The sequence below is a fragment of the Hirsutella rhossiliensis genome (assembly GCF_020360975.1).
Source record: "Hirsutella rhossiliensis strain HR02 chromosome Unknown scaffold00003, whole genome shotgun sequence".
Classification (NCBI taxonomy): Eukaryota; Fungi; Ascomycota; class Sordariomycetes; order Hypocreales; family Ophiocordycipitaceae; genus Hirsutella; species Hirsutella rhossiliensis.
The window spans coordinates 2,992,067-3,109,416 of record NW_025408669.1 but is presented as its reverse complement, the minus strand read 5'-3'; the positions used below and the strand labels follow the sequence as shown (position 1 = coordinate 3,109,416).

General features: G+C 57.7%; 31 protein-coding genes across 31 annotated transcripts in view; 17 read left to right on the top strand and 14 right to left on the bottom strand.

Moving 5' to 3' along the window:
• Window positions 1–2,387: 2,387 nt before the first annotated feature.
• On the bottom strand, window positions 2,388–3,990 carry HRG_03376 (HEAT repeats domain-containing protein; the record flags this gene model as incomplete). The annotated part of the gene is made up of 4 exons (XM_044861847.1): window positions 2,388–2,405; window positions 2,470–2,669; window positions 2,769–2,889; window positions 2,944–3,990. 4 exons carry the CDS (start codon window positions 3,988–3,990, stop codon window positions 2,388–2,390), a joined length of 1,386 nt encoding a protein of 461 aa, XP_044722873.1.
• Window positions 3,991–9,419: 5,429 nt separating this feature from the next.
• HRG_03375 (endonuclease-reverse transcriptase domain-containing protein) lies at window positions 9,420–11,604 on the top strand (the record flags this gene model as incomplete). Its single annotated transcript, XM_044861846.1, has 3 exons — window positions 9,420–10,477; window positions 10,931–11,153; window positions 11,305–11,604. The coding sequence occupies 3 exons, from the start codon at window positions 9,420–9,422 to the stop codon at window positions 11,602–11,604; spliced, it is 1,581 nt and encodes a 526-aa protein (XP_044722872.1).
• A 1,007-nt stretch (window positions 11,605–12,611) lies between these two features.
• Window positions 12,612–14,266, top strand: HRG_03374 (RNase H domain-containing protein; the record flags this gene model as incomplete). The annotated part of the gene is made up of 5 exons (XM_044861845.1): window positions 12,612–12,695; window positions 12,791–13,106; window positions 13,323–13,489; window positions 13,604–13,808; window positions 13,866–14,266. The coding sequence occupies 5 exons, from the start codon at window positions 12,612–12,614 to the stop codon at window positions 14,264–14,266; spliced, it is 1,173 nt and encodes a 390-aa protein (XP_044722871.1).
• A 1,184-nt stretch (window positions 14,267–15,450) lies between these two features.
• HRG_03373 (reverse transcriptase) lies at window positions 15,451–16,831 on the bottom strand (the record flags this gene model as incomplete). Its single annotated transcript, XM_044861844.1, has 6 exons — window positions 15,451–15,574; window positions 15,622–15,760; window positions 15,861–15,876; window positions 15,951–16,326; window positions 16,383–16,652; window positions 16,743–16,831. 6 exons carry the CDS (start codon window positions 16,829–16,831, stop codon window positions 15,451–15,453), a joined length of 1,014 nt encoding a protein of 337 aa, XP_044722870.1.
• A 1,700-nt stretch (window positions 16,832–18,531) lies between these two features.
• Window positions 18,532–20,240, bottom strand: HRG_03372 (Ribonuclease H-like protein; the record flags this gene model as incomplete). The annotated part of the gene is made up of 4 exons (XM_044861843.1): window positions 18,532–18,967; window positions 19,071–19,393; window positions 19,459–19,946; window positions 20,144–20,240. 4 exons carry the CDS (start codon window positions 20,238–20,240, stop codon window positions 18,532–18,534), a joined length of 1,344 nt encoding a protein of 447 aa, XP_044722869.1.
• A 2,321-nt stretch (window positions 20,241–22,561) lies between these two features.
• HRG_03371 (uncharacterized protein) lies at window positions 22,562–23,419 on the bottom strand (the record flags this gene model as incomplete). The annotated part of the gene is made up of 1 exon (XM_044861842.1): window positions 22,562–23,419. One exon carries the CDS (start codon window positions 23,417–23,419, stop codon window positions 22,562–22,564), a length of 858 nt encoding a protein of 285 aa, XP_044722868.1.
• A 216-nt stretch (window positions 23,420–23,635) lies between these two features.
• Window positions 23,636–24,861, top strand: HRG_03370 (PIF1 protein; the record flags this gene model as incomplete). The annotated part of the gene is made up of 2 exons (XM_044861841.1): window positions 23,636–24,379; window positions 24,430–24,861. 2 exons carry the CDS (start codon window positions 23,636–23,638, stop codon window positions 24,859–24,861), a joined length of 1,176 nt encoding a protein of 391 aa, XP_044722867.1.
• A 1,189-nt stretch (window positions 24,862–26,050) lies between these two features.
• HRG_03369 (uncharacterized protein) lies at window positions 26,051–27,114 on the bottom strand (the record flags this gene model as incomplete). Its single annotated transcript, XM_044861840.1, has 4 exons — window positions 26,051–26,136; window positions 26,187–26,243; window positions 26,308–26,579; window positions 26,645–27,114. 4 exons carry the CDS (start codon window positions 27,112–27,114, stop codon window positions 26,051–26,053), a joined length of 885 nt encoding a protein of 294 aa, XP_044722866.1.
• A 2,964-nt stretch (window positions 27,115–30,078) lies between these two features.
• HRG_03368 (ATP-dependent DNA helicase PIF1) lies at window positions 30,079–33,656 on the top strand (the record flags this gene model as incomplete). The annotated part of the gene is made up of 7 exons (XM_044861839.1): window positions 30,079–31,393; window positions 31,536–31,698; window positions 31,755–31,890; window positions 31,952–31,967; window positions 32,027–32,839; window positions 32,897–32,989; window positions 33,061–33,656. 7 exons carry the CDS (start codon window positions 30,079–30,081, stop codon window positions 33,654–33,656), a joined length of 3,132 nt encoding a protein of 1,043 aa, XP_044722865.1.
• Window positions 33,657–39,229: 5,573 nt separating this feature from the next.
• HRG_03367 (PIF1-like helicase domain-containing protein) lies at window positions 39,230–41,233 on the top strand (the record flags this gene model as incomplete). The annotated part of the gene is made up of 5 exons (XM_044861838.1): window positions 39,230–39,436; window positions 39,538–39,691; window positions 39,793–39,827; window positions 39,870–40,243; window positions 40,300–41,233. The coding sequence occupies 5 exons, from the start codon at window positions 39,230–39,232 to the stop codon at window positions 41,231–41,233; spliced, it is 1,704 nt and encodes a 567-aa protein (XP_044722864.1).
• A 1,280-nt stretch (window positions 41,234–42,513) lies between these two features.
• Window positions 42,514–42,939, top strand: HRG_03366 (uncharacterized protein; the record flags this gene model as incomplete). Its single annotated transcript, XM_044861837.1, has 1 exon — window positions 42,514–42,939. The coding sequence occupies one exon, from the start codon at window positions 42,514–42,516 to the stop codon at window positions 42,937–42,939; it is 426 nt and encodes a 141-aa protein (XP_044722863.1).
• A 985-nt stretch (window positions 42,940–43,924) lies between these two features.
• Window positions 43,925–44,680, bottom strand: HRG_03365 (reverse transcriptase; the record flags this gene model as incomplete). Its single annotated transcript, XM_044861836.1, has 3 exons — window positions 43,925–44,335; window positions 44,381–44,566; window positions 44,636–44,680. 3 exons carry the CDS (start codon window positions 44,678–44,680, stop codon window positions 43,925–43,927), a joined length of 642 nt encoding a protein of 213 aa, XP_044722862.1.
• A 115-nt stretch (window positions 44,681–44,795) lies between these two features.
• Window positions 44,796–45,203, bottom strand: HRG_03364 (uncharacterized protein; the record flags this gene model as incomplete). Its single annotated transcript, XM_044861835.1, has 1 exon — window positions 44,796–45,203. The coding sequence occupies one exon, from the start codon at window positions 45,201–45,203 to the stop codon at window positions 44,796–44,798; it is 408 nt and encodes a 135-aa protein (XP_044722861.1).
• A 7,083-nt stretch (window positions 45,204–52,286) lies between these two features.
• HRG_03363 (uncharacterized protein) lies at window positions 52,287–52,764 on the top strand (the record flags this gene model as incomplete). The annotated part of the gene is made up of 2 exons (XM_044861834.1): window positions 52,287–52,452; window positions 52,523–52,764. 2 exons carry the CDS (start codon window positions 52,287–52,289, stop codon window positions 52,762–52,764), a joined length of 408 nt encoding a protein of 135 aa, XP_044722860.1.
• Window positions 52,765–56,385: 3,621 nt separating this feature from the next.
• On the top strand, window positions 56,386–58,333 carry HRG_03362 (sugar transporter domain-containing protein; the record flags this gene model as incomplete). The annotated part of the gene is made up of 10 exons (XM_044861833.1): window positions 56,386–56,401; window positions 56,469–56,854; window positions 56,912–56,947; window positions 57,004–57,388; window positions 57,447–57,719; window positions 57,770–57,853; window positions 57,914–58,018; window positions 58,083–58,089; window positions 58,140–58,184; window positions 58,249–58,333. 10 exons carry the CDS (start codon window positions 56,386–56,388, stop codon window positions 58,331–58,333), a joined length of 1,422 nt encoding a protein of 473 aa, XP_044722859.1.
• A 5,289-nt stretch (window positions 58,334–63,622) lies between these two features.
• HRG_03361 (uncharacterized protein) lies at window positions 63,623–64,568 on the bottom strand (the record flags this gene model as incomplete). The annotated part of the gene is made up of 2 exons (XM_044861832.1): window positions 63,623–64,263; window positions 64,328–64,568. The coding sequence occupies 2 exons, from the start codon at window positions 64,566–64,568 to the stop codon at window positions 63,623–63,625; spliced, it is 882 nt and encodes a 293-aa protein (XP_044722858.1).
• A 1,517-nt stretch (window positions 64,569–66,085) lies between these two features.
• Window positions 66,086–67,039, top strand: HRG_03360 (plasmid pRiA4b ORF-3-like protein; the record flags this gene model as incomplete). The annotated part of the gene is made up of 3 exons (XM_044861831.1): window positions 66,086–66,407; window positions 66,462–66,797; window positions 66,963–67,039. 3 exons carry the CDS (start codon window positions 66,086–66,088, stop codon window positions 67,037–67,039), a joined length of 735 nt encoding a protein of 244 aa, XP_044722857.1.
• A 303-nt stretch (window positions 67,040–67,342) lies between these two features.
• HRG_03359 (RNase H domain-containing protein) lies at window positions 67,343–68,201 on the bottom strand (the record flags this gene model as incomplete). The annotated part of the gene is made up of 2 exons (XM_044861830.1): window positions 67,343–67,897; window positions 68,052–68,201. 2 exons carry the CDS (start codon window positions 68,199–68,201, stop codon window positions 67,343–67,345), a joined length of 705 nt encoding a protein of 234 aa, XP_044722856.1.
• Window positions 68,202–69,256: 1,055 nt separating this feature from the next.
• Window positions 69,257–75,161, bottom strand: HRG_03358 (PIF1-like helicase domain-containing protein; the record flags this gene model as incomplete). Its single annotated transcript, XM_044861829.1, has 8 exons — window positions 69,257–70,900; window positions 70,956–71,102; window positions 71,161–71,683; window positions 71,756–72,366; window positions 72,438–72,848; window positions 72,935–73,037; window positions 73,127–73,774; window positions 73,825–75,161. 8 exons carry the CDS (start codon window positions 75,159–75,161, stop codon window positions 69,257–69,259), a joined length of 5,424 nt encoding a protein of 1,807 aa, XP_044722855.1.
• A 287-nt stretch (window positions 75,162–75,448) lies between these two features.
• Window positions 75,449–75,853, bottom strand: HRG_03357 (uncharacterized protein; the record flags this gene model as incomplete). The annotated part of the gene is made up of 1 exon (XM_044861828.1): window positions 75,449–75,853. One exon carries the CDS (start codon window positions 75,851–75,853, stop codon window positions 75,449–75,451), a length of 405 nt encoding a protein of 134 aa, XP_044722854.1.
• A 1,066-nt stretch (window positions 75,854–76,919) lies between these two features.
• On the top strand, window positions 76,920–78,347 carry HRG_03356 (uncharacterized protein; the record flags this gene model as incomplete). The annotated part of the gene is made up of 4 exons (XM_044861827.1): window positions 76,920–77,136; window positions 77,229–77,382; window positions 77,452–77,605; window positions 77,742–78,347. 4 exons carry the CDS (start codon window positions 76,920–76,922, stop codon window positions 78,345–78,347), a joined length of 1,131 nt encoding a protein of 376 aa, XP_044722853.1.
• Window positions 78,348–80,651: 2,304 nt separating this feature from the next.
• Window positions 80,652–86,182, bottom strand: HRG_03355 (PIF1-like helicase domain-containing protein; the record flags this gene model as incomplete). Its single annotated transcript, XM_044861826.1, has 10 exons — window positions 80,652–81,155; window positions 81,235–82,560; window positions 82,692–82,698; window positions 82,769–82,863; window positions 83,066–83,644; window positions 83,698–83,859; window positions 83,953–84,625; window positions 84,684–85,165; window positions 85,236–85,336; window positions 85,480–86,182. The coding sequence occupies 10 exons, from the start codon at window positions 86,180–86,182 to the stop codon at window positions 80,652–80,654; spliced, it is 4,632 nt and encodes a 1,543-aa protein (XP_044722852.1).
• A 1,669-nt stretch (window positions 86,183–87,851) lies between these two features.
• Window positions 87,852–89,230, top strand: HRG_03354 (uncharacterized protein; the record flags this gene model as incomplete). Its single annotated transcript, XM_044861825.1, has 3 exons — window positions 87,852–87,972; window positions 88,020–88,317; window positions 88,387–89,230. The coding sequence occupies 3 exons, from the start codon at window positions 87,852–87,854 to the stop codon at window positions 89,228–89,230; spliced, it is 1,263 nt and encodes a 420-aa protein (XP_044722851.1).
• A 734-nt stretch (window positions 89,231–89,964) lies between these two features.
• Window positions 89,965–90,531, bottom strand: HRG_03353 (MYND finger domain-containing protein; the record flags this gene model as incomplete). Its single annotated transcript, XM_044861824.1, has 1 exon — window positions 89,965–90,531. One exon carries the CDS (start codon window positions 90,529–90,531, stop codon window positions 89,965–89,967), a length of 567 nt encoding a protein of 188 aa, XP_044722850.1.
• Window positions 90,532–91,329: 798 nt separating this feature from the next.
• On the top strand, window positions 91,330–94,561 carry HRG_03352 (major facilitator superfamily transporter; the record flags this gene model as incomplete). The annotated part of the gene is made up of 5 exons (XM_044861823.1): window positions 91,330–91,332; window positions 91,480–91,501; window positions 91,590–93,056; window positions 93,745–93,973; window positions 94,315–94,561. 5 exons carry the CDS (start codon window positions 91,330–91,332, stop codon window positions 94,559–94,561), a joined length of 1,968 nt encoding a protein of 655 aa, XP_044722849.1.
• Window positions 94,562–95,504: 943 nt separating this feature from the next.
• Window positions 95,505–95,966, bottom strand: HRG_03351 (uncharacterized protein; the record flags this gene model as incomplete). Its single annotated transcript, XM_044861822.1, has 1 exon — window positions 95,505–95,966. The coding sequence occupies one exon, from the start codon at window positions 95,964–95,966 to the stop codon at window positions 95,505–95,507; it is 462 nt and encodes a 153-aa protein (XP_044722848.1).
• A 3,917-nt stretch (window positions 95,967–99,883) lies between these two features.
• HRG_03350 (uncharacterized protein) lies at window positions 99,884–100,812 on the top strand (the record flags this gene model as incomplete). Its single annotated transcript, XM_044861821.1, has 2 exons — window positions 99,884–100,317; window positions 100,401–100,812. 2 exons carry the CDS (start codon window positions 99,884–99,886, stop codon window positions 100,810–100,812), a joined length of 846 nt encoding a protein of 281 aa, XP_044722847.1.
• Window positions 100,813–103,399: 2,587 nt separating this feature from the next.
• Window positions 103,400–104,432, top strand: HRG_03349 (uncharacterized protein; the record flags this gene model as incomplete). The annotated part of the gene is made up of 4 exons (XM_044861820.1): window positions 103,400–103,506; window positions 103,560–103,675; window positions 103,848–103,881; window positions 103,946–104,432. 4 exons carry the CDS (start codon window positions 103,400–103,402, stop codon window positions 104,430–104,432), a joined length of 744 nt encoding a protein of 247 aa, XP_044722846.1.
• Window positions 104,433–106,846: 2,414 nt separating this feature from the next.
• On the top strand, window positions 106,847–107,704 carry HRG_03348 (uncharacterized protein; the record flags this gene model as incomplete). Its single annotated transcript, XM_044861819.1, has 1 exon — window positions 106,847–107,704. The coding sequence occupies one exon, from the start codon at window positions 106,847–106,849 to the stop codon at window positions 107,702–107,704; it is 858 nt and encodes a 285-aa protein (XP_044722845.1).
• A 1,534-nt stretch (window positions 107,705–109,238) lies between these two features.
• On the top strand, window positions 109,239–110,356 carry HRG_03347 (transposase-like protein; the record flags this gene model as incomplete). The annotated part of the gene is made up of 3 exons (XM_044861818.1): window positions 109,239–109,493; window positions 109,665–110,047; window positions 110,125–110,356. 3 exons carry the CDS (start codon window positions 109,239–109,241, stop codon window positions 110,354–110,356), a joined length of 870 nt encoding a protein of 289 aa, XP_044722844.1.
• A 5,739-nt stretch (window positions 110,357–116,095) lies between these two features.
• The window catches only part of HRG_03346 (retrovirus polyprotein), a gene marked incomplete at both ends in the record, with an annotated part of 3,793 nt that continues 2,538 nt past the window's right edge, over window positions 116,096–117,350 (top strand). Inside the window, 3 exons of the mRNA XM_044861817.1 lie at window positions 116,096–116,204; window positions 116,262–116,586; window positions 116,805–116,863. Coding sequence (XP_044722843.1) covers window positions 116,096–116,204; window positions 116,262–116,586; window positions 116,805–116,863 — 493 coding nt within the window. The remainder of the gene's footprint in view (window positions 116,205–116,261; window positions 116,587–116,804; window positions 116,864–117,350) is intronic.

Below are 117,350 nucleotides of genomic sequence, written 5' to 3'. Positions count from 1 at the left end.
TATGGCCCTCTTCCTTTTCTTCCCAGCAGCCGGGCCAAGGGCGTTGGAAGGTTGGTGCCAAAGCCACCGAACAAAATAGCCTGCTTGGGCCACAACCCATACTTTGAAGCCCGTGGGCGTAGGCTTGTTCTTGACAGTGACTGTCTGCTTCGACCTACCTGTATAGCCGACGATACACTCATCCACAGCCAAACAAGTGCCTAGTTAACAGAGGGCAAGAGACGCCTGTTGTATGTGTTCGGCCCACTCATTGACCTGTGCGAAGGGCGCAGGAAGCCCACACGAGATGCTACTCGAGTCGCTAATCCGTATATGCCGTTGGAGAAGAAAGAAGCGGTCAAATGACATATACTGAAGGATTGGGTGTATAGGGACTATTGAGGCTGCTGTAGAAGTCTTCCAATAGTCTCGGACTCTTGTTTCCTTATGTAGGCCCATATAAATTAGAGTAGCGACCCAGGGAAAGACCTCTCCAAGAGACGTCTCTGACCAGCTATTCTCTCGCGAATGCTGCTGCTTTGGACCCTCTGGGCCCGGCCTTGGACCGTCATTTGTGTACCCGACCCAGCCCTCGACTAGGGATTCGGGTAGGAATTGCTGGAAAAGTAACAACGGCGTTGGTGGCAGCTGTCGGGGCTGCGGCTCGCGCTCGGGAAAGTAAAAAGGGGTAAATTCGGGGCCCCGTTCGGGCTCGGGATCGAATATAGGGCGGATTGTGCTGTCGATAGGCTGCTCGCGCTGACAGTGGTCTAGCCGCACATAGAGGGTATGTTCGAAGCTATTCACAGCTGGAATAGCTGTCTGCAAAGCTTGTGGATCTTGTTGCGAAGCCATAGAGCTTAATTTGAATGCATTGCTAGGACAATTGACTGTTAAAGGTTTTGCTGATGCTGCTAGCCCCTGAATGTGTATCTGACATGTAGCTACGTATTGTGGGGCTCGTGACCCCTGACCGGCCTTCGCGCACTCAAAGGGATAGTCAGCTACGCATTTCTCGGAGCAATTGATGCAAGCCAAGAGGTATGCAGCGTGTATGGCTATGCTTCTATGTGCGCTAGGCCTCGCAGCATGGCCAAGCCCGCGCGGCAGGCAGTCTGTCTGCCTTTCATACCGTCGATCCTTGGCCAGCTTCCACCCATTTGGTGTTCCGTCGTTGTCTATCAAGCCGCAATTCGGGCCCCAAAAGCAGTAGATACAAGCCGCATGGCTAACTACCTACCTAGCAACAATTGTTGTTTTTGAGGGTTGCCTTCCCTTTTGTCAGCTGCACTGGGGGATCTCTTCCTCCTAGTTAGCTCATCAATGATTTTCTCCAGCCTCTCCAGCGTCTCTTCAATAATTACCAGCGCAAAGGAAGTACTGACAACGGGTTCCAACCGACGCTACCCTGAACCAGCGCCATGCTGGACTGTTTTCGACTGTCAGCGTTGAAGCCGGTGCCTAGGACCAGCAGATGCTCACGCCCCCCTCGTGCGCGAGGAAGTGAAGCTGTCTCTGCTAGGTCGACCCCTCCGTAAACGTGGAAACAAGGACTCACTCAATTCCGATCGCATCGTTGACGTTGACCTTCGGAACCGGGAACGGTGCCTCAGAAGTCATGTTGCCGGAGAACTCTGTGGCAACATTAAATCACAGTTGCAGAAATCCTACGATCGACCATTGGCTAACCTTGTAAAAGCTTTGACAAAACTCCAAGCGTCCTGGTGGCAAATCAGAGGCATATAGAACAGTCGCTCTCCCTAGATCCCTTTCTTTGTCAAAGATATTAAAACTCTAAGAAAACCCCTTCCCTCCGAGACCCCTCGTCTCGCACTCTAACCTACCGGGCGTCGTTGGCGTACCTGGTGGCCGTGCTCTCATGGTTAAATCCATAAACTCTTCCATATTGTCAATATTGGCATTTCTGACCCCGTCTGGCATGTTAATATAGGACATCCTATTCTCGATATACCAGCTAAATTGTTCCTCAAAGGCTCGGTGGAATAAAATCTTAAATAGTGACCCCGCGGGTGGGCCGCTGAGAAGGGTAGAATAGAAATTCTCATGTTTTCTTAGTACGGCCTCTGCCAAATGGCCTGCACTCTTAGACTCTAGTAGTCCTACCACGGCCGCTAGGATCCTGTTAGACAAGCTCGACTGCTTCTGCAGGACCTCCAGGGCGGCCCGTTGCACTTCCGTGTTTTCGTCACCTAGCTGTTGGACCACGGTCGTAAGGATCTCGTTAGGCAAGCTCGACTGCCTCTGTAGGACCTCCAGGGCGGCCCATCGTATATTTGCATCTTTGTTGCCCAGTCGTTGGGCGGCGGCCGCGAGGATCCTTTCAGACAAGCTTAACTGCCCCTGTAGGGCCCCTAGGACGGCCCGTCGTACGCCTGCGTCTGTGTCATCTAGCCGTTGGACCACGGCTACGAGGATCTCGTCAGGCAAGCTTGACTGTCTCTGTAGGGCCCCTAGGACGGCCCATCGTACGCCTGCGTCTATGTTGTCTAGCCGTTCGACCGCGGCTGCGAGGATTTCGTCAGGCAAGCTCAACTGTCCCCGTAGGACCTCCTGGGCAGCCAATCGTACGCCCGCGTCTTTGTCGCCTAGCCGTTGGACCACGGCTGCGAGGATCTCGTTAGACAATATTGACTGCTTCTGTAGGGCCCCCAGGGCGGCCCGTCGTGCGCCTGCGTCTGTGTAGACTAGCCGTTGGACCGTGGCCGCGAGGATCTTGTCAGATAAGCTCGACTGTCCTTGTAGGACCTCCTGGGAAGCCAATCGTATACCTGCGTCTTTGTCGCCTAGCCGTTGGACCGCGGCCGCGAGGATCTCGTCAGGCAAGCTTGACTGCTTCTGCAGGACCTCCTGGGCAGCCAATCGCACGCCCGCGTCTTTATCGCCTAGCCGCTGGGCCGCGGCAGCGAGGATCTCGTCAGACAAGCTTGACTGCTTCTGTAGGACCTTTAGGGCGACCCGTCGTACGCCCGCGTCTTTGTCGCCTAGCTGTTGGACCGCGGCCGCGAGGATCTCGTCAGACAAGCTTGACTGCTTCTGTAGGACCCCTAGCGCGGCCCGTCGTACGCCCGCGTCTTTATCGCCTAGCCGTTGGACCGCGGCTGCGAGGATCTCGTCAGACAAGCTTAACTGCCCCTGTAGGGTCCCTAGCGCGGCCCGTCGTACGCCTGCGTCCTTATCGCCTAGCCCTTGGACCGCGGCTACGAGGATCTCGTCAGACAAACTCGACTGCTTCTGTAGGACCCCTAGTGCAGCCCGTCGTACGCCCGCGTCTTTGTCGCCTAGCCATTGGACCGTGGCCGTGAGGATCTCGTAAGACAAGCTTGACTGCTTCTGTAGGACCCCTATCGCGGCCCATTGCACGCCTGCGTCTTTGTCGCCTAGCCGTTGGACCGCGGCTGCGAGGATCTCGTCCGACAAGATTGACTGTTTCTGTAGGACCCCTAGCGCGGCCCGTCGTACGCCCGCGTCTTCATCGCCTAGCCGTTGGACCGCGGCCGCGAGGATCTCGTTAGATAAGCTCGACTGTCCCTGTAGGACCCCTAGGGCGGCCCATCGCACGCCTGCGTCGTTGTCGTCTAGCCATTGGACCGTGGCCGTGAGGATCTCGTTAGACAAACTTGACAGCCCCTGTAGGACCTCCTGGGCAGCCCATCGCACGCCCGTGTCTTTGTCGCCTAGCCGTTGGACCGCGGCCGCGAGGATCTCGCTAGACAAGCTCAACTGCTGTAAAGCCTCCCGGGCGGCCCTTCGTACGCCCGCGTCTTTGTCGCCTAGCAGTTGGGCCGCGGCCGCGAGGGTCTCATCAGATAAGCTCGAGTGTTTCTGTAGGACCTCCTGGGCAGCCCATCGCACGCCCGTGTCTTTGTCGCCTAGCCGTTGGACCGCGGCCGCGAGGATCTCGTCAGATAAGCTCGACTGCTTCTGCAGGACCTGCTGGGCGGCCCGTCGCACGGTTCCGTCTTTGTTATCTAGCTGTTGGACTACGGCCATGAGGACATTGTTTGTTAAGTCCGTGCGAGAAGCCCGTAGTACCACAAGGACCTCGGCACTCAATAGCGGGGAGTTGCCACCTATCAACCAACAAGCCACCTGTTCAATGACGCTTGGCGGGATTGCCGGTCGTCTTTTCAATGACCTGAGAATTTTGATCTTGACGCGATCAAGCCCTTCTCGTAAGGCATCGCGCAAGACCTGCTCTGGAAATTCCATTTCGCTTGTTAAGTGTACCTCCCGTCGATAAGTGCATTCGAAGAGTAGCCACTGCCTCAGTTTCTCTTCCAAGCACTGTCTGAGCGGCATCTTGGTCGATACTTCGCTCAAGCAATGCATGACCAGCCGTTGATGCGTAGGGCCCAAGAGGTCCAGCGGCTCCTCCTCGATCGCGTGGAAGAAGCCAAGCGCCCCTCCCTCATCCCTGGGGTCTCCCTCATACTGAACAGCTATTAAGCCGGCAACAAAGCGCCAAAATACGTCGTAGCGTGCCGAGTATTTTTGCTTCTGAAGAAACTCGACAGGAGAGACCTGCTTGGTTCCTTTGCCACTGAGATCCAGACACTTGAGCGGTTGCGCGGAACTCCAATGGCGCATGAAATATCGCGCCGCAAAGTACTCTTGAAAGGTTAGGTGTAAAAAGCGACAGTTTCGGTTGGAGTCTTTTGAGAAGTGGTCTGATGTCCGCAGAAAAGAAAGGCGTAGCAGTATTTTGTCGAGTAAGAGGGATTGGTGCTTGAACTGCTTCGATATCGCTGCCTGATGCTGTGGCGTGAAGTCTATTACGTCGTTGTACAGTCCCGTGAAAGCAAGACCTTCAAGAAAACATGCCTCATGCTCGATAAGGTCCTCGACATCTGAGACCCCGATCTGAGAATGCGTCACCAGTTCCCCGTTGTGTCTTTTACCCAATCGCACGGCATCCTTTCTCCACAGCCTTTTCTCGATGGCTCTGTATATGCCCGTCATTGTGTTCGGCACTATCCCAGTACCGAAGTCATCCCAAGTGTAACAAAGCGCGTCCAGCTGAATCGGGATTCGCATAAGCCCCTCGATGAGCCAATGTTCTTGAAGGAAGGACCGGACTTCGGCGGCCCGGTGTTTTATTTTCGGATCGACGTTGAGGTAGGCCTCCACTTGACCGGGGTAGAATCCAATTGTTTCCAATTCGAGATCAATATCTCGGAGAGACGGAAGGTTGGCATTTGGCCGCGATGTGATGACAACGTTGGGCTGATATAAAAGTTGCGCGAGAAAACGGGACATGTCGTTATCACCGCCTACATCCTGGGATACTTCATCCAATCCATCGAGGATGAACAAAGTCCTACCGCTATCGTCGTCCTTCAATATTCGCCACAGTTCTCTGGCGAGACGGCGGCCATCGTCGTACCCCTCTCCAGAGAAGTATTCATGGTAGAACAAATCCTCATAATTGTATCCCGCGGCTAACCGCCCTTTCAGATTTCGCAAAGATACCCAAAGCAAGCGGTCGAACAACTTCGCCCATAAGCAATGTAACTGTGTCTGATGGGTAAAATCGTAAACCATCTTTTTGCACAGGGTAGTCTTCCCAACTCCTGCGCGTCCTCGAATCAAGATTCGTCTTGGCTGTATCATGTGATTATCGTGCCCCTTCCGTTGGTTGAAGATTGTCGCCAAGTCAACCTGGATCGTCTCGTCTGGTGTCTCAACCTTCTGTCGAGCGAGGAGTGAAAACGGGGAGGACTGAGATGTATCCGCGCGGTCCACCTTATGTCCCAGCTGCTCCACAATGGCAAGATTGATATAACACTGATCAATTGGCAATAAGTCGCCCGAGAGGCGTTCAATCGTGAGCCTCTCGGGGGTACAATGCTTGTCTCGTATCCAGTCATCCGCTTCCTTCATGCGAATATTCCGCAGAAATTCTTCAACTTTTCCAGCAACACGTTCGTAATCGTGATCTTGAAAGTCGCCGCGGTCGCCGCAAAACTTATTCATCATTCGGTGGCCTCGATCGAGTGGCAGAGGGTGTGGAACCATTTGCAGTGTCGCTGAGGACTTATCAACAAGCTGATGACTATTAGCATTGTTCTATTACTGCGAACATGATATTATGGTCCGAGAAGGACGATGTGTTTTATGGTTCTTACTGGCTTGGCTCCAATAGGCAAGCAAGGGAAGACTTTGTGGTAAAGGTTCGTCTTGCCTAGTTCGTAGAAGGTCATTACTTGGGGGCAATTCGGGTCTCGGCACAACTGATCTCGATACAACTGAGTGAAGCTTCTGACAAGTTCGTCAATATCGACAGATTTTTTGACGCTATCGAGCAGTCTGGACACCTCCCGGCCTCCTAACGAAGCCCAGGCCCTGAGACCTGGCTCTGCCCATTTGGCCACGTCTTGAAACGAGGTGCCTCCGAAGGGAGTGGCAAGGAAGACGATACCACGCGTGGCTGTCCTGACGCAACGGTACTCGTTATCGGCCATGACAAGAGCCTTCATCAAGATGACGCCCCCGAGACACGACGCGATGAAGAGGATCGGCCGGTCTTGGCGCGTATGGTCTTTCATTGGTGTAGGCCGTCTCTTAATGCCATCGAGCAACTGCCGAGCAAACTCGTCATTCGTTTTTGGGGTCAAGTCCGACGGTTCGAACATGTCGGCCGGCCAGTCGCACGTGAGTATTCGAGCCCGTCCGACTTTGCTCGGGAGCATATGCGAGTCAGAGAGCCAGTTAATATCAGGCGTTTTGCGCTCTTTGTCCATCCATATCCAAGTGTCCGGTGACTTCGTGTCCAGGCCATGTATGGCAATGATGTCGACATCTGATTCGGTCTCATCCTCATTTGGAGCGGGAACCGGGCGTAGACGGACACCTCGCTTTTGCCCAGAGGGCGGTGTTGGTTCTTCTCGAAGGGGGATTGCGTTTGAGAGCCGCTGCTCCCCGCGCAGCCGAGATGCCCACTGCGGACGCGCCAGCCTGCGGCGGAGCCAAAGATAAAAGCCAACCGTTCCTGCAGTCAGGAAAATTACCTGGCTAATATTGACTGGGCTCATTATCTCGACTATCAGCACTGCCAAACGTTGGGGGTTGAACGTATGGCGGCTAGACCCGTCCGTACACGCGTTCGCCGCCATTCAAGCAGGGCGAGGGATCGAGCTGTCGATGGCGTGGCTCCCGGGTCGAACGGCACAACTGTGAAACGCACGAAGGAAAATGATGACTGCTCAAGTGCAGAAGCGTTTGCCCAAGACCGAACAGAGGAGTGTTTGCCCCTCACGCGGTCTAGGAGGTAATATTACTTGTTTTGGCCCCCAGCGCGGGGCCAACCCGCGCAACTAGTCGTCTGAGTTGCTCCTCGAAATCCAATAGAAAGGCGTTGGGTAGCGCTCGGCCCTTCGAGCACGGTATGTTGAGGTGAACGAGCTGAAAATTGCTTGCATGGTTGGATCAACGCCGCTGTGACTCGCCGCCGCATAATGTGCCTTCACGATCGCCACGGCGCTTAGGCGAGACACATGGCGAACCAAACCTAGGCGCAATTCTGGGTCAGGCGACAAATAATTCCCATTATGTCGATTGTGAAGGTGGGCGAAACACCGGCACGTTGCACTTCTTTTTCAGCATCTGTCAAGCTGGTAAAATACCGCTACACCAGGCAAAATAGGGGCACCTCCATTGGAGATGTTGTTTTGACAGCAATGTTGCGGATGATGGCGAGGGGCAATGATTGCGGGCGTAACGGGTCGTGTGAGGGACGATACCTAGGGACGATAGCGAGGTGATCAGCCGCACTAAAATACTGCGTCACACCTTGCACTTCAGGGATGTGGTGCAAGGCGTACTCGTGCCACGCCCCACTTTTCTGGATTCCGGTTCACCTTCACCAGCCAAGCTGGTCACAGACATCACTATTGCGACGTCCAGCTCGCAAAGGAAAGGCAAGGTCGGGTTGGGAGGCGTCGTTCGGGATGCTTCCCGCGACAGCGTAGACGAAGTGCTGGCCAGCTACTCCGTCACTCGGCTCCAGTGATGAGCAGAATGCCTACACAGCAGGACTCGAGGCAATCGCCACGGCTCTGAGGTGTGTACCTCTCGGTCTTCATGACCGAGATCTCACGGTTGTGACGAGCAACCGCTCTGTCCTGCAAGTCATCGGGCGGCCACGGCAACAGTCTGGTCAGTGCACGATACGGGCGATATACGGATCTGTTGAGTATCTGGCGAAAAGAGGCTGCAGAGTCAGACTTCGTTGGGTGCCTGCAAAGAATGAGGAGTTCACCCTTGGGCCACCGGCCAAAATGCAAGCGAAAAGAGCGACGCGAGACGAGTGCATCGCCGAACCAGCAACGTTTCAAGCAAGATCAACGACGTTACGACTGCTGCTCAACGAAAACGCTCGCGTTCGTCAGATCCCGGAAGGGGTTGGAAAGCACTCAAAGCGCATCGATAAGGCATTGCCGGGCAAGCACACCCGCAAGTTGTACGACGAGCTAACAAGAAAGGAATCCGAAGTGTTGATACAACTTCGAACTGGCAAATCGCGGCTGAATAGCTACCTCTGCAAAATCGGGGCGGTGGAATCGGATGAGTGCACTTGTGGGCAGTCTGCAGAAACAGTGGAGCATTTCCTCTTTCGATGCAGAAGATGGACGGTACAACGAGAGACCATGCTGCGATATGCGCGCGGAAAGGTGGGAGACTTGTCTTTCTTCCTAGGAGGCAAGGCAGAGTCAGACGACGACAAGTGGCAACCTGATATTGGGGCTGTGCGTGCGACGATACAGTTCGCATTGGCGACAAAACGCTTCAGTATGGACCGTTAACGGGCCATGTACTGATCAAGAACAACCATACTAACACAACAGCCTTCAACTTGGCAGACCGCGCTTCAGTCGCTGAAGGTAGGACGCTGAACACTTGGAGAAACTGACCTTCAAGCAGGCCTGTCATGTCACAGCGAACGAGGCTGGAAACAGATGGAAAGAAGCGTTGGGCTTTAGGTGAGGAGAAACCATGTATAGTAGGTACGTAGCTTAGCGTAGTGGCTCTATGGGGGAACCCTCCGGGCGTAATACAACCAAAAAAAAAAAAAAAAGCTGGTCACACTCCCTTGTATTCTTACTTTCTTGGCACCATCTGTTAAGGACTTCGCTGTACACAACACACATCCGCTAACAAGGGCGTTTAACACCACGCTCAGCGCAAGCTGAGGGCGGCGATGGCACCCAACCCCGCGGACCAGGCGCGACTGCCGCCCCAGGAACAAGAGCCGATGACTCCACGAACGCCCCAGGAGCTAGAGAAGCGCTCCTCCGGCAGGCCCACGCGCGGGTCTTGCCGAATTACTGTTGCCACGACGCGCACAGCAACCCGACGACTCTCCATTCGGCTCCACGAACAGCGACAATGCCCACACCGACACCGACCAGCTAGATGCTGTAATGGGAGACGCAGCAGACGAAACCGAGACCGACGAGCCGGACGACCTGCCCGAGGCTCAAGGCCCAGCAGTAACGGTTGCCCACGCGGCAGAGAGACTTATCGCCAACCAGATGGAAGCACAACAGGCAAAGCTGGCCGTCTTCCGCGCATTCTGCACCGCCTTCGACAAGACGGCTGCCCAGTTCAACTCGGGCCACGCGCTCAGCTTCGCGAAGGAATTCTCGCGCGGCTTCATTAGCTACTGGGACGACGCGCTCAACGGCGCGCCCACACGCGCCGGTCAGAATGTCAACAGCCGCCACGGCAGAGACGGGACCGCACCGACCTACGCCGCTATGGCCCAGAAGGGGATGGCACAGACAAGGGCCCCCCTGCCGGCACGCCTCGGCCCGAAGCCCTGGAAGGCGCCTCCGGTCCAGCCGCCTAAAGATGACCTGCGTGTCTTCGTGCGGCTCGACGACAAGTCCCCAGCATGGGGCTATCAGGGGCATGCCATCAGAGCTCACGTAGCTAAGACTCTCAACCTAGGGACAGAACGCATGCCACAGATCGCCCGGGTTAAGACTGGATGGGCTATACGGGCCTCAGACCGGGAGGCGAGGGACCTGCTTGTGGAACGGCAGGACGACTGGGCGGCCCGCCTCGGGGCCGTGGCGGTTGAAGGCTTCCAGAAGTGGCACACGTACGCTGTGGCGGACTGCCCCAGGCAGCTCACGGATATCTGGGGGGCCGCCGTGGACTATGACCAAGCTATCAAAGAAGAGATCAAGCTCCAGACAGGTGCCGAACCAATTGATGTGCACATTGCTAAGAGATACTCCGAAAGCTCCGACCAGCCCACTGTGACAATGATTGTGTCCTTTCAGGCGGCGATACAGAGGAGATGGCGGCTCTTCGGCACCAGCCGACTAGCCCGACTGATCGCCAAGACCGCCCGGCCCGCGCAGTGCGACACCTGTTGGGATTATCACTCCCGCTACGCCTGCGACCGAAAACAAGCCTGCCGACGATGCGGCGGGAAAGACCATCGCGATAACGACTGCAAGCAGCCGGAGAGGTGCGCGAACTGTTCCGGACCCTTCCCGGCGGACCATAAGGAGTGCCCTGCCAGACCCAGGCGCTCACGGCCAACTCGTGCGGCTCTCCAAGATCGAGAAGTACGCCGTAAGGAAGATCGGCTCTCAGCTATACCGGCAAGCCAATATGGAGCTCGAACGGGCCACGGCGACCGCCTCCCCCCAACCCTCCCAAGGACCGACCCCGTCGCCCTGCATGAGAGCTGCCGAGGCCCGCCTAGGCAAGCAACAGGACCAGCAGCAGCAACAGCAGCAGCAACAGCAGCAGCAATGTCGACCCCAGCGGCTGCCCCCCACCAGCGCGCAGGCGCCAGACTCCACAACGCTCCTCCACCACAGGAAGACAGATCCGAGTCTCCTATGAAGAGGCGCCGACGAAACGTATCCCTGGACCCCTATGAACAATAGGCCCTAACACTAACAACTCGCGACAGGAGGACGATCCGAGTTCTCCAGGCCAACGTGGCCAAAATAGGGGCCTATCATAGCATAGCCCTACGACTAGCGGAAGCAGAAGACTACGACGTCGTGCTCATCCAGGAACCGAACGTTTGGATAGAAAAGAAGGCGGAGCCTGCAGGACCCAGACGCACCGCTCCTTCCACGCATTCGCCCCAGAACGCGCCTGGGAACCGGATCAGGCCCGAGAGTGATCTCGTATGTCCGGAACCACCCAGATATACGGGCAGAGCAACTCTGCCCCGCCCCTACGCGTGATATCCTGTGGCTCCGGGTAAACAGCACCCTTATTATCAACTTCTATCGACACGCGAAGACACCCGAGCCACTCGACTACCTCCTCCACCAGCAGGACGTCCCCGAGAGATGCCTCATCGCGGGCGACTTCAACGCCTGTCATTTCTCCTGGCAGCCTGGAGCCCGGAGTGCGAGGAACGGAAAGGACATCGCCCAGTGGGCGGCCGACAAGGGGCTCGGACTGCTCACCACGCCAGGCGAGGCCACACACGCCCGCGGAAATACCATTGATCTAGCCTTTGCCAATATCCCTCTGCTGACGCGCTTATCGAAGAGCACCTTCATACCGGCTCGGACCATTACACGATCAGCATTACGCTCCCCGGCGGATTCCCCCAAGGACGATAGCTAGACCAAGGGTAAGCTCCGAGGAAGAAATGAAGCGATTCGAGGAACTTGTGCGGGCTGGGGCCACAGCACTACCCCGGCTGGCCGTTGAGCCCAGAGGCCTGGAGAGGCTGGCCGAGGCGCTGTCTCGCCTACTCCAAGAGGCGGCCGACGCAGCGGGCCGACGGCCCAGGAAGAACGCGAGAGGCACCCCATGGTGGAACGATCAGTGCGCCGGTGCAGCGGCCGAACTAAGAGCTATGCGGCGGATCTACCCCACAGGGCACGGCAGAGAGGTCCAGACTGCCCGGCGGGAGCTGCGCCGGGCGGTACGGCGGGCTAAGAGACATTTCTGGCAGACTGTTCTAGAAGGCGCCGAGAGCTACCAGGATATCTATAAGATCATGCGGTGGTCGAGGAAACCGAGCCCGTTCCGGGCCCCGCCTATACAGGTAGGCGACCAGGTCTTCGAGACCCAGACGGAAAAGGCAAACGCGCTCCGAGTCGAGATCCTAGAAAGGCGCGGGGCCGCGGACGACATCCCGGACCCCTGGGCCCCAGAGGTGCTGGCCCCAGGAGGACTCTCGACTGCAGCGTCACGCTCGCGGATGCGGCATGCGCCTGCACCTCTACGGGCAACACCTCCCGGGGATCGACGGCATCACGGTCCGAATGCTGCGTCGCGTCTGGAACCACATCGGCGAGGCGGTGAGGGGACTATATGAAGGCTGCCTACACCTGGGCTACCACCCCGCCTGTTTCCGCGCAGCAGAGGTCGTAATGATCCCTAAGCCTGGCAAGAGGGACCTGTCTATTCCGAGAGGCTGGAGGCCGATTTCTCCTAGCTTGCCTCGGCAAGGGACTCGAACGCCTAATGGCCCGGCGCCTAGCCTGGGCTGCGATCACACAACGAGTCATCCACAGCCAGCATGCGGGTGCCCTGCCCAAACGTTCAGCGCTCGACCTAGCGCTAGCATTGCTCCACGACGCGGAGACGGCCCTCACCGAGGGAAAGTCGCCACGCTAATCACGATGGATATACAGGGCGCCTTTGACACGGTTCTGCGGAACCGGCTCCTCCTACGCCTACGGGAACAGGGCTGGCCAACAAACCTGGTCCGGTGGGCAGGTTGCTATGGAGCAGAGATCGGCCAGAATACGGCTCGAGGATATAACGACGCCGACAACCCCTGACGTGCGGGCTGCCACAGGGCTCCCGGCCTCCCGATTCTCTTCCTCCTCTATACAGTGCCCATCTACTCGATAGGGAACCGAACTCGCGCTTCGGCTACGCAGATGACGTGGCCACCCTGATCCGGGGCCGGTCCCTACAGGAGACGGCCGCCCGGGCCACGCGCGCCGCGGGTGAGCTCATCCAGTGGGGAGCCGATAATGGCGTAGTGTTCGACCCGGGCAAGACAGAAGTCATCCACTTCACGAGACCGAGATACAAAGGGGACCTGCCGTCGGTCTGGCACGGGTCCGTAGAAAGGAGCCACAGCAGGACCTGCGCTGGCTCGGCGTCTGGTACGACAGAAAGCTCTCATTCCGCACGCATGTGGAGAAGTGGGCCGCGAAGGCGATGACGGCCGCAGGGTTCCTCCAGAACCTCTCAAACACCCGGCGCGGAATCCTCCCGGTCGACACGGCATGCGGTCACGGCCTGCGTCCTCCCGATCCTTTATACGGCGCCCATGTATGGTACCCGGGGCGCTTCGGCCTGTGTGGGGACTGCCCGCTTAGTTCCGTCGCGGATCACCTACCTGAAGAATAGGATCCAGCTGACCTTAAACGTCGCGATGCGCGCCATCGCGCCCGTCTGGTGTACCATGCCCATTGTGGCCCTCCACCGAGAGACCGGGATCCCCCCTGCCACGCTGCTCCTCGCAGACGCTCAGAGACGCGCCGCGGTCCGTCTACGCTCCCTAGATGAGCGGCACCCTTGACACCCGTATGAGCATCCTCCCAACGCCTGGCCGGGAGCTAATGAAGAGGCACGGTATGCGGCCCCTCGCGCGGCCCAGAAGCAGCACGCCTCGAGACTCCTGCGTCTTCACCAAATGACGGCCCATGCTCCGAGGCCCCGACTTCTCCCCCCAGCACCCCCTCAGCCCGACCCGACAGGGGGCGTAGACAAAACGCAGGCGGCGAGAGACTTCAACTCGTGGCTCCGGGTATGCCCTGAAGATACCCTCATCGTCTACACTGACGGCTCGCAGAGCGAAGACGGCGCCTGCGGGTATGGGTACTCAGTGTGGCTAGGCCCAGCGAAGTGACCTACGGCAGCGGTCGGGTCCTACTCGCTGAGGTCTACGACGCAGAGGTGGAAGGCGCCCTCGAGGGCTTCGAGCGGCACTCACGTGGTCCCCAGGACCCCGGACCAGCAGTGCCGGATAGTCGTCTGCCTTGATAACTCTGCGGCTATAAGAGCCATACGAGGCAGCCCATCGATCTCGTCGCAAGCGGCGGCGGAGAAGTTCGCTGAGGCCGCGGCTCGGCACGGAGACGTCAGGACGCGCTGGTGCCCCGGCCATACGGGGATCGCCGGCAACGAGCGGGCCGACCAGCTAGCAAGGAGGGCTGCCGGGCCTCGGCCCGACAGGCCGCCGACGTACGCGAACATCAAGAGACAGGCCAAGGCTGCGGCCAGGCGCGACTTCCAGGACTGGTGGGCCGCGGGGCCCTGAGCAGCTACAAGAGCCTAGGGCTCAAGGCCTCGCTCGGGTGCCCCCCGGAGCTGCACACCAAACGACAGCACCTCCATCACCTGCTCGCTGCGAGGAGCGGGCACGGGGACTTCGCCGACTACCACGAGAGGTTTAACCACGAAGAGGCCCGGATCGAATGCTCCTGCGGAAGAGAAAATCACCGACACACCTTCTACTGCCGGAAGGTAGGTACTCGACACCGCCTAAGGCTAGCCCCCACGGCGGGCAAGGCTATCAACCAGGCACTAGGAAGGGGATTTGACCGGTTCCTCGGGCTAGTAACGGAGGCAGGATTCTTTGATCGGATTTGCCACCGCCACTAGCTCGAGGCAACCCCCCAACCTAATATGTACAATTCTCTCTTTTCTATGTTTTCTACCCGTAGGCTCCCCGTGGGCCTACGGCCCAGCTGACTGCGTGGGCTTTCTCAGTCACCCGGCTCTGACCGAAGACTGACTAATATTACGGCTTTACCGCCGTGCCCGGAACCCGCTGACGGGGGAAGGGACCTGAGAATCCGAGCGGCCACAGAGTCCAAGAATTGCTAGATAGGGGAGTAGAAGTAAGGAAGGCGCGACGGGTTTCCGGCGAGCACCCTCATCTTGTACTATACCTAGCCTAGCACGTCTTTTGCCCTTATAGGGATGTCCCAGACGGTAATCAATACTACTACTACTACTACTACCAGCCAAGCTGGTGTCGGTGATTTTCTCCTCCCGCAGGAGCATTCGATCCGGGCCTCTTCGTGGTTAAACCTCTCGTGGTAGTCGGCGAAGTCCCCGTGCCCGCTCCTCGCAGCGAGCAGGTGATGGAGGTGCTGTCGTTTGGTGTGCAGCTCCGGGGGCACCCGAGCGAGGCCTTGAGCCCTAGGCTCTTGTAGCTGCTCGGGGCCCCCGCGGCCCACCAGTCCTGGAAGTCGCGCCTGGCCGCAGCCTTGGCCTGTCTCTTGATGTTCGCGTACGTCGGCGGCCTGTCGGGCCGAGGCCCGGCAGCCCTCCTTTGCTAGCTGGTCGGCCCGCTCGTTGCCGGCGATCCCCGTATGGCCGGGGCACCAGCGCGTCCTGACGTCTCCGTGCCGAGCCGCGGCCTCAGCGAACTTCTCCGCCGCCGCTTGCGACGAGATCGATGGGCTGCCTCGTATGGCTCTTATAGCCGCAGAGTTATCAAGGCAGACGACTATCCGGCACTGCTGGTCCGGGGTCCTGGGGACCACGTGAGTGCCGCTCGAAGCCCTCGAGGGCGCCTTCCACCTCTGCGTCGTAGACCTCAGCGAGTAGGACCCGACCGCTGCCGTAGGTCACTTCGCTGGGCCTAGCCACACTGAGTACCCATACCCGCAGGCGCCGTCTTCGCTCTGCGAGCCGTCAGTGTAGACGATGAGGGTATCTTCAGGGCATACCCGGAGCCACGAGTTGAAGTCTCTCGCCGCCTGCGTTTTGTCTACGCCCCCTGTCGGGTCGGGCTGAGGGGGTGCTGGGGGGAGAAGTCGGGGCCTCGGAGCATGGGCCGTCATTTGGTGAAGACGCAGGAGTCTCGAGGCGTGCTGCTTCTGGCCGCGCGAGGGCCCGCATACCGTGCCTCTTCATTAGCTCCCGGCCAGGCGTTGGGAGGATGCTCATACGGGGTGTCAAGGGTGCCGCTCATCTAGGGAGCGTAGACGGACCGCGGCGCGTCTCTGAGCGTCTGCGAGGAGCAGCGTGGCAGGGGGGATCCCGGTCTCTCGGTGGAGGGCCACAATGGGCATGGTACACCAGACGGGCGCGATGGCGCGCATCGCGACGTTTAAGGTCAGCTGGATCCTATTCTTCAGGTAGGTGATCCGCGACGGAACTAAGCGGGCAGTCCCCCACACAGGCCGAAGCGCCCCCGGGTACCATACATGGGCGCCGTATAAAGGATCGGGAGGACGCAGGCCGTGACCGCATGCCGTGTCGACGGGGAGGATTCCGCGCCGGGTGTTTGAGAGGTTCTGGAGGAACCCTGCGGCCGTCATCGCCTTCGCGGCCCACTTCTCCACATGCGTGCGGAATGAGAGCTTTCTGTCGTACCAGACGCCGAGCCAGCGCAGGTCCTGCTGTGGCTCCTTTCTACGGACCCGTGCCAGACCGACGGCAGGTCCCCTTTGTATCTCGGTCTCGTGAAGTGGATGACTTCTGTCTTGCCCGGGTCGAACACTACGCCATTATCGGCTCCCCACTGGATGAGCTCACCCGCGGCGCGCGTGGCCCGGGCGGCCGTCTCCTGTAGGGACCGGCCCCGGATCAGGGTGGCCACGTCATCTGCGTAGCCGAAGCGCGAGTTCGGTTCCCTATCGAGTAGATGGGCACTGTATAGAGGAGGAAGAGAATCGGGAGGCCGGGGAGCCCTGTGGCAGCCCGCACGTCAGGGGTTGTCGGCGTCGTTATATCCTCGAGCCGTATTCTGGCCGATCTCTGCTCCATAGCAACCTGCCCACCGGACCAGGTTTGTTGGCCAGCCCTGTTCCCGTAGGCGTAGGAGGAGCCGGTTCCGCAGAACCGTGTCAAAGGCGCCCTGTATATCCATCGTGATTAGCGTGGCGACTTTCCCTCGGTGAGGGCCGTCTCCGCGTCGTGGAGCAATGCTAGCGCTAGGTCGAGCGCTGAACGTTTGGGCAGGGCACCCGCATGCTGGCTGTGGATGACTCGTTGTGTGATCGCAGCCCAGGCTAGGCGCCGGGCTATTAGGCGTTCGAGTCCCTTGCCGAGGCAAGCTAGAGAGAAATGGGCCTCAAGCCTCTCGGAATAGACAGGTCCTTCTTGCCAGGTTTGGGATCATTACGACCTCTGCTGCGCGGAAACAGGCGGGGTGGTAGCCCAGGTGTAGGCAGCCTTCATATAGTCCCCTCACCGCCTCGCCGATGTGGTTCCAGACGCGACGCAGCATTCGGACCGTGATGCCGTCGATCCCCGGGAGGTGTTGCCCGTAGAGGTGCAGGCGCATGCCGCATCCGCGAGCGTGACGCTGCAGTCGAGAGTCCTCCTGGGGCCAGCACCTCTGGGGCCCAGGGGTCCGGGATGTCGTCCGCGGCCCCGCGCCTTCTAGGATCTCGACTCGAGCGCGTTTGCCTTTTCCGTCTGGGTCTCGAAGACCTGGTCGCCTACCTGTATAGGCGGGGGCCCGAACGGGCTCGGTTTCCTCGACCACCGCATGATCTTATAGATATCCTGGTAGCTCTCCGCGCCTTCTAGAACAGGCTGCCAGAAATGTCTCTTAGCCCGCCGTACCGCCCGGCGCAGCTCCCGCCGGGCTGTCTGGACCTCTGCCGTGCCCTGTGGGGTAGATCCGCCGCATAGCTCTTAGTTCGGCCGCTGCACCGGCGCACTGATCGTTCCACCATGGGGTGCCTCGCGTTCTTCCTGGGCCGTCGGCCCGCTGCGTCGGCCGCCTCTTGGAGTAGGCGAGACAGCGCCTCGGCCAGCCTCTCCAGGCCTCTGGGCTCAACGGCCAGCCGGGGTAGTGCTGTGGCCCCAGCCCGCACAAGTTCCTCGAATCGCTTCATTTCTTCCTCGGAGCTTACCCTTGGTCTAGCTATCGTCCTTGGGGAATCCGCCGGGAGCGTAATGCTGATCGTGTAATGGTCCGAGCCGGTATGAAGGTGCTCTTCGATAAGCGCGTCAGCAGAGGGATATTGGCAAAGGCTAGATCAATGGTATTTCCGCGGGCGTGTGTGGCCTCGCCTGGCGTGGTGAGCAGTCCGAGCCCCTTGTCGGCCGCCCACTGGGCGATGTCCTTTCCGTTCCTCGCACTCCGGGCTCCAGGCTGCCAGGAGAAATGACAGGCGTTGAAGTCGCCCGCGATGAGGCATCTCTCGGGGACGTCCTGCTGGTGGAGGAGGTAGTCGAGTGGCTCGGGTGTCTTCGCGTGTCGATAGAAGTTGATAATAAGGGTGCTGTTTACCCGGAGCCACAGGATATCACGCGTAGGGGCGGGGCAGAGTTGCTCTGCCCGTATATCTGGGTGGTTCCGGACATACGAGATCACTCTCGGGCCTGATCCGGTTCCCAGGCGCGTTCTGGGGCGAATGCGTGGAAGGAGCGGTGCGTCTGGGTCCTGCAGGCTCCGCCTTCTTTTCTATCCAAACGTTCGGTTCCTGGATGAGCACGACGTCGTAGTCTTCTGCTTCCGCTAGTCGTAGGGCTATGCTATGATAGGCCCCTATTTTGGCCACGTTGGCCTGGAGAACTCGGATCGTCCTCCTGTCGCGAGTTGTTAGTGTTAGGGGCCTATTGTTCATAGGGGTCCAGGGATACGTTTCGTCGGCGCCTCTTCATAGGAGACTCGGATCTGTCTTCCTGTGGTGGAGGGAGCGTTGTGGAGTCTGGCGCCTGCGCGCTGGTGGGGGGCAGCCGCTGGGGTCGACATTGCTGCTGCTGTTGCTGCTGCTGTTGCTGCTGCTGGTCCTGTTGCTTGCCTAGGCGGGCCTCGGCAGCTCTCATGCAGGGCGACGGGGTCGGTCCTTGGGAGGGTTGGGGGGAGGCGGTCGCCGTGGCCCGTTCGAGCTCCATATTGGCTTGCCGGTATAGCTGAGAGCCGATCTTCCTTACGGCGTACTTCTCGATCTTGGAGAGCCGCACGAGTTGGCCGTGAGCGCCTGGGTCTGGCAGGGCACTCCTTATGGTCCGCCGGGAAGGGTCCGGAACAGTTCGCGCACCTCTCCGGCTGCTTGCAGTCGTTATCGCGATGGTCTTTCCCGCCGCATCGTCGGCAGGCTTGTTTTCGGTCGCAGGCGTAGCGGGAGTGATAATCCCAACAGGTGTCGCACTGCGCGGGCCGGGCGGTCTTGGCGATCAGTCGGGCTAGTCGGCTGGTGCCGAAGAGCCGCCATCTCCTCTGTATCGCCGCCTGAAAGGACACAATCATTGTCACAGTGGGCTGGTCGGAGCTTTCGGAGTATCTCTTAGCAATGTGCACATCAATTGGTTCGGCACCTGTCTGGAGCTTGATCTCTTCTTTGATAGCTTGGTCATAGTCCACGGCGGCCCCCCAGATATCCGTGAGCTGCCTGGGGCAGTCCGCCACAGCGTACGTGTGCCACTTCTGGAAGCCTTCAACCGCCACGGCCCCGAGGCGGGCCGCCCAGTCGTCCTGCCGTTCCACAAGCAGGTCCTCGCCTCCCGGTCTGAGGCCCGTATAGCCCATCCAGTCTTAACCCGGGCGATCTGTGGCATGCGTTCTGTCCCTAGGTTGAGAGTCTTAGCTACGTGAGCTCTGATGGCATGCCCCTGATAGCCCCATGCTGGGGACTTGTCGTCGAGCCGCACGAAGACACGCAGGTCATCTTTAGGCGGCTGGACCGGAGGCGCCTTCCAGGGCTTCGGGCCGAGGCGTGCCGGCAGGGGGGCCCTTGTCTGTGCCATCCCCTTCTGGGCCATAGCGGCGTAGGTCGGTGCGGTCCCGTCTCTGCCGTGGCGGCTGTTGACATTCTGACCGGCGCGTGTGGGCGCGCCGTTGAGCGCGTCGTCCCAGTAGCTAATGAAGCCGCGCGAGAATTCCTTCGCGAAGCTGAGCGCGTGGCCCGAGTTGAACTGGGCAGCCGTCTTGTCGAAGGCGGTGCAGAATGCGCGGAAGACGGCCAGCTTTGCCTGTTGTGCTTCCATCTGGTTGGCGATAAGTCTCTCTGCCGCGTGGGCAACCGTTACTGCTGGGCCTTGAGCCTCGGGCAGGTCGTCCGGCTCGTCGGTCTCGGTTTCGTCTGCTGCGTCTCCCATTACAGCATCTAGCTGGTCGGTGTCGGTGTGGGCATTGTCGCTGTTCGTGGAGCCGAATGGAGAGTCGTCGGGTTGCTGTGCGCGTCGTGGCAACAGTAATTCGGCAAGACCCGCGCGTGGGGCCTGCCGGAGGAGCGCTTCTCTAGCTCCTGGGGCGTTCGTGGAGTCATCGGCTCTTGTTCCTGGGGCGGCAGTCGCGCCTGGTCCGCGGGGTTGGGTGCCATCGCCGCCCTCAGCTTGCGCTGAGCGTGGTGTTAAACGCCCTTGTTAGCGGATGTGTGTTGTGTACAGCGAAGTCCTTAACAGATGGTGCCAAGAAAGTAAGAATACAAGGGAGTGTACCAGCTTGGCTGGTGAAGGTGAACCGGAATCCAGAAAAGTGGGGCGTGGCACGAGTACAATCAGCCGAAGGCTGCGAGTCCGGCCAACAGTCAACCAGTCACCGAACAATCAGTACAGTATCTACAATCATACACTTCATTTGTGCCTTGGAAAGCGTCGTTCTTGTTGCGGGTAGCATCAAGTAGAGTTACGTAGACCCGTGGCCTATCTTGTATGGATTCTGGGTGAGAACCTGTCGTTTGCGAAGTTGCTGATCCCTCATTTTCATCTTAATTCCTTCTTCCAGCGGCGACGCATAAGTCAGGTGATTGCGGTCAAACGGGGCATCCAGCATCAGACCCTGCAGCGTTTTCACACGCGAGATGGCGACGTAGCTCAAACCGGTCTAAAAGTCACGGCAGGACAGATCCGTCACGATCATGTCTTCGGTGATGCTCTGCGACTTGTGAACTGTAATGGCGTAGCATAAATGGCGTAGCATACGATCAGGGCAAACTGCGTACGAGTGCAGAGTGTTGGCCCAAGAGGAAGTCCCTCTCCACTAGTAGAATCGGCACAACCTTCCTGCCATCGGCGGTGGTCGGGAATACCGGCCCCATGTACTTATCAAACTCCATCATGATCACGCAGGAAGGGTCTTGCATGGGGTCAGCTCCAGGCGCCCAGGCGATATCGTACACTGTACCACGTGCGCCGTTGCAGAGGCCAACTGGCTGCCAAAGGTTGGACGTCAGCATCAGACGGGCGCCAACGCATACGGGACTCTGCTTCGCAAGGTTGCCTGCCTTGTCGTCAGGAGCAGCAGCAGCACCGGCACCAACGCTCATAGCCATGACCTGGATGACAGGCCGGCCTAGGCGGTCGAGGTGGTAGTTCTTATACTCGTTAACCCTGTCTTCGTGGCGTATACTCGTAGGGGATTGACGAACATGGCCACCTCCTGATTGTCCAGCTTCGTCTGCACGCGGCTGGAGAGGAGCTTCCAGGACTCCTGGAATAGACGGTGCAGTCGCAATTGATCGAGGGCCGTGCGAAATGTGCCCCTTCTGTTCTTTGCCGCGCTGGGCAACCGTCAAGAAAACCGTCTTGTCGAAGCGTCGATGTGCATTCCTGCCCTTGATCTCTACTCCTTGCACCTCCTTGTCGTAATAAAGACGCTTCTGCAGCACAGGGGAACTGAAAGAAGTCGCCAAGCAGGAGGATATTTAGACCACTAATGAACTCTCGTGATCCATGCCTGTGCAAAGAGAGCGTGGGCTTGGTTGTGAGAAACTTATTCTGATTAACGGGTAAGGCAACCCCGCACGGGTTGCGCAATAGGCCTTTCGGAACGAAGACGGAAGACTGGGTTAGAAGTGAGAGAGTGAAAAACCCAGAGGATGAGAAGGAAAGAAGGCAGGCGGTAGCGTCAGGGACTAAAGCATGCAGGAAGTCATGTCCACGCAGTAGCAAGCGGCGATTTAAGGTTATGCCTAGCCTGGGGCGTCGTGCCTGCAGCGGGAATGGGCAGAAAAAGCAACAAGGCAAGCAAAGCAGCGATGACATGTGCGGGGTAAATGAGGGAAAAGACCACAAGAGAAGCATAAAGGAAGGAATGGGGGAGAGGAGCAGAGGCGTTTATCTTTGCCGCTAATCTACCAGGCAAGAAAACAACGACACTATGGCTACCCGGACCATATCCGTCAAGTTATGGTGCGACTTTGGGGCCACAGAGCTTGAATACAGGCATAGCATCCCGGAGACACTCGTCACGCAAGCAGGGCGAGCTCAGCCGAGTAGCGAAGACGGTAGACGATTTTTACAATGGATAGGGCCGATTCTAAGGGAGCACGAGGCAGCATGTCGGAAGGCCGCAGAGGCATACTGCGAGAGCTGCAGCAAGCTGGCCAAAGATATCCTGCAGAGCCCAATGTCGTTCCTCCACGCAGAGACCCCCTTTGTCCTCGTGGTCGTGTCGTGGTCTTGTGGCCAAGAAGAGTGCGAAATAACAATGAGGCAGGAAATGCAAGACACGGTGGCGGAAATGGGGAAGGCAGACAGAAGTACAGGGCCAAAGGAAGGGCGGATAATCTCTTATATAAAGTAAGATAGTATAAATGAGTTTATAGTGATAGATGATAGCAAAAAGGACCATAGTAGATTATATAGGTTATGCCTAGTAAGAGCGATGGGAGTAGATGGCAACGATATTCAGGTATAAGGCTTATTTTTGCATGCGATGGCGCAGAGGGCGGGTAGGTGGGTCAGAGGTGCTCGCGACAATAGAGTCGAGGGGAGAGCCCGGTCCGGAGGCCGGGGCAGGGGCAGGAGGGTCGCCGGCCAGTCTAGACGACAAAGCCGACAGCAAGGGCGAGGAGGAGGGGGCGGCGGAGCCAGCAGTGCTGGACGAGGAAGAAGAAAGGGACTGCTGCTGCTGCAAGAGGCGGGCCTTCTTGGCCAGGGTATCGGGCGCGCCCGGGCAGGCGCGCTTGGGCGGCGGCGTCACAGGGTCGGCGGCAGCCGGTGCTGGGGCCTTGGAAGGCGTGGGCGGTGCGGTCGACGGGGGCGTGGCAAGCGAGTAGGAGGCGGCGCGGACGAGGTCGAATGCAGACGAGGCAGAAGAAGGTTGACGCCCGTGGGGCGCGGCCAGGGGGGATGCGGAGGCAGCAGCCGCCGCAGAGGGCCTATCAAGAAATGTCCAGCTATCCGGGACGACGACGAAGACGTAATCGCAGTCCGAGCCGGGCGGTCCACACATAACGGCGTGATCGAGAAGGCCGGCGACCTTGCCGGAACAGGTAAACGGGGTGCCAGGCAGAAAGGGAGAGGTGGGCCTCTCGGCCAGCTTCTTGCACAGGACAAGCCAGGGGTTAGCATAGATGGGAAAGATGACAAAGACCTGAAAGGGATGGTAGCCCTTGAAGGGAACCTTTTCCGGGACGCCGGGGGCGATATAGGTCGTCAGCCGGACAAGACCACAGCAGCGGAGCTGGTCGGGCCCGAGGCCGGGTAGGAGATCGGCTTGGAGGAGGTCGAGGCCAGAGCCGGCAATGACGCCGCGAAAGGAGACAACGGGAGACATGGACGGGAAGTCGGCGTCAGACGTCAAGGGGCGCGGGAGGACACCCGGGGAAGAAATCAGCCGGGACTAGAGAGGGGAGGGGACAGGCAAGGCGAACGGCTGGTAGCCCTGGTCGCGGATGACGAGAGCGGGCATAGTATAGAGGAGAGTTTGCCCGGCATCAGCCTCAAGACCGTCACGGCGCTTGACCTCCTAGGTGAGGGCAAAGGGATGAACATGGCCAGACATAAAGAACCACTGGTCGGACTAGTTGGAGTTGACGACAGGCTGGCCGTAGATGGAAAGGTTGAGGCTGAAGAAGAGGGGGGTTGGGTTGGCGTCGCTGTGCCCTGCCCTCAAGGGAGCATACTCGTCCGCCAGCAGCCACGAGGGGACAGGCAGAAGGACACAGGCAATAGCCTCGGCGTTAAGGCCCCTCACACAGTGCTCATCCTAGTGTGCGAACCTCGCGGGGCAGTCGGGCTGGGCAAAGAACATCATGGTCATGTCGCCGCCGGCGACCCCGAGCTGCGGCGGCTGCTCGGGCGGATCCGGCGCGGCGAGCAGGACCGGTCGGACCTCGAGCTGCTCAACTCGAGGTGCTACCAGCCCGGCAGGCAGATCCCGTGGGAGACGGGGGTCACGGTGGTGACGCCGCTGAACCGGAACCGCTGGAACCTCAACCTCGAGGCGGCGCTCGCGTTCCAGGTACTGCAGCAGACGGCGGCGCGCGTCTTCCTATCCGAGCATAAGTGGAAGGGGGGCGAGCCGACGGAGGAGGAGGCGGTGCTGATGCTCGGCCAGGGCGACGACAGCGCGACGCCGGTGCCGGCCGTCTTCGTCTTCGTGCCCGGGATGCCGGTCGTCGTAAACCAGAACACGCACCAGGGGCTGAAGGTGGTGAACGGGGCCGGGTACACGGCGGTGGCGGTGATCCCAGACCGCGCCTTTCCCGGCCACCGGGTCTCGGCGGAGCTGACGGTGCACTTCGGCCGCCGGCGGGCCTCGTGCTGGCGTCGGAGACGACCAAGGACTTCCACTTCGTCGGGATGCCGGCGGGGACGATCCTGCTGAAGCCCATCAGCGTGAAGATCACGGCGCAGCGGAAGCGGCCGTGGCAGCGCAACGACGTCAGCCGGCGGGGCCTGCCGTGCGCCGCGGCCTTCGCCTGCACCGACTACAAGGTGCAGGGCGGGACGATAGAGCGCGTCGCGCTCGAGCTGCGGGGGGCGAGGACGGCGACGGTCGAGGGCAGGGCGGTGGCGTCGCCGTGCGACCCCTACAGCCTCTACGTACAGCTCTCGCGGTGCCCGACGCTCGACGGCATCACGCTAGTGTCGGAGGTGCGGGAGCGGGACTTCATAGGGAACCGGGTGCCAGAGGAGATGACGGCGGCGCAGGCACGGCTAGAGGAGCTAAGCAGGCAGACGACACGGGAGGCAGGCAGCCTGCTCCGTGGCTAAAGGTGGGCGGCACTGGGGTCATAATATATTTAAGGCGAGGGAAGGCATGTCCTAGAGGATTGCGATAGCACAAAGGAAGGATAAGGAGAACGACAAGGCCAGCAGCCAAACCATACACTAGATGGACCAATTAGAAGGAAGCCCCCAAAGAGGTCGAAAAGGGAGCAAAGACCAATGAGGAAGACGCCTCAAAGCGCCTTAAAGGGGAGGAAAAACATATCCAACCAAGGGCAAGAACGAAGGCGAATCAGAGGGCCACGTAGACGGCAGCGAATCAGGGGACCACGCAGACACAGCGAATCAGAGGGCTGGAAAGAGGGCTGGAAATTTTTGCCCATACCTTCGCAGGGCAAGAACCTTTCGTCACAGGAGAAGGCAACCCAGCAGGGTTGCGCAAAGAGCCTTGAGGAACGAAAGACTTGCGGTTGGAAAGACTTGCGGTTGGAAGGGGAGGTTTGGAAAGACTCAAGCTAAAAGATCCAAGCTCAGAAAGGGAAGCTAGGAAGATTTAAGATTAGTTAAGAGGGGGAAGTTAGAAAGAAAGAAAAAGACTTTAAGCTAAGGTTGGAAAGTTAGGAAGACTCAAGGTAGGAAAGGGGGAGGCAGGAAAGACTCAAAGTTGGGAGGGGTGATAGGAAGTTAGGACGATATACGAAGGGACGAGGTTTAGTTTGGTAGGTGTAAGTGACGATTCACGACATAATGTGCCAGGTCAAGGCCTCTATCAAGTAATATAAGAGTAGATAAAATAAAGGTCAACTAACATGAGCTGTTCAAGCAATCCCAGCCGACAGTAAACTTGCCTTATTATTCTATATCTATCGTTCTCTTAGCTGGGTGACGGTTTCGAGGCGGGCGGGCCGGTGAGGCTACGGGGTGGGCGACAATCGAATCAAGGGGCGGGTTTCCCGAGGCGGGACCCTGTTTAGATGATACATCCGGGTCGGGAATGGATGAGACAGCCGAGACCGAGAAGGATTGAGTAGCCAAGGGGCCAGGGATAGGGGAAGAAGAAGGCACAGAGGCCTGTTGCGTCAGGCACGGTCGCTTCGTCGGCGTATCGGCAGGTTCAGGATAATGGCGCTTTGGGGCGGCGTGGGGAGCAAGTCGAAGCGCAGCCGCGGCTAAGGACGGAGGACTAATTGGGAGAGTGCTAGGGATAACCACGGACATAGAGGCAGCGCGCATATTATGAAAAGCGGCAGAAGCGGAGGACTGTTGTCGTTTTGGTGGCGTAGAGGGTAGCGGTGTCATCGCAGCCATAGAGGTGGACGACTTGTCGAGAAAAGTCCAGGAATCCGGGACGACTATAAAAACAAAGTCACGGTCAGAGCCCGGCGGGTGAACCATGACGCCGTGGTCCAGCAGGCCAGCGACCTTGCCTGTGCAGGTAAAGGGGGACATTAGGCTGAAAGGAAGAGTTTCGCCTCTCGGCCATCTTCTTACATAGGACGGCCCAGGGGTTGGCGTGAATAGGGAAGATGACGAAGGCCTGGAAGGGGTGGAAGCCCTTAAAGGGGATCTTATCCGGGTTCCCCGGGGCGACGTAGGTAGATAGGAGGACGAAGCCGCAACATCTAAGTTGGGCGGTGTCTAGGCCTGGCAGCAGGTCCCTCCGCAGCAGGGAGTGGCCGGTGCCGACGACGAGGCCGGTGAAGGAAACAACAGGCGGGACGTGGGGGAAGTCGTCCATAGAGGCAAAGAGCCTAGGAAGAACGCTTTAGGACAGATTTAGCTACCCATTTCCTCGCTGCCACGCGCGGGGGAATGGGACCCGGCCTACGGCTGGTAGCCCTGGTCGCGGACGACGAGGGCGGGCATGGTATAGAGAACGGTGCCGCCCGTGTCAGACTCCAGGCCGTCGCGCTGTTCGACCTCCCACGCAAGGGCGTAGGGGTGGACGCGGCCGTTCATAAAGAACCACTGCTCGGTCCAGTCGGTGTCAAGAATGGACTGGCCGTAAATCGAGAGGTTAAGGCTAAAGAAGACGGAGGTTGGGGAATTGTCGGCACCCGACCGCAGGGGCGCATATTCCGCTGTGAGCAGCCACGCGGGCGGAGGCAGCAAGACGCGGGCCATGGCTTCGGCGTTAAGTCCCTTGATGCGGTGTTCGTCCAGGTGGGCAAACCTGGCGGGGCAGTCGGTTTGGACGAAAAGCATCACGGACATATCACCGCCAGCGCCGGTTTGGCTATCGAGCGGCTTTCGGAGGTGCGGTGCGGGCAGGTCGGTAGGATGTAGAGAGGAAGACATCGTGCACCTGGGCAGGTCGATAGACTCGTCGCGCCCCGTAGAACGACCGCTGCCTAGCGTTAAGAGCGGAGTAAGGAGGAGATCGAGCGTAAACGTGCGTAGAATGAACCAAGGGTGATATAGATTGGCCGGGAAATGTGAGGAGTTTTGCCACGGCAAGTGTTTGCCTAGATGTCGAAGGGATACGCAGTGGTGTCGCGAAGCTGGGCTCCAGTCAGGCACCAGGTGACGCGGACTCAAGAGTCCGGCAGGGCTGTCGGCAGACTCGTCTGCCGATAGGTCTAGAGGAAGCCCGGAAAGTCCGGGAGAATAGAGGCCCAATGCATAAAGGGGGACATTATTGCGGAAGGACATGCACAAGGGGCGTGTTGGAAGGCCGAAAGATAGGGGGATAAAGCAAGCCAGGTCGACACACGGAACCGAGTCCCGGCCTTCCTCGCCTTGCCGTATGATGACTAGCATGCCGTCCTCAGTAGGGGTAGAAGAAGTCGACCGAACATCATATAATATAAACAAGCGCACGGAGAGCGGCTATAAGGAAGGTCGCGGATAGGGTTGACAGGGAAGGTCGGGCAAGACGGACCTAAAAACCACCGTGCTAGGCGAGCGGAGCCGGATGGCAGGGCGATTCCTGGTTTCGGCGCGGCGGGGATGGTAAGAGATACCAAGGAAGGAGAATGTCTTAGTATAATGCCCGATTGGACGCCCTTTGGCAACGGTCAAATAGGGAGCTGCCAAGGAGAGTCGACCAGGAGAAGGCCGCGCTAGATAGAGCTGCAGCATCAGTGCCTGGGCTAGGGCTGGTCAAGGCCGTCCGTAGGGATAGACACATGGCGGTAAGGTAGGGAAGGAGGGGGAGAAGGGGAAAGATGGGAGGGGCCTCTCCCGGACCAGGTACTGCCGTGTTGCCTGCATGGTATCGAGACCATAAGGTTGCCATCGCTTGCAAGCGGGGTGGCCTTGGATCACACCTCGGGCGAAGGCTTCGTAATTCCTCGCTTGTTCGCAGACCCTTACCGTAAGGGAAATATAAGTTTGGGGGAGAATCCTAGGGGCGACGTTAGGTCGGTGGTAGGAGAGGGTGAACCGGAGACAGTGGAGCTGCCGCTGCTGCAACGAGGATCATTGCGGAGGCGAGGATGATCGCAACGGACACAGGGCCGAATCGGGGGTCGGGCGACGAAAGTCAAGCGGGCGCGGCACCTAGGTTGCGGCCTATCGAGGCGAAGAAGGCGCCGGCGTCCGAGGGAACTCACGAGGGGAAGCAGCAGAAGCACTCAAAAGATTGTTGCCTCAGCGAAGTCGGCGAGGCGGTCAGCTGGGAAAAAGGCTGCCGCACGTCGATGGTGCCACTTCAGAGGGAGGGCAAGCATCACGTTTAATAAGATTTCGGCTGAAGGGCGTAAGCAGGCACTCGCCCCAACCCATCCGGCCCAAAGGGATCGGGGACGCGGCCGGACACATAGCTCCACCGGACGAGGGCGGGTCTAACGTCGGGCCAGCGGCAGTCGCTATAACGAGGAGCATTGCGGAGGCGAGACCGAGCGCAACGAAGGAAGGGCCGAGGCGGGCGTTAGGCCATGAGAGTCAAGCTGGCGGGGCACTTGGGCTGCGGCCAATCGAGGCGAAGCCGGTGCCGGCGTCCGAGGAAGGCTCGCGAAGGGAACAAGCGGAAGGAGTGAAAAGAGCGATGCCTAAGGGAAGTCGGAGAGGCGGTTGGCCGCGAAAGAAGACGACGCGCGTCGATGGTGCCACTTTGGAGGGAGGCCAAGCGCCACGTTCAGCATCGATAAACGTGCGGGACAGGCCGGAGGCCTTTGTCAGGGGAAACGAAGGGTCAGGCATCGGTGAATCGTCCGTTGCGGTTGGGGGTGGCTTCGAGACGGTCAGGCCCAGGTCACCGAGCGATGGCGCACAGATAACCCTGAGAGGTCTTGTCGAGCGGGCAGCGGGCGTGGCGGGGGAGCATAGGAGGGGAAGACCGACTGTCAGGCTAAGATTTCGGCCGGAAGACGCATGCCAGCACTCACCCCAACCCAAACAGCCTAAAGAGATCGGGGACGCGGCCGGAAATATGCCACCCCCTGACGGACACTCAACTGGCCCAGGAGGACAGGATCGGCTGGCGGGTGCTGCTGGGGGTTCGCCTAGAGTCGTCAGGGAGCCCTTCATCCAGCCAAGTCAAGCCAAAGTGACGAAAGATGGAGTAGGGGACGCGGAGTCATCCGGATGGTCATCACCACGTCCGTCACGCCAGGCAGGGCAGGATTGGCCGGCAATGACGGTCGGGATTTCATCCACGGCCGCCAAGGAGCCCTTCGTTCAGCCAATCCAACCCAAAGAGACGGAAGATGAAGCAGGAGATGGACAGTCATCCGGACGCTTGGCATCACGGCCACCACGCCAGGCAGCGGCGGGAGAAGAGGATCGGCCGAGGCGAGTCGAGCCGGCGGCGACGTCTTCGCCGCCCGTGGAACAGAGGAAGCGGATCCGCCAGCCCGACCGAGACCAGCTCCCGCCGAAACGTAGCCGAGTCGGTCATCGGAGGCAGAGGAGGAGTGAGCTGCAGGCGGAAGATTTGGCCAGCGTCTTACGTTACCTTGAAGAGGAATTCGCCGTCAAGAGAGGCTATCCAACGAGCAAACCTGGTGCATACCAGTATCGGACGAGAGGAGGGTATCAACGGTGCGAGGCTTCTATCGGGCATTCCATGACGTAGACACGCTGCCGATACGGACGTGCATGCTATGCTACCGGAAGCGCGCAAGAGAAGAGCTGAGGGAGATATCATGGGACCGGTGGCGGTCAAGTCCCATCTGCAAGGGCGGGAGCTCGCCGTTTGCGTGCCGCGGCTGCTTTCGCGAGGGTGAATCTGTCCCGGTCTGCGCGGAGTGTTTTCGACAATTGGCGCGCGGCGGGCTGTCGCCGGCGGCGCGTCTTCATAGCTGCCTCGGTTGCGAGCACATGTTCCCGGATGAGCTCAAGGGCCTGACGCCGGTGGAGGAGAAGCTGATCGCGCTGAACTCGTGCTATGGGTTCGTCACAAGGTACAACGTCTCAGGCGGCCCGAAGCAGACGTTGAGATATCCCAAGCACGTCAAGGGCCACATCACGGTGTTCCCGAACAACGTGCAGGAATTGCTGACGAAGGTGCTGCCGCACCCACTCTTCCGGGTAATGGACGAGATCCACGTCTCGTGGCAGGGTGCGGTAAGGCCGACACCGAGTGACTTGTCGGGTCTGCTGTCGGTGAGGCGGCGTGTCGTCGAGAGGGCCCTCATCTGGTTGAAGAGGAACAACCCACACTACGCCGAGATCGAGATCGACGTGGCGGAGATGGAGAGTTGGGGAGACCCGGCCCACGGGGTGCCGCCGTTGGTGTACGGGCGCCTGGAGCGGAACGAGCCGTCGGCGTGGGAGAAGACGAGGACGGCGCACGTCGTGCCGCCCACGGAGCGGGCCATGGACGACGAGGGGGCGGTAGAGATCGAAGAAGTCCTCGCTCTGCTGAACCAAGGGGAAAGCAGGACGAGTCGCGAGGCCGGCGAGCCAGGGTCAAACGAGGCGCACGAGGCGCACGGCCAGAGCGACGGCGAGACCGGTGATGATGCGAAGACGATCAACGAGGTGACCTCGTCGGGAATGTTTGCGCTGGACGGACCGCCCGACGTAGCCGACGTCGACAAATTGCGCTTCGCATGCGATGCCGTCCGCGACGGCGCAGCCGACGGCGGCACGGACCCGAGAACGGGGTCGAATCCTCGGCAAGGGCAGCCGGGGCATGCCGATGGTTCTGAACCGTACATTCATATTCGCCGTGGGGATGAATTCGCCGACTCGTTCGAGGCCTGCTTCTTTGCAAAGACCTTCCCCACGCTGTTACCATTTGGCGTCGGAGGGCCGCGATCGGTCGATGAAGCGACCCTACATCTGGGCAGAGGCGGCGCCAACACGCGCGAGCCGGAGGTGGGGACGCAGGACCTCGTGTCGTCCCGGAACATGAGCCTTCGGACGTGGGCCGACACGGTGCTGCGACGCCACGGCGGCCGGTTCGCGACGCACCACATCTTCGCGTTCCTCGCCTTCAACATGGGCGTGCGGTCGAGAAACCGTCGAGTCAGCATGCTGAGCGTGACGAGGAAGAACTTCGGCAACGTGGAGCGCATCGTACGGTCGCTGACCGCAGACGGATTAGCGGCAGCCAGGGCCGAGCTGGAGAGCACAGGCAAGACGACCGACGACGCCGTGAAGGAGCTCCTCAGGAGCCTTTCGCTGTATGGTTATCGCCAGCCCATGTCCCGAGCTCCGTCTCAGCATGCGGCACAAGATCCTGGCGCTCATCGTCCGCTACGGCGTGCCCGCGATCTGGTTCACGATCAACCCAAATGACATTACGAACCCAGTGAAGCTCCGGCTGGCAGCGTACCGCACGCGCGACCCCGAGGCGGCCGAGGCGTTCCTGCGAAGCCTCGATATGTCGTTCAAACGGGTCCGGCTATCCGTCTCCGACCCGATGAGCTCGGCCATGTTCTTCCATCGCGAGATGGCGCTGTTCTTCGAGCATTACGTAAATGCAGGGGGGGAGTCGGTGTTCGGGCGCATCAGCCAGTATTACGGTGCCGTGGAGACCAACGAACGAGGCTCCTTCACGTCCACGGGCTGCTCTGGCTACACGGGAACGCGCACCTGGGCTCGATGCTCGCCGACGCCCACGGCGAGGAACAGGCGGCGTACCGCGAGCGGATCGTCCGCTATGTCGATAGCGTCTTCTGCGAGGTAAGGGGCGGGGCGTCGCGGTCATGGGCCAAGAGGATGCAGGCTGACACACGGAAAGCAGGACCTGGACCAGGAGGGTTTTGCGCCGTCCACGCGGGCGTTCGGTGACGTCCGATGTCTCGTCCCTGCTGGACAGTGCCGAGCGGTTCTCGGCCGCATTCGAAGGAAGCCAACTTCTGCGCCGGCGCGACGCAGATCCACACCCATAGTCCGACATGCGTCAAGTACTCCCTGGGCGACAAGGGACGAAAGGGCGACCTCTGTCGCTTCAAGGCGCCATGGAAGCTGGTGGAGAAGACGGCCTTCTCGCCGGACGGCGTGCTGCGGATCCGTAGGACGCATCCCATGGTGAATCGATGGAATAAGGCCATCGCCGTGGGGCTCCGCCACAACCACGACATCTCCTTCATAGCGACGCAGCGGAAGACCACGGCGCTCGTCTACTACGTCACGAACTACGCGACCAAGGTAGAGGACCCGACGTGGAAGCGCGTCGCCGCCGCCGCGGATCTACTGCCCGTCGTCTCGGCCGGGGAGGACGCCGGAAGTGGCGTCGTGGGCGGTGATGATGGAACCAAGAACAAGACACGGCAGTTTCTGATGAGAGTGGCGAACCGTGTCTTCACGGAGCGGGCTCTGTCCCAAGTCGAGGTCGTCGCCCATCTGCTAGGGTACCCAAGCGAGTTCACGAGCAGCAGCGCCTGGGCGTACCTAAACGTGTCGGTGCTCTACTGGCACGTCTCGAGACGGTGGCGACACCTTCGACAGGAGAGCGGCACCGCGGTCGCTGACGTGTCCGTAGATGAGTCGGTCGTCGTGGAAGAAGCGGGCGAACGGATCAGCTTCGCCGAGGCGTACCATCATCGCGGAAACGTCCTACGAGGCTTATGCCTATACGACTACGTTTCGCTCGTCAGGCTCCAACGCGTCGGCAAGGACGGGTGTTCCGGTGCCTGGGGAGAGGTGGCGTTCGAGCGGCTGGGTGGCGGGTAAAGACTGGGTGCAGGTATTGAGGCGGCCGGGAAGCATGCCGTCGTCTGCCTTGACGGGTACCTAAGCAAGGATTTTGAAGAGGACGACGAGGATCATGCCATCGCAGGTAAGCACGGTAAACGGGCGGTTGAAAGGGGATCGCAACGCGTCGCAGCTAAACCGTTCTGTTCGTTATAGGGCAGCCGTGCAGCATCTTGCACTGTTCACCCCGTGGGAGGCCTTTCTTAGCGAGGAGCGAGGCGACATCAACGACATATGGAGGCGCGCGCGGGCAGCTTCCGCCGAGAACCTCGTGCCTCGTCGACAACGTTCAATTGCTCAGGCGTTCCGCCGAGGACGCCAAGCGAGACGCCAAGCAATGGGCAGCCTCGTCCGGCGACGGGGGAGGAGGGCAGGGCCAGGGCCAAGCGGATCACGAGGCGGCATCGGCGTACCAGTCGGACGACGTCGGAATGGCGACGCGACTGATTGACGTCGTGCGAAGCGCGGCCGGGGCGAACCAGATCACGGCGGGATCGCAGGAGCTTTCGGGAATGATGCAGCAGCTCTGCCGCTTCCAACAATCCGCACTAGCCTCGACGGCCGAGCTCCAGGCCACCATGGTGACCGAACGGGGTGGGAGGTACATCAACATGCCCGGCCAGGTGTTCTCCGGGGCCGCCGTGCCGCCGCAGGATCAGGTCAGGGCCATCAAGTCGCAGCTCTCACGAAGAAAGTCAGCAGAAAGGTCATATTGTATTCCGTGTCTCTGTCCTCCTCCATTTCTGCCCTAAACCCAAGCCCCTATTTATATCCCTCTTTCGTAGTAAAGGTAATGTGTTCAGGGAGGCTGGGGACCTGGGGGTTCCCAGCCTCTCGACTGGAGATGTTCCAGTCTTTTAAGAGGAGCTTTCCAGCCTCCTCGTTCAGACCTGGTTATCAGCTCCCTTGCTGCCCTAGCTACCCATGGGTGACCTGGTTGACTCGACCATGGGCCGTTCTTCGCGACACACCCCCTTAGCTGTAGCCTACCCCATAGGGAACAGCTAGATCAGCCTTATAGGGCCTCCTAGACGGAGGGACATCATTTCGGAATTAAGAAGGGAGAACCGTAGGACTCCTTCGCGAAAAGCTGGGCCATGTATACGCGGCAGGAAGTGACCTCCCAAATATTACTGAGCTAAGCCAGAGGAAATCCCTCCTTTATTGCAAAGCTAGTTGGGGGTTTTGCTTTCCTGCTGGCTCTGATCTTGTCAGCTAGGAGTTCCAATCGGGCTTCTCGCTGTAATCGGCTCCGTAAGTCAGCTACCCTATCATTCGGAGGAAATTTTGTAGCTTTTGGAAAGGGAGGGCCTTCGTAAGGCCGTCCGCTCGCATTCGGGCCGTTGGAACCCATTGGATTTTGATCCTTCCTTGTTGAGTCTCTTGACGAAGCCAATGCTGATGGATATCAACGTGTCGAAGTCTCGTAGAGAGCTTTGCACTAGCTTCTTCAAGCAGTCTGATGGTTTGTGTGTTATCAGACTCAAGCAACAACGGCTCTGGGATTTGAACTTGCAGAGATCGCAGCAACCGACTAATAAATATAGCTTCTTTTGCAGCTTCTGATATAGCTAGCAATTCGGCTTCTGTGCTTGACGTAGTGACTGTGGCCTGCTTCGAAGCTCTCTAAGCAATTGGTCCGCCAAATAGTGTCATGACGTAACCTTGGGAACTTTTCCTATCGATTGAGTTGTCCGCAAAGCTTGCATCGCTCGAACAGAGGAAGATCTCAGCAGCAGCCTTTCGACCCATGTTACCCCCTAGCCTAATACCATATGATCGTGTGGCGTAGAGGTAAAGGATCACTCTGTCGGCTGCCTGCTGGTGTATTTCGCCGGGGTTCTGGTTGTGCCTTGCTAGTCGAGAGACCGCAAAAGCAACATCCGGCCTCGTTGAGATAGCCACAAATAGTATAGATCCAACCTTTTGCAGAAATCTGTGTAAATAACCCTTCTCTGCTTGGCTCGTTGAGGAAGCAGTTCCTCAGATGCCATTGGAGTATCAGGGGATTTGAGACGAGCCTGCTTGGGTCTAGGAGCTTATGGGCGATCTTCTCGATATAGGCGTCTTGCGTCAGCCAAATCGTTCGTTGAGATCTATCCCTAAGGATGTGTATCCCGAGGAACCACCTAGGCTCTCCAAGAAGCGTCATTTGATATCGAGCTTGAAGCCCTCTTATCGCTTCCTTTGCAACCTCCTGGTCTCCTTTCTTATAGGCCCAGATGATATCGTCCACGTAAAAGAAGACAAGAATTGCTCCTTTCTCATAACACAGGGTTCTTGTGGGACTGTCTGAAAGCCTAGGGATTTAAGGGACCCGGTAAGGTGTTGTTGCCAAAGGAGTGGCGATCGTCGTAGGCCATAGAGGGCCTTCCTAAGTAGCAGAACTCTGCCTGGCTTAACGAATCCGGGAGGCATCCTCATATAGACTACCTCGTCCTCGAGTGGGCAGTTGACGAAGGCGTTGACTGCATCCATTTGATCAAGCTCGAGGTCGAATTCTGCCGAAATCGCCATTAGGGCCCTGAACGACATCCCGGCTAAGGTCGTAGCCCGGGTAGGAAGGTCCCCCTTTTCCTGCTGGTTGCCGCAGACCACGAGACGAGCTTTGCACTTTTGAAGGATCCCGTGCTTGTCTGTCTTGTAAATAAAGACCCACTTGCAGCCTAGAATTTGCTTGCCGGCAGCCCTCTTCAAGGAACCTCGAGAAAGGACCCCATCTCCTCGTGTGAGGCAAGGTGGTCTTTCTGAGCTTTGATGAATTCCTCTTTATAAGGGTGCCTTTCGAGCTGCTTCTGTGTCTCTGGCGGTTCGGGTAGGTTCTTCTTATGCGGCCCTTGTGTCTTTGGCTTGAAGATTCGTCCAGCATTGAAGGTTCCATGGAGCATATTCCTGATCTTCTGGGGATAGAAGTCCGAAATCGGTCTTGAAATTGATCTTCCTGGCGTATCCCTGTATGATCAAGTGGCTCCTGCGTTAAGTGCTCCAAGAAGGTAACTCTTTTCTTCTTAGGAGTCGAAACCGAAGGATTTATTAACGCAGATTTCCTCCCCACCCCCTCAGGGGTAGCGACAGGAAGAAATACTGATAGAACGGCTTGAAATTCATCTTCAGATGGCGGCGGCGTTAGCAAGAGTTCCTCGTTGGCTTTTTCTTGGTCTTGTGCCTCCTCCTCGTCAGATTCTTCTTCAAAGAGGTCTTCTTCCTCAGACTCGGATTCTTCATCAAGGATTTCCTGATTTACTTGCTGATCCTCTGGAATAGAGACTTTTCGACTAGCTCGTCGATATTTGCAAGCAGCGGTGGTTGCTCGAGCTTGCCGTCGAAGAAGGTTCTTTCGTCGAATGTAACGTCCGGGTTGAAATAACCTTCGAAGCAAGGAACCCATATCCTAAAGATATTCGTAGAACTATAACCAACCAGGTAGCCGATGTGAGTTCTTGGATCGAGCTTTGTAGCCTTCTCCTCTTCAACTGTGCGTTGGCAGTCATTGCGTAGGCCCTACAGCCGTACGCCTGAAGAGTTGCATGCTGGTTGTGGTCGGGTTCCTTCTTTTTTGTAAATAGCTCCAAAGGGGTCATCCACAGCTGTCGATGCAGATTCTCCTGATCAGAAGGTCTTGATAAGTCCGGTCTGGCTTTTGGATTCCGTGGGGTCCTGTTTTTCAAATAACAGGCCGCTTCCACGGTCTCTTTCCAAAGATCGTGAGGAAGCTTTGCAGCTATCCTCATCTTGCGGGCCCTCTCCATTAGGGCACCTCCTGATCTCTCGGCACCTCCATTCTGGGATTGGGTGTTTGGGGACGAGGGTTCTGCTGAGATACCCTTCTTTCGAAGCCACTTCTTAGTTGCCTTAGTAAAGAGTTCTCCGTCTGAACGAATGGTCTTTACACTATAGTCAAATCGAAGCTTCATCCAGCTAACGAAGTCCCTAAGTGCCCCCCAGTTGTGTTTGTTTTGATAGGTCCGGAGAAAGTAGGGAAAATCATGCCTGAATAGGCGTCTGTTATGAACATCACTCGAACGAATCCCTTATAATCAGGGGATAGGTCGGTCCAGTCGATCCAGATTTCTTCGCAAGGATGACTTCGATCCTTATTCGGGGTTCGCCTTGAGACCTGTCTATAGGCCCTTCCTTGGGCGCATGGTTCGCACTCAACGGTCCTTGGGCCCTTAATGCGAATACCCTTTCGTTGGCCAAGCATTTCGAGTGCTTGAGGGCCAGGGTGACCGAGGCGAGCGTGCCAAAGGTCCGAATCAGCTGTTGCGACAGGCCTAGGGTCTCGAGAGGTCCTTCTTCGTGCCTTTGTAGCTTTAAAAGCTGCCTCATCGAGGTCGTCTTGCATTGCAGGTTGGAAATCTAGCACAAACTGACGGTGCTTTCGGAATAAGACGCAAATTGGTTTCCTCCCTTCCTTATAGGCCAGCTGGGTTGGATTTGTAAAGGTATCCCAGTAGATCCCTTCTTCCTGAAGAGACTGAAAAGAAACAAGGTTGGCTGAGAATCTCGGGCAATAGGCAACCCGTTTTAACCGTAGCTGCCGGAGGGTTCCGTCTGGAGCTGTAACCGTAACATTGACTCTTCCGTAACCCTCTATCCGGACTTCTGTGTCTCCTGTGACTAGATATTCGTTCCTGGCCTTTCTAAAGGAGCGGAAGCGGGAAAGGTTATTGCAGACGTGTAAGGAGGCCGCCGAGTCTAGGAGGGTCGAGTGACGGAGTGGGTAGTCTATAGAGGTCGGTTTCTGATCGGCTGAATAGACGAAGGCGGGATTTGCTGTGCCAACAATCTTTCCAACTGGCTTTAGTTGCTAAGCCAAACCTTTGTTGATCTCATTGACTCTCCTCTGCAGCTCGGGGTCACTTTTAGAGCCTTTTCTGCTTTCTCTCGTAGCTTGCTGTTTTCCTGTAGTAGGAAGGTCTGTTTTTCTCGAACAGCTGCCAGCACTCTGAAAGCTCGTGCCTATTTTCGCAAGCAGGGCAGCGTTTTCGAGACGAAGATGAAGGATTTGTATCCTCCTTTCGCTTTCTCTTCTTTTTCGGCTGTGCTTCTGGCTCCGAATCGTCTATTGGGTCATCTGTAAGAAAAGCCCCGCCTCGCTTGATTCCTCTTTGCGGTTGTTGTTCCGCAATTTCCCTGATTTTTCTTGCAACAATTTGGAACGTCCAACGGGAAGGTGAGGCTGCGGGTGCTGGTGCCGCTACTCCTGGTGCGGGGGCCGCTGCTGCTTCCACGGGTGCTGCTGCCACATATGCAGGTCGATCAAATGCTTGTTGCATCTTTCTAGCCGCATCCTCGTCAAGGCGCCTGCTCTCTTCAAGGAAGATTGTTGCATAGCCATCACTAAGGGGCTTAATGATTGTTGCAATATCTCGCAGCCACTGGCCAGTAAGCACTTCCATTAGGAAGTACTGTATAGCTTCCTGTATGATCTCTTCCCATTTGACAAGCCACTCAGGGATGTTGTTGCTCTTTGAGTAGCTTCGAAGATGACTCGAGTAAAGCTTCCTGATTCGCTCAGTCATAAATCCTTTGGTAGGGGCGGTTGAAGATTCCAGTGTTGTCATCCATTGACGAAGTGTATCTTCCTCACGCAACGAAATCATCTTTGCTGTGCCGATTGACTCCGTAATTGCCGTTCTAGCTTCCTTAATTAGCTTCTTCTCATATAGGTATTCCTTACGCATATTTTCATAATGTGAAGTGGCTGCCGAGAAAGCTTTCTGCTGAGCCGAAGTGAGGCCTGCATAGGTTATAACACCGGCAGCAAACTCGGAAAACGTAGGCCGAACGGGGGATTGTAACGGGACTGTTCCTTCCTCAAATACTAGTCCATGGATGGTCTCGTCAACCCTCGCACGAAGCTCCTTATTCCACTTATCCCAGTCCTGAGGTTCTGAGAGAATCGTGCGGCGGGTGGAATTGGTGTTCTTCGACATTGCGATTTGAAGGGTAAAGGGATAAAGGTATGAGTGATCAGATGGATTTGATCTTCGATAAATGGGAGTGCCTGCTGGCACTGTTGAAGGCGCAATATTGTGCACACGGAAGTTCCAGAAACTCTGTTTCTCCCGGCTCATAACTCTCACGAAGAAAGTCAGCAGAAAGGTCATATTGTATTCCGTGTCTCTGTCCTCCTCCATTTCTGCCCTAAACCCAAGCCCTATTTATATCCCTCTTTCGTAGTAAAGGTAATGTGTTCAGGGAGGCTGGGGACCTGGGGGTTCCCAGCCTCTCGACTGGAGATGTTCCAGTCTTTTAAGAGGAGCTTTCCAGCCTCCTCGTTCAGACCTGGTTATCAGCTCCCTTGCTGCCCTAGCTACCCATGGGTGACCTGGTTGACTCGACCATGGGCCGTTCTTCGCGACAGCAGCAGACTTGCGCCTCCAGGGAGAGGGTGAAGATGATCCAGGGCATACAAAGCATGGCCCCGGCCCACGGCACCGATCGCGGCGCAGCGGCGCGGAGCGTGCTGACCGGCTTCGGGGAGGAAGACGTGCAGATGACGGAGCGGCAGCCGAGGAGACGGCAGGTAACGCGCAGGCCGGCATGGAAATCCGCCTCGGCCCGTCGACCTCCTTCGTCGAGGCTGGGAAAGGCTTAAGAACACGGTTGACGCTGAACAAGAAACAGGCGATCGCCTTCTCGATAATATGCCGCCACCTGGACTCGATGCGGGAAAGAGACGGAGGCGACGTCAGCCAGCTCTGCCAGTTCGTCGGCGGCGAGGGCGGCACCGGCAAGTCGCGCGTCATCGAAGCACTCGTGGGCCTCTTCGCCGCCAAGGGTATCTCGAGTCGCCTGCTGGTCACGGCGACGTCGGGGACCGCCGCCGCGCGGTCAACGGCATCACCATCCACTCCGCCTGCGGCTTCACCAAGGACCAAGGGCCGGGCGAGAACACGGCGAGGAACGTCGACGGCGTGCGGCTGCCGAAGCAGGCGGAGCGGTTCGTCAACGGCCAGTCCCGGATGGACTGGCGGGACAAAGACGTGCTCGTCATCGACGAGGTGAGCATGCTCGGCGCGCGGACGCTGCACGCCGTCAACGAGCGGCTCTGCCAGCTCCGGGGATCGCGGCGGGACTTCGGCGGCATCCCCATCGTCCTCTTCTGCGGGGACTTCCACCAGTTCCGCCCGGTCCAGGAGCGGTCGATCCTGCTGCCGAGCGCCGCCGTCTCGTGGGACGAGGACAGCTCGTTCAGGGCCGAGCAGCGCCACCAGCACGACAGGGCGCACGCGCTGTGGAGGCGGTTCACGACCGTCGTCATGCTGGACGAGCAGATGCGCGCCGCCGGCGACCCGGAGCTGCAGGGGCTCCTGCGGCGGATCCGACGGGCGTGCAGGACCACGCGGACCTGGATCTCCTCAACTCGAGGTGCCACCGGGAAGGCAGGCGGATCCCGTGGGAAACGGGCATCACGGTGGTGACGCCGCTCAACAGGAACCGGTGGAACCTCAACATGGAGGCGAGCCTGGCGTTCCAGATCCAGCAGCGGTCGACGGTGCGCATCTTCCTCTCCGAACACAAGTGGAAGGACGGCCTGCCGACCGAGGAAGAGGCCATCACGATGCTGAACCAGGGCGACGACAGCGCGATCCCGGTGCCGGCCGTCTTCATGTTCGTGCCGGGGATGCCGGTCGTCGTGAACCACAACACTCACCAGGGGCTGAAGCTGGTGAACGGCGCCGGCTACACGGCGGCGGAGGTCATCATCGACAAGGCGTACCCGGGGCATCGGATCTCGGCCGACATGACGATCCACTTCGGGCCGCCGGCGGCGATCATACTGGGGTCGGAGACGACCAAGGACTTCCACTTCGTCGGGATGCCGGCCGGCACCATCCTGCTGACGCCCATGAGCGTCAGGGTCCAGCGTCAGCGGAAGCGACCGTGGCAGCAGAACGACGTCAGCCGCAAGGGCCTGCCGTGCGCCGCCGCCTTCGCGTGCACCGATTACAAAGTGCAGGGGGGGACGCTGGAGCGCGTGGCGCTCGAGCTGCGGGGGACGAGGACGACCAACGTCGGCGGACGCGCCGTCCCGTCGCAGTGCGACCCGTACAGCCTGTACGTGCAGCTATCGCGGTGCCCGACGCTGGACGGCATCATGCTCGTGTCGAAGGTGCGAGAGAGGGACCTGGTGGGAAACCGGGTCCCCGGGGAGATGACCGCCGCACAGGCGAGACTGGAGGAACTAAGCGACAGAAGCGTTCGGGAGGCGCTGTGCTGGCTCGGCGACGACTTGGACGCCGCGAGGCAAGAGAGGGAAGGCTTGGTAGGCACGACGTCGTCGGACGCCGCGGGAACGGCTGACCGCGGGAACGGCTGACGTGAGCAAGGAGGCCAAAACGAAAGAGGCTATTTTCAGCCCAATCGGGTTGAGAACGAGGCGGCTAAGTCAAAAGAGGCAGATTTTACGGAACGCCGGCGGGCGAGAGCCAACGAAAAGCTGACCAATCAGGCACGCGGATTTTGGGGGGAAGGTCCGCGGGTGGGGCATAAGTCCTTTCGTTCCTCAAGGCACGGAACGCCGGCGGGCGAGAGCCAACGAAAAGCTGACCAATCAGGCACGCGGATTTTGGGGGGAAGGTCCGCGGGTGGGGCATAAGTCCTTTCGTTCCTCAAGGCAAAGTCCTTTCGTTCCTCAAGGCATAAGTCCTTTCGTTCCTCAAGGCAAAGAGGCAGATTTTACGGAACGCCGGCGGGCGAGAGCCAACGAAAAGCTGACCAATCAGGCACGCGGATTTTGGGGGGAAGGTCCGCGGGTGGGGCATAAGTCCTTTCGTTCCTCAAGGCATAAGTCCTTTCGTTCCTCAAGGCACCTTTTCGTCACTAACGTTCCTCAAGGCACTAACGTTCCTCAAGGCACTAACGTTCCTCAAGGCACCTCACTTCGTTCCTCAAGGCACTTCGTTCCTCAAGGCAAAAGTCCTTTCGTTCCTCAAGGCAATTTCGTTCCTCAAGGCAAAGTCCTTTCGTTCCTCAAGGCAAAATCCTTTCGTCACTCGTTCCTCGTTCCTCAAGGCAAAAGGGGGTTGTGGCTCGCAGGGCAAGAAAATCCTTTCGTCACTCGTTCCTCGTTCCTCAAGGCATACATTCCTTTTCAGCTCATATTACATTCCTTTTCCTTTTCAGCTAATACTGCATCCCCTGCTACGTATTACTTTGAATTGGGCTCCGCCTTTGCCCTGTTAGATAGCCCGCTAATCAAGATTCCTACTTCTATGACCTCGCAGCCTCCTCGCCTCGGCATTCCAGACGATGCTAATCTTCTCTTTATTCGCTAAACAGCGTCTTCGATACAGATAGACTATTCTTAATACCCTCTAGCCCCCATCACTAGCCTTTCTTCTGAGTATTCTCCCTGTTACTAACGCTATTGCGAAAACTGTCGGAGCTGGACGTCCGTTAATAGAGCGCATAGTCTTCTCTGGGTATAAATAATGAGCATCAGCCGCTTCGGAAAAAAAAATTATGTCACCACCTATCTCAACCAAGACAGCTTAAGCATTGGATTTGGACTTTAATAACCGCTTGCTCTCAACTTTCTTGCAAACATAGGACTCTGAGCTCCTTACGTTTTACCATCACCTGATCAAACCCGGCACGATGAAGTACGCCACCGGAGCTTTGGTCGCCATATGCCTCGCCACTAGTATCTTTGCCGCTCCCACTCAGGAAACTAGCCTGGGGGAGTACGAAGGCGGCTACCGCCGCTCCGTGGAAGCGGCCGACCATGGCTGTAAGAACAAGCAGTCCCATGGCAAGAAGAAGCACCATGGGAACGACGACGCCCCTGCTGGCGGCTACCGCCGCTCCGTGGAAGCGGCCGACCATGGCTGTAAGAACAAGCAGTCCCATGGCAAGAAGAAGCACCATGGGAACGACGACGCCCCTGCTGGCGGCTACCGCCGCTCCATGGAAGCGGCCGACCATGGCTGTAAGAAAAAGCAGTCCCATGGCAAGAAGAAGCACCATGGGAACGACGACGCTCCTGCTGGCGGCTACCGCCGCTCCGTGGAAGCTGCCAATTAATACCGATAAGGTATTTAGAGAGTTCGTGAAGAGTCTTAGGCGATATAATTTGTCGTGACTACTCGCGTTGGCTGGCTTAGAAGACCTTGTAATTAGGCGAGGTTCTAAGTGACTTATCGCACGGAGGATGAGCAAGTGGGCATAAAGATCAGGGACTGGAAGACTCTTGATTCTGCTATCTAAGGTGGGAAAGAGGCGAGATCTTTATAGACTGCCTGAATATGAGAATGGAAGGGAATGGTAGTGAATGGAAGCATCTGATCAGATCATCTGGGCGGTGGCGAGGAGTGCTTCGGCGTATGTTGCCAAGTCGAAGACTCGCTCATCCTCAGTACGAGGGCTAGCTTCATCCGCCATCTGTGAAATTCGGTGCAGAAGACGGCTAATATGTCGTAGTCCGGATACTCAAGCTCGGTGGAGGGCTTGCCGTGGGTGCCATGGAAATACGCTGCCAGGGCCGAGGAAAGTTTTGGACTTTATAGTGCTCGACCTTGCACCACAAGGCTGAAGCCCGAGGCGACTAGAGTATTATCAGTATACCAGAGCCAAAACGCACCTTGAGGAGGAATCAGGCCGAGATGGGTATGCCAAATCATGTTTGATGGAAACAGGCAGGAATACCATGCAGGGTGGCAAACCACTCAATCCCAGCAACGGTTGCTCAATATAGTTGAGCAACCGTCAACTCAATCAACTCAATCGAGTGTCTGCTGAATAAGCTTGTCAATTCAATTCATGCTCCCGTTGATTGATGGATTGATGAGATTGCCGTTGACGGTCAGGGGTCCTGTATGTATGTATGTGTATTTCACCCGGAGGATTTCTCCTATAGGGCCTAGACGTAAAACCTACTGACATTTCAATACATTAATGCGTAACACCTTAAGCCCCACGGGTCAGCATACGCTACACCAACCTCGCCGCTACTCGCTCCGTGACAGGCCTGCTTGAAGGCCAATTTCTCCAAGTGTTCAGCGTCCTACCTTCAGCAGCTGAAGCGCGGTCTGTCGAAATCCGAAGTCGAATACTTTGGCACTGTCTCCTTGCATTCTCTGTGGTGATGTTCTGCTTTCGCGCATCTGCCACATCTTTGCGGCTTCTTGCATGAAAACGCCTTGTGTCCCATCTCTTGACAGTTGAAGCACTGAATCGGTCCTACGCGGCGTTCAAAAACATTGGTGCAGGCGGACTCTCCCGCAACATCGAACCACACGCCGTCCAGAAGTCTTTGCGCGTCACTCTCTTTGGTGACATAGATCACCATTGACCCGTACGCTTTGGCTTTCTCTCTGTTGCTAAGCCAGGTGATCTTGGCAATCGTGACGTAATTCTCGGCTCCGAGCGCCTCAGCTGCGCCCGGCAGAACGTTGCCTTCGGCGTCCAGCACTGCGGTACGCTTGGTGTTGTCGACTTTGACAGGGTAAAGCTGATCTCTCAGTACCCTGGCTCCCGAAGTTACCGTCTTCTGCGCTGCTTCCTTGACCTGCTTCAACTCGGTTTGGTCTCTGCATAAAATTTTGATCCGGTCGGGGTTTCGAGCGTCTGTCACGACCGCTGCGCATTTCCAAGTCTCCTGCCTCTGACTCTTTCTCATGTCGCTCTCTATGGCCTTTCGGATGTTGCCGATCTGCGTCTGGCACCTGTTCGCTTCTTCGACTCGTGATGTGTCCACCGTACAGTAGAGACTATCGCTGACGGCTGTTCGTGCCGATTTAGCTGCTGGTACGGTGCCCCGGTTCATTGTCTGGATCGTCGGCGATGACCCTGCAGCGCTCGCATACGACATCTGCGGACTGCTCTGCAGAGAAGATGCGGGCGTAGCCAGGGTCTCTAACTGCGCTCGGATGTGACGAAGCTCATCTCATCTCTTTCCCTTGTTGATCCATTTCCTGGATCATCTGCTGTTGCTTGGATATGATCTCGTTTTGCGCATCTATCGCTCGGCTGAGCTTTTGCGTTTCTTGACGTGACTCGCTCAAGAGTTCGAGAACTTTCTGGAGCATGGCTCGGCCTTCGTTCGCGCCACTGCTGCTGCTGGCAACTTTGCGCCGCTCAGTCGCGTCACTGATGGCGACATCGTCCGAGGCAATGCGCGTTGCAAGCCTAGTTGCGCGTGTTGTCTTCTCAGCCAGATCGTCGGGCTGTCGCGCGGCTTCTCGAATTTTGGTGCTTGGCCTCACGACGCGTGTCGATCTTTTCGCGGGTGTCGACGCAGGCGACGCGCTTCGCCCCACTATGATCACGGCCTCAGCCGGCGTCTCCATGATGAGGCCCCTCAATGCCTAGCTGGCGTTCGCTTCAGGCTTCTTGTCGAGTTCGTCCGACCTGATCCTATCGCAGTATCGAAAAGCCTATAGTCGCAGACGGGGACGTTCCATGCAGTTATTCTAGCTAGTCTAGCTCAGCACATCCTGTGCCCCACCGGGACTCCAGAAGCGCCAATGCAAATCCAGTTCCAATATCGCCTAGTAAGCGGTATTTAAGGCGATGTTATTGGTCATTGGTTGGCGCCTATCCACCACGTACAATGCCGCCATGTGAGTTTCAACAACCATCAGTAGATGATCCTTTTTCGGATTGCGACAACAAGTGATGGAATCAAGACCAAGGAGACTATTTTCAGACTCAGAACGTGTCACACACAGGATATCAGCCTCCAACAGGCTAACCCCTACCATCTACACTATGCCGAACAGCCACACCAACCATCAACATTATGCACACGTTATAGGCACCTACACTATATGATCAGATGCTTCTAGCATCTCCCAGCCACTCCTTTATGTCATCTATAAAGATGTTGCTCCTTTTCCCCTCTAGATAGCTAAATCAAGAGTTCTTCCACTTCCTGATCTTCATGCTTGCTGCTGCTCTACACCCCGTGCGATAGAACGCTTCGAGAAAGGGTGAGCACGATATAAAATATGCTGACACCCTCACCGGAGGTGGGGAGGGTGTAATACAGTCCGAAGGATGTATCTCTATGTCCACGTGTTATGGATGACTTTGTCTTCGAAATGAATTGATCTGCCGGCTTCTCCTGCTTGCACTCCCTGCAAACATTCGTTAAAGGGATAGAATCAGCCATGAGTAGTTACGTTGGATTAGAGGGATTGTTTGATGAGGAAGGATGAGGATTACGCGTTGGTGGCATGGGTCGTTGGCAGGCCAACACCAAAGACCGCCCCTGGCTTCAAGGCTTACACCAGGCAGGGATGCCGTCCAATCCACGTCGAGTGGAGACTCCGGTGGCCAATAGGAGCGGAGCTTCGAGTTTCAAGTTATCGTCGTAATAGAAGTCCTTCGGACTGAATAATCATTCCTACTGCGTTCTTGGGCACATATTCTGTTGACCATGTAACTACCCGTTAACATGGACATACACATTTTGACAAGTAATTGGTTCTGAGCGACCTGAATGTCGCTGGACGAAAAATACAAACACACACACACACACGTGTCATTGACGTCACATCGGGGAGGATTAAGAGAAACGTAACACTAAGAGGTCAATTAATAGACGAGAATTGTACCGGGGAACAAAAGAAAAGGAACGAATGCACACCAAGTTATACCTAGTGCAGTGTTTTTATGCTTTTACATGCCGTGCATGGACCCCAGCGATTCTTATGATAGTAGCAGTACGAAGTAGTACCTAGAACCCGTGCCACGCCGCACTTTAAAGGTGTATGTATGTATGTATGTGTATTTCACCCGGAGGATTTCTCCTATAGGGCCTAGACGTAAAAGCTACTGACATTTCAATACATTAATGCGTAACACCTTAAGCCCCACGGTGGTGGTGCGAGCTTGCGAGTTCCTGTAAAGTGGGGCGTGGCACGGGTAGCGGCTTTCCAAGCCAGGCTATTCTCGCCATGCATCTTTGAGCCTGAGACTTCCGATAAATCCAAGGTTGATAAAGTTCGAAACATCTTATACTTGTTGAGGCTTGTTATACTACTATAGTATTGACCGGCAATTCGTGAGAAGATCGGTAAAGGTAAATACATGTCGTACCAAATCACCAAAAGTGGAAGCCACCTCCGCTAGAGGCGACTGGTACCATAGTATATGTAGACTCCGACAACAATACATGTTCTTTCCAGGTAGGGCTGATATTTGAAGATTTTGAAGTCGAATCGGCCTCGGGACCCTTGAATTGAATGAAGCCGAATCGGGTAAGGTCTTCAAATTCGACGAATCAAAAATCAGGAGTCTTCATTCAATTCATTCATAAAAATTGTGAATGAATGGCGATATGGTCGAAACGTAAGGCGAAAAAAAATTATCACCCCGCTTCGCGGCCAAGGGACATACAGGGAGGAAAGGGTCAATACCCGAAGCCACCCACCAAGGGCCTCTTCCCTGTTCTTCCTCGGCAGGCTCACATACACATCAATAAACAAGCTGCTTTGACCCCATCATTAAGGGGTTTGCCCCGCGCGGACACGGTAACTTCGAGTTCGGCCGCGCTTGTGATGACGCTCTGCGTATTTAAAAGTCTGTTGTGCGTGTTTCAGTTGGATTCCACCGTCCACACTCCACTGGCAAAATCCTAGTCCCGCGCCGCCCGCGTCTGGCGGGGCGTCGCTGGGAAATCGAGGCGAAGGACGGCAGTTAGGGCGTCCATATATTGTGGTATAACGACCTAACAGTGCCTGATACGCCACCGTTTCAGCAATCTTGCCACCCTATACGGAGTATTAAAAAACACCATGAAGCTCATGAACAGTGCCATTTTATAATGCACATGATTTAAATGTAGTGCCGCTCGAATGTTCTGGATTTTCTCGTTCGGATGATATAACCCTCGATAGTTACATGTCGTTAACATTTGCTCAAGAAATGCCACATCATCTTGAAGGCAATCAATGGATAGCCCATTTTTTGGTTGGAATACTACATTTCAAGCACATATTAAGCTCGGCAACCCATATTCTGGATATATAATATAATAATTATACCGCTGTACAGCCCCCAGCAAGCTGATTCGAAAAACGCGTTCAGATCCTCAACATCTCAATACTGCGCGAACAATTGGAAGTGACACGAATCGAGTCAGCTCGCGATTTGGAGGCTGTTAGGGACTTATCTACTCCTCGAGCCCAATATGACTGCTACTTGTTTGTCCATACAAATTAGCCGATCAGGAAGTACCCGAAAAATCTGCATGATAAGGATATATTGTGCCAACTAGCCGCGTTCAGACGCGTTATTTCCGCTCAGTTGACCACCTGTTAATTCTACTGCTGTCGGAAAGACAGGGTCGTCAGCCCATCCACCTTTTGCCTGCGTGGCGCAACGGTCTTCGCGACAACTGCCACGACATTATTTTACCACGACCTCGCCTAATTCCTGCTTCGATATTCCGACAGCGGCTTCGGATCAGCCCCCGAATCAACGCCCTGACCGACGACCTATCCTACCCGTTCAACCCCGACTCCTTGACACTTTATTGTGGTTTATTTGGTGTCGTTCCGACTACCTGTGTCGCGTCCATTCTCGAGCCTTTCAGCCAAGATCAGGTAAAACTTCATTACTCTCCAATCTACCCTCCTTATTTAATTACCTTACGAGTGGATAGCTAATTATAACATGATACGTAGTATGGCCCCTGCTGAAACAAAAACATCTGCCGCAGCGAATTTCTTTGCTCCAAGGACCCGGCGTAAATTGCCAACGCAGAATTATGCCCGCATCGAACGTCCTCAATTCAACCTCGGAATCCCGCGCGCGCGCTGATTCTAGCGCAACTCCGGCTCCTTCCTCTCCTCTTCCAACTGGCGAAGATACAATTGTCTGCGCGCCCCCGGGTCATCCTGACTGTGAGTCAGATGATGACATGCCCGACGCGGATACACCAGAGCCGCCATTGAACAGTAGTCATATGACGCTCGCAGAAAGCCGGACTTATCAAGAAGTGGGCCGACAACAAACAAAAGCATGTTCGCAAGAAGAGAGACAAGAACAGCCACGTCTATTGGTATATGCAGAGGAAGCTATAGACAGAAGCTTTTACTCAGAGGATAAGGATGGGCCGAAGATCTTCCAAGAGTTCCGGTGGACTTGTATAGAGTGCCTTCAAAATCCCAATACTCTTCGGAAGAGATTCCAGGTCCTCGAATCGAACCGCCGAGGGTTACCTCTGGCATGGGAGACCATTTAAAAATCCACGGTATTACGAAGGAATCTCACCACGCTCGAATTAATGGATACGGCCGCGCCATTGGTGGAGGAGATTATACAGAGGCAGACGCATGGAGCGGTCGACCTAGGCAGAGAGCAAGACTCACGGCAAAGGAGTCTATCCGCCGGTGGTTTGTAAAACACCGACAACCCTTCTCTGTTGTCGAGACTCCTGCTTTTCAAGAGATGTTCTTGGCTCACAACACAACATGTGTGTACAGGAGTCGTATAACGTTACGCAATCATATATATACAGACTTTGTCGAACGCAGGAGACTGAGAGAGAGGAAGTTATTGAGTTTATTGAGCTCAAAAGATCTCACACTGGCAAACAATTAGCTGAGATAGTTGAGAGGACGCTTGAGGAGCTCAGGCTCAAGCCTAAGCTTCTCGCCATTACGGGAGACAACGCCGGCAATAACGGCACGCTCTGTCAGTCTTTGTACGATTCTCTCAAGACCAAATTCGACGACAAGGTGAGCCCAATAGGGAGGCCCGCATGCGCTTTCACGGCAGGAAGAGTTGGATCCGCTGTCTAGCTCATATTACCTCGCTCATTTGTGAGGGCGTCTTGCAAGATCTCAAAGCAGGCACAGCGAAGGAAGCCAAGAAGATGCTTGACAAGTGGGACGAAGAGAATAAAAGCAACAACTACACCATTCCGGGAGACTCTAGTCGAAGTGGGATTGCCAAAATCCGCCTCCTCAATCTCTGGATGTTGAGATCCGGGTCTGGGAGCAAGACTTCAAAAGCATGCCGCGCACGCACTACCGGAAGCCAACCTACGATGTCGACACTCGCTGGAATTCGGCCTACGACATGATTGACCAATTCCTCGAGCTTGAGGCAGAGTATACTGAGTTCGTTGATACTCACCCGCAAGTCAAGTGCCTCCTGCCCTTATCAGAAGAGATTGTCGCTCTCTATCAACTGCGGAAGGTTCTGAAGCCGTTTAAAGACCACACTCTGAAAGTCTCCGAAGTTATGCCGCCGATCTCACAAAGTCTCGATATCTATTGGGATTTGGAAGCTCTCCTTGATGATGTAGTCGAAGGAGTTGGCGACTTTACAGACCTTGATATGTCCATTCGAGACGCCTTCTCGAAGGGCAAAGCAAAACACGTTACTTATATGAAGAAGCTTGACGATCAAATGATGCTATTCGCAGCTCACATCCTGGATCCGCGTTATAAAACTCACCAATTGGAAATGATGATACCGGATCAATACTCTGAGATTATGGCTAAAGTCAAGAAGTATTTCAAAACGGAGTGGCCGGAGCTAGCAGCATTGAATGCCACAAACTCAACTATGAGCCAATCCAGACCAGCTGAGCGTCCTCAAGGAGTCTCCATTGCGCAATGGAGAGCCATCCAAATGAAGAAGGCGAGGGAGGCGGAGACGGGCGCGGCGATCCCTATTTCGGAGCTTGAACGGTGGCTTGCAGCTCCTCGAATAGAGTTCGACGAGTCTATTGCAAAGTCTCCAGACTTCCTACTGAAGTGGTGGAAAGAACACAAGGTCAGTGGCCACTTTTGGCTGCGGCGGCGCGTGATCTTCTCTCTGTCTCTGGCTCTGAAGTTGACGTGGAACGCCTCTTCAGCGGTTGTAGAGACGAATTCGGTATCCGCCGTCACGCCTTGAAGGCAGATACGGTGCGAGTACTAACACTTTTACGGAGTGCTTATACTCAGGAAGATAAGATCGATCAGGCGTTGATCAAGGCGGCCATGGAGTATGACATCCTGCCCTTTGCCAATAGTATTATTTGGAGACCAGACCACATTCCGGGCAAGCTGGAAGATGGTATGTATGGATATACCCTCATTATATATGTAGGTATATGCTAATCTGTGTTCAGGCGAGAATCCTCCTCAACCTCTTCCTCCCACCGAGGCTCCCACCGAACCCCTACCCCAAACCTCCTGCATCCCAAGCCGATAAGTCTGCGATATCAACCCCCTGTCTAGATACAATGGAGGCTTCGGAGGATTGGGGCTCTAAGAGTGTAGCCGTGTACAGTGGCGGATTCGAACGCGTTGTACCGACGTATTTTGAGGATTCGGCAGAGCTTTGAAAGTGCTTATTTTCAGTCGATTTGCCTAGGACAGGCGGATCAGTATTTATGTAAGTTAATTTTTGTAGTATTCGGGATTATCGACTTCTTAGAAGGCTATAACTTAAAACTATATACTACTTATTGGCGTTTTGAGGCATCTTTGCAATCGCTCAGGTACACACCAAATTCACTTCGTTTAGGGGATCCCTTCAAACCATTCATGAATGGCCTGAATTGGCCCAAACCCAACTTGAATCGCGAAAATTGGAGCTTGAAGATTTTGAATCAAGATCCAAAAAATTCAATTCATTTGATTCATCCTTCATTCAAAATCTTCAAAATCTTCACCTTCGTCTATCACCCCTATTTCCAGGAGGTTCCCGGTTGTAGAAGCTTCTGCCTGGTCACTTCATAGCAGACACATTTCAGCAAATCCAACGCCGGAGTCGCCGACGACTGATTAGGGTGATTGCAGTTCAGTTTTGTCGGATGGTAGTGCCGCTGTACCCGCTGTACCGTGTCGTTGACGTTGACATGGTCACTCATGCTATGGGTGCTCGGGAGCAGCTACCTAATAAAAATCGCGCGATTAGGCCCGGGCGCGCAGCTTTATTTGGGCTCCTCTCATGCAGCCAAGAAAGGCTCTAGACCCAGCTGAATATCGCTTTCCCGCCATCTCGACAAGTCAAACTCGCCAATAGCCCAGGGCCTTTCGCCGGCGGCGTCTCGACTTGTCGGTCCGTCAGCCGCAAGTCTTTGATCTAGAGTCTCCTTTACAAGCCCACGCAGGGCCTGGGCCGCAAACTTGGCGTTGGAACGAGCCATGCGGGTGCTGGGATTACACACCAAGTCAGTGGATGGAGACCCCAGCAGGCCTCGAGGCTGAATACTTGTCGCCCAGTTTCCGATCTCGCATTCTGAGCTGTCCGCGGCCTTGTGGCCTTCGACTTAGCCCCGAGCGGCCTGGACTTTATATATAACCCAGCTCATGGCCCTACGAAAATATCTTGAATCCAGGCATCAGCATCGGTCAGCACACTCTTCTGTCAACTATCCAGAGAGACCCATTTGCTTCACTTCAAGTAACACTCGCCCCGCCATCATGATTCTCAACCATTTCCTCCTCGCCGCCCTCTTCACTCTGGGCTCAGTCGTCGCCAATCCGGTGCCCAGCCTCGAGAATGTCGAGCTCGAGGCCAGAGACCTCGACATGAGCCACGGGGCAGAGCTCTTTACCCGCGACGAGCCCGAAGGAGCCCTCTTTGCCCGTGACGAGCCCGAAGAAGCCCTCTTTGCCCGTGACGACGCCGAAGCAGACCTCGTTGCCCGTGATGGAAGAGGTCGCCACCGCCACCACCGCCACCACGGACACCACGGACACCACGGACATCACGGACATCACGGACATCACGGACACCATCACGGACACCACCATCACCACCATGGACACCACGGTCACCATCATGGACACCACGGACACCATCACGGACATCGTCACGGGCACCATGGACACGGCCACCGCCACCACTAAAGCAATGCCGCCCAGGGCCAGAAGTGCAGCCGCATCTTCTAGGTACTAGAGATATATTACGAAGGCTAGCTTTGTGCGTGGCCTGAGTTTGCCATGGCAACGTCTCGATGCTTATGCTTGGGGTCAAATCCGGGGGCTTTCATGTTATGATTTTTGTCGGCTTTCAAGCCTATCCTTTTACTGCTTCGTGCAGCTACAGATACGAACAAGTCACTCCTTTACAGCCGGTCCAGGACACCTCTGCCGCTACTACGTCAGTATTACTGTAGCCTGTTGATGCCTACACACATGGACAAGTCTCTTGCTGAGTGTGGGAATAAAATACTTCGAACACCCGTTAAGTTGCCAATGCATGGGCCTTAACAGCTGAATATCCAGCCCGAAGGGTGAACATCGTATACCGGTAGCTGAATGCGCTCGTCTGTGATCATCTTCTTTGTCTGGCTAAACACTCTCTCACATTCAGCACTCATGCCAGGAATTGAGAACAGATCTAGCGCCATTCGATACAAGACTGGGTATTCCAGTTGATGCCGGCTCCACCATTCAAGAGGGTTTGCAACGTCAAGATCTTGGGCGTAAATTGGCCTGGTCTGGAATAAGTCAAGCTGACTCACTGCCTTGACCTTCTTCCGCTGTGTGTTTAACGAGCTAATCTATCTCTTTCCAAACGAGCTGTAGTCATTGTCAGCGTCGACTTCCTCGGATTCGTCTTCCAAAAACCCAGCTTGAGCCTGAGTTTCAACTTCAGTCTGCCTCCGGTATTCATCGAATAGGCTACCAACAGCCGACTGCATGTCGCTATACCATTGCGGCTTGTTCATCGCCTTCTTCCAGTGTCGTTCGAAGTAGTCGTACCCATACGACGGGTGCAGTGCTAGAGCTGCCCGATAAACAGGTGTCCTATCGGTTTTGACGTAATAGTCTTCAAGCTTCGCCCATCCACAGTCAATTCCCGACTTAAAATGGGAGGCCTCCTGGAACTGAGTATCCTCCGCGGCCTGCTTGAATTTCATGAACAGGTAGTCCATGGTTTTAAGTGTCTCCACACAGCTCCATGGCCGCCCTCCGCCCCCGGCTTACTGGCGTTGCCCTCTATAGTCTTCGTCAGGATATAAAACGGCTTCAGGAACTCGTAGAAACGCTCTAATTCAACCCAGTCCCCAGCATTGAGGAAGTCGTTAGTTAGGTCACGGTGATCAGGGTCATTCTTAGGCTTTTGCCAGCGAGATTGATAGAGCTCGATGGCGCAGCGCAGTTCGAGTGCTGGTGTAAGCCGACAAGTTGTCAGTACTCAGAATACGGAAGCAACCTCGGACGAGAAACGTACCGCGTTTGATCATCATGTATATAGAGTTCCTGCGAGTCTTGCCGTCAACAACAATCTCCAGGGTAAAAATAGGATCGTCACCAGCGAGCTCGGTCTGCAAATGCCGAAGACCCCTGATCTGTAATGTAGGTGGCAATGTTGTGGAGTCTGCCGATAGCTCCTTTCTTTGCCCAAATGTCGAACTTGAACTCATCTGTAGCTCCACGAAGCTCAGCCTCGAATTTACTGACGTTGGAGCCAAAAATAACTGCTCGGACAACCAGGTTGATAACGTGGCCTATACAGCGTAGGCGGCGTCGGCTGACATCCATTGGAAACCACCTAGCAAGCGTCTCTAGGCAGGTATCGTTGCTCTTGGCGTTATCAAGCATGAAGTATCAAGCTTGGACCCCAACTCGTATCGATCGATTACCTCCTTGAGATAGGCGGCGATATTCTCACCGGAGTGTGGACCGACTAAGCGCGGAAGTCCAAGAAGGGCATCGCGTTTTTTGCCTTCACTGCCAACAAAATGTCCGACAATTCCGACGTAGTTAAACGCATTTGAGGCAGTCCATAGATCAAAGCTGGTGTGAACCGAGCTCTTCGCGTTCTTGACGAGATCAAAGACAATTTGCTGTCGCCGTTCAAAGGTGTGATGCTCCGGAAGTAGCCGACTTGCAAGCTCTCCTCCATTCGATACGAGCCACCCAAGCCGCTCGCTGGATGCTTGTCGAAAGGTGACATCTTCCACTATGACCCAGTCCACAAAGCGAGCTTTCCATGTCCTCTCGTCGAAATGGGAGGCGAGCTGGTAGCCTAGGCTGGCCTGTCGAGATAAAGGTAGGGACGAAGAGGATGGTGACGTAGCCGCCAAGGTAAACGGAGTCTTCAATCCGGGACGACTCTCGCCGAATTCCGTGATTTGGTGCTGACGACGCAGGTGCTTCGCGGCGTGAGACGTCCCTGAGGAGGCGTATAACGCTGTCGAATAGTTCTTCTTCCCGTGACAGATTCTGCAAAGCCAGTAACGTACTCCGCTATGCTCCAAGTTCGCGCCGTATCTGTAGATCCACGACTCTTTGATCTTTGTGCCGACGACCCTTTTGTGACGAGGTCTCATTTTGGCACCCAAAAGTCGTTTGCCGCCGTGCCAGATGTTCTCCCAATCAATGTCAAATTCGCATTGTGAAGCATCTGTCTCGTCTGCTCTGGCCTCGGACGTGGCAGGCGTAGCCTCATGACTTTCTGGGGTGGGATGTGGACGGGATGCAAATGACTGCGGTACAGACGACACGGGGCTCGTATCCCTAGGTCCGAAGCACCAGAATGAGCAGCAAGCTGTCTGACAACATACCGTTGACGAAGACTGGTCGGGGAAAGTCGGCTGAGCGCTTGAAGATGGACATGAGCGTGTCCAGGTCATTGACGTAGACCCAATTCTTGAGCGGCGTGACGAGGAACCAAACATCGCCCATCTCATGGTGAGAGCGATATCGGTCTTCAACCTCCCATCCTCACCAATTATATCTGGTGAAGCTGCTATCGCCAAATGGCAGACGGCGCAAGAAGGAGACGACGCGTCTGTCGAAAAGGACCCAAAACGGGTTTAGAGGGCTTATAGGAACGACGCGCAGCGGTACGCCGATGGTGCGCGCAGCCAAATAGTTGCTGAGCAGACGCACGCCAGTTTCAACGGCAAACGCCATGGGCAGAAGCAGTAGGGCAGCCAGCAGCAGTGTGAGCCCAGCCATTGCTACAGAAAAAAGATCTAACTGGAGGATAATGGGTCGAAAGTCGGCGCGACCGCGGGAGACGATCGCCAACCCCCTCCGGGCTTCTCCACTTCCCCGCGTTGAAGCCACGCGGGGAGGTGCGACGGGACGACGAATTGGGTGGCCTTTACGAAGCAAAGTGGGTTCAGGTCGTTCTTCGGATGTACCGCAAACGTAGAGTGAGTCGACGTGAAGGATTATCAGAGTGTGCCGTGACGTGGTTGTCGTCCAAGGTCGCCGGGTCTTGAGCTTGCCCGTCCATCTTACCCACACCAGCGGATTGCACAACGACCAGAAGAACGTCGTCAACGCCTCCTTCTGCCGACCCGACACCGACTCAGAGGCATACACCACTTTACATCTCCACGAGGTTGCACTACCTGTCATCCATCGCCACCGAGACTTGCCCACTGACTCGCCCACAGACTCTGTTTCTGTAGCAGGTCTCAGATTAGTACCTCTCCACTTCGACTCGCAAGCCCATAAGGTATCAGGCGAGCATGGGCTTCGACCTCCACGCCGACGGGACCAACGACCCCAGAGTGTGCGCAACTGGCGCATCCACTTGGTGGCCATCGTTGCCTCCATGTCTGCCATCACCAGTAATTCGCCTAAGACTTCGCGCGCCTGAAGAGTGTTGCTAACCATTTCGCGCGTACAAACCATTAGTGGGCTACGACACGTCTGTTATCGGGGGCACGATGGTTCTAGACTCGTTCCGCCGCGACTTTGGTCTCCTCTCAGCGTCGGGCACGTATCGCGACACTCTGCAAGGCAACATCGTGTCCACGTTCCAAGCCGGGTGCTTCTTCGGCTCGCTGCTGACCTTCCCACTCGCCGAGAAAATTGGTCGAAGAAATGCCATCTTTGTCGCCGCGACCGTCTTCATCGCCGGCGGTGTGCTCATGACAGCGGCACACGGCCTGCTCGCCATGCTCATTGTCGGACGTGCCGTTGCCGGTCTTGGCATCGGGGCATCGTCGCTGATTGCGCCCGTATATATTGCGGAGACGGCGCCTCCATCAATCCGTGGCAGGCTGATTGGCGTCTTCGAGGTAGGACTGACGTGTGCCAGACCCGGCATACTCGGATACTGATACCTAGGCCGACAGATTGCGTCTCAGGGAGGTGGCATGCTGGGATTCTGGGTAAGATGCAGGAAAGCAAAGCACAGAGCAGCAGTGGTGATTCTGATTCGACAAAGATCAACTACGCCTGTGACCGAACCATCTCCTCGTCCAAGGCCGCCCAGTGGATCGTTCCCCTTGGCATGCAGCTCGTCCCCGGTGCCCTCCTTTGCCTGGGCATGCTGAAATGCCCCGAATCGCCGCGATGGCTGGCGAGCCACGACCGTTGGGAAGAGGCAGAGAAAGTGCTCGTCAACCTCCGCGCCCTGCCCGCCGACCACCAATACATCCGAGACGAGCTCTCCGAGATCCGCCAGCAGGTCGAGGAGCGCACGGCGAACCGCATGACATTCCGCGAGATGTTCAAGCGCCCCTTCCAAAAGGGGGTGCGCAACCGCATATCCATCGGCATGTTGCTCATGGCATGCCAGAACCTCACCGGCGTCAACATTATCACCTACTGTACGCTCCCGATCACCGTCTGTGTTGGCTGTTACTGTACGCTAGGCTGACTTGGCAGATTCACCTCGCATCTTCGAGACACTTGGCCTCACGGGGACCACCACCAAGCTCTTCGCTACAGGCTTCTACGGCATCGCCAAGACGCTTGGCATGTTTGTATTCTCAGTGTGGCTCGTGGAAAAGGTCGGCCGCAGAAACGGCCTCATCTGGGGGGCCTTTATCGGCTCCGTCCCCATGTGGTACATTGGCGGATACGTCATGATGGCCGACCCTGCCGCGGCAGCAGTCCAAGGGGACATCAACAGGGACGGATGGGGTTACCTAGCCATGGGTAGGCCGCCCGAAATACTCACGTCTGTGTGATCTGCGCTGACGAAGCAGTGTGCGTGTATCTCTATGGCCTCATCTACTGCGCAACGTGGCAGGGCATCACCTGGGTGTACTGTTCTGAAATCTTTCCCATCGGTAAGCAAGCTCTAATGCTCCTGAGACTGCCATCGGGGGCCTAGTGACTAACCCTTGCAGACGTCAGGATGCTCTGCACAGCCATTACGACGGCCGACCAGTGGTTCTGGAGCTTCCTCATCTCCCGCACCACGCCATACATGATCACCTCGCTGGGTTACGGACGTACATGTTCTTCGGCGCACTCATGGTTGCCATGGGCTTCTGGGCGCTCTTCTTCATCCCCGAGACCAAGGGCACGTACAGCGAGGAGTTGCCGCGGTGAACGACGCTGACCAACTCGCAGGCCTTACCCTCGAAGACATGGACCGCCTTTTCATGCAGAGCACCTGTAAGACGGTGTGGCAAGCGCTTGTGCAGCGGCGCAGCATGCAGGACGTGCTCGAGGAGTGCAGGGCAGCGGCTCCAGTCATCAACAGAAAGAAGGAGGCGTATCTCGAACAGGTTGGGTCGACTGACCAGCACCGGTCCTATACCTGAGCCTGAGGCAAGAGTGTCGACGGATGCGAGGGCGTGGGAGGAGATCGATGCAATTGGCACTAAACGTTGGCAAGGCTTGGCGCCTCCACCAATGGATTAATCCGCCTGAAGTGTCGGGTCTGGTCAAGCTCAGACCGTAAGGATGTCACAGTTATATGGATGCGTGCATCGGGATGGCTCCGGACAGTCAGGTTCGGACAGTCAGATTGCAGGGATTGTTGCGCTAAGCAAGGATCCAAAGCCATCGCGCCTTGGCTACAGCCCGAACGGGAAAGAAGTGCCATTTTTCAGTCTGAAGGGAAATCCACTAGTATACAATCCTGGATAGGCCGCTGCTGCAGTTCCAACTGCGTTTCGTCCTCCTTGGAAGCCTTCCGCTTCTTGCACTGCGGCTTAGGCATATCCGGTTTCTCACCCCTTCCCACTCTATCTGAAGACTTCCCAGTAGCAGCTGCCGCCTTCTCTATAGCCTTCGTACTCCGTTTTCGACGTCCCGTTTCCTGAAGAGGTTGTGGCGAAGTTGCCAAAGGAGAGGACGGAGTCGTCGAATGGTCAGGAAGCTGGCCAACTCCCTTCGGCAAATCCGAAGTGGCGCGGTCCGCTCGAGCGGCAGCATGCTCTGCGGCCTCACAGCCGGTCATGAATCGTCTTTTCGTGCCACCGTGGGATTTGAACCTCTTCAAGCCAGGCTGATGCAGTGCTTCAGGCAATTCCGGGGTAGGAGAGCTCTTGACTGTACCTGCGCCCAGAAACCTGCTATTAGACGGTCATTCTGTAAGCGGAAGAGTCTCGAGAACTCCTCTGCCTGCTGTCCGCCGAGGCTCCCCTGTACTTGAACGACCTCTAATCCCGATTGAAGAACCATGTTCCTACCGCCATCTTGGTAACGGTCCCCTGGGTTTTCTGCTTCTTCAGGAGCTGCCTGCTTTTCATAAGACATGGTCCAGCCGCGTACCACGTCAGGACCGTCGATCAACCAGCGTGGATGAAGAAGATTGAGTGGGATAGCGCAGGACCTAACAACAGCCTCGTACAGCCAGTGTCGACAGGGCAGGCCATATCTGAGTGGAAACTCACACGCAGAAGGACATCCGGGCTCGTTCAGAGCGCCCAATGCCTCGCGCTCCTTCTCGATCTCGGTGTTTTGCCCCCACCTTAGGGCCTTTGCTGCCTCCCACTCCGGAGCTAGTTTGCTCAGGACATAGTGTGGAACCTTCCCGATAAGAAGGCGAAAAGCAGCTCGGTCCAACAGCCTTGGGACGTCCGCCCTGCTCCGATCCTCGTCTTCGGTGATTTTTTGAGTCAATTTCTTCAAGCTTTCGGCCAGTTTTGACAAGATGCCTGCAGGGAAGCTGCCTGTTGAGAGACTGTTTGACCACGACATGGTAGCTTTCGTTTCTCTGTGTGCTGTTACATCCGAGGTTCGGGTACTGTCGTGTGTGTGCTCGGACAAATTGGCGCTCTTTCGGTTGCCAATTATTCTTGGGATAAAGGCGTTCCGGCTCCCGAATTTCTGCGAGCAGCTCGCCTCGCCGTTCTTCAAGTCGCGCCTCGTCGGGAGCTTGTATGTAATCCCAAACGAACCGAAGGAGCTCTTCCTTCGTTTCTTCGTATATTTGCCCGAGTCTAACAATCGCTTCTTGAAGTTCTCTGCGGCATGCCATTCACAGAGCTGCAATATTTGCCCATCTTCACCCTGAGGATCAGCTCTCGCTTGGGACGCCGCCATCGCGGCAGCGAGCCCTTTGGTTTGGGCAATTGATATGCGGGCCGAACCACTTTACTACGGGGGCCGTCTTCCGGGGGCCGTGTGGCTGACCCTCCAAATCGGGTAGTTGAGCATTCCATTGTCACTGCCATGCGTCTTGCCCCTTCCAACAGATGGCTGGTTGTCGTTCCTGTGTCTTCTCCCAGCCATCTGTAATATATGAATGGCTAAAACACGGCGGCATTCTAACGGCATCGCCGTTTGTATCGTGGTCATTAAATTTACCGTCGCCAGTACAGTAAAGACTCTTCTCTAGCAGGCAGCTCGTTTCAGCGACCATAGTAGCAGCGACATGACAATCGCGGCACCCTCACCCCACCTTTGTTTGACCCCGAGCTTCACTACGGCCATGGCGACGACAACGCCCTATACAACCTATTTGCGACATGGCCGGAGAGCTATTTCAGCAGCCTTCCTAAACCGCATGGTAATCGCGGAGTCGATGAGCCCTATTGGGAATTGCGGCAGTCGCGAATCTTTCTGGACGACTGCTTCCGCGGCGGTGGCATGCAGCGGTTATTCACCCCTGTGGTTCCGGGGCCCCGACAGACTTGAGAGAGAGAGCGCCTTCGGGAACAAGCAACTTCAGGGGATACCGAGCAACGTACGAGAAGCACGGTCCGTTTTCGGTCTGCCCTAGATTTTGCCCAAGAGCAAGCCAAGTTCGACAATTTACTAGCTCGCGAATTGGCTCAGCATTGCCCGGCACCTGCTGCGCTCCGAGTTGCTCCAGGAGCCCTAGACTCATCATCACCGCCGGTCTTACCAACGTCACCCTCGCCGCCGCCAAGCCAGGAACAAGAGGATTACGAGTACGAGGACTGGGACGGCCTGTCAGATACAGCGTCTACCAGTCGAGATGCCTCGATTCCTATCCCCAACCCGCCAATCCCTGGCCCTGCCGCGGTATCGGTCGATGCTCTTCAATTCCATGTCAACGAATTCGCGAAGGAGAATGAATTTGGTGTTATCAGACGCAATGGCTCCGGCAACCAAGCCAGGAAGACGAGATATGTGTTTCAGTGCGACCGGTACGGCGAGCCTCGTATGCCAAGAGGCGCAGGTCTCCGCCAAAGACGATCGCGCAAGTGTGGATGTAAGTGGAAGGTCATTGCGGAGGCCCTGGAACGAAATGACTACATGTGGACTCTGCGGGCGTTTGCCGACCTTCAGCACAGCCAACACAACCACGACCGTTCTATGAGTCTCTCGGCACATCCAGTCCATCGAAGACTTACTGACTCTGTCAAGGCAACAGTTGAAGCGACGAGCCGACGAGTCGGGATCAGGGCGCGCGATGTCCGTGGCATCGTTCAAGAAAAGCATCGCGGAACGCACTACACAAGACGGGACATATATAACGCTCGGGCACTCTTGCGTCGCGAAAAGCTAGGCGGATTAGGTCCGACAGCCGCCTTGATTAAGTTGTTTGACGAGAGGGGCATCCCATATATCGTCAAGTGGTCGGCGACGGAGCCTGATCGCCTTGTTGGTCTGCTATGGACATTCCCATATTGTCTCCGAATGTGGAAGCGCTTTCCGGGGACATTGAGCTTCGACAACACATACAATACAAACCGCTTCAAACTACCGCTCTTCCAGGTCACGGGGCAGACTTGCCTGAAATCTGTCTACAACGCCGCATTCGGTTTGATCGATAACGAGAGACGCGAAGGGTTCCAATTCCTCGCGGAGGCGGTTAGAGAACTAAATGACAGGCATATGATCCCGCTACCCAATGTTGTTGTTACCGACTACGACCAACAGATGAAGGCAGCACTAGAAAGCCAGTATCCCCGAGAGTCAGCAACAATATGTGTTCAACATATCAACGCAAATGTTCTCCTTAATGCCAAACGGAAATGGAAGAGCAGAAATGAAGATCCAGAAAGCGACGGAGATGGTAACCCGAACGCAAGGCTGTCTTCGGGGGATATGGAAGCTGTGCTCGCCCTAGAGAGACAAGAGAGCTCACTGAACCATAGCAACGTTACTGCGCCTGTGCCCCACAACTACCGTGGTGTCCTCGAACTGTGGAAGTTCGTGGCATTTGCAGAGACAAAAGAAGAGCATGAAAAGGCTTGGGTGCGTCTATGTGGCGAGTTTAACGACCAGCAGGCCATCCTTATGTACCTTTACAAGACATACTTGCCCATACGAGCGCAATGGGCACAATGCTTCATCAAGAAGTACCGCAATTTCGGGGTTCGTGTGACCTCTGGCACCGAGGCCAGCAACAATAATGTCAAGAGTTACCTGCTCAATGGGATGAGCCATTTGTACTCGCTTGTGGAGGCAATCGAGGCCATGCTAGGCGACCAAGAACGAGACTTCATCGATAACTGCTCGCAGGATGAGGTTTTGACCTCCGCACATACTCCGGTCCCGGCTCGGGTATCTAGGAGAGCTTCGCACAGTGATGTCTGAGCCGGGGCTCAAGCTCATTGCCAAAGAGCATCGGCAAGCTTTGAGATCGATACCAAGCAGGTCACGTCCTTGGCCAGAGCCGATCGGGGATTGCAACGAGGATTGTTCCGTCTCGTGGCAGCTAGGGATTCCTTGCTGCCATACAATCTACAACAAATTAGAAGCGGGCATACCCTTGACGAAATGGGACGTTCACCCTCGTTGGCACCTTAGGGAGCCAACCTCGCACAATCCCTACCGCCGAATTCTCGACCCTAAGATCGCAGCATGTCTCCGAGGCCGACCGAAGAATGCGACACAGCCTGTCCCTGAGAGCATGAAAATTCGGCCGTCCAGCCGTAGTCGAGCAGCAGTGGGCAAGGCTGGGCCAGGCAGAAAGCCCGCCCGCAAGTCAGCTATCCTTGGGCCGGGCAAGCAGACAGGCGTGCGACAAGCTGGCCGCAGGAGGCAACCTAGCGTACGGAGGCGACGGTCAGAATGGGAGACCATCTCTGATGAAGAGAGGCAGGAAGCTCAGCCGAAGCGGAGACGGCAAAGTTCCCGTACGCGGCCTGTCACTGCAGCGCCTTCAGTCCTATCAAATTCTGGTAGCAAGGAAAGCCGCGGCGATTGTATCCATGTGCGAATGTAATTTGGGTAGCGAAAATACAGAGTGTTCTGGACCGTGAAAATAGCCTGTCCATAGGGCCTGGCCCTCCGCGTGTCGTCCGGATCTGACCCCGGATCTATTTGCAGGTGGGCGCGATTACCAGGGACCTCTTGAACTCTTCCCGGCAGGCCCGTCATCATATTATTAGTTTATTCTTGCAAAACGCAATGCCATAAAACTCCAGATAGAATACAAGAGCGTTATAGCATCCCTGCCCGAGAAATTATTGCGTGGCTGAAGACAGACAACGGAATGTTCAACTACCCGATTTGGAGGGTCAGCCACACGGCCCCCGGAAGACGGCCCCCGTAGTAAAGTGGTTCGGCCCGCATATCAATTGCCTTGGTTTGATCCCCGAGAACGACTTGAGGTGGTGGGCAATCGTACCAGACCAGTTCCGCCAATTGGGCATTCACAAATTCGAAGGCTTCAGCTGATTCAGATGTTATAAAGGCGAAAGCCAGAGGAATTTCTTGCCTGTGTTTGTGATTCCCACTATGACAGATAAAGGCAGGTGGAGGCAATTGGTGTTGAACGTCGCATCGGTTTGCATGAGGAATCCGCTGACGAATCTTCTACCCAGGCGGATCTGCTCGGAAGAACAGAAGAACAGGTGCTCGAGTACCCGCGCTGTCCGTCGTCCTTGGTCGTCGAGAAGGTACTTGAAGAAGCAACGAACGCGGAAGTCTTCGAACTCCAAACAAGTAAGCAAGAGGTCAAGCGCTTCTTGACTGCTGCGTCTTCCTTCAGACCGACTCAGGTTGTAGAACTCCTTTGCGGAAAGACAATTGCCTAAGCCGTGTTGGTCGAGAATCCGGGTTAATTCAGTCGCCGACAGGCCGGCAGTCCGATGCGCGAGGGCCAGATCGACTGCTGCGGCCCGCTCTGGGATACGGGATCTATGGCAGGCGTAATGGAAGGGATTTTGAAGTGGCGGGTGCGTATGGCATGCGTAGGTGAAACCGACCACCCAGCCCTTTCGCTCCTCTACCCCTCCGCTCCGGATAGTTTTGTAGGAGACATAAAGACTGTAGGGACAGTCCTTTGCCTTGACGTAGGTGAGCTCCTTCTTTCGGTCCCCTCCCTCTGTGACCGTATCCGATAGCTTTCGCGTGTTTCGCGTGCCTCTTCCATGATGGATGCAGCTCACTCGGAGGCGGTCGCGTGCCTTGCTGGTAGTGACGAGAGCGAAACCCTGGGTGAAGGCATAGTCTTGGAACCAGCGAAGGGCTCCTCAGGGTCGTTCGCCTCGTCACCAGTAACGGGGCGCGAAGATGCTCATGCGGCAGGGCTTCCACAGCTTTGTCGAAGGCGGAGCGGATGTCGCCAAGGAGGGTGTCGCGGTACTGGATCTCCATTTGGGTTTGCTTTCGCGTCGCCGCGATCTCCATCGAGCTTGATGAATTGAAGGGCGCGATTCTTACGGCGACGCGCACCTGGCAAGGGGCAATTGACAGTTATCCTATTTGGGCTGCAGCCAAGACGCGATCGTTTTTAACCCTTGCTTAGCGCAACAATCCCTGCAATCTGACTGTCCGAACCTGACTGTCCGGAGCCATCCCGATGCGTGCATGGACTCTTGGTGTGTGCAGATTGCTCTGCCACCTCCATCTAGGAAGGGGGGGCCCCGACCTTTGTAGGTACCGAGGCGAGATGTGGAAACTTTCCCGCTACCGTAAAGTAACACGTTCCTTCTTAAAGACTGAACCTAACTACTCTAGCAATGCAAGGATAGAGATAGCGACTGGTTTACCGCAGGCGTTTTAGTAGCCCCAGGGGCAAACCGTCTTCCCCCGCCGCCTTCCATGGTGCCGTCCGTTTGATGACCTGCTCGACCTCCGAGGAGTAGGCACGGGGACTTCGCCAACTGTCATGACCACGAAGTGGCCCGGATCGAATACTCCTGCGGGAGAAGACAATCGCCCTCCAGGGCAAACCCCCGACTAACATACCTACACTCTCTACTTCCTTTCTTTTTTTTCTACCCCGTAGGCCCTTCAGGGGGCTTGCGGCCGGCCCATGACTTCGTGGTCTCTCTCAGTCACCTGGCCTCGGCCAAAAACTGACTACTATTACTCTTTCACTGCCGTGCCTGGAACCGCTGACGGGGAAGGGCCCCGAATTTCCGACCGGCCTTCGAGCCTCAGAATTGCTAGATGGAGTGGTTAGGTGCTACACCCGGCCCTTAGTCCAGGTACTCGGGATATTCTATGTATCTAGTCTTCTCTAGCCTAGCACGTCTTTTGCCCTTATATGGCTGCCCCAGACGGTAATCAATACTACTATTACCCGTGCCACGCCCCACTTTATTGGCCCTCGAAAAACTCGCACCAGCAAGTGGGGCGTGGCACGGGTACCTGACGCGGCTTAAAGAAATCATTTTTATTGGCTGACGGCGGCACAGGGAGATTAGGGTGGCCCGACCCAACATACAGGAGTCGACCCCCTCACACACTCTTCAGGTAACAGGCTGACTAAGATGAGGGTTAGGCCCTTCGCCTCACTCTTGGCGATTTCACGAGTCACGTGACTTCAGATGCTTGACCCGCTATTCCTCGCCTACACTTTTCTAATCCTTGCTGTTGGCCACCTTGATCTTGCAAACATCCACTTTCTGTCGTCTGCAGGGGCCAAAGGCTTCGCACAATTGGCATCTATGGACAAGTGCGGCAACGCCGGCTGCACAAAGTCGTCCCCCTCTTCCCTAGACACTGATTCCCTCCAGCGGTGCTCTAGATGCCGAACGGCGGCATACTGCTCGCGCGACTGTCAGTCGGCGGCCTGGCCATCTCACAAGGAGGCCTGTTTTCGACCTAACTACATCATCAAGTTTCACCTGGGCCCGGAGCACATTACAAACCCGCCGGTAACGCGCACCTTGTCATGCCCAGCGCACGCCGTCTTCTACATGCTTCACCTGGCGCTGCAAACAGCGTTTGGGTGGGCGACCACCCATTCGTTCGACTTCGCAGTCCTGGATCCAGATTACCGTGAGCCCGCCGACGTGAATGAATTCATGAGAAGACGCATGGCCATAGGTCCGTCAGGCGATCAACTTTCGGCTTCCGAGCCGAGGGAGTATCTCTTCCGCGTTGTCGACCCGGTCGAACAGACCATGTTTTCCGGCATCGATCGCATGCACGAGTCGACGAGGCGTCACCCCAACACACCAGAGAAGAAAGCCGACAAGTACAAGTTGTTCCAGCTATTGGACGATGCACAGCTTCAAAGTATGTGTTCATCAGCCAAGTCTCCCTGACCGCCCTTTTCCTGACCTGAGCCAGATCGCCAGATTGTCTACACCTACGACTTCGGTGACAACTGGGAGCATTATTTTACAGTCCTGGGACGTGCCGATTCCACCGCCAACTTTATCTGCCTTGATGGCTCCGGACACTACGTAGCGGAAGACTCACGCGGTGTAAATGGCTGGGAGGATCTCAAAGCGGCATACCGAGCCCAGAACCCAACCAAGGAGCAGAGGGAGCGGCGGCAGTGGTTCGAGAGGCAGGCCAGTAATCCTGATCCAAGAGGGCTGGCAGGGGATCGCGTGAATGCATGGGATCGAGACAAGATCAACCGGGACCTCGAGACGGACACCATGTTCAACCGCTTTCAAGGTATGGGGGATACTGCTTCGGCTTTCCAAGATCGAGCTTCTGCAGTTTTTCAATCTAAACCGTAGCATTGTCAAAAACTATGTATGAGGCTCGACCCCTTACCGAGGCTCAGTGACGGATCGATCTCTTCGTCGAGCGAAAGAGGCGCAGCAGGTCCTAAACAAGACAATGCCTCCATGGCGAAGATGTTCGAACGATTCATGCAGTCGAGCATGGCTCCTCTTGAAGCATCGAGCAAGTAGTGTCTTCGCACCATTGTCGACGAGCTCTTTTTGGTGATGTGAGACTCCATCGAACGGCTGTCGCGCAGGTTTTTGCCTTCATTCTCCAGGCTCTTCGCGCAAGACCAGTAGACCACCGTCTCAGTCATGGCATGACAGGGCCGAGATGCTTGATCTTTGTAACCTAACCACCCATACGGTTCGAGGTCGATATTATGTGAGCACACCCATGATTTCACAGTATTCATCCGTGTCAAAAGGAAATGAGAGATGCCATGCATATGACGGTTATAGAGAGTCTATTGGCCTTGACCACTGCCCAAGTCAAGGAACGAAGGTCCCAGTTATATACACAAGAACGGTGCCCATGTGGGTCGAGACACCTCCTCGACTGGGGCGGAATGTCGTTTGACAATCCGGACCTTCCTCTGTTGCCGCAGCTTGCTTCGCCGCATGGTCCGCCATCAGATTTAGGGTTCGGGGAATCCTCCAGAATTGGATCTTTAAGCCCGAGGAATCCCACCGCTCAACCTCTCCAAGAAGCATCTCCCACAGGTCCTTGTTCTTCACTTCGGCGCCCGTGCTGGTTCTCCATCCATTGCGTACCCAGCCGCGAGCCCACGTGCTGGCGCCTTCAGCCACATATTCGGCGTCAGTGGCGAAAACCAACGTCATGAAGCCCTCACCTCGCCAGTGACGGAAGCGGAGTGCACCGAGGATGGCTCGTAGCTCAACCCGTAGCTCAACCCGATGCCTTGCCTTGAGGAACGTTAGTGCCTTGAGGAACGAGGAACGAGTGACGAAAGGTGCCTTGAGGAATGCCTTGAGGAACGAAAGGCTTCTTCTTACCCTGTTTCTTACCCTGCGAGCCCAGTGTGGCTAACAATCAATCGAGTTCAATTTCGACCATCGAACTTGATTGATTGAAGGTATGTCCAACTCGATTGAAACTTGACTTGACCAGTCAATGAGCTTGATTGACAACTTGTCAAGTACTTGATGTACTATGCCTAATCCGGTAATTGGTACAGACACTCGCGGTGCAGAAATCCCGCGCAAAATTTTTGGAGCTTGGAGTGCTGAATGACCGACTTGGGCCCCCCGGAACGCGTGTGGCAACGTTATCACGCGTCGAATTGACGCGTTGTTGATGGCTGTTTGGTGTGATAAGAGTGGGGTTCATTTTCGCTTGTGTTGGGACGGTTTGGGGGCCCCCGCGCGGGCCCACTTACGGCTAATGCGCGCTAAGCAACCACGATCGGCCCCACAATATTTGAGGGCGAATCCCACGACTCGAAGCGATGTAATTGGCGGATTACTTCCCGATCTAGGTAGTCCTCTCTTTGCCATGTGGCGTCAAGTACTTGACGACTTGACACTCCTTGAACTCGATTGATTGATGACTACTACCTAACTTGACTTGAGAACTTGACTTGACGAAAAGTCAAACTTGATTGAGAATTGTCAAGTTCGAGCTTGATTGTGCCTTGTTGTGCCTTGAGGATGCCTTGAGGAACGAAAGGACTTGCCTTGAGGAACGAAAGGACTTCATTAGCGCGCGGGGAAAAAAGGCCCCAGACTGCTTCACCCCCACATCCTCCGCCTCTGATTGGCTGATTTGCCTTGAGGAACGAAAGGACTTTGCCTTGAGGAACGAAAGGACTTCATGCCTTGAGGAACGTTAGTGACGAAAAGGTTCTTCTGGTTCCTCCCCGGGGAGAAAGAAAAAAAAAACCCGCCATTAATTCCCCCCCCCCTAAATGCCGCCCTCTGATTCGTCGGCTGCCGTCCTCTAATTCGTCGGCTTGCTCTCTTTAGATTTGTTTAAAAATACAACCTCACCGCCCTCGTCGCCGCCCCTTTTTGCCCTCTTTCCTTGAAGCCCGTCTTCTTTCCTGGCCCTTTCTTTCAAGCTCGCCCCGGAATACGCCCCTTTCCTCTTTGCCCCCCTCCTGGCCCTTGACCTGTGCTCCTTTTACGTCGGTAGCTACGGCAAGCCCGCTAGCCTAGAGCCGGCTGGCCTGTGAAGTCTAAATCTCCGCCTTTGCGGTCTGTCTATATTAGACACGCACCCGTCGATGTCCATTAACTACCTTAAGATTGTTGCTCTTATTTCTATCTCTCTACGTTGCGCCTTCCCATAATTTTTGCTTTCTCCGCCCCCTGATTGTGTGCTAGGGTAGTCGTCCTAAGGGCAGGATCTCCTCCGCTGCGAGCGAGACGCCTACGCCGCCCGCGTTACCCGCGGAGCCAGTCGGCCGCCTCCTGCGTCGTCTGCCTGCTAAGCTCCTCTAGCCGGGCCTGCGCTGCCGTCATCTCCTCGGGCACCCGGTTCCCGACTAGATCCCGCTCCCGCACCTCCGATACGAGCATGATGCCGTCGAGCGTCGGGCACCGCGACAGCTGCACGTACAGGCTGTACGGGTCGCACGGCGACGGCACCGCCCTCCCCTCGACCGTCGTCATCCTCGCCCCCCGCAGCTCCAGCGCCACGCGCTCCAGCGTCCCGCCCTGCACCTTGTAGTCGGTGCAGGCGAAGGCCGCCGCGCACGGCAGGCCCCTCCGGCTGACGTCGTTGCGCTGCCACGGCCGCTTCCGCTGCGCCGTGATCTTGACGCTGATGGGCGTCAGCAGGATCGTCCCGGCCGGCATCCCGACGAAGTGGAAGTCCCTCGTCGTCTCCGAAGCCAGCACGATGCCCGCCGGCGGCCCGAAGTGCATCGTCAGCTCGGCCGAGACCCGGTGGCCGGGGAAGGCCCGGTCGGGGATGACGTCTACCGCCGTGTAGCCGGCCCCGTTCACTAGCTTCAGCCCCTGGTGCGTGTTCTGGTTCACGACGACCGGCATGCCCGGCACGAAAACGAAGACGGCCGGCACCGGCGTCGCGCTGTCGTCGCCCTGGCACAGCATTAACACCGCCTCCTCCTCCGTCGGCAGGCCCTCCCTCCACTTGTGCTCGGACAGGAAGACGCGCGCCGCCGTCCGCCGCCGCGCCCGGAACGCGAGCGCCGCCTCTAGGTTGAGGTTCCAGCGGTTCCGGTTGAGCGGCGTGACCACCGTCAGGCCCGTCTCCCACGGGATCCGCCTGCCCGGCCGGTGGCACCTCGAGTTGAGCAGCTCTAGGTCCGACCGGTCCTGCTCCCCCCGGCGGATGCGCCCGAGCAGCCGCCGCAGCTCCGGGTCGCCGGCGGCCCGCATCTGCTCGTCCAGCATGACGACCGTCGTGAACCGCCGCCACAGCGCGTGCGCCTTGTCGTGCTGCCGCCGCTGCTCGGCCGCGAACGCCCCGTCCTCGTCCCACGCCACCGCCGCGCTCGGCAGCAGGATCGACCGCTCCTGCACCGGCCGGAACTGGTGGAAGTCGCCGCAGAAGATCACCACCGGGATGCCGCCGAAGTCTCGCGCCGACCCCCGCAGCCTGCACAGCTGCTCGTTGGCGGCGTGCAGCGTCCGCGCCCCGAGCATGCTGACCTCGTCGATCACCAGCACCTCCTTCTCCTGCCAGTCCATCCGCGACCGGCCGTCGACGAAGCGCTCGCCCTGGCCCGGCAGCCGTACGCCGTCTACGTCCCTCGTCGCCCCTCCCGCCCGGCCGCCCTGGCCGACCGTAAGGCCGCAGGCCGAGTGTAGTGTGATGCCGTTGATCCGTGCTGCCGCCGTGCCCGACGTCGCCGTAACCAGCAGCCGGCTCGATAGGTCCCTCCGGGCGAGCAGCTCGACGAGCGCCTCGATGACGCGCGACTTGCCGGTGCCGCCCTCGCCGCCGATGAACAGGCAGAGCTGGCCGCCGCCATCGCCGCCTGCGTCGTCGCCCTGCCGGATTCGGTCGAGCTGCCGGCATACGATTAGGAGAGCGATGGCCTGCTTCTCGTTGAGCGTTAGCTGCCCGCCAGCTCCTGCCGGCGGCGACGAACGAGCTCGACGGGCCGAGCCGCACGCGCATCACCGCCGCCGTGCCAGCGTCTACGTCGCCGTCGGCCGCCGTTACGTCCATGTCGTCCTCGCCGAAGCCCCCCATCACCCCGCGAAGAGCCGCGCCGCGGTCGGCCCCGACGCCCGCCGCCGCCCCGCCGCCCTGGATGCCCTGGATGGCTCGCTCCGCCCCGCGCCGCGCTCCTCTGCTGCGACTTGATGGCCCGCACCTCTTCTTGCCGTGGCAGCGCCGCCCCCGAGAGCTCCGAGCCCGGTAGGTTCACCCGCCTGCCTGCCCTCTCCTCCGCCACTACCGTCGCCGCGAGCTCGGCCTCCGACCCTAGCGCCGACTGCTGGAACCGGCAGAGCTGCTGCGTCATCGCTAGCAGCTCTGTTGACTGCGCCGTGACTTGTCCCGCGCCGGCGGCATTCCGGACGACGTCGATGAGCCGGGCCGCGTCGCCCGCCCCGCCGGCGCGGTACGCCTCCTCGCCCCCCTCGGCCGCCCCCCTGCCTTCGTCGCCGGCCTGCGGCGCCGTCATACCGCCCTCCTCGGCCGTGGCGGCCCACTGCTTGGCGTCGCGCTTCGCGTCCTCGGCCGACCGCCGGAGGAGCTGCACGTTGTCTGCGAGCCGCGCGACCCTCGGCGCCAGCGACTCCCGCGCGCGCGCCCAGATGTCGTTGATGTCGCCTGCCTCCTCGCCGAGGAAGGACTCCCACGGCACGAATAGGGCCAGGTGCTGTACCACCGCCCTAGGCGCTGTTAGCCGATGCCCCTAGCCGCGCTGCCTTCCCCTTGGGCGCTCCCCGTCTTATGGTGCGCACCTTCGGTGGCACGACTCGTCGTCTCCCTCGCTAAACTCCTTGCTGAGGTATCCGTCGAGGCATACGGTCGCCCCGCTACCCGGCCGCCTAAGCGCCTGCACCCAGCCCTTCCCCGACGCCCAGCTCTCCGCGAAGGGTACCTCGCCCCAGCCCGTCCCACCGTCGGCGCCGCGGCCGTTTCGCTTTAGCCTTACGAGCGATGCGTAGTCATAAAGGCAGAGGCCCCGTAGGAGCTCGCCCCTGTGCCGGTAGGCCTCGACGAGGGGTATCCTCGGCCCGGCCTCCTCGACGACGACCGTCTCGTCCGGCGCGTCGCCCGTCGCCTCCGCGCCGCTCGCCCGTCGGAGGTGCCGCCACCGGCGGAAGACGGCCCAGTAGAGCTGGTTCGCGTTCACGTACGCCCACGCCGAGCCGCTGCTAAATTCTGCCGGGTACCCTAGGAGGTGCGCGATCACCTCGACCTGCGACAGCGGCCGCTCCGTAAATACTCGGTTCGCCGCCTTGAGCAGGAACGTTCTCGTCTTGTTCCCCCCTATGGGGTCCGCCGCCGTCGCCACCCCTTCGGCCCCGCCCCCTCGGCCGGCGTCGCGGTCGGCGCCACTTCCGTTGCCCTCTCCCGTCGGCTCTAGCGCGGAAGGAACTCGGCCGCGGCGGCCACACGCTTCCACACGGGGTCCTCTACCTTCGTCGCATAGTTGGTAATGTAGTAGATTAGGGCCATGGTCTTGCGCTGCGTCGCGATGAACGAGATGTCGTGGTTGTGCCGTAGTCCTACTGCCATCGCCCGGTTCCACCGGTTCACCATGCTATGCGTCCGCCGGATCTCGAGCACCCCGTCCGCCGTCAGCGCCGTCCTCTCCACCAGCCTCCACGGCGCCTTGAACCGGCAGAGGTCCCCCTTCCGCGCCCTCGCGCCGAGCGAGTATTTTACGCAGGTCGCGCTATGCGTGTGGATCTGCGTCGCGCCGGCGCAGAAGTTGGCCTCCTCGTCGAAGGTGTCCGTGAAGCGCGCGACGTCGTCGAGCCGCGACGATATGTCCGCCGTGGCCGACCGCTCCGCCTGCACGGCGCAGTAACCTTCTGCGTCTAGCTCCTATAGCCTCGGGTCAGCTCGGGGCCCTTCGGCCTGCTACGGATGGGGGCTTAGGGGGGGCTATCATCTTAAGGCGGCCGCCTTACCTCGGAGAAGACGCTATCTACGTAGCGGACGATGCGCTCCCGGTACGCCGCCTGCTCCTCCGTATCGGGGCCGGCGAGCGCCTCGCCAAGGCCCGCGTTGCCCCTTAGCCAGAGGAGCCGTGGATGTGGAGAGCGCCTCGCTCGTTGGTCTCGACCGCCCCGTAGTACGCGCCGACGTGCCCGAACACCGACTCCTCCCCGACGTTGACGTAGTGCTCGAAGAAGAGCGTCATCCCCCGGTGGAAGAAGACGGCCGAGCTCATCGGGTCCGATATGGCCAGCCGCGTCCGCTTATACGCGGTCCCTAGGTCTCGTAGGAAGGCCTCGGCCTCGTCCGGGTCGCGGCCGCGATGTGCCGCTAGCCGCAACTTTACCAGGTTTGTAATGTCGTTCGGGTTCAGCGTGAACCAGATGGCCGGCACCCCGTGCCTTATGATGAGGGAGAGTATCTTCTTCCGCATACTAAGCCGGCTCTCCCTCGACATCGGCTGCCGGTAGCCGAACACGGAGAGGGACCGGAGGAGCTCCTTTACCCCGTCGTCGCTAGTCTTGCCCGTGGCCTCGAGCTCGACCCTCGCCGCCTCGAGCCTCTGCGCCGTTAACGACTTTAACAGGCCCTCGACCCTTGCGAAGTTCTTCCTCGTGACGCCTAGCATGCTGGCCTGGCGGTTCCTAGACCGTACGCCCATGTTAAAGACGAGGAAGGCGAAGATAGGGTGCGTCGCGAACCGGCCGCCGTGGCGCCGCAGCACGACGTCGGCCCATGCTTGGAGCTTCATGTTCCGCGTCGACATAAGGCCCTCCGCGACCCGCTCCGCCTGCGTGCCCTGGTTCCCGACGCTAGGGCCGCGCTCTCCCAGTGGCGTCCTCGTCGGCGAGCCTCGGCCCGCCTAAGCCAGGGGAACAGGGTCGGAAAGGCCTTTGCGAAGAAGGAGGCGTCCGCCGAGTCGGCGAAATCCTCGCCGCGCCGCACCTGTATGTACGGCTCGACGTCGCCGCCATCGCCCTCCGCCCCTCGGGCCGCAGTCCCTACCCACGTCCTCGGGCCGGCGCGCGCTCCCTCGGGCCCGACGGCACCGCGGGCGAAGCGAATCTTCTCAGCATCGGCCACCTCTGGCGCCCCGTCCAACGGGAACATGCCGGAAGACGTCACCTCGTTGATTACGTCCCCGTCCTCTTCGGGCCTAGCGCCGTCCCCGTCGTCGTCTTCGCACGTGAGCCCGACGTCACGGCTCCCCTCGGCGGGGTCCCGCCCCTGCCTCAGCATCGCGAGGACCTCCTCGATCTCGACCGCACCCTCGTCGTCCATGGCCCGCTCCGACGGGGGCACCACCTGCGCCGTCCGCGTCCTCTCCCGCGCCGACGGCTCGCTTCGCTCTAGCCGCTCGCACACCACCGGCGGCACCCCGTGCGGCGGCGCCCCCCAGCTGGCCATCTCCGCCGCGTCGATCTCGACCTCGCCGTAGAGCGGATTGTTCTCCTTGAGCCAGGCTAGCGCCCTCTCCACCGCCGACCGCCTTACCGACAGCAGGCCCGATAGGTCGCGCGGCCCGGGCCTCTCGGCACCCTGCCACGAGACGTGGATCTCGTCCATGACCCGGAGCAGCGGGTGCGGCAGCACCTTAGCGGCTAGGCCCTGCACGTCGTTTGGGAACACGGTAATGTGGCCCTTGACGTGCCTCGGGTACCTCACGCTCTGCCTCTGACCGCCCGGGATGCTGTACTTCGTCACGAAGCCGTAGCACGAGTTGAGTGAGATGAGCTTCTCCTCGAGCGGCGTGAGGTCCTTCAGCTCGTCGGGGTACGCGTGCTCGCAGCCGAGCCGCCCGTGGAGGTGCATGGCCGGCGACGCCCCCTCGCGCCCGGCCCATCGCGCGCACTCTACGCAGACCGGCACCGGCCTGCCCTCCGGGAAGCAGCTTCGGCATCCGAACCGGGACCGCCCGCCCCCCGCAACGCTGCTCCGCGACCACCCCTCCCACGTCGTCTCCCTCAGCTCCTCCTTGGCTCGCTTCCGGTAGCATAGCGTGCAGGTCGCGATCGGCAGCGTGCCTGCGTCGTGGAACGCCCGGTAGAACCTCCGCACCGTCCTCACCTGCCTCTCGCGCGGCACCGGCGCGCACCACGTCTGCTCCTTGGCCAGCCTCTCGCCCGCCTCGAACTCCTCGTCGAGGTGCCGCAGCGCGCTGGCCAGGTCCTCGGCCTGCAGCTCCCTTCGTCTCGGCATCTTTTCACCCACCCTGGCGCGTTTCCGCCCGGCCTGCCCACTACTAAGATGGCGTTTCCTCTTCTGCTCGTCTCGCCTGGCGTCTTATCGCCGCTCTACCTGCGTCCGGTTAGCTATCACCGTCACACGCCTTCACCTCGCTCTACGACCGTACCTGCCGGTGCGCTATCTCTGCCGCTAACAAGCGGCCCGGCTGCGGGGAGTTGTGGCGGGGCCTCGCCCTGCTAGCCGGCCGGGACTGGATGGCTCGCGGCACGTGCTGGCTTCCGGCCGAGACTACGGCCGGGCTAGTCCCGCTCGACGGCGGCGAAGGCCCGGCGGCCCTCCATGTCGGCTGGGGCCAGGTATCCTGCGGAGCCCCCTTGCTTCCGGCCGAGGCTGCAGCCAAACCTATCCCGTTCGACGGCAGTGAAGGACCGGCGGCCCTCCATGTCGGCTGGGGCCGAATGTCCCGTGGAGCGTCCGAACTTCTCGTCTGCGGCGGCGAGGGCCCGGCGGTCTCCGCCGTCGGCAGAGACCGGATTTCTCTCGGTGCGCGCTGGCCTTTCCTGAGGCCCGGACGGCGCTGGGCCCGCCCAGCGGCAGCCAGTGCCCCGCCGCCCTCGGTGTAGGCGGCAGCCGTTGCCGCCGCACTCGGTGTCGGCTGAGGCTGGATATCCCGCGGCGCGACTCGGCCTGCGCTGATCCTCCATTTCCCTAGTCCTGGCGGTCTTCCCGCCCTCGCCTCAAGCGCCTCCCTTGACGCCTCTTCTTGCTCTCCGAGAGGCGCCGCGACCGAGTGCCGGCGCTGCTGTGATCGGCCGGATCTCTGGTCCTGTGTACGGCGCTGCTCGGGCTTCTGGCGCCGGGCTTGCCCTGTCACCCGCTCCGGACTGGACCCTCCCGTTAGCTGGCTTCATCGCGACACCGGTCTACCGAGGCCCCGCGGACCTCTTGTCTTCCTCGCTTGCGCTGCCCTCTTTGGCCCCGCCTACTTGCGGTGCTACTGGGCTCCCGGCGTAAATCCTCGTAAGTGTAATAACGGCGTATAAGTCCTTGCCTCGGCCATTCATCCTGCACTTGTCTTGCTGACTGGCACCCCTCCTGTGCGTACAGGATCCTCTAGGAAAGTCTATATATCTTACTCGTAGCTCTCTAGTACGTCTACAGGCGTGCCGCTGCTCTTTACATTATACCGGCGCCGCCTTTCTATCGAGCCCGCCCGCTATTGCCCGCCGCCCCCAGCGGCGGGCTATACGGCCTCGGCCGGTCCTTACATGTAGGTCGCCAAGACAGCTTCCTCTTGCCTGTGCTTTGCATGGTACACTTTTCCGTCTAGTCATCTAGGTCTTGTCGGTCAAAGCCTCAGTACGTCCCTAGACGCTCGCCTGCTGAATTTTGAACCCATGTCTTACACGTGTTGCGAATAAGCCTGCCTCCTTCTCCTCGAACATAGCTTCGCGCGTCCTGCTTGTCTTAAAACCTCTACGTCTTACTAGACCGCCTTTCGAGGTTTCCTCTTCTCCTCTTGTCGCATTTTTCTGTATACACATCTTATAGACCTCCTTTATATAGGCTCCTTATCTTAGCCTACCGCTAACGCTACGTTGCGTCTTCGTTTAGCATCCTTTGACTTCTCTTATACACCACGGCCACCAGCCCTTCCCTACTACACTAAACTCTTAAGACGGCATATTGGTAGGGAGCACTCCTGCCCCTATTCCTCGCCGCTTCTAGCTTCGCTCCGGCAACGTTGCTCGTCCACTACACGGCCTCGCCATGTCTTCGTCTCCGTCGGCGGACAGCTCTGCCCCGCACCTCCGCAAGCCCCTTGTCACTAGCAAGGGCGCGGGCGGCGACATGTCCATGATGTTCTTCGCCCAGCCTGACTGCCCCGCGAGGTTTGCCCACCAGGACGAGCACCGCATCAGAGGCCTTAACGCCGAAGCCATCGCCCGAGTCCTCCTGCCGGTGCCCTCGTGGCTGCTAGAGTCGGGTATGCAACCCTCCGGGCCGAGGGCGACGATCTAGGACCCTCTCTCTTTAGCCTAAACCTCTCCATCTACGGCCAGCCAGTCGTCGATACAGACTGGTCCGAGCAGTGGTTCTTTATGAGCGGCCGCGTTCACCCCTACGCCCTCTCCTGGGAGGTGGAGCGCCGCGACGGGCTCGAGGCCGGCCCGGACGATACTATTCTCTACCCCGTGCCCGCCCTTATCGTCCGCGACCAAGGTTACCAGCCGTGGGCCCCCCTCCCCTTTTCATTTTAATGCGCCTCCTCACCCACCGCCCCGCTGACTTTGCCCCCTAGCGTCCTGCCGCGCTCCTTGGCCTCTAGCGGCCAGTTCCCGTCTACGCCTCCCGTTGTCTCCTTCCATGGCGTCGTAGCCGGGCCCGGCCTCGACCTCCTGCGTCGAGATTTCCTGCCCAATCTCGGGCCCGACCAGCTCCGCTGCTGCGGCTTCGTCCGGCTCACGACCTACATCGCCCTGGCCTGCCGGACAGGATTCCATATAAGGGCTACCACCCCTTCGAGGTCTTTGTTATCTTTCCGTCTACGTTAACCCTTGGGCCGTGCTATGCAAGAAAATCGCTGAAAAGCCTAACTCTTCCTTCCTGCCCGGCGTCCCCTTTACCTGCACCGGAAAGGTCGTCGGCCTTCTCGACCACCGCGTTATGCTCTCCCCCCCGGGCTCGGAGCGCGATTACGTCTTTATCATCGTCCCGGACAGCTGGACCTTTGTCGATAGGCCCTCGGCCGCCGCCGCCGCCTCGGCTTCCCCCCTCGCTACGCCCCTTAGGCGCCAGACCCCATCCGCCTCCTCTACCTTCGATTCCGTCCGCGCCGCCTTGTACTCCGTTGCCGCGCCGGCCTCGGCCACGTCGGGGCCCCCTTCCTCGGCCTCGGCCCCGACCGCCCCCGACCCCGTCACGCCGCCGCCTAAGCGCTCCCACCCGGCCCTTGCCGATACGCCCATGAAGAGGGCGCGCTTACTACAGCTGCAGCATTCGCCGCCTTCTTCGTCTTCGGACACCGTCGGTCCCGCCGCCCCCTCCTCCTGTCCCCCGCCAGCCGCTTCTTCGTCTCGACTGGACGGCATCCCGCCCGCTCCCGCTCCGGCCCCCCCGCCTTCCCTTCTCGACTCTATCGTCGCGAGCACCTCCGACCCGCCCGCTCGCCCTCTCCGCTATCGCATGCAGAAATAAGCTGCCTACTATAAACCAATCGCTCTCTTACGCCTCCTGCCTTTACTAAAATGGAACGGGATACTATTCCTAACACAGCTTGTCGCTGCGAAATTACTATTACTCTACGCATTGCCACGTTTCTCCCTTTATTAAAGGTCAGTTTTGGCTTGCGAACCCGTTTCTTACAACACTGCCTGCCTCTAGACGTTCTCCGTGACCTCGTTAATGTCCCATGCGTTGCGCCTCGCCCCTTCTCTTTCCCTTCCTTCCCATTCCCTTCTCTCCCCTTGCCAGCTTGCCGCCGCACCTCTCAGTTGCGTTTAGCGGCGACGGGGGCCCTGTAGTTGCGCCTCGCAAAGGGGCGTCTTTGTTATCTTACATTCCGTTCCTTAGTTGTGCAAGTCATAGGGACGAGGGTCGCCGAAATCGGCGGTTGGTTCTACAAAGGCCGTTGCGGCGTGTGAGGCTGGCCTTAAGGCCGCCTCGACGGCGTTGCTTGCTTCCCCTCACTAGCTCCCTAGCTTGCCTTTGGCTTGCATCCCTTCTTGTGTACCTTCCAGTCCTCCTTTTGGTGTTGCCTGCTGCAATACGCGACCGCCAGGCATCGGCTGCACCTCCTCGCCCCCGCCATCTCTCCACAAACCCGGCAGACCTTCCCCTCTGTGCTCTGTGCATCCTGCCCTTGCATTTGCTTTGCGCCCATGCTTCCGTCCGCCTGCCCCGCCTCTGCCATCGTGTCCTGCATTTCCTGCCTCGCCCTTATTTCGCATCCTTCTTGACCGCAGAATGACGACACGACCACGAGCACAAACGGCCTCTCTGCATGTAGGTACGATATCGGGCTCTGTAGAATCTCCTTTGCGACTTCGCCGCAACTCTCGCAGCGCGCCCCTGCTGCCTTCCGACACGCCGCCTCGTGCTCCCGTAGGATCGGCCTTATCCACTGTAGGAACAGTGCGCTGGCTTCGTCGTTCGGCCTCGCCTGGCCTACCTGCGTCACGAGCGTCTTCGGGATGCTATGCTTGTACTTGAGCTCCGTGGCCCCGAATTCGCACCAGAACTCCACGGAAACGTTGCAAGTGGCCATGCTGTAGTTGTTTTCCTAACTGCTCGATCGGTAGCTAGGGTAGACGCTTCTGCTCTCCTATTCGTGCCTTGGTGCCTCTCTTATACTCCCTTCTCTCTTACCCCGCAACCGTTATCATCGCTGTATTTGCCTTCTTGCTTTCTCCCTCTTCCCGCTGCGGGATGGTGCCCGAATGGCCGATTTATTTGCCTACCTTCTTGCATGCATTAGTTCCTGGCGCTACCGCCTGCTTGCGTTCTTTGCTCTCGCCCTCTGTCTTCGTCTTGTGCCTTGAGGAACGTTAGTGCCTTGAGGAACGTTAGTGACGAAAAGGTTCTTCTGGTTCCTCCCCGGGGAGAAAGAAAAAAAAACGCCGCCATCAATTTCCCCCCCCCTAAATGCCGCCCTCTGATTCGTCGGCTGCCGTCCTCTAATTCGTCGGCTTGCTCTCTTCAGATTGGTTTAAAAATACAACCTCACCGCCCTCGTCGCCGCCCCTTTTTGCCCTCTTTCCTTGAAGCCCGTCTTCTTTCCTGGCCCTTTCTTTCAAGCTCGCCCGGAATACGCCCTTTTCCTCTTTGCCCCCCTCCTGGCCCTTGACCTGTGCTCCTTTTACGTCGGTAGCTACGGCAAGCCCGCTAGCCTAGAGCCGGCTGGCCTGTGAAGTCTAAATCTCCGCCTTTGCGGTCCGTCTATATTAGACACGCACCCGTCGATGTCCATTAACTACCTTGAGATTGTTGCTCTTATTTCTATCTCTCTACGTTGCGCCTTCCCATAATTTTGCTTTCTCCGCCCCTGATTGTGTGCTAGGTAGTCGTCCTAAGGGCAGGATCTCCTCCGCTGCGAGCGAGACGCCTACGCCGCCCGCGTTACCGCGGAGCCAGTCGGCCGCCTCCTGCGTCGTCTGCCTGCTAAGCTCCTCTAGCCGGGCCTGCGCTGCCGTCATCTCCTCGGGCACCCGGTTCCCGACTAGATCCCGCTCCGCACCTCCGATACGAGCATGATGCCGTCGAGCGTCGGGCACCGCGACAGCTGCACGTACAGGCTGTACGGGTCGCACGGCGACGGCACCGCCCTCCCTCGACCGTCGTCATCCTCGCCCCCGCAGCTCCAGCGCCACGCGCTCCAGCGTCCCGCCCTGCACCTTGTAGTCGGTGCAGGCGAAGGCCGCCGCGCACGGCAGGCCCTCCGGCTGACGTCGTTGCGCTGCCACGGCCGCTTCCGCTGCGCCGTGATCTTGACGCCGATGGGCGTCAGCAGGATCGTCCCGGCCGGCATCCCGACGAAGTGGAAGTCCTCGTCGTCTCCGAAGCCAGCACGATGCCCGCCGGCGGCCGAAGTGCATCGTCAGCTCGGCCGAGACCCGGTGGCCGGGAAGGCCGGTCGGGGATGACGTCTACCGCCGTGTACCCGGCGCCGTTCACTAGCTTCAGCCCCTGGTGCGTGTTCTGGTTCACGACGACCGGCATGCCGGGCACGAAGACGAAGACGGCCGGGACCGGCGTCGCGCTATCGTCGCCCTGGCCCAGCATTAGCAACGCCTCCTCCTCCGTCGGCAGGCCCTCCCTCCACTTGTGCTCGGACAGGAAGACGCGCGCCGCCGTCCGCCGCCGCGCCCGGAACGCGAGCGCCGCCTCTAGGTTGAGGTTCCAGCGGTTCCGGTTGAGCGGCGTGACCACCGTCAGGCCCGTCTCCCACGGGATCCGCCTGCCCGGCCGGTGGCACCTCGAGTTGAGCAGCTCTAGGTCCGACCGGTCCTGCTCCCGGCGGATGCGCCCGAGCAGCCGCCGCAGCTCGGGTCGCCGGCGGCCGCATCTGCTCGTCCAGCATGACGACCGTCGTGAACCGCCGCCACAGCGCGTGCGCCTTGTCGTGCTGCCGCCGCTGCTCGGCCGCGAACGCCCCGTCCTCGTCCCACGCCACCGCCGCGCTCGGCAGCAGGATCGACCGCTCCTGCACCGGCCGGAACTGGTGGAAGTCGCCGCAGAAGATCACCACCGGGATGCCGCCGAAGTCTCGCGCCGACCCCCGCAGCCTGCACAGCTGCTCGTTGGCGGCGTGCAGCGTCCGCGCCCCGAGCATGCTGACCTCGTCGATCACCAGCACCTCCTTCTCCTGCCAGTCCATCCGCGACCGGCCGTCGACGAAGCGCTCGCCCTGGCCCGGCAGCCGTACGCCGTCTACGTCCCTCGTCGCCCCTCCCGCCCGGCCGCCCTGGCCGACCGTAAGGCCGCAGGCCGAGTGTAGTGTGATGCCGTTGATCCGTGCTGCCGCCGTGCCCGACGTCGCCGTCACCAGCAGCCGGCTCGATAGGTCCCTCCGGGCGAGCAGCTCGACGAGCGCCTCGATGACGCGCGACTTGCCGGTGCCGCCCTCGCCGCCGATGAACAGGCAGAGCTGGCCGCCGCCATCGCCGCCTGCGTCGTCGCCCTGCCGGATTCGGTCGAGCTGCCGGATTCGGTCGAGCTGCCGGCATACGATTAGGAGAGCGATGGCCTGCTTCTCGTTGAGCGTTAGCTGCCCCGCCAGCTCCCTGCCGGCGGCGACGAACGAGCTCGACGGGCCGAGCCGCACGCGCATCCCCGCCGCCGTGCCAGCGTCTACGTCGCCGTCGGCCGCCGTTACGTCCATGTCGTCCTCGCCGAAGCCCCCCATCACCCCGCGAAGAGCCGCGCCGCGGTCGGCCCCGACGCCCGCCGCCGCCCCGCCGCCCTGGATGCCCTGGATGGCTCGCTCCCGCTCCCGCGCCGCGCTCCTCTGCTGCGACTTGATGGCCCGCACCTCTTCTTGCCGTGGCAGCGCCGCCCCCGAGAGCTCCGAGCCCGGTAGGTTCACCCGCCTGCCTGCCCTCTCCTCCGCCACTACCGTCGCCGCGAGCTCGGCCGCCGACCCCAGCGCCGACTGCTGGAACCGGCAGAGCTGCTGCGTCATCGCTAGCAGCTCTGTTGACTGCGCCGTGACTTGTCCCGCGCCGGCGGCATTCCGGACGACGTCGATGAGCCGGGCCGCGTCGCCCGCCCCGCCGGCGCGGTACGCCTCCTCGCCCCTCGGCCGCCCCCTGCCTTCGTCGCCGGCCTGCGGCACCGTCGTACCGCCCTCCTCGGCCGTGGCGGCCCACTGCTTGGCGTCGCGCTTCGCGTCCTCCGCCGACCGCCGGAGGAGCTGCACGTTGTCTGCGAGCCGCGCGACCCTCGGCGCCAGCGACTCCGCGCCCGCGCCCAGATGTCGTCGATGTCGCCTGCCTCCTCGCCGAGGAAGGACTCCCACGGCACGAATAGGGCCAGGTGCTGTACCGCCGCCCTAGGCGCTGTTAGCCGATGCCCCTAGCCGCGCTGCCTTCCCTTGGGCGCTCCCGTCTTATGGTGCGCACCTTCGGTGGCACGACTCGTCGTCTCCCTCGCTAAACTCCTTGCTGAGGTATCCGTCGAGGCATACGGTCGCCCCGCTACCCGGCCGCCTAAGCGCCTGCACCCAGCCCTTCCCCGACGCCCAGCTCTCCGCGAAGGGTACCTCGCCCCAGCCCGTCACCACCGTCGGCACCGCGGCCGTTTCGCTTTAGCCTTACGAGCGATGCGTAGTCATAAAGGCAGAGGCCCCGCAGGAGCTCGCCCCTGTGCCGGTAGGCCTCGACGAGGGGGATCCTCGGGCCGGCCTCCTCGACGACGACCGTCTCGTCCGGCGCGTCGCCCGTCGCCTCCGCGCCGCTCGCCCGTCGGAGGTGCCGCCACCGGCGGAAGACGGCCCAGTAGAGCTGGTTCGCGTTCACGTACGCCCACGCCGAGCTGCTGCTAAATTCTGCCGGGTACCCTAGGAGGTGCGCGATCACCTCGACCTGCGACAGCGGCCGCTCCGTAAATACTCGGTTCGCCGCCTTGAGCAGGAACGTTCTCGTCTTGTTCCCCATGGGGTCCGCCGCCGTCGCCACCCCTTCGGCCCCGCCCCATCGGCCGGCGTCGCGGTCGGCGCCACTTCCGTTGCCCTCTCCCGTCGGCTCTAGCGCGGGGAGGAACTCGGCCGCGGCGGCCACACGCTTCCACACGGGGTCCTCTACCTTCGTCGCATAGTTGGTAATGTAGTAGATTAGGGCCATGGTCTTGCGCTGCGTCGCGATGAACGAGATGTCGTGGTTGTGCCGTAGCCCTACTGCCATCGCCCGGTTCCACCGGTTCACCATGCTATGCGTCCGCCGGATCTCGAGCACCCCGTCCGCCGTCAGCGCCGTCCTCTCCACCAGCCTCCACGGCGCCTTGAACCGGCACAGGTCCCCTTCCGCGCCCCCGCGCCGAGCGACTATTTTACGCAGGTCGCGCTATGCGTGTGGATCTGCGTCGCGCCGGCGCAGAAGTTGGCCTCCTCGTCGAAGGTGTCCGTGAAGCGCGCGACGTCGTCGAGCCGCGACGATATGTCCGCCGTGGCCGACCGCTCCGCTTGCACGGCGCAGTAACCTTCTGCGTCTAGCTCCTGCCGCCTCGGTTTAGCTCGGGCCCTTCGGCCTGCCTCGGATAGGGCTTGGGGTTTGGGGAGGGTGGGGGCGTCTTAAGGCGGCCGCCTTACCTCGGAGAAGACGCTGTCTACGTAGCGGACGATGCGATCCCGGTACGCCGCCTGCTCCTCCGTATCGGGGCCGGCGAGCGCCTCGCCGAGGCCAGCATTGCCCCTTAGCCAGAGGAGCCCGTGGATGTGGAGAGCGCCTCGCTCGTTCGTCTCAACCGCGCCGTAGTACGCGCCGACGTGGCCGAACACCGACTCCTCCTCGACGTTGACGTAGTGCTCGAAGAAGAGCGTCATCTCCCGGTGGAAGAAGACGGCCGAGCTCATCGGGTCCGATATGGCCAGCCGCGTCCGCTTATACGCGGTCCCTAGGTCTCGTAGGAAGGCCTCGGCCTCGTCCGGGTCGCGGCCGCGGTGTGCCGCTAGCCGCAACTTTACCAGGTTTGTAATGTCGTTCGGGTTCAGCGTGAACCAGATGGCCGGCACCCCGTGCCTTATGATGAGGGATAGTATCTTCTTCCGCATACTGAGGCGGCTCTCCCTCGACATCGGCTGCCGGTAACCGAACACGGAGAGGGACCGGAGGAGCTCCTTTACCCCGTCGTCGCTAGTCTTGCCCGTGGCCTCGAGCTCGACCCTCGCCGCCTCGAGCCTCTGCGCCGTTAACGACTTTAACAGGCCCTCGACCCTTGCGAAGTTCTTCCTCGTGACGCCTAGCATGCTGGCCTGGCGGTTCCTAGACCGTACGCCCATGTTAAAGACGAGGAAGGCGAAGATAGGGGTGCGTCGCGAACCGGCCGCCGTGGCGCCGCAGCACGACGTCGGCCCATGCTTGGAGCTTCATGTTCCGCGTCGACATAAGGCCCTCCGCGACCCGCTCCGCCTGCGTGCCCTGGTTCCCGACGCTAGGGCCCGCGCTCTCCCCAGTGGCGTCCTCGTCGGCGAGCCTCGGCCCGCCTAAGCCAAAGGGGAACAGGGTCGGAAAGGCCTTTGCGAAGAAGGAGGCGTCCGCCGAGTCGGCGAAATCCTCGCCGCGCCGCACCTGTATGTGCGGCTCGACGTCGCCGCCATCGCCCTCCGCCTCTCGGGCCGCAGTCCCTACCCACGTCCTCGGGCCGGCGCGCGCTCCCTCGGGCCCGACGGCACCGCGGGCGAAGCGAATCTTCTCAGCATCGGCCACCTCTGGCGCCCCGTCCAACGGGAACATGCCGGAAGACGTCACCTCGTTGATTACGTCCCCGTCCTCTTCGGGCCTAGCGCCGTCCCCGTCGTCGTCCTCGCACGTGAGCCCGACGTCACGGCTCCCCTCGGTGGGGTCCCGCCCCCTGCCTCAGCATCGCGAGGACCTCCTCGATCTCGACCGCACCCTCGTCGTCCATGGCCCGCTCCGACGGCGGCACCACCTGCGCCGTCCGCGTCCTCTCCCGCGCCGACGGCTCGCTTCGCTCTAGCCGCTCGCACACCAATGGCGGCACCCGTGCGGCGGCGCCCCCAGCTGGCCATCTCCGCCGCGTCGATCTCGACCTCGCCGTAGAGCGGATTGTTCTCCTTGAGCCAGGCTAGCGCCCTCTCCACCGCCGACCGCCTTACCGACAGCAGGCCCGATAGGTCGCGCGGCCCGGGCCTCGGCACCCTGCCACGAGACGTGGATCTCGTCCATGACCCGGAGCAGCGGGTGCGGCAGCACCTTAGCGGCTAGGCCCTGCACGTCGTTTGGGAACACGGTAATGTGGCCCTTGACGTGCCTCGGGTACCTCACGCTCTGCCTCTGACCGCCCGGGATGCTGTACTTCGTCACAAAGCCGTAGCACGAGTTGAGTGAGATGAGCTTCTCCTCGAGCGGCGTGAGGTCCTTCAGCTCGTCGGGGTACGCGTGCTCGCAGCCGAGCCGCCCGTGGAGGTGCATGGCCGGCGACGCCCCCTCGCGCCCGGCCCATCGCGCGCACTCTACGCAGACCGGCACCGGCCTGCCCTCCGGGAAGCAGCTTCGGCATCCGAACCGGGACCGCCCGCCCCCCGCAACGCTGCTCCGCGACCACCCCTCCCACGTCGTCTCCCTCAGCTCCTCCTTGGCTCGCTTCCGGTAGCATAGCGTGCAGGTCGCGATCGGCAGCGTGCCTGCGTCGTGGAACGCCCGGTAGAACCTCCGCACCGTCCTCACCTGCCTCTCGCGCGGCACCGGCGCGCACCACGTCTGCTCGTTGGCCAGCCTCTCGCCCGCCTCGAACTCCTCGTCGAGGTGCCGCAGCGCGCTGGCCAGGTCCTCGGCCTGCAGCTCCCTTCGTCTCGGCATCTTTTCACCCACCCTGGCGCGTTTCCGCCCGGCCTGCCCACTACTAAGATGGCGTTTCCTCTTCTGCTCGTCTCGCCTGGCGTCTTATCGCCGCTCTACCTGCGTCCGGTTAGCTATCACCGTCGCACGCCTTCACCTCGCTCTACGACCGTACCTGCCGGTGCGCTATCTCTGCCGCTAACAAGCGGCCCGGCTGCGGGGGGAGTTGTGGCGGGGGCCTCGCCCCTGCTAGCCGGCCGGGACTGGATGGCTCGCGGCACGTGCTGGCTTCCGGCCGAGACTACGGCCGGGCTAGTCCCGCTCGACGGCGGCGAAGGCCCGGCGGCCCTCCATGTCGGCTGGGGCCAGGTATCCTGCGGGCCCCTTGCTTCCGGCCGAGGCTGTAGCCAAACCTATCCCGTTCGACGGCAGTGAAGGACCGGCGGCCCTCCATGTCGGCTGGGGCCGAATGTCCCGTGGAGCGTCCGAACTTCTCGTCTGCGGCGGCGAGGGCCCGGCGGTCTCCGCCGTCGGCAGAGACCGGATTTCTCTCGGTGCGCGCTGGCCTTTCCCTGAGGCCGAGACGGCGCGACTCGGCCTGCGCTGATCCTCCATTTCCCTAGTCCTGGCGGTCTTCCCCGCCCTCGCCTCGGAGGCGCCTCCCTTGACGCCTCTTCTTGCTCTCTCCGAGAGGCGCCGCGACCGAGTGCCGGCGCTGCTGTGATCGGCCGGATCTCTGGTCCTGTGTACGGCGCTGCTCGGGCTTCTGGCGCCGGGCTTGCCTGTCACCCGCTCCGGACTGGGCCCTCCCGTTAGCTGGCTTCATCGCGACACCGGTCTACCGAGGCCCCGCGGACCTCTTGTCTTCCTCGCTTGCGCTGCCCTCTTCGGCCCCGCCTACTTGCGGTGCTACTGGGCTCCCGGCGTAAATCCTCGTAAGTGTAATAACGGCGTATAAGTCCTTGCCTCGGCCATTCATCCTGCACTTGTCTTGCTGACTGGCACCCCTCCTGTGCGTACAGGATCCTCTAGGAAAGTCTATATATCTTATATCTTACTCGTAGCTCTCTAGTACGTCTACAGGCGTGCCGCTGCTCTTTACATTATACCGGCGCCGCCTTTCTATCGAGCCCGCCCGCTATTGCCCGCCGCCTTCAGCGGCGGGCTATACGGCCTCGGCCGGTCCTTACATGTAGGTCGCCAAGACAGCTTCCTCTTGCCTGTGCTTTGCATGGTACACTTTTCCGTCTTGTCATCTAGGTCTTGTCGGTCAAAGCCTCAGTACGCCCCTAGACGCTCGCCTGCTGAATTTTGAACCCATGTCTTACACGTGTTGCGAATAAGCCTGCCTCCTTCTCCTCGAACATAGCTTCGCGCGTCCTGCTTGTCTTAAAACCCTCTACGTCTTACTAGACCGCCTTTCGAAGTTTCCTCTTCTCCTCTTGTCGCATTGTTCTGTATACGCATCTTATAGACCTTTATTTAGGCTCCTTATCTTAGCCTACCGCTAACGCTACGTTGCTTCTTCGTTTAGGATCCTTCGACTTCTCTTATACACCACAGCCATTAGCCCTTCCCTACTACACTAAACTCTTAAGATGGCATATTGGTAGGGAGCACTCCTGCCCCTATTCCTCGCCGCTTCTAGCTTCGCTCCGGCAACGTTGCTCGTCCACTACACGGCCTCGCCATGTCTTCGTCTCCGTCGGCGGACAGCTCTGCCCCGCACCTCCGCAAGCCCCTTGTCACTAGCAAGGGCGCGGGCGGCGACATGTCCATGATGTTCTTCGCCCAGCCTGACTGCCCGCGAGGTTTGCCCACCAGGACGAGCACCGCATCAGAGGCCTTAACGCCGAAGCCATCGCCCGAGTCCTCCTGCCGGTGCCCTCGTGGCTGCTAGAGTCGGAGTATGCAACCCTCCGGGCCGAGGGCGACGATCTAGGGCCCTCCCTCTTCTTTAGTCTAAACCTCTCCATCTACGGCCAGCCGGTCGTCGATACCGACTGGTCCGAGCAGTGGTTCTTTATGAGCGGCCGCGTTCACCCCTACGCCCTCTCCTGGGAGGTGGAACGCCGCGACGGGCTCGAGGCCGGCCCGGACGATACTATTCTCTACACCGTGCCCGCCCTTATCGTCCGCGACCAAGGTTACCAGCCGTGGGCCCCCCTCCCCTTTTCATTTTAATGCGCCTCTTCACCCACCGCCCCGCTGACTTTGCCCCCTAGCGTCCTGCCGCGCTTCTTGGCCTCTGGCAGCCAGTTCCCGTCTACGCCTCCCGTCGTCTCTTTCCATGGCGTAGTAGCCGGGCCTGGCCTCGACCTCCTACGTCCAGACTTCCTGCCCGGTCTCGGGCCCGACCAGCTCCGCTGCTGCGGCTTCGTCCGGCTCACGACCTACATCGCCCCTGGCCTGCCGGACAGGATTCCCTTTAAGGGCTACCACCCCTTCGAGGTCTTTGTTATCTTTCCCATCTACGTTAACCCTTGGGCCGTGCTATGCAAGAAAATCGCTGAAAAGCCTAACTCTTCCTTCATACCCGGCGTCCCCTTTACCTGCACCAGAAAGGTCGTCGGCATTCTCGACCACCGCGTTATGCTCTGTCCCCCGGGCTCAGAGCGCGATTACGTTTTTATCGTCGTCCCGGACAGCTGGACCTTTGTCGATAGACCCTCGGCCGCCGCCGCCGCCTCGGCCTCCCCCCTCACTACGCCCTTTAGGCCTCAGACCCAATCCGCCTCCTCTACCTTCGATTCCATCCGCGCCGCCTTTTACTCCGTTGCTGCGCCGGCCTCGGCCGCATCGGTCCCCCCTTCCTCGGCGTCGGCCCCGATCGCCCTCGACCCCGTCACGCCGCCTCCTAAGCGCTCCCACCCGGCCCTTGCCGATACGCCCATGAAGAGGCGCGCTTGCTGCAGCTGCAGCATTCGCCGCCTTCCTCGTCATCGAACACCGTCGGCTCCGCCGCCCTCCTCCTCTCCCCGTCAGCTGCTTCTTCGTCTCGACCAGACGGCGCCCCGCCCGCTCCCGCTCCGACGGCCAGCCCGGGTTGCCCTCTCGACTCTATCATAGCGAGCACCCCCGACCCGCCCGCTCGCCCTCTCCGGTATCGCATGCAGAAATAAGTTGCCTGCTATAAACCCGTCGCTCTCTTACGCCTCCTGCCTGTACTAAAATGAACCGTTTCCCTTTCGGGATGCTATTCCTAACGCAACTTGTCGCTGCAAAATTACTATTAATCTACACATTACAATGTTTGTCCCTTTGTTAAAGGGACAGCTTTAGCTAACGAACCCGTTTCTTACAAAGTGCCCGCCTCTAGACGTTCTCCGTTATCTCGTTTATGTCCTGAGCGTTGCGCCTCGTCCCTTCTCTTTCCCTTCCCTCCTTTCCCTCCTCTCTCCTTGCCAGCTTGCCGCCGCACCTCTCGGCTGCGTTTAGCAGCGACGAGGGGGCTGTAGTTGCGCCTCGGCAAATGGCGTCTTTGTTGCGGAAGCCGACTCTGCTTCTCGCCTATCAGTCATTGCTCTACATGGAGGATACGGTTTTCTACTGTAAAATCTTATATGCCGTTCCTTAGTTGTGCAAGCCATAGGGACGAGGGTCGCGGCGATGCTACTACTGTTAGACTCTCCGTTCAGACGGGTGGAGAGGCGGTCTTGCAGGCCCGTCGTCGACCTCGGTTGGCGTTCTGTCTCTTGAAGTCGGCGGTAGTTTCTACAAAGGCCGTTGCGGCGGTTAGCGGCCGTATGAGGCTGGCCGTAAGCCCGCCTCTGCGGCGTTGCTTGCTTCCTCTCCCTAGCTCCCTAGCTTGCCTTTGGCTTGCATCCCTTCTTGTGCGCCTTCCAGTCCTCCTTTTGGTGTTGCCTGCTGCAGTACGCGACCGCCAGGCATCGGCTGCACCTCCTCGCTCCGCCGTCTCTCCGCACACCCGGCAGACCTTCCTCTGTGCTCTGCCGATCCTGCCCTTGCATTTGCTGTGCGCCCATGTTTCCGCCCGCCTGCCCCGTCTCTGCCATCGTGTCCTGCATTTCCTGCCTCGCCCTGATTTCGCATCCTTCTTTGCCGCAGAACGACGACACGACGACGAGCACAAACGGCCTCTCTGCGTGTAGGTACGATATCGGGCTCTGTAGAATGTCCTTTGCGAGTCCGCCGCAGCTCTCGCAGCGCGCCCCTGATGCCTTCCGACACGCTGCCTCGTGCTCCCGTAGGATCGGCCTTATCCACTGTAGGAACCGTGCGCTGGCTTCGTCGTTCGGCCTCGCCTGGCCTACCTGCGTCACGAGCGTCTTCGGGATGCTATGCTTGTACTTGAGCTCCGTGGCCCCGAATTCGCACCAGAACTCCACGGAAATGTTGCAAGTGGCCATGCTGTAGTTGTTTTCCTAACTGCTCGATCGGTAGCTAGGGTAGACCCTTATGCTCTTGTCTCCTGTTTGTGCCTTGGCGCCTCTCTTATACTCCCTTCCTCTCTCTTACCCCGCAACCGTTATCATCGCGTTACTTGCCTTCTTGCTTTTTCTGCCTCTCCCCGCTGCGGGATGGTGCCCGAATGGCAGATTTCTTTGCCTACCTTCTTGCATGCTTTAGTTCCTAGCGCTACCGCCTGCTTGCGTTCTTTTCTCTCGCCCTCTGTCTTCGTCTTGTTTGTCTCTCCAATCTTCAGTCTTCGTTCCTCAAGGCCCTTTGCGCAACCCGTGAGGGGTTGCCTTACCCGTTCGATTAATGTTAAGTCAGCCTACGGCTGAATAAATTAGGTGGCTGTGGAAGTGGAAGTAACTATTAATGTGTGAGTTTTTATTGGCTGTAATCCCTGTAAGGTACACGCTTGCAGCCTTCGTACACTCAATGGGATTGGACAGGCACGATAACACGACCTGGCCAATGAGAACAGGAACATCAACAGAATTTCCACCGCCCCCTCCTTCCTTCGCTGCAGAGATGCCTGGCTCACCTGCACGCCAGCGGGGCTCACCCGGCTCACCCAGGGTCGCGCGATTGGCCGGAGCGGGGGAGCCAAGTACGCATTTTCCTCCGGGTCCGCATTTTTTTCTCGACATTGCTGGACTTGCATCCATTTACATCCACTGTGCTTTAAAGCCATCGCGATGTCGAAAGGTTCACGACCTTGGAGCCCCCCTTCAGCCCTAGCCCCTCTCTGCTTGGCCATGGTGACCAAGTCCACCCGGAGCTCGTCGCCGGCTTCCTTTTACGCCGACTCGGAGACGCAACGGTCGGCGACAGCCAGCAGTCCTGACACTCCCTGTCCGTACATCGAGGCGTGACAGCTGCCTCGCGAGCTTAAGGACCATTGCCAGATTTTTCTCGAAGAACAGATTTGTACAGGCCCCCTTTCCTCGATTTTATCCGTCTTTCTATTCGCGCGTTCTTTTATTTTCGAGGGAGATGGGACTGATTGAGGCTTTAGATACTTGTGCCATCAATTTGCTCAATAGCACGCTGGGCTACGGCATGTCCCGGCAAATGCCAACGCGCAAGAGCGTGCCGGTGCCGCCCCCGAGCCATCTCGCGCTTTTGGGTACGCTGGTTGTTCATCCGTTGCATACGACTCGTGCAGACAAGCCGGACCACCTGATCGTTTCCTCCCTCGCGCTTAATTACTTGCGCAACGTCCTGACCATCGCTGGACCCATCAACGCCGGATTCCGCGTCGCCTTCCAGTTCCACTCGACACCGAGATGGGCCCGCCAATCCGATCGTGCTGGCTCTGCCAGCGATAGCGACATGTCTGACGGCGACTCGAACGGCGACCTGGATCACTTGCGGGGTAGAATGGCAAATGAGGCGAGTGTTTGGAGTCGAGGCCAGGACTTGTGGTCCACGGTGGGCTGGGCATTCAACACGGCGACAGTGCATCCTCACCGGTGGCGCTACTGGAAAGTGTGGCTCGGGCTCATGCTCGACGTCCTCGATGCCGACTGGGCCGAGAGGGAGAGACTTGATCAGGAGGCCCACGAAACCAGTGGCAGGCGCGGACACGAGTCCGTTACGTGGCGCAGTGAATCCATGATTTACATGTATATGAATCAGGAGGACGGTCGTCAGACGGGACACAAGCGAATTATGAAAGCGCTCTTTGCCGACGGGGGAGGCCAATCCTCATCTGCCTTCTTGGAGGTCTTCGAAAAGGAGCCAAGGGGGCCTAAGAAGGCGTCGAGAAAACGGAAATGGGAGCAAGCCCTCGACCTGGAAAGCGACAAGCTCGGCGACTACTTTGACTCTGATTCGATATCATCCAGTATTTCTGAGCCGCCAACGCCGGAAAAGGGCCGCGGCGCGAGCAGCGTCGTCTCGTTTGGCTGTTCGAATCCCGGTCTAATCGAATCAATACGTCTCCGACTGAGGTTCTTCAGGCTTCTCTCTGCTGCCACCTCGGTGCTTCGCTGGCGGTTGGACCTTAACCGGCTCCACGAAGACATTGCGGCAGGCATCAAGCTGCTCCCTCTGCAGATGTTCGCTCTGTTTCTGTCACAACGGGAGAATCCACTGCTGCCCGAATCATATGTCACCATCATCAAGGAGCTGTTCCATTTGCTGCTGCCTTCCCGGCACAAGAATCCTGCAAATGCGGATCCAGAAGGCCATGCCATGGGCAGCTTGAGCATACCCATGCTGGAGCACTGCTACATTTCGTTGCCTGCCAATACGGTCGGGTTGGAGGACAACGCGAAGCTGTCTCTGGTGGTTGAACACGCGATGCAGCTGTTATGGAATTGCGAAATGGCGGAATACACGGACAGTTTTGCCAAAGCAGCCTTGAGAGGCGTCGAGGCGCGAGAGGCAAAGGCGAAGAAGAGGGGAATGGGCAAGCGCCGCGCACATGCCCGCGCTATCGTGGCCCGAGATGTCCTGGCTGGCTCTGCCGAAAGAATCCGTATGTTGTTGATACAGTTACTGGAGGCATCGGCTGATACGGACAGTAAGAAACACCAGGGCTTGAACTCGACCACCGACTCAGTAGAGAAGTGTATCGTAGTCAAATTGTAGCAACTTCCACAAAAAAGTTGTCTCACTTCGCCAGCGGTCGCAACCGTAGCGCCGAAAGCGCGATTGACAGCCTGAACTATCTCCGGGGGGCGACGTTGTCTTGAGATCTTGGGTGCTGCCGCTGCCGCGGACTACCAATTCCCCGTCGAATGGAGCAGGGACCGGTTTCTCCGTCGGGGCCGGGGGTTGGCGGGTAGTCTGTGCGTCGGCTACAATCTCCGCCCAAGACTTTAACATGATTGCCCCATTCCACGGAGGCTCGATCGCACATCCCTTTCCCCCTTCATCATCGTCCTCCATTTCCCATACCCATGCTCATATATATTTAGATGCATATATATACTATATATATTATATATATTCTGTCTCCCGATCTCAAGGCAGGAGAGGGTCTGGCTTACCTGGCCGAGCAATTGTAATCGGTGGCCGTGCTCCTCGCTCACGCAATAGATCTGACCCAAGACGACGTCCTGCATCTCGCCGCACGAGTCCCCTCGATGGTGTCGCTGTGATTGCCCTCGCGATGCTAGCCCTGCAAGTCGAGGTATGGCGCTGTTGGTGCTGCGTGGCGTCAGTCAAAGGCAACATCCTGCACCGGGACATTTCCGAGGACAACATCATAACCGACCGCAAAACGACTGGCCACATGGGCATGCTGATCGATCTGGACCTTGCCAAGGAGCTATCTTCACTGCAGCCAGAAAGTGAGCTGGCGCCGAGTAGCATTGCTGTCCCCACCAGGCAGCAGCGGAAGGGTCCGAGTTTCCTCGCCCAACCCGTTCCCCACAACTCGTCTCTACTACAGTTGGTAATCTGGTCTGTCACGAGCGCTGAGGGTGTCACGCGCGCAATCACGTGACACCGCTACTTTTGTCCTTCGTGCCGGCTAGGGACAGTTAGAAGCACCCTTCCACCCACTCGTCCCTTACCGTTCTACCCCAGACGCATGCGGGGCTGCCTCCCATAAACCCGGAAATAACGTGGGTCCGGCCGGACAGGCGATCTCTGAAAGCTTTTCAAGCTCTAGGGCTGATAGGGAGAGCTGCGAGGTCACTTGCCTTTACGCTCTGTCGCGGAGCCATTATTGCCCTTCGCCTTGGCCCCCCTTCTCCCCCCTTCTTCTCATCACTGATAACGTATTCTAGGATGGCGCCCGGCGTCGATTGCATCTTCCAAATCACCTCAAACAAGCGTCGCCTTTTAAGATACAAGGAGGGTGGCGATTTTATTGTCGACAGCTCGGCCATAAGCTTCGGGACTGACCCGTACCATGAATCGATGGCCGACAACGCCGACACGCATAGGGACTGCACGCCTTCGCCACAGTTTGTCTGCCGGGATCTCCTCCGCATCATCATCGGCTCTAGGCCAATGGATGCACATCTTCGCTAGGTCTTTGGCAGGAATCGTCTCGCCTGTGATCTCCTGCTCGACGGTTCTAAGCGGTTCGCCGTCCGGATGTGAAAGAGCCAGGGGTGTTTCTCATCGTCAATCTCAGCCGGCACGGCACTCTCATGAGGTCCGCAGACCCTGCCTTGACTCTGGTCAAGTCGTAGCGAGCTTTCGGGGCCAGCGTAGGCAGGACTTAGGTACTACCTTAAAGGTGGAACGGACCAATGGCATCACAGGAACACCAGTCCAGTCAGATAATCTCAGACCACTCAAACCGACCGACTGCTCCGGCTGGTCGGTCTGTCTGTTAGCCACACCGTCAGAATGGCTTGGTCAGAACACGATACTCAACATAGTCCTCGCCGTCAATATGAACGATAGTGCCCGCCGACACGAACTTTCCCGTAAATGGCCCGGTCGACTTCCGCCCATACTTGACGCCGTCGTGCATCTTGGCGTCCTCGGCATAGGCTTTCATGCGAAACGACTCCTTGCGAGCCCAGACCTTGTTGACAGCTCAGCTCGTTCTCGTTTAGCAATTGACGCGGCGCCCGTCTGTCCGCTCGCGGATCGATTCGCCGCGACTGGCCAGGCTCACCGCCGCCATAGCTTGTTCTCGGGCTGGTCCGATCCATGTCCACGTTGGCAGGACGGGTGATGCTGAAAGTCGGCATAGCGACACTGGTCTGTTTAATGGGGGTTCTGGCTCGGGTCTTGGCCTCATACACGGCCCTTGTTTCGTTTTCGATCCGCTTCCTATCAATTTCGCCGTGATCCAGCTGGTACTGCCGAATGCGGCAGTACTCCTTGACTTCCTGTTTGCTGAGAGCCTTGAGGTGGTTCTCAAAGCCTACCTCCTCGTACGGAATCCAGAGCCCCAGCTCCCGAGGGGGAAGTTTCCATCCACGAAGCGGCCGTCTCTCGTCTCTCGTACCACCTTGACTCAGAACTTGTTGTCGTGGTCAAGTATTCCATAGACGGCATGCCGATCCCTTGGATCAGGCTCGCTGGATTGCTTCCAGTATCCTAGAAGGATTCGTGTCGGGCGGGTGCCAGGCAGAGGGTCGGTGGGAAAGCGGGTTTGATGAACGGCCATGGGCTGAGTGGACGCTGGCTGAGAAATCTCCATCTTGCTCTCGCTCAGGTGGTTATACAAGCAGGCGCGCTTGCGCTTGGGGTAGTGAGAGACAGCCTGCCGTGATGACTCGTCGCCGACCATAGCGGCTGCGGTAGCGTCCGCTCCTGCTCCTGCGGCCAAGGACGACTCTCGAAAGCCTGCGGCTGGCGATGGCGCCGTCGCGGCCGCTGGCTCGTGGCCGCCGGCAGCGGAGGCAGCTGATGAAGACTTGGGCACTGTCGGCGCGACCTGCGGCTTGCTGTACTTCTCAGTGGCAGACTCCTCCATTGCGCACGGCTGGACAAAAGGCGAAGGGTCCGACGGCGAAGTGTCCTCTCTACTTTTGGTTCGTTAATGAACAGCCAATCTGGTGCTTTCTTGCTTTCCCAGCCGACAGGGGCATAAGAGTTCAGAGGCGAGTCGCTCCGCGCCGCGGATGTCCCCTTCCTGCAAGGGTGAAATGAGTTCTGTTCTCGGTGTGTGGGCAGAACCGCTCGCCGCCCGGCATCTGACGTTGGTTGGCCGGCCTCGCAAAATTTTGCATGTGGGCGGTCTTCCTCTACGCATTGTGTGACAGCTTCTCGTGATATCTCTGCCGCTACCGCCGCCTACGCCGCTATGGAGTCAGTGTGTACTGCCGAGAATTTAACACTGAAAAGGACCCTGAAGACGCCTGCCACGCTACTGGCAAGGCACAAGGGTACTTACTCCCTGATAATACTTGATATGCGATAGAACGGCTACCACGTCGACCCCTTCAGGGTCGAAGACTCGGAGGATCCGCCTCGAGCCCGGGGCGAGGGTAAAGCGGACGTCGTACTCACCCGCCTGCAAGAGGTCAATGAACGCATGCAAGCAGTGATGGCTGCCTCGCAGCAACGGACAAGAGGAGGGAGCAAACGCGAAGCGACGACGTGTAATCTCTTTTCGCTGCGGTACGACAATGACTGAGCGTGCTGCCAGGCAGGCGACGCAGAGGCGGGAATGCAGGTCCGGTTTGGCCTATCAACCTCTTATTCTGCGGCGGGCAGAGAGTGGGCAACACGGCTGACGCTGAACAAAACGCAGTCGATCGCTTTCTCAATTATATGCCGCCAGCTCGATTTGATGGGACAAAATGACGGAGGCGATGTCGGCCAGCTCTGCCAGTTCGTCAGCGGCGAGGGCGGGACCGGCAAGTCGCGAATCATCGAGGCACTCGTCGAGTTGTTCAGTAGGAGGAGCCTTTCGAATCGCCGCTGATCATGGCGACGTCAGGGATTGCCGCAGTCCGGATCAACAGTATCACAATCCATTCCACATGCGGGTTCTCCAAAGACCAAGGGGCGGCCGCGAACACGGCGAGAGATCTCGACGAGGTGCGACTGCCAACCAAGCGGATCGGTTCGTCCATGGCCAGTTTCGGATGCATTGGCAGAAGAAAGACGCGCTGATTATACCATGTGCTATCTTCGTCAGAACGTGTTTCCATGTCATACCGGTGCGCTGGTCTGTGAGCGGGGAAACGTTGCAACCCCGCGGTAGAGTGATGGTGAAGTCAAGACGTTCGTGGAGGGCTGGCATGACCAGATTGCCAACTGTTGTAGAGACAAGTTGCGGGGGAACGGGTTGAGCGAGGAAACTCGGGGTGTCGCTCCTAGACCCTTCCGCTGCTGCCTGGTTGGGGGCAGCAATGCTACTCGGCGCCAGCTCACTTTCTGGCTGCAGTGAAGACGATATTGCTTATAAGAAGGGGTTGCAGTCCTTACAGCTCAGTACTACCAGCAGCGAGAAGTGAAGGTGCTGTCAGTCGCCCAAGACGAGGACTTGCAGGACTGTTGTGAAGCCAGAATCGGCCGCAGGTACGTAACGGGAACCCAGGCACCATGGGCGAAGGGTCTAGGAGCGACACCCCGCGTTTTTGTGCCCAACCTTCTCCCTGAACTTCTCTCGTGCGACAGCTGGTAATTTGACACGTTAAAAGGCTCGTACTGTACTGTATGTACATACCGGGGTTCATGCAGAAAGACTGGCATCCATCACAATGGTGGCTGCAGTTCGATGCAGGCAAACATCCGCTAATGCACAGGAGAGGATGTGACGGGGCTACGATCTGCAGCTGCAATGCCGTCCAAATGACTCACACCACCCGTGCCGGGGACAGTCAGAAGCACCCACTTGCAGCAACGCACATCCACCTTGCGGTCACCACCTCGCATTGAGAACCAACTGCAGTATTAGGAGCAACACGGAACTATGGGTGATTATGTACATGTACTCAAAAGTAGAGCTGCTGAAATGCATCTCGAAGCGGACGCTGTCTGGCAATGTAGATTCTGGCTCCTGGTCACTTTATCACCAACGACTCCGAGACCCCGCGTCGCCCAGCTTCCCTTCCTTCCGCCTCCTCTCTCCTGTTGTACTTCATAGTACCTCGATACCATCATATCTACATTGCCTCCCCCACTCTTCCCCTCTGCGTACACCGATACTGCCATCAGGTCTCGATCCGGCAGCCGCAGGAGTGGCGCCGTCAAATCCGCTGAATGCGTTGCCACCTGCTCCGCCTGAAGGTCACATCGCATCCAGAGCATGCTCCGGATCGGCCAGCCTGTCTCGTGCGTCGTCGGCGGTAACATTTTCACCTCGTCGCTGGGGCTTATTGGGCTCGTAACAACTTTGATGTCATCGCTCTGCGAGCTGCCACGCTGCAGCCACATTGTGCTTCCACTTCCAATAGCACTTGTTCTGCAAGACATTGCGCTGCAGCCAGGCCCACATCCTTTTCATGATGCACGCTCGTGCTGCAGGATGATAGTTAGGTGGACAGTGAATGCCCTACAGGGGCGGGACACCTCCGATTGGCCTTAGAGGCCGGTTGTTGGTTCTTGGTTTGTTGCAGCCCTGTAACTAGTACTGTAACGGAGTCATACGCATACACGAGGCGCATGGTTCCCTTTTCGGCGAAGACTGCGTCTACATGGGAGCATGTCGTATTTTGAACTAGAACCGGGCGACAGTCGTGAGCTATTTGGCTTCCATATCGATAAGCGAAGACGAGTAATACTGCCCCAACTGCCGCTTCGCAATAAGAGGTGGAGCGAGGAAGGGAGGCGACTTTGCCGCAGTCGCACAGCGAGCCGCATTCACGTGTTACACATCGAATGTATGTAGGGTTACTCCAGTCGATGGGAACCAACTAATCTACAGACAATGTGTTTTGGATGCTGCCTGGACCTGCAGACTGACCTGTCACTCTCAAAATCCTACGCTAGCTCTTATCGATCGCACTAAGCCTCCATAGTCAGATGACGTTCCTTCCGTCTGTCCACGCTCTGTGGCACGCTGGTGCATCCCAGTAGGTTAAAGTGGAGCCCAACAACGAACTGCGATGATGCATTAGCAGCACAGCAGACCAACAACGCAACGATAGTGCTCACCAATCACGAGTCATGAATAACCAAAGCGGCACGGGGTGCACTCTTTGTTGCCGCCGCCTTCCTCGTCCTTGACCATATTTTGCACTTATAGGGGGGGGGAATCAGGTTTCTGCATGGGACGAAATAAAGTGGAGCAGAATGTGGAGAGAGGAAGGTACGGCACGGTTAAAGCCTACGATTATATCTGCAGCCCTGAATTAAGTCACGTCAGGTTGGCGCATGGCGCTAATTACCCCGGTCAACCCGCCGACCAAGGTTCCCGTTGGGGGGCTCCAGCGCAAGCAGAGCGAATTTTCCGCCTGTTCTCGCCATCTTTGCAGCCACGTAGCGCACCCGCAACAACGTGCGCGCGGCTGCACTTCCGTAGGCAGGGGACGGCGGTCGAGGCGATTTTCATGGTATGGGTGTTCGGATTTCAGTGGCCGTTTCGAAAATTTGGCCAGAAAGTCAAAGAATTGTTTTTTGCACGTATTCGCCTTGTTCTGTGCTGAGCCAGTTAAGAAGCGGCAAATCATGGTACCCCCCTGGCGCACGAACTCCACTGATTGGCGCACTGGCGTTCCCGCTTATTGTCGTAAAGGCAGAATTTCGGTAATATAGCATGTTGTTGGAACGCGAGCAGGAAGGGCGGAGTAGGTCACCTGCCAGGTCACGTGGGGCATTCGGCTGAGATGAACCAATCAAGTATGACGAAGAAGCTCTAGGCACCGCCTCGCAGATCATAAAACGAGCGATCACCCCACAACTATTTGTTACACCTTCCTGCGATCTTCCTACACGCTCTTCATGCCTGAGGCCGTCCACCGCGATGGCCGAGCCGGTGGACTGGCTTCCGGGCTATTGGCCCTGGCTACGTTCGCCTTCCAATCCAGCATTACGCTTTACAGCACTGTCCAGAGTTTTCGAGACCATCCCAAACGTGTGCGCGATCTCATTGACGAGCTTGAAGCTTTGAGCGGAGTCTTAGGCCCACTTACGGAGACGGTCAGTGCCGTCCATACTGTCGACCTCTCAGCGCTCGATCGACCGTTGCTGCGATGCGGCCATGCCTGTGCAGAGTTCAATCAGGAACTCATGAAATGCGTGTCGCAGTCCGGGGACTCAGACGACCTTTCGGGGTGGGCTAAACTCAAGTACATGGGTGATGATATCGACGGATTTAGGCGGTTGTTATCCGGCTACAAGTCGACAATCACTATTGCCCTCACTGACGCCAATCTGTACGTTTCACGGTCTGCAAGCCACCACCCTCCATAAAATAAACCATTCAGTAACAACTCTAATATTTATGCTGTGAATGTAGCCGCGTATGCTCTGCCACCGCCGAGACCATTCGAAGCTACAAAGACCTTGTCGAGACAGCGCACAGTGACCTCCGGGCTCACCTCGAAAGTATCGACGAGAAAATAGGTGTCTTTCTCGCAGACGCCATATCGGAGACCGGCTCAGGCGCGCCAGAATTGCAAACCATGCAGGAAGAGCGATTGAGCACGCAGCGATGCCTTGAAATTTGTGACCAACTGTCGAAGCATATCGATGAATTTCAGCTGGCCACCAAACGTAGTGGAAGCTCGTCCGAAAATGAAGAGACAGCTACGTTCCCCGAAAAGGTCGTCAATGAGGGTCTGAATGGGTGCAGGAAGACCCTTGACAACACAGTCGTGAAACTGGGACAACACGAGAAGGATTTGTTCTATCGCTTGCTGGGAAAATAAAGAAAGTGCCTGCTTCTGAGGGGATACTTCCGAGATTGCGAGGCTGCGTGAAGAATGGGAAAACGCGCGCCAAAGCTTGAGCATTTGTTCTGAAGCAAACAAGCGCTTAAAGGAAAACATTAGCGTTATTGACAACTACGCTACAGGCGACGCCATGCAGTTCATGGTTTCGACTGACGGAAAGACGATTCACGGACAAAACAAGGGACTTGGATGGAGGAGCAGGCAAGTAGGGGGTCACCTTCGTGATGAAACGGTCCGGCAGATATCACGGGACATGATCACACTTAATATCCAAAGGCCCAAGGAGGAGGAATCTCAATCGCAAGACAATGCATATCCTGGACCTGATGTCGGTGCCAAAACAGAGGCCAGGTCCCAATTTGGGGCAAGGTACGGGCGAGGCTTCATGCTATCGCCCAAGTCTTCTGATACACCCAAATCTCCTGGATCTTATTCGGGAAAGTAAACTGACTTTTGCGGACGAGGTTATTGGGGCAGGCCGTGGCCAGCCACATCATTGTCGATTTGGACCACACAAGGGACTATCTCTTCTTGACAGGCGGTTGGTTGTTGGTTAGGCAGCCATGCAGCGTTACTGTTCATGGCGGCGTGCCTGTATACGTGCGTCCAGTTGTTCAATCTGCTGATACGTCTTGCTCCCTGTGCCTAGAGTGTTGCCGCTCGTTTGGGGTTCCTTTGTAGTATTAAGCTACCATCCTAAGCTGGTGTCAGAACAGCGGTTCTGCGGCTCGTCCGAATGAGGAAGGTGGCAACGATAGTGGGCACACAGAAGAGGTCAATTGGAGCTATAGGCACGGCTGTGTGTGTGTAAAGGCGATGTGTGTGATGCCCCTTCCGGCTGGGAATGTGCCCCTTTTGGGCCCGCAGAAATCTCAGCTGAATGCCCCACGTGACCTGGCAGGTGACCCATGCCGCCCTTCCTGCTGCGCCGTTCCAACAGCTGGCCATCTGTCACGGGCTGTGACCGGCATGGTCGACTAGGAAGCGTTCAAGCCACCAATGAACGGTCGACCCGTCAACAGAGGCTACTGAATACGCACTCTCGTCGACTGTGGATGTGACTGTTACGCCGTGATCACGTGGCATCTTCCCAATGACAGATTCGTGCTCGATATATATTCTTCGTGTAGCCGAAGAGTACTCGGACCCACCCTCGGCGCCTGCTTAGCGAGGGCGACCGGGCCTACCATGCCCCACCCATCGCCTGTTACACCCCCTTCACCGGTACCGCAAAAAGGTGCCTTGACCATACAAACTATATCAATTGAATTGAAGCTATTAGCCCATAATAAATTATAAAAGAAATACTACTCTGTAGTGCTTTCAATGTTTAATTGCCGTGGACCGTTGGGTTTCTGGTCTGTCTCCGCCCATGTAAGAAGGCGACGAATCAGGTGGCTTTACCCTCCCCTTCCCTCCTCCTCTTCAACCTGACCAAATGCACCTTCAATCGCATATAGCACCTCTTCATCGCCCTGTGGAAGCATATAGACATTCCTAATATATATCGGAGGTTTATGAACATATTATTAGGATTGGGGATCATTCTTTCCTTCCTTGGCCTCATGCGATGCAGCGTAGCCGCCGAGGCCTGAAATCTCTGATCCTTCAACACCAACTCTGCTCCTTGCGCTCAAACACTCTAGATATCTTTCTCAAAGTCTTCTCGAGGCTACTAGCTTCGAGATTTTTAGCCTGTGGAGTTGTCGGCTCGTGCTCCTCGTAGGTCTAGCTTGGCGTATAGCATCCAAAACCATATTTCTCTGTCTGGTTAGACCCAGTGAAAATGACGCGTGACCTTGAAGCCACGGTAGTTGAGATCTAATGTTAAGATCTCCAGCACTATACCGCCGTCGATATCTTTACTGATGATATTTATCCCTTTTGGTCCGACATCGAGCACAAGATGCCGTCACCGGCGGTAGAGTCGCTCATACTGTCGCTCATACTGCCGTTCATGGTGCCGCGCAGGATTCCGTACGCAAGGAGGATAAACGACAGGGTAATTACGAGCTCAATAAGCCACAGCAGTTGGGTGACAATGATACTGACGACGATACACGAGACCGGCTGGCCGATCCGGAGCATGCTCTGGGTGCGGAGTGACCTCGAGGCGGAGCAAGCGGTAACGCAGTCAGCGGATTTGACGGCGGTAATCCTTCGGCTACCGGACCGAGATCTGATGGTAGTGTCGGTATACGTAGAGTAGAAGAGCGAGGTGCTATCGAGAGCGGTAAGAGAACTGCATGGATTAGTGGTGGGCTTCCGTGGTGGAACTGGACGTCGTCGCGGGGACTTTAATCGCCACGATCTGCTCTGGGAGGCGATGAGGTAGCAACAAGAAGACAAGGAAGCGCAGCCGATCATCGACCTGATGAATGACTGTGGGCTCTGCAGCCTGCCGCGAGGCACCAAGACGTGGCAGGGCCAAGACTCGGAAAGCACGATTGATCTAGTGCTTGCGTCGGCCGAACCGAACCGGCAGACGAGATGGTGACATGCAATATACACCCCATGGAGCACGGATCGGACCATACAGTTCTTGATGAGGGTGACGAACCGTATGTTCACGGAGCGTCCCCTGTCGCAGGTCGAGGTCGTCGCTCATCTTCTAGGATATCCAGCCGAATTTTCCAATGGCAGCGCCTGGGCGTACCTAAACACATACCGGTACTAGCTGTACTGGCACGTCTTTCGACGATTGCGGCATCTGCGACAAGTAGCGCATGGGTCACAGATGATCCCCTGGATGAGTCGGTCGTCGTCGAAGAAGCAGGCCCCAGGATCTCCGCGTCGAGGCATATCAGCACCGTGGAGATCTCCTGCGAGGCCTATGCCTGTACGACTACGTATCGCTGGTCAGACTCAAACGCAACAGCAACGACGGGAGCTGTGGGGCTAGGGGGGAGGTGCCTTTCGATGATGGGCGGGCACCAGGAAGACGCTGGGTTCAGGTGCTCAGGCGGCCGGGAAAGCAGGCCACCGTTTGCCTTGACGGCTACCTGAGCAAGACTTTGCCCACGACGAGGACTCGTGTCATCGGAGGTTTGCGCGGAACCCGATTCGCCGGAGGATATGGGAGACGCTAATTTTTTTCCACCTTTGAAAGGGCAACCGTGCAGCACTTTGTGCTATTTGTACCATGGGAGTTTTTCATGTGCGAAGAAATGGGCGACATCAACAGCATCTGGGCGCGGGCGCAAGAGGCGCTGGCTCCGAGAATATCATGTCTCGACGACATCGTGCCGATATCGTGCGGCTGGTTCGACGATCAGCCGAAGACGCAAAACGCGACGCTAAGCAATGGGCATCCTCATCCGGAGATGCCTATCCGACGGTCGCACACGTGGAAGGGCGGGACGGACGAGGCGGGCGCAGAATCAACAGCGACGTATCAGTCCAAACAGCATCGGAAACGCAACGCAGCTGATCGACGTCGTCCGAGGTGCACTGGACTCGAATCAGGTGACGGCCAAGTCGCCGGAGCAATGGCGATGATGCAACAGCTCTATCGGTTCCATCGATCAGCGCTTTCCTCGACGGCCGAGCTGCAGGCCGCCGTGGTACAGTACTCGAACAAGGGGCGAGACGGATAAGCATGTAGGGGCGGGGATTTTCCGGGGGCGCACTGCCACCGCAGGATCAGGTCAGGGCCACCAAGTCGCAGCAGATGAGTGCCTCGAAAGAGAGGATGATCCAAGGCATACAAAGTATAACCGTGGTCCGAGAAAGCGACTGCCGTGCTGCGTTGCGGAGGGTCATGGTCGGCTTAGCTGGCTTCGAGGTCGATGTCGAAATGGCGATGGCCGACTTCGACGAGACCGCAGACGACGTAGAGGCGGGAATGCAGGCTTGGCGGGCAGAGAGTTGGCAACACGGCCGACGCTGAACAAAACGCAGTCGATCGCTTTCCCAATCATATGCTGCCAGCTCGATTTGATGCGACAAAACGACGGAGGCGAAGTCGGCCAACTCTGCCAGTTCGTCGGTGGCGAGGGCAGGACTGGCAAGTCGCGAATCATCGAGGCATTCGTCGAGTTGTTCAGTAGGAGGAGCCTGTCGAATCGCCTGCTGATCACGGCGACATCAGGGACTGCCGCAGCGCTCATCAACAGTATCACGATCCACTTCCACCTGCGGGTTCTCCAAAGACTAAGGGGCGGCCGCGAACACGGCCAGAGATCTTGTCGAGGTGTGACTGCCAACCAAGCGGACCGGCTCGTCCATGGCCAGTCTCGGATGGATTGGCGGGAGAAAGACGCACTGGTCATACCATGCGCCATCTTCGTCAGAACATATTTCCATGTTATACTGGGACGCTGATCTATGAGCGGAGAATTGTTGCAACGCCGTGGTAGAGTGATGGTGAAGTCAAGAGGTTGGCGGAGGACTGGCATGACTAGATCACCAACTGTTGTAGAGGCGAGTGGCGGGGAACGGGTTGGTCGAGGAAACTCGGGGTGTCGCTCCTAGACCCTTCCGCTGCTGCCTGGTGCTCGGCGCTAGCTCACTTTCTGGCTGCAGTGAAGACGATTTTGCTTACCAAGAAGGGGTTGCAGTCCTTACAGCTCAGTACTACCAAGCAGCCAGAAGCTAGGATGCTGTCAATCGCCCAAGACGAGGACTTGCTGCACTGTTGTGAAGCCAGAATCGGCCGCAGGTACGGTAACGGGAATCCAGGCACCCATGATGAGCGGAAGGGTCTAGGAGCGACACCCCGCGTTTTCTGTACCCAGCCTTCTCCCCGAACTTCTCTTTGCGACAGCTGGTAATTTTGTCCTACAGTACCAATCATCCGCCAACCACTCACTTGAGTTCACCATTATTCCGCCATAGGATAGAGCCGCTACTAGATGTCCAAAGGCACATGTTCAAAGGCTCATACCGGCGGCACAATCACAACCGCGGCCAGCCAAGTCCCTGCGAGCAGAGTCCCCTGCCTGGCCGACCCTGCCAGAAGTATCGCTTCCCAGAAAATGAGGCAATGACAACGACAATAACGACGACTTCGAAAGCGGTGTCGATACTCAGGCTGACAACCCGAGGGCACGACCCCATCTAAGCTTGAAAGCTCTCACAGGACGACAGCCTCGCACAAACCAGCAAGCGTCAGGCAGTTGTATTCACCGGCGAACGACGATGACACCTCGCGCGAGCCCAGCTGCGTTTCCACTACAAGCGGAGACATGGGAGGCGTTACAATGACTGCCTGGCGGGGCTATAGAGCTTTCCAACCGATCAGGGGAGCAATATTTGCCTTTACAAGTTCCATTATACGTGCTATCTCGCACTGAATGATCGCCTCTTCATTACGCCTGTTGGCCCTAACGGGGCAAGTATCTCTCGATACTGGCATGGGTGCAGAGGAGCACGCAGGCCATTGGACCATAGACCGGCCGCCACGTCTGGGAAACGACTTCATCCACTGATCCATCATCAGTCAGATTGATACCGCTTCACAAAGCCGCAGACGCTTCTGATTGGAGCACATTGTCACCTCATCGTACATATCTCGGCCCGGAGGCTTGCTAGGCGGAGCCTACGGCGGTATGGCGGCGAGCCAGTCGTGGACAGCAGTCAGTGCGGCGGGTGGAGGGCTGCCAGCTCAAAGGTCTGCACGGCGATGAATTGCGACGTGACGGCGTGGTCTAGAGCTAGCCTCTAGATGGTAGCCAGATACGCCGGACGGAGAATGGCTTGGGCTTCTGGATTTGCGTCTCGTATCACACCGTTTCCGGGGCTGCCCACAGCGACTCGCATACCCGCAGGAGAACGAAAATAGGCGGAGGTGCCCCCTAACCACATACATGGCGAAGTTCCATTGCGCCGACATCACAGGAACGACATCCGTGTAGGAGAAGATCACGAGATGTCCTTACGCGAGGGTTTGCCTATAAAGACCATACATTCCGACTCCATGTGTCTTCGTCTCCTCATCCTACCTCTACAGTCTACACTATCCTCGTCACGTATTTCCATCCTTCTCCACACTCTCCCCGTCCACAGCGCCATGGCAAGTAAAGAAGCAAATAGCGACAAACTCACCGGCTGGTCAGCCCGGGGCGGAGAGGGTCAATCCGGGCCGAAATATATTCGCGAATACAATGTCGACGACTCCAGTTGTGATCCCGTTTTCGAAGGTCACATCGAATTGGAAGAACTTACCTATGTGAACGAGGCACTTAAATCCTGCCACATGCCAGCAGACAGTGGAATCGATCATGTCGGCTGTAATGAAACTGCCGCTGCGAGCACTACTTGTACATGTGGCAGCCTCTTTGCTGTGACGGACCGCAAGATCAGAGACCTTTGCTACAACGAGCACTGCGAAATTCGAAATCAGCTGGCCGACATCAGCTCTCGTCTCGGCGCCTTAGAAGCTCAACTTGCCAATACCAAACCCGTCTGTCAGGAGTGCCACAGCACCAAGGATCGCAAACGGCATGCCAAACAGGACCCGCAGCAGCAGCGAGACCAGCCACCTCATGGGCCCGCAGAGCAGGCGCTGGATGACGAACCACGCGCGCGTCGCCGAAGCGGTGGAAGGCATCGGAAGACTTGCCCAGAGGGGGCGAGCGGAGCCGCGAAAACAGTGAACAAAGTCAAGCTCTCACGAGTCTGGCTCGGAAATAACCAAGGGAGTGCCCGCCATGAGTATACGTTGAAAGGCCCAAGAGAGCATGGTGGAGGGGCCGGAGGGCTCTGGAGGTCTGAAACAATCGGGGCCGATACCACGCTGGAAGGAGTACATTTTGCGCTGATGACGGACGTTCTTTTTCTTGAAGTCGAGATTAACGGCGGCAGCCACTTTCCCATAACGCTGCAATGGAATGACGAGACCGAAGCCTTCGAGGGCAGGATATGCTGAGGAAATGAATCTCCTCATCGGTTACGACGAGATGTTTGAGATGCTCTGCAACCCCTATCAGGCGTGTAGGGATTGGCGGGTTTGTCAAGTATGAGTACAACGGATCACAATAGTCTGCTAGAGCCTAGTCGTACTGTACGGTTTGCAACGAGACGCAGCATTTGTTGCAGATACGAGTGGGATACTACTTTCTGGAAATAGCGCTGGGGCAGAGATCAAGTGACAATATACATGCGCCGGTTGCCGTGAAGCCGTTTTGGGTTGGCACAGGATGCCAAGGAGGTCGCATTCGAGCGTCCAGCCGTGAACATGTTTTGCCATTCATGGCTATTGCCAGTGTGTCCATCAATCAAGTAACTTGACTTGGTTGCTTGAAGTTGGTTGATTACATAACAGTCAATCACGAGTAACGATCTCTCCGACCAAGCAAAAGTAAAGCTTTCTGCATTACTCGGGTTTACTCCGAGTTACCGGTACCTGACTAGCGTTGATTTCAGGCAATTTCGTGATACCCATGTCATGAAAGTGGACGAACCCTTTCCTCTCGCCGATTGAGCTTGGTGATTACAGTTACTTTCTTCGTGCCTGATTCATCAACATCCTGCAGAAACTGTTCAACGCTGAGGAAGCCAGCAATGCCCTCTCACTCAGCTTTCGATCCTTGCAATCATCTCGGGCACGTCACGCCTCCCAAGACGCCTTCCCAGTCGGTCCCCGACGAGCCAAGCATCTCCCATGAAAGGGACTTGCCAAAGGCATCGCAATGCGTTTTCCCCTATATCTTGGGAGAAGATTCGTTACGACAGAAAACCGTTGGCCACCATACGATATCGTCAGCCTCACAAGCGCGCAATGAACTCGAAGGCGCAACCATCGATAATCTACAAACACGGTGCGCAACTCACGACAGACGGCGACAACAAGTACTGGCTCTGCAAATATTGCCATGTAAGCGGACGTCACGACACAGCGCTCTTTGCCAGCGAGAGTACGACGAGCATCATCTATCACCTTAGGCACCACCACAAACTTGCCGAGTTCGGTTACAAAGTGGCAGGGTCCGACCCCCTTCAGCATCTCTCAAGGAGCCACCAAGGCCGCGTCGTACTTGGGGAGCCGACGCATGGTGTTCAATGACCTCCAGTTTCGAAGTCATTTTGCCGACTGGGTCATTGATCTTGATTTGACTTTCCGCCAAGCGACTCACCGACGAACAAATGAAATATTTGCATTGTGCCTGGAAGACATCGACAAAGTTTTGCCGAAAAGCCCGTCAGCGCTGAGCAGTTGGGTCAGCGAAAAATGGTTCGGTGACAACGGCAGGCGCGCCTGGCTGAAAGAACAGCTCCGCCTGTCCAAAAGCAAGATCCACGTCTCGACAGATGCTTGGACATCTGAAGAAGGTACCAACTATTTGGCTATAGTTTCTCACTTTCTAGACGCTGCATACAAGCTGCAAACGGCTTTGCTGGATTTGCCAGTTTTGAAGGGCCCCCACACTGGCGAGAATATCGCCAAAGTCCTTGCAGCGGTCATGGGGTCATACGAGATCGGTCAGAACGTTGGTTTCTTCATGATGGACAACGCAAGTAGTAACGACACTTGCATTCGAGAGCTGGCGAAGCGCTATCCTGTCATCAAGCCTCAGAGTCGCCTGCGCTGCGTCGGCCATATGCTCAACCTAATCGTCAAAGCCCTTCTCTTTGGGCAGGGTGTCGGCAAGTTGGAGAAACAGCTTTGCGGCGCGTCTGAAGTGGAGCGTTTTGAAATCTGGAGAAAGCATAGCTTCGTCGGTAAACTTCACAATTTCTGTGTTTGGGTAAACAGAAGTGACCAAAGGCGGGAGCAGCTGAAACGGTATATTTTGCAGGCTTACGAGGAAGGCAGCATTGAACTGCTCTACACTAGAGTCCTGGTCGACGGCGGAATCCGCTGGAACTCTGCATATGCAATGATTCAGAGGGCGGTCAAGCTCCGTCATGCGATTGATCTGTTCTTCCTCAACTATTGCTACGGTGGCGTAGGGTACGACATTTCGCAAGACGTACTAACCCCACAAGATTGGATTGACTTGCACCATTTTCTCGACATCTTGAAGCCTTTCAAAGATCTGACAAAACGCATGGAGGGCCGAGCCAACAAAGCTGGCCTGGAAGGATCACATGGCTCCCTTCATGAAACAATTGAATCATTCGATGTCCTCTTCAAAAAGCTCCAAGAGGCCGGAAGATTTGCCGATGACCATCCCGACGTGGTTTCAACGTATTATTCCCACGCAATCGATGCTGCTCGCATCAAGCTAGAAGAGTACTTCGGCCTTACCGATGCCACCCCAGCTTATCGGTGCGCTGTCGCATTGCATCCGGCGAATAAGTTTGCTTACTTCGAACTTGGTGGAGTCACAACAAGCAGTGGATCAGTGAGGCAAAGAGCGTGGTTCAAGAAGTTTTCGCAGAATACGAAGACGCATACATGGAAGCGGACGCTGCGGACCATGAGGAGGCTTCGTCGCTGGCCCTAGGAGAAGTCGTCGCTGATAAGGCTGGCGATGATCTCGTCGCCCTTGACCCACTCCAGGAAGCTCGCAAACGCCGACAGATGCTGGCTGAGCTTGCGGCGTCCGGCAAGGGAAGGAGGAAAGAGCGAGACTAACTTCTGAGCTCGACGAGTTTATGGCTAGGAATAACAAGGCTGATTCGGAAGTCGAAGATCCCTTGCAATGGTGGATCTGTCATGCGGCAGACTACCCAGTTCTGTCGCAAATGGCTTTCGACTTGTTCACTTGTCCAGCAATGAGTGCTGAATGTGAGCGGGTTTTCTCTCAGACCAAAAGGTCATCACGGATGAGCGGAATCGCCTCAGCTCCAACACCGTGGCAGCTATCGAATGCCAAAAGCACCTACTTCGATCTGGCATGCTATCGTAGTCATGCTCGAGGAGCACTTTTTTTCCCCTCGTCCCAAGGTCACAGGCGGACAAGATATAGAGATCACTCAAGCAAATCGGCTCCCGGAGTCAAGTAATGTCAACCAACCAAGTAAAGCACAGCCATTTCTTCGAGTAAACCAAGTCGAGTAAACGGATCCTTCAACCAAGTCAAGTAAGGGTGTCATTTTCTGCTTTACTTGGTTGATGGACACACTGGCTTCGGCTACGCAGATGACATAGCTACCCTGATCCGGGGCCGATCTCTGCAGGAGACAGCCGCCGGGGCCACGCGCGCAGCGGGTGAGCTTGTCTAGTGGAGCGCTGACAACGGCGTGGTGTTCGATCCGGACAAGACAGAAATCATCCATTTCACGAGACCTGGATATGAGGAGGCGCTGCCGCTGGTCTGGCACGGGCCCGTAGAAAAGAAGCCTCAACGTGACCTGCGCTGGCTCGGCGTCTGGTATGACGGAAAGCTCTCGTTCCGGACGCATGTGGAGAAGTGGGCTGCGAAGGCGAAAAGGGTCATGGAGTTCCTCCAAAGCCCTTCGAACACCCGGCGTGGAATCCCTCTCTGGTCGGCACGACATGCGGTCACGGCCTGCGTCCTCCCGATCCTCCTTTACGGAGCCCACGTGAGGCATCCGGGGGCGCTCCGGCCTTTGTGGAGATCGTCCCGCCTGGTTCCGCTGCGAATTACCTGCTTGAACAATAGGATCCAGCAGACCCTAAAACGTGGCGATGCGTGCTATCGCCCGGCTATAACCAACCAGTATTGCAAACATTTGTACCTCAGTAGCCGTGGACGCAGGTCTCACAGAGGCTACTTTCTTCTTTCGAGGTGGATGCCGATGTCAGCAGCCCTTCCCTTGTGAGAGGCTTCTCTCTGCGAGCTTCGCCACCCCCCAATACTTCCCATGTCAGGACGAGGGAAGAGAAATCAACAGGCAGAATCCTGCGTCAAGCTCGCCTCCTGACTCCCACTGCAGGGGAGCTGCGGGCCAGTCTGCATGATTCGGACGGTCCGCCCAGTCACGCTAGAGATTCGTCCCGGTGCCTATTTGGAAGTCGGCTGCTGGTGGATTTGGAGAAATGGCGGATGTGATCGGCGCGTAGATGCAGAAGCTGGAGGTGTCCTGGTCAGGGATACACGGACCATCTGATGCAAGGTATGGTTGAAGACTTGAGCTGACTATTAGACGTTGGCCCTGAGGGGTGGCTCACGGGCATCGGCCAAGCCAACAGCGGACCACAGCCCCGAAAGAGGAGAAATCTGCATAAGTCAACCCGGCTGAAAGATGCCACAAGGTGGCCAAACTTGCACTGCGGAAGACTTGCGGGATAATTTGCTGGAGCTCACATCAAGGGGTACTACCCCCTGGGGCCAAGTCTATACAAAGGCACTCACCACCCTCTTCAGGATCGCTTGAATCATCATCCATTATTTTACCACCTTAAGTCTGTTCCTACCTGTATAAATTCCCATTCATTTCATAACCTGGTGCAGTTCTTCATTGCCTGAATATTGACACTTCGCTTGTGCAAGTGAACGACAACCATTTTCAACATGCCTTTTCCATTCAAACTCCTCTGCGACCTCCTCAATGAACTCAACTGCAACAGTAAGTGGTCAATCAAGGCCGACAAGCGCCAGAGGCACGACTCGCGCGTCGTTCTTGCTTGGTTCAACAAGCATGACGGAATTATACCACGTCGAGGACCCGGTGCTGTCGCATTCTTGTCTTGTCTCTTTCCCCACCGCAGACCAGATCGAGTATTCGGTCTGAGGGAGAAGCAGCTTGAGCCCATTATACAACGTGCACAAGGTCTTGGATCATCTCGGATGGAAGAACTGCAAAGATGGAAGACCACCGACGGCCCAGACTTTGCATCCTGTGTCGAACACGTGATGTCGGCCACTGACTGCGAGTCCCGCATTGGGTCGGGGGTCACTTTGGAGGAGCTTGATGAGGTGTTAGACCAAGTTTCGGCTTCGTCGCCTTTCTCGTCATCAAGCCTTCGTGAAGGGGTTCGAGATAAGCACGATCCATCACTTCGAGCAGCTTGCCTCCTTTCGACTTTCTTCAGGCAACTGCACAGTTCCGAGGCTAAATGGCTGGTTCGCATGATACTGAAGAACTACAGCCCTGTTGAGATTCCAGAAAGATTGGCAATGGGCGGATTTCATTTCCTATTGCCCCATGTCCTTCAGTACCAGTCCACCATCCCAGCAGCTCTGCAGTTCCTGCAGCGGCCGACTATTGAGCACATGCCTTTCCAGCCGACGACCGATGTTTTCGAGAGATTAGGAGACGTCGCGAGCCAAGAACTCGAGCCAAAAATCGGGGTAATGATTGGGAGAGGGATTTATGCAAAAGCGAGGAGCATTAACCATTGCTGCCAATTGGCTGGCTCGAGACGGATGACTGTTGAGCGGAAATATGATGGGGAGTACTGCCAAGTTCACATCGGTAGGAGCAATTCGGGTACTAGCATCAAAATATTCTCCAAGAGTGGACGAGATTCAACCAACGACCGGACGGGGATTCACCACGCCATACGGCACAGCCTGGAGTTGGACTCAGCAAGTTGCATGATCAAGAGGCAGTGCATTGTGGAGGGCGAGCTCCTGGTATGGAACCAAGCCAAAAGGAGAATTGAGCCGTTCCATAAACTGCGCAAACATGGGCAACGGTCAGGGCAGTTTCTAGGAGTTTTGCGAGATTCGCCCATCGACCCGAACGAGCACCTCATGATCACGTTCTATGACATTATGTTACTGGACAACATCGTATTGGCTAAAGAGAGCCATGATAGACGGCGTCAAACCCTTGAAAGTCTGGTCCACCGGATGCCGGGATGGGCGGATCTTGGATCACGCCAGGTAATCCAATTTTCATCAGCTGATGCAGCCGAGCAGCTGAGGAAGACATTCGCACGAGCCATTTCGCAGCGGTGGGAGGGTCTGGTACTAAAGGGCTGTGGCGACCCATACTTGTCATTCAACAATTGTCGGACATTCATAAAACTAAAGAAAGATTACATTCCGGGTTTAGGTGATACGGCTGACTTTGTTCTTCTTGGCGGTCGCCTCGATGTGGGCGAGGCGTATAGACTCAAACTCGGCAAGGTATGGTGGACGTCGTTCTACATCGGCTGCGTGAACAACAAGGACGAAGTGTGTCGCCATCATGCAAAGCCGCGAATTCGCATTATCGACGTGGTGGATAGCCATGGTATCTCCAAGCGAGACATCAAGTATCTGAACGGTCATGGTTACTTCACTCGAGTTCCGACAGCCAACTCTTTGCCTGAGTTCGACGTCGTGCTTGGGCCAGAACGGAGACTGCAACCAACTGAGCTATTCTCGAATCCCTTTACAGTAGAAATAGTCGGCGCTGGGTTCGATAAGCCGGCAAATGCTCAATATTATACTTTACGCTTTCCTCGCGTGCTGAAAATCCATGGCGATCGCTCGTTCAGGGACGCCATCGGATTTCAAGAGCTACAAAAGATGGCCGAAAAGAGTCTAATGGTACCAGATGAGAGAGCTGGCGAGGAGGAAACTTGGCCCAGGAAGTTGGGGAGCCAGGACAATGTGATTAGCATGTCAAAAAGCAACCCCCTCAACCAGTCTGGCACAAATGTTCAGGATGTGCAAAGCACCCCGCATGTAGTCAAGGAGGACACATCCCTTGGGCGGAAAAGAGTGGCGAAATACGAGCAGGATAGTGGAGCAACTGCCAAGCGAGCAAAACAGAACTGAAGGAGCCTCGATAGGCATGATTCTCTTAATTCTGTTACTAATCAGTTATGACAGGATCGGTTATCTCATTCAAGAGTATTTTGCGCGTGCATCGACTGTGAGCAGGGCACGGCCGTCATCATCTGCGGGCTCTACGACGTCACGACAGGTTACCCGTCCACGCCAGTGGCGGCCGTGTGCGGCGAGCTCGAAGGGCGGCCGGCCGTGACGTTTGTGTCGCTGAACCTTGCCACTGCAAACCTTGCCACTCCAAACCCTGCTACTTTCCGCTTGAAGAGCGCGCCTCTCGACGCTGGGAGCACAAGCGGACGCTTCCTCTACGACCTAGAGCCGAATTCGGGCTCTGAGCATTGGCTTTGAGCATTGAAGTTTCAAACGTACCATGCCTTTGGCTACCCCCGGAGTCGATGATCTGCCGCCGCGCCATCTTTGGTTGCTGCAGCACTGTAAATCTATAGTTCAGCGGCCCAATCGCATCAGAGGATTGTGGTAGAGACCGCTCGATTTAGCTGTGTCTGATTGGCCACGCGGATTGCTCTAACAGTGTGAGGCAGCCCGACATTACATACAGCAAGGAAGGATTACATGCTGGATGACAAGAGCCGCGGGCGATGGGCGGGTGCTGTACGCAACAAACTTGCAAGGTGCTCGTGTTTTATGGGGAGGGCCTAACAGCCGGTGAGTCACAGGCATCATCCCATCGAAAGGGCTGCAGGCACACTAGGTGACGAGGGGAGGTGTCACACAGGAGATATCAGCGCTGCAGGGTCGACGCTCCCTGCTTACTGCCTGGCAGGCAGTAGACACTAGGCGAGCTGCTGCCTGCAGGCAGCAGCTCCACTCACTCTTACAACTGATGTATTTAAGAATGGATTATTCCTACTCATTAGATAGCAACAAGAGTCTTCCAGTCCCTGATCTTTATGCTCACTTGCTCATCTCCCGTGCGATAGGAGGCGTCATTGCTAAGTGTGGAAGCCATCTCAAGGACGTGGTGTGAAGCGGGAGCGACCGGTGCAGTTCTTGGGGGAACTTGGAAGGGATGGACTTCCGAGTTCTTTGCGCCATACTTTGCGGAGACCGAAGAGCACATGGACGAGACGCGTTTTTTGGCACCCATAACAGGCCGGCCGGTCAAAACCCCAGCTTGGAAACCACCCGTATACCGTACTGTAGCAGCCATCTCATAAGCGGAAGTGCGTTCTGGCTGCGGTGCCAAGTTTTGCAGAACGAGGGCTTGAAGAATTGAAAACACCCTCGACTGCCGTGTGGCGACTTGCAGAAGAATGATGTCTGTTTGCTACTGCGTGTGGCAACCATCCCAAGAATATGGTGCGAAGCAGGAACGCGTTCCGGCTGCCGGTGTAACGGGCAAGCCGCTTTAACGGCGGCTGCGCCGCCTAGCTTCTAGAACCTTCCATTGGCTCGAAGCTATAAAATGCTATTGTGCTCTCATGTAGTAGATTCTCTTTCTTTCTTTCTTCTCTATCTTGATAGTAAACAGCATAGGGACTAGTTAGTTGTATCAACTCACTAGAGGCCTTTCACATACTATCAAGATCACTGAAGACATTGAAGACACTGAAGACACCGAAGACACTGAAGACACCGAAGACACTGAAGACACCGAAGACACCGAAGACACTGAAGACACCAAACTGAGTCCCGTCGAACTATTAGCGTTCAGCGAAGTCGCGATGGCCGAAGATAACAACAACATGCAGTCGGACGTCCTCAGCGCCCTGGTTGCCGAGATACGAAGTCTGAGAGAAGAGAGTTCCCGAAGAAACACCCAGTTTGAAGAACGTTTTATTGCCCTGGAACTCCAACAACACCAGCAAGCCCGTTCGTCTGAACTCCTAGAGCCAACGCCATCTGTCACCCCGGCTGTCCCCATTGAGGACACCCGTGTGGTCGCCACTCACAACCCTCACCCAACCAAGCGCCCCAAATTACGAGACATACCGAAATTCGGCGGCGACAAGGCCCAGTGGCGAAGCTGGAAACTAGAAACCGAAGGAAAGCTACGAGTCGACAAAGAAGCCCTTGGAGATGCAGAAGGCCACTTTATGTACATCTTCATGAGCCTAGAAGGCAAGGCTAAAGACAACGTGACCACATTTGTGGAGATGCAAACCGAGAAGAAAACGTTCAATGTTGCTGAACTACTCAACCGCCTCGAGTTGTTGTACGGGAGAGGGATCGCAAGCAGAGAGCTACACGCAACTTGCATTCGATTAAGCAAGGGAGAATGAACCATTCACGTCCTTTTACCCCGCTTTGAGAGGAGATCGCCAATGCCAACGCCGAGTATTGGCCAGACGACAGCAAGATTTCCTACCTCCAGGAGGCACTAAACGACAAAATGAAAGCAGCCCTTATAGGCTCTGACCCCTCTGCCATCAGCAGCTACGTTGGGCTGGCGAGGAGATGCGATTCGCTGAGCAGCCAGATGGAACTGTTGGGTCAGTGGAAAAGGCCCGAGGCAACACAAAGAGTTCGGACAACTATGACAACCACCAGAACCATGGAGGCCAGGCCGCCCAGAAACAGTCCGGCCAGAAAACTGAAGTTAGACGAGAGGACATGATGGAATGGGAGCCAACTCTACAAGCATCCGCGAAAGTGAACGCTGCGCGCACCCGCAGTGATAAGAACACATATGGTCACCAATCCAACCGACCAGAAGACCAAGCGCTGTTGGGCAAGCGTGCAAAGTGGGTCGATCAGACCGAGATGGACGCCCGTTACCGTGAAGGGCGTTGCCTTCGTTGTGGAAGAGACAACTGCAGGATCGAGCGCTGCCCATTGGCTGCGCCTATCCGACCCGCAAACGCGACCCGTCGCACTCAGGTCAATGCCGTGGCTCCGACACGACCAGCGGTCACTAATGCCGAGATCGCCGAAGACGAAGCTTCGTCTCATAGCGATGAAGATTCAGACTAGGGACAC